The sequence below is a fragment of the Scyliorhinus torazame genome, chromosome 19, assembly GCF_047496885.1.
Source record: "Scyliorhinus torazame isolate Kashiwa2021f chromosome 19, sScyTor2.1, whole genome shotgun sequence".
NCBI classification, from domain to species: domain Eukaryota; kingdom Metazoa; phylum Chordata; class Chondrichthyes; order Carcharhiniformes; family Scyliorhinidae; genus Scyliorhinus; species Scyliorhinus torazame.
The window spans coordinates 110,456,315-110,600,493 of NC_092725.1; the positions used below are offsets into that span (position 1 = coordinate 110,456,315).

Here is a 144,179-nt window from a genome sequence, read left to right on the forward strand (position 1 = left end):
CGAGTCGCCTATTCATTCTTGGATCTAGGGGTGTGCCTACAAAGCAGGTTAACATATTGATCCTTCAATATTAAATATTTTTAATGCTGAAAACATTCAGCTCTGTCACTGTTGAACTTCATGTGCTGAGTTCAAAAGGGTGTCACATAACCGACCTGTTATCGTGGAGATCTTGTAAGAGTATATGAAAGCTACCTCTTTTACTCTTCTGCAATGTGAATCTCTAAATAATGACAAACGAATGCAATTCAAAGCAAACCATTCCTACAAAATTCTAGTGTTTAAGTGTTCATTGATCACAGAATACCGAAAGATTAAATCCTGTATGAATAGCGAAGAACCTAAGAATAACAGCATAATTTACCCATATTGTTTCAAAGTGTCCGTCCCGGCGAGTCAACCATCAGCGCTGGTGGAAAAACACACTGTATGTTCAGTCTCTTCTCCTCCCTCCCGCCACTGACCCCCTGATGCGCGATCAATTACACTCAAGACGAAGTGATTTCATAACTGAAGGCTTTAATCTACTAGAACTTGTTCCCCAGCAGCTTCGGTACAGAAAGTGAAGGCTGCTGGGACGGCACCGTTTCTTATACTCCGCCTGTCAGGGCGCAGCTACGTAACAACAGCCAATGGTAAACTCGTGGGTCTAACCAATGGTCATCAGCCTCTTAGGTACCGCAATACCTAGTACTACCACATTCACCCCCTGTTAAAAAAAGAGTCCGGCGGGGTGGTGGCCAGTGGTAACAGTCGCCTTGAACATGGTATGATCAGGTATGGAGGTACCGTGCTGTCGAGGATATTTACAAAGTGTTCGTTCACGGTTAAAGTCACAGCGAAGCAATCAGTCAATCGGGTGGCCTGGTCGGCCTTCTGGATCGTCTGGGCTTCGGTGGTGATTCTGGTGGGTGTCCCGGTGGTTGCGACTCCGGGAGCGTGGTTTCAGCCTCCCTGGCAGCTTCGTCACCACTAGGCGGCGCTGAAGGGGCAAACGATTGACACGGGGGGGGGGCCGCCTGTAGGGGGCGTCGGTGGGTGGGCGGGCCTAGGCAGGAGCGGCGGGAGTACTGACCCCTCCCACTGTTGTGGGTGGGGGTTGGGGGGGGGTAATGGTACAGGTGCGCGTGGGGTTCCGGCGTGCGCCAGGTCCCGAAGGGAGACTGTATCTTGCCGGCCGTCAGGGAACGCCACGTAGGCGTACTGGGGGTTAGCGTGCAGCAGGTGGACCCTCTTGACCAATGTGTCCGACTTGTGCGCCCGCACGTGCTTCCGAAGCAGGATGGATCCGGGTGTCGCTAGCCAGGTTGGGAGCGAGGTCCCGGAGGAGGACTTCCTGGGGAAAACAAGGAGACGTTTATGAGGTGTCTGATTTGTGGTTGTACAGAGCAGCGACTGGATGGCCTGGAGGGCCATCGGGAGGACTTCTTGCCAGCGGGAGACTGGGAGATTCCTGGACCGTAGGGCCAGTAGAACAGTCTTCCAGGCCGTCCGTTCTCACTCTCCACCTGTCCGTTTCCCCGGGAGTTGTAACTGGTCGTCCTGCTCGAGGCAATGTCCTTGCTGAGCAGGAATTGACGCAGATTGTCGCTCATAAAGGAGGACCCCCTATCACTGTGTATGTACGTGGAGAAACCGAACAGTGTAAAGATACCTTGGAGGGCCTTGATGACGGTGGTTGTGGTCATGTCTGGGCAGGGGATGGCGAATGGGAACCGGGGTACTCGTCAATCCCATTCAGGAAATACGTGTTGCGGTTGGTGGAGGGGAGGGGGCCTTTGAAATCCATGCTGAGGCATTCAAAGGGACGGGAAGCCTTTATCAGGTGTGCCCTCTCTGACCGGTAGAAGTGCGGTTTGCACTCTGCGCAGATTTGGCAGTCCCTGGTGGCTGTCCTGACCTCCTCGATGGAGTAGGGCAGGTTGCGGATCTTGATGAAGTGGCAGAAACGAGTGACCCCCGGGTGGCAGAGGTCCCCGTGGAGGGCTCGGAGGTGGTCCACTTGTGCAGTGGCACAAGTGCCGCGGGACAGGGCATCAGGAGGCTCGTTTAGCTTCCCCGGACGGTACAAGATCTCGTAGTTGAAGGTGGAGAGTTCTATCCTCCACCGCAAGATCTTGTCGTTTTTAATCTTGCCCCGCTGTGCATTATCGAACATGAAGGCAACCGACCGTTGGTCCGTGAGGAGAGTGAATCTCCTGCCGGCCAGGTAATGCCTCCAATGTCTCACAGCTTCTACTATGGCGTGTGCCTCTTTTTCAACCGAGGAATGGCAAATTTCAGAAGCATGAAGGGTACGGGAGAAGAAAGCCACAGGCCTGCCCGTTTGATTTAGGGTGGCCGCCAGAGCTACGTCGGATGCATCGCTCTCGACCTGGAATGGGAGGGACTCGTCGATGGCGCGCATCGTGGCCTTTGCAACGTCTGCTTTGATGCGGCTGAAGGCCTGGCGGGCCTCCGTCGACAGGGGGAAGGTTGTGGACTGGATTAGGGGTCGGGCTTTGTCTGCGTAGTTGGGGACCCACTGTGCGTAATAGCTGAAAAACCCGAGGCAGCGCTTCAGGGCCTTGCGGCAGTGGGGGAGGGGGAACTCCATAAGGGGGCACATGCGCTCAGGGTCGGGACCTATAACTCCATTTCGCACTACGTAGCCTAGAATGGCTAGACGGTCGGTGCTAAACACGCATTTATCCTTATTGTATGTCAGGTTAAGGATTTTCGCGGTCTGGAGAAATTTGCGGAGGTTGGTGTCGTGGTCCTGCTGGTCATGGTCGCAAATGGTGACGTTATCCAGATACGGGAACGTTGCGCGTAGGCCGTACCGGTCAACCATTCGGTTCATCTCTCGCTGGAAGACCGAGACCCCATTAGTGACAGCATAGGGAACTCTTAAAAATTGATAGAGCCGCCCATCTGCTTCGAAGGCAGTGTACTTGCGGTCACTATTACGGAGGGGTAGCTGGTGGTAGGTGGTCTTGAGATCCACTGTGGAGAAAATCTTGTATTGTGCGATCCTGTTTACCAGGTCGGCTATACGTCCAGCTGCGTAAACCTGTTGATGGTCTGGCTGTAGTCAATGACCATCCTATGCTTCTCCCCGGTCTTTACCACCACTACTTGAGCTCTCCAGGGACTGTTGCTCGCTTCGATGACCCCTTCCCCCAGCAGCCTTTGGACCTCTGACCTGATAAAGGTCCGGTCCTGGGCACTGTACTGCCTGCTCCTGGTGGTGACGGGTTTGCAATCCGGGGTGAGGTTCGCAAACAGAGAAGGCGGGTCGACCTTAAGGGTCGCGAGGCCGCAGACAGTAAGGGGTGATATAGGGCCGAATTTAAAGGTCAGGCTTTGCAAATGGCATTGGAAGTCCAGCCCCAGGAGGGTAGCCGCGCAGAGGTGTGGCAGGACATACAGGCGGAAATTGTCGAATTTACTGCCTTGGACAGTGAGGTTCGCTAGGCAGAACCCCTTTATCTCCACCGAGTGTGACCCGGAGGCCAGGGTGATCCTTTGGTTTACAGGGTGTGTTACAAGTGAACAGCGCCTTTCGGGGTGAACAAAGCTTTCCGTACTCCCAGAGTCAATCAGGCAAGACGTCCCGTGGCCGTTGATGAAGACCGTCGTTGCAGCTGTTGCGAGTGTCCGGCGTCTACTTTGGTCCAGTGTCACCGAGGCCAGATGAAGCAGTTGCAAGTTCTGATCGGGCAGCGTGTAGTCGGCTGTGCTGGGGGCCTGAGGCCCCATCCAAGATGGCGTCACCCATGGGTCGCACATGGTGCCCGGGGATGACCAAGATGGCGGCGGCGATGGACAAAATGGCGGTGTCCACCCATCCAGCGTGGTGTCCGGGGGGCAAGATGGTCACACCCGTGGGTCGCACGTGGCCCTAGGATAGGGGGTGGCGGTGAGCGCTGGCCGCTCGGGGTCTGAAGGGTGGAGTTGCCGCAGCGGTCCGGAGTTGCTGGAGACCGCGGCCACGGTGCGGGCCTGGCAGACCCCCACAAAGTGGCCCTTCTTGCCGCACTCTTTGCAGGCGGCGGTGCAGGCCGGGCAGCGCAGGCGGGGATGATTCGCTTGCCCGCAGAAGAAACAGTGGGACCCAGCGGCGTTAGCGGGCCGTCTCATAGCGCAGGCCTGCGGGGTCAGGGGGAAGGTCTTTGGGGCTGCCGCTGCGGGGTGCCACGCAACCCAGGGGGCCGCCACGCGGTCGGGCGCATAGGACTGCGCGTTTTTGTAGGCAACGTCCATGGACCCTGCCAGGGCCCGGGCCTCTCTATGTCCCAGGGTGTCCTTTTCTAGGAGTCTTTGGCGGATATCTGAGGAGCTCATACCTGCTAGGAAAGCATCCCGGATTAAAAGTTCCCTGTGCTCGCTTCCCGAAACCTGCGGGCAGCCACAGTTTCGGCCCAGCACCAGTAGCGCCCGGTAGAAATCTTCCAACGATTCCTCGGGGCTTTGCCGTCTAGTTGCAAGCAGGTGACGTGCGTAGACCTGATTTACAGGGTGGATATAATGTCCCTCTAACAGTTCGATTGCGGCATCATAGTTCTCCACCTCCTCGATAAGGGTGTAGATCCAAGGGCTGACCCTTGAGCGCAGGAGATGCATTTTCTGTCCTTCAGTGGGGGTGCCTCCGGCCGTCTCGAGGTAGCCTTTAAAGCACGCCAGCCAGTGTTTAAATATTGCAGCCGAGTTCTCCGCGTGGGGGCTGAGTTGAAGGCACTCCGGTTTGATTCGGAGATCCATCCTTCCAGCTTAAGTCTAGTAGATTAAATTGATGCGCCATCAATTACACTAATCCCCATGATCCCCCCAATAGATAACCTGCTCCTCACACCCCGCTCTCACTCACCTCCAATGCAAGCCAGACTTCATCACCATCTGAGCGGGCAGGATTCCCACCTACACTCTCCCCATCTGTCTCATTGCAGGACAAACCCGAGAACAACCAGAGTGAGCAGATACAGCTGGCCAGAGTCATGCCCGAGCTAAGAATCTTAACGCCCTTTGAGGAGAAAACCCTTAAGCTGGCCGATAAGGAGCAGGACCGCCTGTACAGAGGGCGAGGTGGGGGAACCGACAAAATTGAGAACCCTCAATGCAAACAGCCATAGTGCACGCTTCAAGTGAGTTAACGTTCTCCCATCAGTCTACCCCTGTGATGCACTGTCATCTCGCTTCCCTAGCAGGTCAATCTGTCAACCAGCCCGAGTCATCCTTGTGCCCTCTGGAGATCACAGACCCAAGCAGCATCTCAGAGAGAAGCATTGAAATGGCTTCATAGCTGTCAACCCATACCCTCCTTTAGTGCAGATATTTACACATCAGTAAGATTAACTAGTAGCTAGACTTCTGGGTCACTCACTCGTAGGCACCTCACAACTCAAGAACAAACAGTAGGTGGTGGAAGGAACGTCCCAGGGATCGGCACTCGGAGGGAAGCTGGAGCCCAGGATTCCACTGAGCCTCTGGCCAATGGCATACCCCTGGGAACGGTCATCCCAGAGCTGATGGAGCAGCAAAGGCAGAGTCGTGAGGATCAGGAAGGGATGACAGCATCCCTCCTCGGATTGCAAGGCTGACTGGAGGAGTCCCACTGTCTTCTTTCCACAATGCGAATCACAAACGAAGCTTAAAAACAGCAAATCAGAATGTGATTAAAGGGGTCAATAATACAGCCCAGCCCCTGCAGCACCCAACGGGAACGGAAGGTCTCAAAGGTGCCAGCGGACACTGCATGCCCCCTCTCCACAGACACACCGTCGCGAATGTAGCCGCGATAGAGCGGCGGACAGTACTTGCAAAGGGTTCACTATTGGCACCAATCAGTGGCACACTTATGTATTGCAATGTTGACTAAACTGGCACACATTGACTTATCAAGGAAGGGTCAGGGAGCTGATTGGGCAACTGGCTTCCCCTTGTTGTAGGTGAGGTACACCTGATGCATGTGATGACTGCAATTTGTAGTCAACCTCACCCTTAAGGGCCACTCTCATTCTCCCAGCTCTCATGGGCTGTGGATTAAGCAAGTCTTCCCACTTGTTCATCCAGTTACCCATACACCCATAATCCCTGACGGCCTGACCTCTGTAACCAGCGGCCTTAGACTTCCAGATATCTCATGTCCTCTGGATTCACAGTGTGGGGGTTAATTTTGACTGTACACATCGTTCTCATGTGAGGGCTTTCAGCCCTCATGAGGCTGGGTACTCTGCTTTGTCAGAGTCCCCCACTCTGCCCACGCAGCCTGGCATCCCACGGGACCCCATCCAGGGACCTCACAGATGTCCCCTGTGCTGACCCTGCCCTCACCCACTTTCCAACTGCCACTCTGGAAGGGCTAGTCCTCAGCGGTGATACTAGACAAAGCCCAGCCACGAGGATACGGGAATCGATGTCTGCATATTAGCTGCCAAACCCCCTAGAGGCTCACAGCCATGAAAGGTTGCTAAGGCATGTGACCGACCCCAACCCATCAAAATATCATAACTGAACCCTGGCCACGTTGAATTTATCTGTGCCCCCCTCGTCCTCTCTGGTGCCCTCTGTAATTGACACGTTGAAGGGTGATGGGGAACTGAGGCCGGGATTCTCTGAAAACGCGGCTAAGTGTTGATGCCGGCGTAAACACCGGAGAGTTTCACGCCGGCGTCAACGGGCCTCTTGGCCCAGCGATTCTGTTGCCCATGGGGGGCCAGCGTGGTGCTGGTGTGCTCTGCGCTGCCCTGCACTGCTCGCCGTGGGTCTGCGAATGCGCGCTGCGGCTGCTTGCGCACCGGCGCCGCGCAACATGGCGGAGACACACAGCGGACCGCCGTGGAAGAAGGTAGGCCCCCCCCCCCGGATCGCGCGCGCCTGCCGATCAGTGGCCCCCGATCGCGGGCCTGGCCGTCATGGAGGCCACCCCGGGAGTCTGATCCCCCCCGCCCCCCCTATCAGGACGGCCACCGCGGCCTCAGGTCCGAGCTCCCATTGGGTGGAACCATATTAGAACCATGCCGGCGGGAACTCGGCCGGTCGACCGCGGAGAATTGCCACGGGGGCCTCTTTCATCGGCCCCCGACCGGAGCAGCTGGCGGCGATTCTTTAGTCGCCGGAGAATTGTGGCCCAGCGTCCGAGGCCGTCTCGGCGTCGTCTCCGAATCCCGGCCTGAGTGCTCACTCTGACACAGCCTTCAGAGGTGAGGTGTCAAGGTTCTCATTATTATAGGGCTGTTGTAAATCATGCCGGCGTGACATTACGCCAGCAGCCGATGAATATTTAGTGTCGGGGTGCATGTAATAAGACACTAATGTATTTAAATGAGGTTCCCAACCTTCCGTGAGGGATTCTCGTTTCGCCAATGCTGGGGGGCCTGGAAAATCAGAAAATGCAATCTCACCAGTGAATCATGTTTCCTGATTCTCATCGTATTTTGTGCCGTCATCTCTGTTCTCACTGACGGCAAAGAGGTCTGAAAATTTCCCCCTAAGTTACTTGAAAGAAATGATTCCTTTGATATGTTGCAAATAGCTGTTTTCATACAATAAAGAAATCTCTGATATAGAAGACCCAGAGAAGTGATGCTCAATATATTGTTTGTTTCGAAGCACATGCATTGGAGAAATGGTCCATTGGTTTTGGTCAATAGTTTTCAATCCTCAGTCTTCAAAACGTTTCTATTATGCATCAGTAAAACCTCACCAGAGATTAATGGGAATTAAAACTGATTCCCCATATATGGGAGAACAAAGCCAAAAGTCACACTCACCAGCTAACAGGAAGTAAAACTCTCCTTGGGTGCTCTTGGGGCTCCCGCTGATTTAGGTACGCCATTGCTTTCACTTACTGAAACATAGAGGGCATTCTGGACTCCACTGAGCAGTCACGTACGCAGGAATGTTTCTTTAAACCATTTGTTAGACTTCACTCTGGGAATTCTTTCTCTCTTTAACCAAATGGTAGTGACTGGATGGTCAGGTCGAGCACGAAGGGTCACAATTAATCACAATATTATCAAGGATGATGTTTTGGGCCACAATATCATTGGCTCAGTGGTGACATGGTTATCAGTGCTTTTCTATTTACAGCATATGTTCAAGATCACACTTGTATTTGAAAAGCATGTTGAGATTGGGCAAATAAACCCACGATACACACTTTGGGGGGCAATTTTAACCTAACTAGTCCAATGGAAAACTGACAGGATCCAGGTGGAAAACTGGGTTTGACAGCTTGTTGACTTTTGAAATCAATGGGGAGAGATATTGCACAGGCTGTAAAACCAATGTTCCAACCAATCCCTTGGGTTTCCCCCCAGCAAGTTAGCTTTGAATTGCCTTGCGTAGTGCATCGTTACGTTGTTGTAAAAACTGAAATAGAATGCCTGTAATTAGATTAAATACCAAATGCTGAAGATACTTATTGAATTTTTCTGGTCACTAGTTATACTGTTGCTAAAAAGTAAAGAGGCAGTGCTAACTTTAGGAAGTACATTAAGGTCATCCCAGTCCTAATCTCATTGCAACCACGGATCAGTGCATAAGATTAATGTTTGCAGTGGGGTGTACACAATGGGGTGTGACCGTATCCACTTATCTCCAAACTGTTAGCCCCAGTTACCTTGCCGTAAGGAGAATGTTGTAGACATTTCCCCATTGGGAAGCAGTGAAAACGAGTTGCACCATGTTGGTTTCCTGCAATTCTTTACATCAATGTGATATGAGCTGAGTTTACTCGACACTGAGGCCTTACACTTGCTCCAATTACTTGCTTAGAATGCAGACTTTATTCTATGATAGATTTATATTAGAAAAGTAAAAACTATTGCATCATAAAATTCTGTCCTGTGCCTTGAAAATATCACAATAGAACCATTTAAATACAAACATAAGAACCTTAGTTAAAATCAAAACTAATGGCACTGACCTGGTTTAATAGAATAATCATACAAATGTCTTTAAGAAAACATTGAGCCTACCCAGAAGGTAAAGAGAGGCTTTGGTGTAAGGTAATGGAATATTTTAGCGTTGGAGCACCCAATGTCATCAATCAGCACCTCCAGATCAGAAACGGTCTAGGTAATTGGGAGTTTAAAGCTCACTTCACTCTGTCCTAATAAAATGCCCAGCACCAAACAGGGAAGAATGTGGCAAAGTTATTTGTCCATTTGATACCAGCCATCCTGTAGTTTCTGAGTGAGATTGCCTATTTATAACACCAACAACTTGTATTTTTATAAGAATTACGGATGAAATATACATTACTGACTCTTTTGCCTGCAGTCTCGATTCCGGCCCTATTGCAGTGCTGTTAACATTTTAATTTGGGTGGTTCTTAGCGCAGTATCTTAGGACTGACAAAATCTCAAGGTTTCACCAGAGCAATTATCAAACAAATTTTTGATAGTGTCAATTGGTGCCAAAACATGAAGCAGTGTGGTGCTATGGGCTGACTTGTCACTAAGAATTGGCCGAACCTCATTTCACTTCGAAGCTTTAAACTCGAGAGCATTTCAACATTGATTTCCTTTTCAGATGAATACCCAAGCTTAGATTTTCTGATTGGCATTATTTTAAAATTAAAGAGGTTACCGCCAGTGTTAAAACAACATTGATTAGAAAATCTAGGCTTAAGAGCCCCTTGTCCCTCAAGCTCTCTCTTATATCTAGTTTAAATCTTTTTGAGTGGCAGAGCTTAATTTAGTTCGTTTACCAGACTTTAATCTATTTAATCGCAAAACAAAAGAATGGTAAAGGCAAGGCCTTTTCACACTTCATTAGGTTTCTTGAAAGTCAAACTTAATGAAAGGTTGGTTTTAAGTCTATAGAGACTTTATTAGGAAGGGTTATCTCCTCATGAGGAAGAACAGAAGCTTATCTTCAATTATTCTTGGTCTAGTGCCCTCTTCTGAATGAAGTATATATTACTGACTATTTTGCCTGAAGTCTTGATTCTACCCCTAGTGCAGTGCCTTTGATGATGTTTTAATTTCGGTGGTTTAGTGCAGTATCTTTTGACTGTTTTAACATTTCGTTTTTATAAATTGTGCATAGTAACAACAAATGGAGGTCAATCAGGAAGAAACTACTGGCTTCATTGGTTTTGCTGACACACTATTAAAATTGCTTAGTGCTAACAATTACGATTTGGGGGGGATTTAAAATGTATGCACAATAGCAGGTTAATGGAGGTAGCATTTGGGACAGAAAATGTTGGAATATTTCCTCCATTTTAACCCTTATGAATGCCTCATTCCTCTGCACCCTGCTAAATAATGGCATATTTAATTAACAATGAAGGGCAACCGCAGAATCAACTTCCACTTCCTCCGCAAGAACCTCAAGCCAGGGTAGCAGGTGATACTGAAAGGGCTGCCCGTTAGGAAGAAAAGGGGTAATGTACGACGTGGTGTTCACCCAGCTGAAAATACTGATTTATCCTTATTAGAACCCTGGGTATTTGTCTGAGGTTTGACATATCTATCTCCTGAAGTGAAGTGAAATTTCTGACACTCAATTCCAAATGCACTCTGGGAGCAAAATCAGGTCAGCGCCAGATGTTTAAATATCAGTCTCCTTCTCAGAAGAAATCCCCAACAGCATCTGGGGATTAACTTCTATATCATCAGTGCCATTATCACAAATGTCGTTCAGTTCTGCATCATTCGGTGGCGCCTTTGCATTCTCCTCTTCCATTCTCTTCTCCTTCTCCAGGAGCCGGTAGTTGATGGCATTTCCAATGAATAAATAGATACTCGCCAGTATCACGATGCTTCCACACACTGCGTACATGTACCTATAGTCTTGAGTTATGTCCACCAACAGTCCTGAAAGACAGTAATGATGTTCTGTGTGTTTAATAAATGAATTGCCAACTGCTGCAAAGCATCAAAAACAAGTCTATGAACAAATCAAGTAGATTAAAGGGGCTTTGATGAGGAAATTAATTAGGAAGCCGGTTTACAAAGCCAGGCCTGGATTTTCTGGGGTTTTATTTAAGATCGGTGCTAACTCTGTTGACTTTAATGAGTATCACAGGGATCAAATTGCCCCATGGCTCCTTTGGCCTTTTTCAGTTTTATCAAAAAGGAAATTAATGCAGCACCATCCCACCCCTCACCGATTGAGAAGTTGGCCCTGACAATAACTGGAAGGTAGTAAAAGAAGAAGGGAACAGACTTAGCAGCTTGCAAACCTGGAAGCATGGATTTCCCTGGAAATCCTGCTGAATTTAAAGGTAGTACCTGATTTGAAATTTTTCACATTGTTTTCCCGGTGACAGTCAGCCAGACTGAGAAGCTATTGGGATGTAAGGTGGAGCAAGTAAAAACGAAGTCGCCATAGTCCCAGATGACCATAGGCTGCATTCCCCTTTGAGGGGGAGAGCTGACTGGTGGCAAAACAACCTGAGGATCAGCACACCTCAGGTGAAGGGCAAGGTTGAGAAGGTGCGACTTTCACGTAAGGTGGAGCAGAGCAGAGCAGAGGTGGGTCACCCACGCATATTGATAACAGGCTTGAACTGGATATCGGAGGTCATAAGGGGTAGAACTGTAGAGAATGCCGTCAGGCCATATGGCTCGCATTGAATGTATCACAATTGTACTGAAACACCTCAAGAGTGCAACCTGATATATGTATTCAATATAAATCACATTGCAGCCGCTGTAATGACCATTTTGAAATGTCTGTAATGTTTCTTTGACTGTATTTAAGCACCAGAGTGCAACATGATGTACGTAGAGAACTTGAATATTTTTGCACTTTGTGTGATGGCCATTGTGAAGGGCTGGATTGTATGGTCCCCCAGCCGCATGTTTCACGGTGGCGCGCCGTTCACTGGTCAGCTGGTAAAGAGAATCGTAACAGCCGGAAAAAAATGTTCTTTTGGATATTTTAACAAGTAAAGTATATTTTTGCAAAAAAAGTCACAAGGTAAAAGTGAGTAGCACAATGGGGCGGGGTCAGGTCAGGTGAAGGATTGGGCATTGGAAGTCAGGTGAGGAGTGAGTCATCGGAGGTGAGTTGCACGTCAGAGGTTGGTAGAGGAGTAGACATCGTAGGTGAGTTGCATGTGAGGGCAATGTGAGATCAGGAGTTGAGTCGGACATCGGATTTTATGGAGATGCTCATCAATGGTCTGATCATGGATCTAAGACGATTGAAAAGATTGAACCGAGAGGATCTTTAGTGGTAAATCTGGGGTTCTGAGACGGAGCAAGATGGGGGAAAGGATTCCTTCGCCACTTGGTCTACAAGCAAGGCTGGAAGGGCCTTTACTTGTTGCATTCAGCTGTTCTCATGTTAATGCTTTGTTGGAGAAAGTAAATTGAAAAGTCAATTGAAATATACAACTTAGAAATACCTTAACATCTCCTGAATGGAAATCAGTGTTTTCTTTATTAGCACGGTTGAAAATGGGTTGATTACAAAATCTAATAATCTTTAATCACGGTGTTTCGTCCAACGCCTATCAATAGCCTGCTTCGCTGGTGTACAGTAGTCAGTTTCTTATAGGCAGAACGTTTTTAAAAAGTTGCATTTTTGTACCCTCGCACTTAAAAAATGCTAAAATTCCATAGCTTCCTCATTTACCATTAAATTGGCGCAATTAGCAGAATCTCATCAGTGATTAATTCAACCGGGGGCAGGGATTAGCATGGACATTTTGTTGGCGGGGCAACTTCCTGTGAAATATTTTTGAAACCGGCACAAAAGATTGCAGAAGCTCAATTTGTCCTGGACACAAGGGGCGTTGATGAAGTGGTGCTATTATATTGCTAGTAATTCAGAGACCATGAAACCATTGGTGTAAAAAAAAACATTTGGTTCAATAATGGCCCTTTAGCGAAGGAAATTTGTCGTCCTTACTTGGCCTACACGTGGCTCCAGATCCACAGCAATGAAGTGCCGTTCCGTTCAAGGCAATTAGGGATAAGCAATAAATGTTGGGCCAGCCAGTGACTCTACGACCCATGAATAAAAAAAAAACCTTGAGCATGGAATTGCTTGATTTTTTTTAATTGCACTGTTTTGAGTGAACCTCTGCTCCTTGATGAATAACTTGCTCCCACTTTAGTGAGAAGAAAAAGTAACAAGAGTTCGATGACTGCGCAGCCTTGGCTCTGTATCACTGAGAGGATCGACAAGACATTGTTGCATTTTGATTTGAAATTTACTGGAGGACGATCATTTGCTCATTTATTGGAATTTGCCATTGAAACTGGGAAATGTACATATTAGTGAAAGGATATCGTAATTTAGCCTCATCACCCTGGAGTGATGTTACACAGACCCTGCGATGGTGGAACAAGGCGAAAGAGGGAGGCGGGGAGGGGCGGGTAATGTTTGGGGGAGGTGAGGGAGAGGCATGTCAGGTAGGGGAAGGGGGTGAGATGACAGACGAAGCCACGTCCTATGAGAAGCGGGCGAGGATGAGGACGCAACTGGTCCACAGCAGACGCCATCTCCCTGGCCTACATTCATCCCTCGAACATCTCGACAACAAGGACTCCTACATCAGACTCCTATTTATTGACTACAGCACCGCCTTCAACACCATAATCCCAGCCAAGCTCATATCAAAGCTCCAAAACCTAGGACTTGGCTCCTCGCTCTGCAACTGGATCCTCGACTTCCTGACCCCCTGACCCACAGACTACAATCTGTAAGAATAAACAACACCTCTTCCATAAAAGTTCTCATTACCGAGACCCCACAAGGCTGCTTACTTAGTCCCCTACTATACTCCATGCGCGCACACAACTGTGTGGCAAAATTTGGTTCCAACACCATCTACAAGTTTGCTGGTGACACAACCATAGTGGGCCGGATCTCGAATAACAACGAGTCAGAATACAGGAGAGAGATAGAGAACCTAGTGGAGTGGTGCAATCTCTCCCTTCATGCCAGCAAAACTAAAGAGCTGGTCATTGACTTCAGGAAGCAAAGTACTCTATACACCCCTGTCTGCATCAACGGGACTGAGGTGGAGATAGTTAACAGCTTAAAATTCTTAGGGGTGCACATCACCAAAGATCTGTCCTGGTCCACCCACATCGACGCTACCACCAAGAAAGCACAACAGCGCCTATACTTCCTCAGGAAACTAAGGAAATTCAGCATGCCAACCCTTGCTCTTACGAACTTTTACAGATGCACCATAGAAAGCATCCTATCTGGCTGCATCACAGCCTGGAACGGCAATTGCTCGGCCCAAGACCACAAGAAACTTCAGAGTCGTGAACACAGTCCAGTTCATCACACGAACCTGCCTCCCATCCATTGACTCCACCTACACCTCCCTCTGCTTGGGGAAAGCGGGCAGCATAATTAAAGACCCCTCCCACCCGGCTTACTCGGGCAGGTGATACAAAAGTCTGAGAACACACACAAACAGATTCAAAAAAAGCTTCTTCCCTGCTGTTACCAGACTCCTAAACGACCCCCTTATGGACTGACCTGATTAATACTACACTCCTGTATGCTTCATCTGATGCCAGTGACTATGTATTTACATTTTCATAGAGTAATTGATGCTTACAGCATGGAAACAGGCCCTTCGGCCCAACTAGTCCAAGCTGCCCAGTTTCTATCACTAAGCAAGTCCCACTTGCCCACATTTGGCCCATATCCCTCTATACCCACCTTGCCCATGTAACTGTTTAACTGTTCTTTAAAGGAAAAAATTGTACCCACCTCTACCACTGCCTCCGGCAACTCGTTCCAGATGCACACCACCCTCTGTGTGAAGAAATTTCCCCTCTGGTCTCTTTTGTATCTCTCCCCTCTCACCTTAAACCTATGCCCTCTAGTTCTAAACTCCCCCATCTTTTGAAAAAGATGTTGACTTTATCTATGCTCCTCATTATTTTATAGACTATATAGATAAGTTAATCCCTAAGGAAAAAGTCCCAGCCTATCCAGCCTCTTTTTATAACTCAGACCATCAAGTCCTGGGAGCATTCTTGTAAATCACTTCTGCACTTTTTCTAATTTAACAATATCCTTCCTATAATAGGGTGACCAGAACTGAATACAGTAATCCATGTGTGGTCTTACCAATGTCTTGTACAACCTCAACAAGACGTCCCAACTCCGGTATTCAATATTCTGACCAATAAAACCTAGCATGCTGAATGCCTTCTTCACCACCCTGTCCACCTGCAACTCCACCTTCAAGAAGCTATGAACCTGTACTCCTAGATCTCTTTGTTCTGTAACTCTCCCCAACTCCCTACCATTAACTGAGTAGGTCCTACCCTGATTTGATCTAACAAAATGCATCACCTCACATTTATCAAAATTAAACTCCATCTGCCATTCACGGGCCACTGGCCCTTGTGTTGCCCTATTACGTATTTTCTTTTTATTTTATTTTCTTTCATGTACTTAATGATCCGTTTGAGCTTCTCGCAGGAAAATATTTTTCACTGTACCTAGGTACACGTGACAATAAATAAACAAGTCCAATCCCCGCTGCTACACCAGGTTGTGGAAGGCACAGCGGAGCACCACAAGGCAGGTGACCCTCCAGAGGGGGGGGGGGGGGGGGGTACTACAGTATATTACCAGGGTGGTCGAAGCATTGGAACCGCATTTTCAAAAGTCCGATGCACCGCTCAATGACAGCCCGGGTGGCCACACAGGCCTCGTTGTAGCAGGTCTTCGTATCGGTCTCCAGCGTAATTAGCCAGGACCTCAATAGGTAGTCCTTATCCCCCAAGTGCCAATTGGTCATCCTGGGGTGTCCTTCGAAGACTCCGGGGATCTCCGGCCTCCCAGAATGTAGCTGTCGTGCACAATTCCTGGGAAGCATGCACGCACGTCCATCATCTCCAGGAGGTGGTTGCACACAAGTTGTTTGTTCAGGGTGTGGAACCCATTTTTGTTAGTGAAGGGCGTTTCCACACGCTCAGTGCGCGCAAGGCGAGATGAGTGTCATTTATTACTCCCTGGACCTGGGGCATCCTCGCAATGGTGGAGAATCCGGTTGCCCGGGCATCTTGATGGGCCTGGTCCAGGTCAAAGTTTATATAGTCAGCTGCCCAGGCAAACAGGGCATCTGTGACTTCATGGATGCACTTACAAAGAACAAAGAAAAGTGCAGCACAGGGTCAGGCCCTTCGGCCCTCCAAGCCCGTGCCGAGCATGCTGCCCGACTAAATTACAATCTTCTACACTCCCTGGGTCCGTATCCCTCTATTCCCATCCTATTCATGTATTTGTCAAGATGCCCCTGAAATGTCACTATCGTCCCTGCTTCCGCCACCTCCTCCGGCAGTGAGTTCCAGGCACCCACTACCCTCTGTGTAAAACACTTGCCTCGTACATCTACTCTAAACCTTGCCCCTCGCACCTTAAACCTATGCCCCCTAATAATTGACCCCTCTACCCTGGGGAAAAGCCTCTAACTATCCACTCTGTCTATGCCCCTCATAATTTTGTAGACCTCTATCAGATCACCCCTCAACCTCCGTCGTTCAAGTGAGAACAAACCAAGTTTATTCAACCGCTCCTCATAGCTAATGCCCTCCATACCAGGCAACATTCTGGTAAATCTCTTCTGCACCCTCTCTAAAGCCTCCACATCCTTCTGGTAGTGTGGCGACCAGAATTGAACACTATACCCCAAGTGTGGCCTAACTAAGGTTCTATACAGCTGCAACATGACTTGCCAATTCTTATAATCAATGCCCCGGCCAATGAAGGCAAGCATGCCGTATGCCTTCTTGACTACCTTCTCCACCTGTGTTGCCCCTTTCAGTGACCTGTGGACCTGTACTCCTAGATCTCTCTGACTTTCAATACTCTTGAGGGTTCTACCATTCACTGTATATTCCCTACCTGCATTAGACCTTCCAAAATGCATTACCTCACATTTGTCCGGATTAAACACCATCTGCCATCTCTCCGCCAAGTCTCCAAACAATCTAAATCCTGCTGTATCCTCTGACAGTTCTCATCGCTATCTGCAATTCCACAGACTAGTTACATTTTCCTCCAAATCATTTATATATACTACAAACAGCAAAGGACCCAGCATTGATCCCTGTGGAACACCACTGGTCACAGCCCTCCAATTAGAAAAGCATCCTTCCATTGCTACTCTCTGCCTTCTATGACCTAGCCAGTTCTGTATCCACCTTGCCAGCTCACCCCTGATCCCGTGTGACTTCACCTTTTGTACTAGTCTACCATGAGGGACCTTGTCAAAGGCCTTACTGAAGTCCATATAGACAACATCCACTGCCCTACCTGCATCAATCATCTTTGTGACCGCTTCGAAAAATTCTATCAAGTTAGTGAGACACGACCTCCCCTTCACAAAACCATGCTGCCTCTCACTAATACGTCCATTTGCTTCCAAATGGGAGTAGATCCTGTCTCGAACCATTCTCTCCAGTAATTTCCCCACCACTGACGTAAGGCTCACCGGCCTGTAGTTCCCTGGATTATCCTTGCTACCCTTTTTAAACAAAGGAACAACATTGGCTATTCTCCAGTCCTCCGGGACATCACCTGAAGACAGTGAGGATCCAAAGATTTCTGTCAAGGCCTCAGCAATTTGCTCTCTAGCCTCCTTCAGTATTCTGGGGTAGATCCCATCAGGCCCTGGGGACTTATCTACCTTAATATTTTTCAAGACGCCCAACACCTCATCTTTTTGGATCTCAATGTGACCCAGGCTATCTACACACCCTTCTCCAGACTCAACATCCACCAATTCCTTCTCTTTGGTGAATACTGATGCAAAGTATTCATTTAGTACCTCGCCCATTTCCTCTGGCTCCACACATAGATTCCCTTGCCTATCCTTCAGTGGGCCAACCCTTTCCCTGGCTACCCTCTTGCTTTTTATGTACGTGTAAAAGGCCTTGGGATTTTCCTTAACCCTATTTGCCAATTAATTTTCGTGACCCCCTTCTAGCCCTTGCTTAAGTTCCTTCCTACTTTCCTTATACTCCACACAGGCTCCCCAATTACCAGGTCCAGTACAGCCCCTTCCCTCGTTGGACTGTCTAGATATTGTTTTAAGAAGCCCTCCTGGATGCTCCTTACAAACTCTGCCCCGTCTAAGCCCCTGGTACTAAGTGAGTCCCAGTGAATATTGGGGAAGTTGAAGTCTCCCATCACAACAACCCTGTTGTTTTTACTCTTTTCCAAAATCTGTCTACCTATCTGCTCCTCGATCTCCCGCTGGCTGTTGGGAGGTCTGTAGTTAAACCCCTAAATTTGTGACAGCACCCTTCTTATTCCTGATAACTTGTGGGCTCCACTTGAGGAAGGAGCAGTGCTGTTGGTCGGGATGTGCCATACAAGGCTCTGCTCAAACCCTGGAATAGTTCTGAGGCATAGAGGTTCAGGGCTGCAGTGACCTTGACGGCCACCGGGAGCAGATATCCTCCTCCCTGTGGTGCCAAGTTTGCAAGGACACGGCACAGGTGCCGTACCTCCCCTTGTTGAGGTGGAGCCTACAAAAAATCAGCGACGTCTGTACACCTTGGGCCATCATCGGCCTCCCCCTCTGGGTCCCTGCTTAGCCTGATGGACTGCCAGGTCCTCAGGGTGTGGGGCTGGCCCCTGTACTTTGGCTGTGCTGCCTTCTCTGGCCACCTGGATTGCAAATGCCACTGCGAGGGACGCTGCTGCGGAATCCACATCCATCATGTGATATCTGTAAGGAATCGGAGAGGCTGGAGACCGACAATCAGTTTGGGCTTCTACCCCAGTACCCTAGAGTCTCCCAGGCCTCCCCACCCTTACATTCCCTGCCATCTGTCAGGGTACCATCCAATGAGGCAGTTGTGCTGGGGGACCCCGCCCTGCACAGGAACCCCCAGCACTCCCTCGATGCAAAACCCCAGACCCGTGCCGGAGAATGACCTGAACCGGGCAGGTTCTCTCCCCGATCCACACCCATCCTCTGGTCGTGGGGATGCCCTCAGTGTTGAGGCACAGCTCTTGGGCGTTTGATTGTTGGCTGCTGTTTCTGTGGTGTTGATGCCTCCAGTGTTCACGCAAAGGTTTCAATGTCTGATTGGGAAGCTAGGCAATAACTCTTGCCTGAAAAATGGCACATCTACTCACGGGAATCCAATTGGAAGCTGTGGAGTGCTCACATAGCTGACATTGCCAGTTCCTATTAGCAATGGCCTACAGCTGTGCAACCATAGGCCTCCGCAATCAGTGGGAGTTAAAGTGACCTTCACCATATTACCGCGGACAGGGCTCTGTCCTGGGGGTGTTTGCGGGGGGCGGGGGGACAATGACGACTGAAGGGCAGCAACTGAAGTTGCCTCTGGTATGGATACACAAGATCTGGAGGGGTGGCATGTTGGACCCATGGGAGCTGAGCCCATCACCTCCCAGCCCAGGGGTGACCCCCAACCGATGGTGACCGACCCCCCCTCCTCCTCCAGGCCCGTCCCTTCTGGAGGATCCTCCACCTGCCCTGGCAGCAGCCCCAGTGCCGCCAGGCTGATTGCTGGTTTTGAAGAGGGCTACTCCTCTCCTCCGATTCCCACAGCAGCCACTGCACTCCTATGATTCATGTTTTTAAATAGGAGTACTAAAGGGTGCCTGCGTGACCGCTCGCTGGAGAGCTGGTTAGATCCCGGGAGGCCACTCGATACGGGGTCCTTCCCGTTAATGGGATGGAGGTTCCCCTTAATTGGTAATAATTGGTTTCTCGCCACGCCACGCCGGGATCCAGATCTCATCAATGGGAGTAGGTCGGTTAGATTGGAAATCGATCGGCGCCCGGGTCAGTTCCCGATTTCAGACCCCCGCGAATTAACCGGCTTGTGCAGATTCGCACCGGGCACGACCCAGTTGTTAAGCTTCAATCAACATCGTCTATCTTACTCTTGTCGATGAAAATAACCTGCTGTGTTTACCTAAATTACAATAGGGACTACATTTCAAAGTACTTCATTGGTTGCAAAGCAACTTAGTTCATACCAAGGATGTGAAAATAACCTTATAAACTTTAATTTTTTTTTCTGCCTCACCACACCAGTAAGTACATTAGCTAATTCATATATCACTTCCAATATGAAAGAGTGAATGAAAAAGTGAACAGTGCTAAATACCGAATAAATACAAAGATTCCCGGCAGCCTAGTGAGTTTTAAAAGAAAACAAATTTCAAGCTTAAAAAAGAAAGCATTGTCTCAAGGAATGTGTTGTGAACATTCCAATTGGATGTTCCGGTTCAGGTGGAGTTTGATCCTAGTTTCCAGTCAGCTGCCTATGCAGGGTTAGCCGATAGATTCCCTTTCATTTTGTCCGATCCTAGAGCATCTCACTCTAAGCCAATATCTCTGGTCATCTCAAAGCTACCAATCAATCGCAAAAGCTGCCATCTAACATGCCGTTTGAAACAGTAATATCTGGTTCAAGGTTCCACATCAAAGCAGTGGAAAGCCGACACTGCAGCTTTATGACAATGCAGGAACTATCTTGGCGCAAAGGTTTCTGAAACACCATTATTCCCAAGCACACACCCCACCGCGCTGAATAAAGCCTCGCTTGTTTGGAGATTCCCTCTCTGTACCTCGTGCGGCGAAACTGCACAATGTCTTTCCTTAGCGGTAGAGAAACTGGGAACACTTGGGAAGGAGGGAAGGAAGAAAGCAGAAAAGAAACAAAGAAATCTTGCATTCCCTCAGGCCGTCCCAAAACACTTGTCATGAAGATGTAGTTCAAGCCGAATAATGATTTTTAATCCACCAGATGGAAACCTGAATTGAACTTTTTGAAAACACAAAGACGAAAGTGGCTTGAACTCACTGTCCAAGATGGCTAATCCAATTTTCTTTACAGTACGTTCCAACTCATTGGGGTGGACTCAGTCTGTTTGCAAAACCCATTAAGGGGAATAACTTCAGGGGAGTGTGAAGGGCTCACAGCTCCTGTCTGACGAACAAAGCATCCATGGCAATTATGTGAGGTATTCAACTATTGGAGATGTGCTATTAAAACTAATTGCTTGGACAATGGGACCCTGGATAAGTTAGCCTCCTGTCATGAGTTAATCAGATCACCTTTGGAATACATGGCCACAATGCCCTATTTTTAAAAATGCCATGGCAGTTGGAGAAGGAAGATGACATGACAAGCCAACCCTTTGTACGATTTAAGCACATATTTTTTCAGCAGGTTGGAGGACAAGGAGCTTAGGGAAGAGGCCTCCTGCTTCCTTTTTTCTCTAACCCACCTGTAAGTTCCATCAGGGCTGCATCGGGCCCTGTTCGCTGACTGTGATCATCCTGCTGCAGATAGAGGTTTCTTTAAAACAGTCCAAACCAGCACTGCCATCTCTTGAAGAACAGGTAAGGTAAAGTTACCATAGTCCCAGATGACCGTAGGCTCTTCCCCCTTTGAGGGGGAGAGCTGACTGGCGGTGATTTAATCAGAGGATCACCGCACCTCAGGCGAGGAGCAAGGTTGAGAAGGCGGGTGTAGAACCGCTAAGGCAGGAAAAAACAAAGCTTATCTTTATTTGCGATATTACACTCTTCACTCCCCAAAAGGTCTTATACCAGAGGTCTGAGTCCTGCAGTTAAAGGGGACCCCCACACCCTCATTACCAACAGAGCTCATATTCAAAGGATGTCACCTGGAATCTGATTGTTCTGATACCATGACCATTTTGAGGGTTATAAAATCCCTCCACTCCACCCGCCCCCAAAGTCCAGAGATACATCTATGTCCGTGTCTGCGGCCGATGTAATGGTGCCTTTGGCATCCTAGCCCGGAAACGGCCATCGAGGGCTGAACATGTGGCATCCGATGCAGTGTACAGAACTGGGGAGCAGCACTTCTGCGTGGAGCATCTCAGCGGGGTCAAAGACCATGCAGTGGCCAGAGCTGTTGACGTTGTTGGCTCTAGCGGTGGCAAGATGTCAATGGTGCCCTCAGAATTAGAGTGCAATGGGTCTTTGTCTGGCATTTTGACGTCCTCTAGGTCTAAAATTGGCTGCTCCACGATAGATGCGCCCGAGACCAACGGTGGCAACTGGGGCGGAGGTGTCAGTTTGAGATGGGGGCGGTTACAGTCTGAAACCTTTGGAATTGAATCCAGCCTCTCCTGGATGAGCCCTCGGAGGTGATCCACATGCTGGTTTGATTCACGTCCATGTGTCCTTACCCGAGATGATACCAGTCCTGTCTGGGCCAACACGACACCTGGTGTCCACGTGGCTCCTTCTCCAAAGTTTTGGACGTTAACTGAATACGCCAAACTCCGCACTTGTAAATCCACCTAACCTGCAAACCTTTGGACTGTGGGAGTAAACCGGAGCACCCGGAGGAAACCCACGTAGACACGGGGAGAACGTGCAGACTCCGCACAGACAGTGACCCAAGCCGGGAATCAAACCTCAGACCCTGGAGCTGTGAAGCAACTGTGCTAACCACTATCCTACTGTGCTGGCTTCAATGTAAAATCCCATTGACAAACGGCAGGAAGACAGGATTGTGCCACAAGCCAATGGCGTGCCACCAAAATAAACGCGGCCGAGGAACTGGAGAATCCAGCCCGCGATGTTTTGCACTTGACCTCGGGGTACCTTATCGCGAAACTCGATGCCTAAAATCCCATTGCCCAGCAGTAATATCGCTTACGTTGTTGAACATAAAATTCCTGGGCACAACACAAATGCTTAATATAGAGGATACAAGCGGTGCCAACGTGGCTACCTCAGGAGGTGAAGGTCAACAACCTAATAACCCTGTCAAGCAATGAGAACTGCTGACAATCTGTGAAATTATAACCTCTCCTCTTGTGACAATGCAAGTGCTTAGTCATCCCAAGGTCATTGCCTGACAATTGAGTGCTTCATCGGAGTACGAACAGATTCAGTATTGCATACTGAAATGACAGACACACTTAACGTTCTGACAGCAAGAGGTGCTCAAACATGTAATACTGTGTTGTGGCTGGGTGTGTAATAACATGCCGAAGTAAATGAAGCAACTGTACCTGAAAGGATTTTCTAGGACTATTTGAGTTACCGTGTGAATCCTATTATCTGCATCAGACACAGAGTAGCAGCTACAGTGTCAATAACTGGGACAGTTAAATGTTAGGGAGCCGAGCAAATTTAGGAATTAGGAGTGCAACCATTCAAACTTTCACCCTATTTGGAAAATGTTTTCCTTTTTGTGTCCATATTTTTATTCTGCTTCTTTTTTAGGCCATCCAATGTTGGTACTGATGAGTGTGCGAACCAGCGGTCAAATGCTTCTATCTGGAAAGTAATTGGGTGGGGGTGGGGGCACATTTGCAGGTGTATGGGGAAGGAACATGCGAGCAGAACTTAATTTGATGGCGCATTCAAAGAGGTGTGATAGACACGAAAGACCGCAGAACCTCCTTCTGTTCTTCAACATTTTTTGTTGTGATTCATACCATTTTGGTCAGATCAAAAACATTTCCCATCTGGGACTATGTGCCATGGCGGGGGTGAAAACGGGGAGCGTTTCCTACTGTGGGGACCGATAGGAAACCACGCCATATCTCTCGTCCTGAATCTGGAAGATCTGGAAGGCACTCATGCCCCTCCCCCCCACAATGCTGTGGTGTTCCAGGTCCAGGGTGGCTTGCAGCTTTGATCTCAAAATCTGAAGGCAGTCCCAGGCATTGTTCAGGTGGGCCCCAACTTCTGCACGGCATATTATTCCTGATGTGTTCTGGACCGGCGTGTTTTCCCATTGATGGCACGGAGGATCAGGTGTGAGCGGAAGGTTCTAGTCAGGCCCTCACCTGCAATCCATTAAGGGGATGCAAAGCAGTATCACATCGGCCTCCAGTGGGTTTCCGGATCCACCGTGGCGCGAACCAACGGAAGATCCGGAGGGAAATTCATGCCGGCGTGAAACCGATTTTTAGAGTCTCGCCATATTATCCCCCCTGTCGCCCACTATTGAACCTGCCGGAGGAGGCATGAGAGAATTCTGCCCAAGAACATAAATAGGAGCAGGGACAGACTATACAGAAGCATTTGAAGTGTAGGTTAGATGGCTTTTGTTTCGGTGCAACATCGTGGGCCGAAGGGCCTGTACTGCGCTGTATTGTTCTATGTTCTATACAGCCCAGTGAGCCTCCTCCACCATTCAGTAGAGTCCTGGTTAATCATCTGCCTCAACTCCACTTCCCTGAATATTCCCCATAACTCTTCATTCACTGAAAGACCAAAAGATATGTCTATCCCTGCCTTAATTATATTATATTTGTGGATGGACTGCCAATCAAGCGGGCTGCCTAGTCCGGATGGTGTCCAGCTTCTTGATTGTTGTTGGAGCTTCACTCATCAAGGCAAGGGTAAATATTCTATCACACTTGTCTGATAGAGAAACTTTGGAAAGTCAGGTGAGTTCACTGAATGTCAAGGGAGGATGGTTAGATTTTCTCTTATTGGAGGTGGTCCTTTCCTGCCACATGTGTGGTGTGAATGTTACTTATTACTTATTAGCCCAAGTCTGAATGTCGTCCAGGTCTTGGGCATGGTCCGTTTCATTCACTTCAGAGAATATCCCCAATTCTGACCTGATAATGGTTGGAAGATAGAACATACAGTGCAGAAGGAGGCCATTTGGCCCATCGAGTCTGCACCGACCCACTTAAGCCCTCACTTCCCCCCCTATCCCCGTAACCCAATACCCCTCCTAACATTTTTGGTCATTAAGGGCAATTTATCATGGCCAATCCAGCTAACCTGCACGTCTTTTGACTGTGGGAGGAAACCGGAGCACCCGAAGGAAACCCACGCAGACACGGGGAGAACATGCAGACTCCGCACAGACAGTGACCCAGTGGGGAATCGAACCTGGGACCCTGGTGCTGTGAAGCCACAGTGCTATCCACTTGTGCTACCGTGCTGCCCATATCATTGATGAAGCAGCCGAAGGTGGTTGGGCCTAGGACACTACCCTGAGGAACTCCTGCAGTGATGTCCTGCAACTGAGATGGTTGGCCTCCAACAACCACAATCATCTTCTTTTGTGCTAGGTATCACTCCAACCCATGGAGATTTCCCTGATTCCCAATGGCTCCAGTTTTGCTCGGGATCCTTGGTGCCACAGTCGATCACAGCCTTGATGTCAAGGGGCGTCACTCTCACATCATCTCTAGAGTTCAGCTCTTTTATCCATGTTTGGACTGAGGCTGTAATGAGGTCAGGAGCAGTGACCCTGGCAGAATCCAGATTGAGCATCAGTGGGCAGGTCCTGTCCATATAAAACAGGTTTTTTCCTGTTTTATCTGGACAGGACATACCTGGGCAGTTCACCACATTGCCGTCTAGATGCCAGTGTTGCAGCTGTACTGCAACACTAATGGCGCAGCTAGTTCTGGAACACAAGTCTTTAGTACTGTTTTTAGAATGTTATCCGGGCCCAGAGCTTTTGCAATACCCAGTGCCTTCAGCCGTTTCTAAATATCACATGGCGTGGAGTGAATCAGGTTGGCTGAAGAGTGTCATCTATGATACTGGGGACCTCGGGAGGCAGCTGAGGTGGATCAATACTTGGCACCTCAGGCCAGTGTTTCAACCTTGCCTCATGCACTGATGTGCTGGGTTCCCTTCCCAATGGGGCTGGTTTAGCACACTGGGCTAAATCGCTGACTTTTAAAGCAGACCAAGGCAGGCCAGCAGCACGGGTTCAATTCCCGTACCAGCCTCCCCGAACAGGCGCCGGAATGTGGCGACTAGGGGCTTTACACAGTAACTTCATTTGAAGCCTACCTGTGACAATAAGCGATTTTCATTTAATTTCATTTCATTGAGGATGGGGACATTTGTGGCATCTCCAGAGAGTTGTTTGACTGTCCACAACAAATGGACATGGCAGCACTGCAGAGTTTATATCTGATCCATTGGTTGTGGGATCACTTAGATCTTCGAGATTCCCCAAGCTGAGGAAATAATCTCACCATGTCTATTCTGTCAAGCCCCTTCTCTTGTATGTTTCATTAGGATCTCCTCTCACTCATCTAAATTCCAGAGAGTTAATGTCGTATTTACTCAGTCTCACATCATAGGATAATTTACTCATCTCAGGAACGAATCTGCTGAATCTTTGCCCTTCCGCCCTCCGAGCAATATAGTCTTCCTTTCGGCCACATCTGTACACAGTACTCCTGATGTAGTCTGATAATTGTACAATTGTAAGAGGACTTCTTTAATTCTCCTGCAATAAAGGCTAACATGCCATTTGCTTTCTGTATTTCTAGCTCTACCCTGCATGTTACCAATTTCTGTTCTCATTGTGTGGGAACACCTCTGAACATCAAAAGTTACAAGTTTCATATGCTCCATTTGTCACCTTGTTGCCCACTCACTTAACTTGTCCAAACCTCTGTGCCCTCCTCACAGCTTACATTCCCACCAAACATTACTCTCAGTCTCTTTGTCCAATATAGATTGTAAATAGCTGAGGCCCCAGGACTGATTCTTGTGACATTCCATTAGCTTTGGTTTATCAACTTGAAAATGCCCCAGTGATTCCTACTCTTAACCAAGTTAGGTAAGCAGAGAATGTCCCTATTGTTGGAGAGTTTTGTCTCTCTTTCAGAAAAAGAGAATTCCACAGATGTAAATCTCTCAGGAGCTTTGTTCAGAGACAAAAACAAGATGATGGCTTGGTATTTGCTGACACAAAAAAGGAAATCCACTTAAACGTTAATCTGATGCTGTAGAAACTACACTGGATTATAATTAGCATCAGATTCTATTAAGCATTGGAGAATCGTAGTTCAACAATATAATTGTTTTATTCTTGAGTAACATTATTGAAAATTACATGAGTTGAGTTGCATTACCCATTCTTCAAGGAGAGAGTCAGATCTTAGCATTTTCTTAAGGAGGCTGGAAGTGCGCCCTATGGGGAACTTTCATCCTTCGTCTCTGAATGGAAGCAGATTGAGAAAGGATAGGGTCTAGCTTAATCTGCTTCAATCATTTTTGCTACTGATCATCCATAAAAAGTGTTCCTCCTTTCCAGTTGTAGAGGGGGATTGAATACCAATAAGAAAGAAAGAAAAACATACATAGAAAATAGAAGTAGGAGGAGTCCATGCAGCTCTTTGAGCCTGCTCCAACATTCATTATGATCATCAGATTCAATACCCTGATCCCGCCTTCCCCTCGCATCCCTTGATCCCTTTAGCCATCTAAATCTATATCTAGAGCAATATCTAGGGGTGGGAAGGGAGGGGGGAGCGGGGAGAGGAAGAGGGTCATGCCAGGGCCGTGCTTCAGCATTGTGCCAGGATGGGGGCTTCCATATGGAATTTTTTACACTAGGATGGCCTTTATAAATGTCACCCCAATCTTTCAAAAACTAAATTTCTGGCAGGTCAGGCTTACCATTGGTACCACCGGCTTTAGCATCACTTTACCCGCCCACTATTGCACTCTGTCAAATACGGGGGAAATCCTGCCCAATGTGTGCAATGTCCTAACCTACATGTTAGAACATTGACTGAAGACAAAAGCACTGCTATTAGCTTTTGTCCTTCAAATCAATTTCAAGAGCAATGTGACACCTTGGACCAACAGCTGATGTGCAACCTAACAAGTTAGAGCTTTGAAATAGTAAGGAGATCAGCTCCATTTGATCCCCCGCAGTTTGGTTCAAAATTGTCCCAAGTCCAAGAAATATAAGATACTGGAAGTAGAGTGAGTGAAGGGGTTAGGGGGTGCCTTTGGACAGGGAAGGGCAGTATACATGCCTTTTCCATTATCCACTATATACGCCCTGCCAATGTGGTAACCATACGCGGGATTCTCTGGCCTCCCAGCCACGTGTTTCTCGGTGATGGGAGATGGTGTACTGTTTGTTGGTGGAATTCTCTTCTCCTGCCACTGTCAATGGGAATTTCCATTGAAGTCACCCCATGCCACTGGGAAACCCACGGGCGTGGGTGCATTACCAGGCAGACCAGAGAATCCCGCCTCCAGCGAACGGCCGGAGAATTCCGGCCCACATTTCTACCTGTCTCTCCTCGTCCTATGATGTGCACCATTGTGATTAGTGGGAGCTGCGACTTCTCAATAACTTGTCTGGAACAGTACCAGAGATACTCGTGGCAAGGTATTAGCAATAACAGGTCTCAACAAGAACACCAACAACATACATTTATACAATGCCTTTAACATAGTAAAACATCCCAAGGCACTTTGTGGAGGAATTATTATTCAAAATGTGATACCAAGCTACATGAGGAGTTATTAGGACAGAGTCACGTAGGTTTTAAGGAACATCTGCCGTACAACATTTACAACAACAATTACACTTCAAAAAATACTTGATTGGTAGTAATGCGCTAGAGATGTCTGTTGGTTATGAGCAGCGCTATGTAAATGTATCTAATTATGTTTTTTTTAAATCTTAAAATTAGGCGAGAGAAGTGGAAAGGCTTAGGAAAGGAATTCCAGAGCTTAGGGCCTCAGTAGCTGAAGACACGGCCCCCACTCAGAGAGCAATGAAAGTTGGCGATGGTCAAGAGACCAGAATTGGAGGAATACAGATACCTAGAGTGTTGTGAGGATGGAGAAGGTTACAGAGGTGGGGAGGGTGAAGTCATGGAGGAAATTGAAAACAACGGTGTGAATTTAAAAATTGACATGCAAATAATAAGATGCACCAAAAATAAAAATATTTTGTTCTTCTGGGAGACATAGTCAATTTTGTTTCTTCGCAGGTAGATAGGGATTTGTTGGTTATTTTATAGAATAATGAATATCTAGGTTAGAGTAGGATTTGTTACACTGGCAACACCTGCTGTTATAGCACTCTTACTGGATGATGCAGTGTTTTGGAGTATCAATAGCAGCTGAAGTGTAGCAAATTGTCCTGATGAGTGCAGGACAAAAAGCTTCAACGAGACGTGTCCTTTTTCAGCAATACTGTACTACTAAATGACTAATTATAAACATATTGTTCTAATTATTGTTATACATTTCATGTAGGTCCAATTGTTATTTATAATTACATAGTTCCTTCTCTCTGCAGGCTCAAACTCATTTATCAGTTACAATTGAGGAAATAAAACTTCAAGTTTTCAGGTTGGAAAAAAACATACAATCTTACCACAAGTGACATCCATAGAAACATAGAATTTACAGTGCAGAAGGAGGCCATCCGACCCATCGAGTCTGCAGCGGCCCTTTGTAAAGAGCGCCCTACTTAAGCCCATACCTCCACAGTAACCCAGTAACTCCACCTAACATTTTTGGACACTAAAGGGCAATTTATCATGGCCAATCCACCTAACATGCATGTCTTTAGACTGTGGGAGGAAACCGGAGCACCCGGAGGAAACCCATGCAGTCACGGGGAGAACGTGCAGACTCCGCACAGACAGTGACCCAAGCCGGGAATTGAACCTGGGACCCTGGCGCTGTGAAGCAACAGTGCTAACCACTGTGCTACCGTGCTGCCCATGGGGTTAGAGCTCATGTGTTATTTGCTTAAAAAAAAACCTTGGTCATTGTCTGTAATGATACTGAGAACAGGTTCACTAATTTTGTCACAAGTAATGTGTACAGGAGATCACTCCACGTCTGAGCCACTGAAGTTTACAAACACTGTTTTACAAATGTGACAGGATAGCATGGATTTGAAGGTTGCCTAATCTGGGGCTTATTTCTTTCAGATGTACAAGTCTGTGAGTGGAGGCCTAAAAGTAGAACAGATGCTAAGGTCTCGGCTGTCATTTGGATTAATAAAATGTACGAATGAATACCCTTATCGTGGATAAATTATTGGAATTATTCAGGGCACTAGGGTCGGTTTTCAGTAAATTCTTTTGAGTCCTAAATCAGACCATGTTTGCCCAGATTGTGCCGTACCCAGCTGGTGCAGAATTTGAATGTGTCAAAGTGACGCCGCTGTCCAGTTCTGTCCATATATATATATATAAAACTGGGTGACAATGTGGAAGCAGCTAAGGAGCATGTAAAATGCCACTCTGCCACGGCAGCCTTTCAGTAAGATTTCAACCATTTTTCTATCCTTTTGGCCTGGCGCCTGTTAAGAGAGTGTGGCAGCTGTGGTTCAGTTGGCAGTAGTCTTGCTGCTGAGTGACAAGGTTCTGGGGCCAAGTCTCACCCCAAGACCAGAGCTTACAAATTGATGCTGGAATTCCAATTCAGCTCTGAGGGAGTGCTGCACTGTCAGAGATGTGCTTTTCTAAGCACCCAAGAGTTTGCTGTCGGAAGTGGCGACAACCAAAACTACTGTCAGTGGTGACAATGACGTGAAGGCTAACAAATTGCATTTAGATAGTGACCATCGGGGATCAGTTACCTCAGTTGGCAGGATAGCCAGAGTCTGACGTAGGATAATGGCGGCAGTGCAGGATCAATCCCCATAGCTCTTGGGGCCCACCTCCTAAAAAAGAGTTAGATTTTTAAAAATAATTTTGCTCTTAGTTTCAACGTTTCTATGTTTCCTCACCTGCTTTTAATTGTGATGCCATGACATAAGCCTTGATGAGTAACCCTCCGACAATGAGGTCACTGCATGAAGAACGATAGTGCCTTTCATACTTAAAATTCCCCGATGAAGTACTGAGGGGATACTGCATTGTCAGAGGTGCCGTCATTTTAAAATTGAGCTCCTGGCCATTTCTTAGGTATACATGAAAGGCTCCTTGAGCAAGAAGAACAGGAGGGTTCACCCCGGTGGACCGGCCAATATTTCCCCCTCAACAAACATATCCCCCCAAAGGAAAATAATAACATTATCTGATTTTTGGCCGATAATTCGCTGATCTCTGGGACATCATACCCAGGTGGTACCCTAGAGAATGGGAACAGCTGCTGAACCGTGGGGGAAGAAGTTTGAAGGGGTGACAGGGAAGCTTGGTTATAGAGATGGGTTTTGAGAACAAATTTATTTTTCTTAAAGTTGGTGTGTGGTGGAAAATAGATTGGAATGGGAATTCCACAGCCCAGGATGAAGACAGCTGAAGTCTTGAATGATGGAGTGAAAGAAAATGATGAAAGGTCACATTTGGAGGAAATGTAGAGAATGTTGCAGACATAGGATGATGCAAGGCCACAAAGGTGTTTGAAGATGAGGCTAATTTAACGTGTTAGGTGACACGGAGTCAGGATTGGCCGGCTAGGATGGGGAATTGAGACAGATTTCTGCAACTGAGATTTGGGGAATCTGCATCTTTTGGTGGGTGGAATGTGGAAGGTCAGCAAACAGAACACTGGGGAGAACATGTTCAGGGGTGACAAACGGGGCAGCAGGGTAGCATTGTGGTTAGCACAATTGCTTCACAGCTCCAGGGTCCCAGGTTTGATTCCCGGCTTGGGTCACTGTCTGTGCGGAGTATGCACGTTCTCCCCGTGTGTGCGTGGGTTTCTTCCGGGTGCTCCGGTTTCCTCCCACAGTCCAAAGATGTGCAGGTTAGGTGGATTGGCCATGATAAATTGTCCTTTGTGTTCAAAATTGCCCTTAGTGTTGGGTGGGGTAACTGGGTTATGGGGATAGGTGTGGGCTTGGGTAGGGTGCTCTTTCCAAGAGCCGGTGCAGACTCGATGGGCCGAATGACCTCCTTCTGCACTGTAAATTCTGTGAAAAGCACGGTTAAGGTTTTCAGTGGTGCAGGGCTTGAGATTGGGGCAGAAGCAGGCAAAAGGGCTGCAATAAAAACAAACAGCTTTGACAAAAGGATAAAATGGGTATTTGAAGCTCAGGTTGGGGTTGCACAAGATACTAAGATTTCACATCGTTCAATTCAACCAGAACGAGTGACCAGAAAGATGCAGAGAATCAGCAGCATGAGAGGGATATATATGGTGGGACCAAAAATAATAGGTTTGATCGTTCTGAAGTTACAATTGTTGGATCTTTTGACCTAAAGAAGTGGTACAGGCAGCAGAACCAACAGTCTGACAGCCCAGAAGTGGTCACAGGAGGCAGATGATGGAGAGATGGATCTGGGTGTTGTCACCATGGTAACTTGATCCTTGCCCAAATGAGGTGTCATTGACAAGCAGCAGGTAGACAGGCAAAGGGGTGTGGGTCTCTCTTATGGGGATGTCTCTGGTGGAGGGTCTCCGTAATGGAACATAGGAACAGGAATAGGCCATTCAGCCCCTCAAGCCTGTCCCGCCATTCAATGAGACCATGGTTGATCTGTAATCTAATGCCACATACCTGCCTTTGGCCTTTATCCCTTAATATTTTTGCTTAACAAAAATCTATTTATCTCAGATTTAATATTAACAATTGATCTAGCTTCAATGCCGTTTTGTGGGAGAGAGTTCCAAACCTTTACCCCCTTTAAGTGAAGAAGTGCTTCCTAACATCTCTCCTGAATGGTCTAGCCCTAATTTTTAGACTAGTTCCCCCTAGTTTTAGAATCTCCAAACAGTGGAAATAGTTTATCTTTATCTACCCTGTCTTTCCCTGTTACTATCATGAATACTTCAATCAGATCACCCCTTCTAAATTCTAGCGGAAATAAGCCTAATTTGAGTAATCTTTGGTCAGGGTCCTGTGCCTAGGCACGGTGTGTTTCATTGTAAATCTGCCGCTGATTTCAGGGTAAGCAACCTGGAGCAGAGTGACAGTCCAACTGTGACCTCCACTTCAAGGAGGTTAGGGCCATTATCTCTTTGTTGCTCATGGGATCCTGTTGTTTCCTACATTACAGCAATGACTACAGTTCAAAAATTCTTCACCGTCTTAAATGCACTTTTGGATGTCCTGAGACCACAAAAGCAGCTGGATAAATGCCAGTCTTTTGTTTTATATTTTCTAGCAGTTCTAACACAAGGCGAAGATAAAATCCCTCCACCAATATCTCCTCATATTGCGCAGGCAGCAAGACCTCCCAGACCAGGGAATACTAGATGGGTTACACCAGGGCAGAACCAAGACTGATGTCGTAGGGAGAGTATTTGTTAGAGTGGCTGGGGATGGTTTAAACTAAAATGGCAGGGGGATGGGAATCTATGCAGAGAGTCAGAGGAGGGGGAAACGTGGACATGAACAAAAGATAGAAAGGGGACTAAGAAAGGCGATATGCAAAGAAATCAATGACCAGAATCAAACAGGGCTACAGTGAAAAATAATGGGAACGAGACAAGGCTTTGTGACTTAATGCGTGGTGCATTCACAATAAATTGTTAAATTAATCACTCAAATAGATGTAAACTGGTATGGGATTACGGAGCCTTGGCTGCAGGGTAACCAGGGGTGGGAACTGAACATCCAGGGGTATTCAGTATTTAGTAAGGGCAGACAAAAAGGAAAAGGTGGCAGTGTTGCATTGCTGGTTAAAGAATAAATTAACGTAATAGTGACATTAGCACCGACAATGTTGAATCTATAAAGGTAAAGATGAGAAACATCAAGGAGCAAAAAACATCAGTGGGGGTTGTATATAGACCCCGAACTATTGTGGTGATGTTGGGAATGGCATTAGGAAACTAGAGACACATCTGATAAAGGACCATTTGTAATTATGGATTATTTTAATCTGCATATTGATTGGGCAAACTAAATTAGTAATAATACTGTAGAGGAGGAATTCCTGGAGTGTATACAGGATGGTTTCCTGGACCAATATGTTGATGAACCAACGAGAGAACAGGCCATCCTAGACTGGGTACTGTGTAATGAGAAGAATAATTGGCAATCTAATTGTGCGAGGTGCCTTGGGGATGAGCGACCATTACATGATAGAATTCTTCATCAAGATGGAAAGTGACAGAGTTGATTCTGAGACGAGGGTCCTGAATCTAAATAAATGAAACTACCATGGTATGCGGTGCAAGGTGGTTATGATGGATTGGAAAACGTTACTTAAAGGGACGACGGTGGACAAGCAATGGAAAAGATTTAAAGAGGGCATGGTTATGCTCATTCCTGTCTTGCACAAACAAAAATGGGAAAGGTGGCCAAATGATGGCTTACAATGGAAATTAGAGACAGTATTAGATTCAAGAAAGAGGCATGCAAATTTGCCAGAAAATCCAACTGAGCTGAGAATTGGGAGCGGTTAAGAATTCAGCAAAGGAGGACAAAGGGATTGATCAAGAAGGGGAAAATAGAGTATGGCATTAAGCTTTGCGGTGAACATAAAAACAGATTGTAAAAGGTTCTATATGTGTGTGAAGAGAAAAAGATTGGTGAAGACAAATGTAGATCCCTTACAGTCAGAAACAGGGGAATTTATTGGGGAACAAAAAAATGGCTGACCAACTAAATACATACTTTAGTTCTGTCTTCACAAAGGAGGACAGAAATAACATATGTTGGGGATCGCAAAGTTTAGTGAGAGGGAGGGAACTGAAGAAAATCAGTATTTGTAAAGAACTGGTTTGGGGGAAATTGATGGGATTGAAGGTCGATAAATCTGCAGTGCCTGATAATCTATATCCCAGAGTATTTCAAGTGGCCCTAGAAATAGTGGATACATTAGTGGTAATCTCCTAAGATTCTTGACTTTGGAACAGTTCCTACAGATTTGAAGGTAGCTAATGTAACCCAACTATTTAAAAAGGGAGGTAGAGAGAAGTCAGAGAATTATAGACCAGTCAGCTTGACGTCAATAGAATGGAAATTACTAGAGTCCATTATAAAAGATAAAATAACAGAGCACTTGGAAAATAGTGGTAGGATCAGACAGGGTCTGCATGGATTTACACAAGGGAAATCATGCTTGGCAAGTCTACTGGAATTTTTCGAGGATGTAATTAGTACAGTTCACGAGGGGGAGCCGATGGATGTGGTTTATTTAGACTTTCAACAAAGTCCCACATAAGAGATTAACATGTAAAAGTAAAGTGCATGGGATTGGGGGTTGTGCATTAAGATAGATAGAAAAATGGTTGGCAGATAGGAAACAAAGACTAGGAATAAACATGTTTTTTTCCAAATGGCAGGAGATGACGAGTGGATTACTGCAGAGATCAGTGCTAGGACCCCAGTTATTCCCAATATATATGGATGATTTAGATCAGGGATCTAATGTAATCTCCCCAAATTTGGAGATGACACAAAGCAGGGTGGGAGGATGAGTTGTGAGGAGGATGCAGAGATGATTTAATGTGATTCAGACAAGCTGAGTGAGTGGACAAATGCAGGATGTGAACAAATGTGAGGTTATCCACTTTGGTTGCAAAAACAGGAAGACAGATGATCAGAACGGCTCTAGATTGAGAAGGGTGGTATGGTGACACAGTGGTTAGCACTGCAACCTCACAGCTCTAGGGTCCTAGATTCAATTCCGGCCTTGGGTGACTGTCAAGCCCACCCAAGACTTGGGTGACAGGGAGAAAGCTTGCACTTTCTCCCTGTGTCTGCATGGGTTTCCTGCGGGTGCCCCGGTTTGCTCGCACTGTCCAAAGATATGCAGGTTAGGTGGATTGGCCATGCTAAATTGCCTCTTAGTGTCAAAAAGGTTTGGTGGTGTTACTGGGATAGGGTGGAGCGTGGGCTTAAGTAGGGTGCTCTTTCCAAGGGCCAGTACAGAGTTGATGGGCCAAATGGTCTCATTCTGCACTGTAAATTCTATGATTCTACGAAAGGGGAATGTGTAACGAGACCCGAGTGTCCTTGTACACATATCAAGGCTGACAAAACAGGGATTGACTATATCTACACTTCACTGTGTGGGCTTCCGAATGGCAGAATTCAAATGCTCAGTACCACATAGGATTCACCCATCTACTAAATGAAAATGCTTTAAATATCAAAAAATACATTTCAGCACATCAAGCTCAGTGTCTCAGTAAAGTATTTCAAAAAAATAATCATGATTGTCACAAGTAGGCTTACATTAACACTGCAATGAAGTTACTATGGAAATCCCCCAGTAGCCACATTCCGGCGCCTGTTTGGGTACACGGAGAATTCAGAAGGTCCAAATTACCTAACAGCATGTCTTTCGGGACTTGTGGGAGGAAACCGGAGCACCCGAAGGAAATCCACGCAGACACGGGGAGAACGTGTGTGGTAAACCACTGTGTTCTTATAGTAAGGGTTGTACGGTAGAACCTGCACTACAGGTTCACCTGGGCCCCTGCATGCTAGCTCCGCCCAGGAGCCGGGTTATAAATATGCGTGGCCTCCAGCTCGCAGCCATTTTGCCAGCTGCTGTGGAGGGCCACACATCTGATACTAATAAAGCCTCAGTTTGGATTCAACTTCGTCTCCAGTCAAATTGATCGTGCCTCAATTTATCTGTATCAGATTCAGAAGATGGACCTCCGGATTAAACCAGATCGCCTGCAGTTGGATCCACACGCAAGCGATGCCAGAAAGGACTTCTAGCACTGGCTAGCTTGTTTTGAAGCGTATATCAACACGGCGCCGACCCCTGTTCCAGAGGCTCAGAAGATTCAAATATTATACTCCAGACTCAGCTCCAAAGTCTTCCCGTTGATCCAGGATGCGCCCAATTACGCTGATGCCATGACTCGACTCAAATTATGAGCAGAAGACGAACACGCTCTTCGCCAGACACGTGCTCGCAACGCGTACTCAGCTACCTGGTGAGTCAATCGAGGACTTCTGGAGGGCCCTGATCCCACTAGTTCAGGACTGTGACTGTCAGGACGTTACAGCTAAGGAGCACTCAGATCTCCTTATGCGGGACACTAGCGCTTTCCATGACGGTCGCCCTGCGCAATGTCCAGTCCTACGCCCCGAACCGCGTGGCCCACTCCTCCTACGCTTCATGGGCCCCACAGGCAGCTGCCCCAGCGGGGCGCTACCCACCCAATACGCCTGCGCTACGCGCCAGCCAGTGATCTCCGGGGGGCCCCGATGCTATTTTTGCGGCCAGCAAAGACACCCCCGCCAACGCTGCCCGGCCCGCGCTGCCCTTTGTAAGGCCTGCGGAAATGAAGGGCCACTACGCAGCGGTGTGCCAGGCCCGCTCAGTGGCCGCGGTCACCCCCAACTCCCCGGTCACGGACAATGGGCGCCGCTACCCTCCTCTCCTCCCCAGGCCATGTGCAAGCAATGGGAGCCACCATCTTCTCCCCCGCACAATACGTGCGTTTCATGGGCGCCGCCATCTTGCCCCACCCCCGCAATGTGCGTTCCATGGGCACCACCATTATGTAATCCCCAGGACCTCCGGGCGCTGCCATCTTGTCCACCCCGCAGCACATAGATACCAACGGCGTTTCTGGACCCCAACTCAACGGCCGCCTCACTACCCGGCGATCAACCAGGGCTCGCATCCATGGCAATCGCCCAGTCCCGACCACATACGCTGACCAACGCATCCACCAGCGTCAAAGTCAACGGCCATGTGACCTCCTGCCTACTGGATTCCGGGAGCAGTCAGAGCTTTGTACACCCGAATACGGTAAGGCGCTGCTCCCTTAAGGTACACCCTACCAATCAAAGTATCTCCCTGGCCTCCGGATCCCATCGCGTAGCGACCTGGGGGTACTGCACGGTCACGCTCACAGTCCAAGGCGTAGAGTTCCACGGTTTTCGCCTCTACGTCCTCCCTAACCTCTGCACTGCACTTATCTTCTGCCTGGATTTTCAGTGTAACCTCCAGAGCCTGACCCTTAAATTCGGCGGACCCTTACCACCCCTCACTGTGTGCGGCCTCACGACCCTAAAGGTCGATCCTCCTTCCCTCTTGGCCAATCTAACTCCAGATTGCAAACCCGTCGCCACCAGGAGCAAGCGGTACAGCACCCAGGATAAGGCCTTCATCAGGTCCGAGGTCCAGCGGTTGCTTCGGGAGGGAGTCATCGAGGCCAGCAACAGCCCCTGGAGAGCTCAAGTGGTAGTGGTTAAGTCTGGGGAGAAAAACCGAATGGTCGTGGACTACAGCCAGACCATCAACAGGTACACGCAGCTCGATGAGTACCCCCTCCCACGCCTATCTGACATGGTTAACCAGATTGCACAGTACCGGGTCTTCTCAACGGTGGACCTGAAATCCGCTTACCACCAGCTCCCCATCTGTAAATCGGACCGGCCATACACCGCCTTCGAGGCAGACGGCCGGCTATATCACTTTCTTAGGGTCCACTTCGGCGTCACCAATGGGGTTTTGGTCTTCCAAAGGGAGATGGACCGAATGATCGACCGGTACGGCTTGCGGGCCACGTTTCCGTACCTAGACAATGTGACCATCTGCGGCCATGATCAGCAGGACCACGACGCCAGCCTCGCTAAATTTCTCTGCGCCGCCACTCTCCTCAACCTCACGTATAACAAGGAGAAGTGTGTGTTCCATACAAACCGCTTAGCCATCCTGGGCTACGTAGTCCAGAACGGAGTTCTGGGGCCCGATCCCGACCGCATGCGCCCCCTCATGGAGCTCCCCCTCCTCCACTGCCCCAAGGCCCTCAAACGCTGCCTGGGGTTCTATTACGCACAGTGGGTCCCAAACTATGCGGACAAGGCCCGCCCACTCATCCAGTCCACTCATTTCCCCCTGACGGCCAAAGCCCAACAGGCTTTCTCCCGGATCAGAGCTGATATTGCCAAAGCTGGAATGCACGCTGTAGACGAAGCACTTCCTTTCCAAGTAGAAAGCGACGCATCGGACGTCGCCCTTGCCGCGCACCCTCAACCAGGCAGGCAGGCCCGTGGCATTCTTTTCCCGCATCCTCCATGCCTCCGAAATTCGGCACTCATCCGACAAAAAGGAGGTCCAGGCTATCATTGAGGCTGTGCGACATTGGAGGCATTACCTGGCCGGCAGGAGATTCACTCTCCTCACTGACCAACGGTCGGTAGCCTTCATGTTCAACAACACTCAGCGGGGCAAGATAAAAAGTGATAAAATCTTGCGGTGGAGAATCGAGCTCTCCACCTATAATTACGAGATTAAGTATCGCCCTGGCAAACTTAACGAGCCCCCAGACGCCCTATCCCGAGGTACATGTGCCAGTGCACAGGTAGACCGACTCCTGGCCCTGCACGACAGCCTTTGTCACCCAGGGGTCATTTGGTTGCACCACTTCATTAAGGCACAAAATTTGCCCTACTCCGTCGAGGAAGTAAGGCCGATCACCAGGGACTGCCAGGTCTGTGCGGAGGGCAAGCCGCACTTCTACCAGCCGGACCGCGCACACCTGGTGAAGGCCTCCCGCCCCTTTGAACGCCTCAGCGTGGATTTCAAAGGTCCCCTCACCTCCTCTGATCGCCACACATATTTCCTCAGTGTGATCGATGAATACTGATCCCTTAGCCATCACATGCCCCGACATGACGTCTTCACTCTATTCGGCTTCCCCGCCTACATCCACAGTGACAGGGGATCCTCATTCATGAGTGATGAGCTACGTCAGGTCCTGCTCAGCAGGGGTATCACCTCCAGCAGAACGACGAGTTACAACCCCGGAGAAACGGACAGGTAGAAAGGGAGAATGGGATGGTATGGAGGGCCGTCCAGCTGGCCCTATGGTCCAGAAGCCTCCCGGCCTCCTGCTGGCAAGAGGCCCTCCCTGATGCAATACATTCCACTCGCTCATTACTCTGCACGGCTACTAACAGTACACTGCATGAACGTCTTTTTGCCTTCCCCAGGAAGTCTACATCCGGGGTATCAATCCCAACTTGACTCACAGCTCCGGGAACCGTGCTTCTCCGTAAACATGTGCGGCTACACAAGGCGGATCCGTTAGTGGAAAGAGTGCACCTGCTCCACGCAAACCCACAGTACGCCTACGTGGCGTTCCCCGATGGCCGCCAGGATACCGTCTCCCTCAGGGACCTGGCACCAGCAGGTTCCAGCCCCACACCAGCCCCGTCGCCCCCTGCGCCATCCTCCCCTCCCCCGCCACCCCCATCACCCCCCCCAGGACCGTCCGTCCTCCCCCTGCCCACCCCCGTTGATGAAAGGATTTTGGCACGCTCCTGGAGTCAATTTCGACCATGACAGCACCAACATCGGCAGCTCCACTTCGTCGATCTCAAAGCACCATCAAGGCGCCGGACCGGCTGAACCTCTGACCGGCTCGCCGGATGACCGGAGACATTTTTTTTACTGCTCTGTAAATATTAAAGACTGCTAATTGTATATAGTTCTCTACCATCCCCGCCGGACTCAATTTTAACAGGGGGTGAATGTGGTAAACCACTGTGTTCTTATATTAAGGGTTGTACGGTAGAACCTGCACTACAGCTTCACCTGGGCCACTGCATGCTAGCTCCGCCCAGGAGCCGGGTTATGAATATGCGTGGCCTCTAGCTCGCAGCCATTTTGTCAGCTGCTGTGGGAGGCCACACATCTGATACTTATAAAGCCTCAGTTTGGATTCAACTTCGTCTCCAGTCAAATTGATCGTGCCTCAACGTGCAAACGTTGCAGAGACAGTGACCCAAGCTGGAAATCAAACCCGGCGCTGTGAAGCAACTGTGCTATATGCACTGTGCCCATTTGTGCTGGCAGTGCCTTAACTTTTTGTAACTGTTACCTTTTACCAGTATTGCCTCCCAAAATAGTTTTACATAGTTATGACACAGATCCTGGGCAGGATTCTCCATTAGCCGACAGCAATATTGGGAAAGGCAATTGGGCGGAGAATCGGTTCTGACGTCGAAATCGCAGTAGGTGCCGATTTGATGCCAAATCGCAATGCTCCAGCACCTCGACAGCGGGGTCAATGCATTCTGGAACTCATGTACAGTAGACACCATTTGCAGGTCATCAGCTGGCCCGACCCGGTATTCTCCGGGGCCTCTGCCTCCGATGAACTGAGTTCCCGTCGGCGCGGTCACTAGTGCTTTTAAAAACCATGAAACCGACGTGGCGGTGGCTGAGGGAGAGAGAGGACGTACGGAAGGTGTCCAACATTACCATAGTTTACTGACAGTTGTGCCGCTGGCCGGGGGCCTTTTGCCAGGACAAGTAGCGGGGGGTGGCCAGGAGGTGGGCTGTGGGGTCGAGGTGGACGGGCAGGGAACACCACTGCCACAGCTGGCAAGGCAGCCATGCAGCTGCGCACACCGCTAACAGCCCACTTCGAACTTAAGTGCCACGGGTCATAAAGGTGTCCCCCAGGGCAACACCCTGGGTGCGCTCTGTCCCCAGCCATCAGCTGTATAGGCGCGCTCCAGCGCAACCAGTGCCATCTTGTTGGCGGAGATGTGTGTGTGAGGATTGTAATGTGTATGTGCTGCTGCAGTTTGTCAGCCTCGTGAGTGTCAATCACGAGCCTGGCGAATCCCACATCATTTTTCATTGGACTCATTTGTGTTCCACGCGGCACCGGTGCTAGCCCCTCAACGGTAGTGAAATCGTTACATGTGCAGCGCAGTTTTTCTGTTGTAAAAGTCCACGGATTCTGTGTTGGTGTCAACACTTAGTCTCAGAAACGCAGAAACTCGCCCCCTTTTGAAACCTACACACTGAACAACACACTGAACATTGCTATGCTTTCAACCATATTACATTCTACTTTCAACCGAGGACAGCTAGCATGTGACTCCTTCATTAGTGTTCAAACATAGAAACATAGAAAATAGGAGCCAGAGGAGTCCATTCAGCCCTTCATACCTGCTCCGCCATTCAATATGATCATGGTTGACCATCCAACTCAATAAACTGTTCCTACATTCTCCCCCATATCCTGTGATCACTTTCACCCCAAAAGCTATATCTTACTCCTTCTTGTAAATTTACAATTGTTTTGACCTCCACTCCTTTCAGTAGTGAATTCAGTAGCGGTAGTGAATTCCACAGGCTCTCCACTCTCTGGGAGAAGAAATTTCTTATTTCATTCCTAAATGGTTTAGCCCGTATCCTTAGAACCCCTGGTTCTGGACTCCCCCGCCATTGGGAACATCTTTCCTGCATCTACCTGGTCTAGTCTGGTTCGAACTTTATAGGTTTCTGTGAGAACCCCCCTCATTCTTCTGAACTCCAGAAAATATAATCGACTCAATCTCTCCTCATCGGTTAGTCTTGTCACCCCAGGATACAGTCTGCCCTCCCTCTAAAGCAAGAACATCCGACCTCAGATAAGGAGACCAAAACTGCACAAAACATTCCAGGTGTGGCCTCACCTAGGCCCAGTATAACTGCAGCAAAACATCCCTGCTCCTGTACTCGAATCTTCTTGTTTTGAAGGCCAGCATACCATTTGCCTTCTTCACTGCCTGCTGCACCTTTAGGTGACTGGTGTACAAGGACACCCAGGTCTCATTGCATATTCCCCTCTCTCAATCTATATCCATTCTAAGATGGCAGTGCTTGAAATGGCAATCTTTTTCAAAGGTTTAGTTTCATGGATGCATCAAATCAACTGTTCCGTACGCATGCTCAACTTAATAACATTTAGCAGCTTGTGGTATCACTTGGAGTGCGCAAGTGCTAAGTTGTGACACCCGTCATTCAAAACTGACAGCCATAGTCTCGGTCCACTCAATTTTACTGGAGAGAAATGCTTGTACAATGGGCAGCTGGGATCAGAAACATCCCTGCAATAGAAACGGTAAGATGGTGACCTTCAGAACATTACTGTGCTCAGATACAAATGGATAGGCTTTGTTGCACAAACAGTCATTTTCACTGCACTTAAAATTTCCGATGATATCCCACTGAGCAGGTGAAAAACAGGCTGATTGCACACAACAGCTGCAATGGGTACCTTCGTTACAGGAATCTCAGCAACAGAGATGGGAGTGGAACACCAAAAATATGAAAGTGTTTCTCAGGACTTGCATTTCAGGAATTTCACGGCCATCAAACGATTTCCATTTATTGCAGGAGGAGAGTCACGCATTTATTTTAACCATAATATCCTCTGTCAATAATAATTTTAATTGTACTGATCCCACATCAAGTATTTGTTTAAAAAAAAAAATTATTTTATGCAACTAATGCCCCTGTAATTTACAAACCTCGGAGTCCAGAGTTTTAAAAGGTTGGGGCTGTTACTGCACCATACAAATGCAACTTTCAGAAAACCCGATGGATTTCACAAACACCGACCATTCTGGATCGGTGATGGACGCAACATGTCAGGCAACGGATAATTTCTGGAATAGGCTGTAACTTATAGGCAGTATTGTTTCCTCAGGAGCTGAATCTGAAACTTTAATCAACTTGAAATATGAAATAGAGTTGTTGAATTCATTCAAACTTTACCACACTCTCGTATTTGGGGGGGGGGGGGGGTACTTTTTTGCTATTTGAAGCTCTTAACTGACAAATCGGTGAAAATGACTCAAAGCACCATTAAATATTTCAGTGACAAACATAAGGACGAGCAAGGCAATTGCAAGCAAATAGAAGGGCTTGTTTCTGCATATCTTTTCCTTCCTTCTATACCTAATTGTTTGGCTGCAATCAAATCATCCCGGAAACCTTGGAGAAATACATGGGATCTTGGTCAAACTTCTCCGGTATTTGGGATTCTTATTTCGCGCCGGCAGCGCATCCCCGTCCCGCAAATTTCCCAGCAGCATGAGGTGGCTCCAATGGGAAATCCAATTGGCTCGTGGCGGGAGTAGAGGATCCCACCGCCAGTGAACGGCAGGCCACTGAGAAACTCACAGCTGGGGGACTGGAGAATCCCGCCCCTTGGCTTAATAGCATAGAAAAGGGTTATTATATCCAGCCCTTCCCACATTCCAGCTTCCTTCCTCTGTCCTCTTTTGTTCTCCAGACCTACTTTCTATTTATCCTAGCATTTCTGTCAGCCATTTCCATATATTTATTTCCTTTTATTTATTCCCCTTACCCTATCACCATTATCCAGTTCTGTATTTCCCCTTCAATTTTATACTTGGTAAAACACCTGCGCTAAGAATAAATATTTCACCACACTGAACATTTTGGACAAATCCAGCAGATGTGAGATGCAAGCATGGCACTACATGTGGCTTAATTCCAGAAGACATTAGAATATATGATTCTTACCTGCCAGTGGTGGCCCCACAAGTACAGGGCAACACTCTACGATGGTGACGAGTCCCACTGCATTGGAGAACCGCTTCGCGCCAACCAAGTCCATCAGTGTTTCGAAGAGAACAGCACTCACCATTCCAAAGGCAAAACCGAAGAAGATAGTGTAGACCACTAGACCTTTAAAGCCGGTTGCTAATGGGCACATGATGTGACAGAAGCCATTGTAGAAGACCGCAAAGCTAAAGAAATACTGGATTTTTGGCCTCACCCATCTAGAGTTCGCAAGAAGCCCCATGCTGGGTCTTGCAAACATATCTATAAAAGCTAGAATAGAAAGCAGGAATGCTGCAGAATATTCATCTATGCCCATGTGCTTGGCATAGGGAGCCAAAAACACAATAGGGGCAAAGAAGCCAAAAAACATAATGACGTTTCCTGACAAGTAGATCAGAAATCCCCGATGTTTGAAGAGGCTGAGATCTAGATAATTATTAAGGACTTCATAGACACTGGATTTCTTCTTTTTCTGCGACAGACCATCCCCCGCATCTTTGCTCTCATCTTTCTTTAACGTGGAAAACTGCGTATTGTTTATGGCAGTGGATTTTGTGGGTTGCAGTGGCCTCATCAAAGATCCTGCCACACAGCAGTTCAACAATATTGCTCCTAGGATAAAGAAACTGCCTCTCCAACCAAATACATTGACTAAGTACTGATTCAGAGGAGCCAGAGTGCTCAGGAACACTGGACTGCCAGCCATAGCCAATCCATTGGCAAGGGGGCGCTTCTTGTAAAAGTATTTTCCAATCATCGTTAAGGCTGGCTGCAGGTTAAAAGCCAATCCTAGGCCTGAAAAAGATAAGGAGAACATTATACTTATTAATATGTATATTGGAAAAAAGGATTGATAAAATATAAATGGACTAAGCAAAAAGGAATAGGTTGACATTGAAAGTGCACACAGGCATGACCAGGACATCAGAAATTGCTGTGCTTATTCCATAAATCATACATTCCACATACCAGTTTATTTGGTCTAATTCATTTTACGTGTGCACTACGAATTTACGAATATACTTTGGCTGATTTTTGTAACAAAATTGTTCAACAATTAACGATATAGATTGTAGATTCATGGACATTTACAGCACAGGAGGCAGCCAATCAACCCACTGTGACCACGCCAGTCAACATAGATCTAACAACAGGAATCCCATTTTCGAGCATTTGGCACATAATCCTGGAGCTTATGGCAGCACAACGGAATATCTAAGTACTTCTAAAATGTTCTGAGCGTTTCTGACTCAACCACCCTTCAGGCAGTGAATTCCAGACTCCCACCACCCTCTGGGTGAAAAGGTTTCACCTCAACTCCCCTTTTAGCCTTCTATCTTTTACCTTAAATCTATGCCCCCTGGTTATTGACCCCTCTACGAATGGAAAAAGTGCCTTCCTATCCACTCTATCTATGCCCCTCATAGTCTTGTATATCTGTGTCAGGTCCCCTCTCAACCTTCACTGCTTCAAGGAAAACAACCACAGCCTACCCAATTCCTCTTCATAGCTCAGATCCTCCAGCCCAGGAACCATCCTGGTGAAGTTCCTCTGCACCCTCTGTCATAACTGGCCAAAGTGAATGATGAACTACAGAACATCTAGGTTTAAATAATTTATTATGAAACAACTGCATAAGATAACTAGGATAAATAAAATAATAAACTACTAACACTAATTAACTATTGTAGAGCTACTGCAAAATATATGTCTATCCTCCAGCATGACCTACCCCCAACTCCCCAGCCACAGGGTCACATGGTAGGTTTGCAGTGCCACCTAGTGGTCAGAGGTCATGCATAACACTATGTACAAAATTGCTTTATGCATATCATCACACCCTCTTCAGTGGAATCAATGTGGTGATCTACTGTATAGTTACAAATTATTCCAATGCTGAATCTCTTCAGCCAACATTACAATGCTCCCATTGTAAACCTTCAGAATTCATTACATCAGGAAGAATTGTGCTATCACTGCACATAGCGACTTTAGAAGAATTATCAAATGGAGAATTGCAATGCTGCTGTCACATCACGCCCTGTAGCATTTTACCTTTACATCTAGAATTTTTAGGGTTGAAATTCTTCATTTATTAAGGAGAAGGATGTGAGCAAATTAAATATTTTGTTTGTTTTCTGCACTTGGTTGTCAGCATCACAGTTGGGGCTGAGTTGAGGAGGGTCTTCGCCACCGAAAGGGTTGTGAATCTGTGGAATTCCCTGCCCATTGAAGCAGTTGAGGATACCTCATGAAATGTTTTTATGGCAAAGGTAGATAGAGTTTTGAACAGTAAAGGAATAAAAGGTTACGGTGACCGGGCGGGGTACATGCAGCTGAGCCCACAAAAAGATCAGCCATGATCTTATTGAATGGCGGAGCAGGCTCGAGGGGCCAGATGGTCTACTCTTGCTCCTAGTTCTTCATGTTCTTCGGTCGATTCGCTCAGTTGGCCGGACGGCTGGTTTGTGATGCAGAGCAACGCCAACAGCGCGGGTTCATTTCCGAACCGGCTGAGGTTACCATGAAGGCCGTGCCTTCATAACCTTGTCCTTCGCCCGATGTGTGGTGACCTTCGGGTTCAATCACCACCAGTCAGCTCTCTCTCAAAGGGAAGAGTAGCCTATGGTCCTTCTGGAATATGACAACTTTTATTTCTTTTCACAGGTTAAGTATAACGTGTACCCTGCCCAAACACTGTACCTTAGTCCCCGACCATAGCACAGTAATACCTCATGGCGCCAATATGAATCTTCTTCCTGCACTGACACTGTGATGATTTTATTGACAGCAAGGTACTTCTACGAACGACAAAAAGACATTGCAACATTCTGAATGGGTAATATTGCGCACTATAGGAATCAAGGTATATGGGGATAGAGCAGGAAATTAGACTTGATGGTGAAGTTTGGCTATGGATTTACTGAATCGTGGAGTATGGCTTACTCTCACTCTTAGTCCTTATGTTCTAAGTTACGAAGTACAATAGTGAAATGGATTCCTTACTTGTTATCTATTTGTACCTGATCTAATTGTTTTATTGAATTATTCATTCTTTTCATCATTTCTTCAACTTCCATTCACTAATTTAACTCTCTTCAACTGCACTACTCATTGATTGGAAAAACAGCCTGATTAATCATGCCTACTCCATGTGTGTCATCAATGATGGCTAACCAACTTCTAAGTGTTATGCTTTGGTGTAGGCAGAGAGAGGTATCTCATCATTGCTCTCCATTCCACACATGACCCGAAGGATGCCAAGACTGCAATTCATACTGAAATTAGTATCAATTAGTGAACAAATCAGTCCAGATTGGCAAGTCCCAGATCTATTATCAAAGCAAAGCAGGTTGTGGAGACAGTAATGCATGAAGCACATCTTCTATTTAAAGCTGTTGGCATAATACTCACCTCCAATACAGCCGACGCATAAAAAAAGCCCAATGATGCTGTTGCAAAATGAAGCTGCTATCATTCCAATTGAACATAGGAAGCCTCCACACATCATCACCTGGACGGCATCCATACTTGTTTACCAAGATGCTGCTTAGAGGCCCTAAAAGGAACAAAATGAAAGGGAAAGGTTGTCATATTTCATCATAATGTGGGTTTGGGTTATATTGCTCTTCAGAGTCCGCACAAAGTAGTCAAAGTCTTGAAACCTCACATGTACTAACGGACATAAAACAAATGCCTACAATCAATTTTCATCCAGATCTTCAGTAACATGAGCATGATTAAGCAAATTCCAAAGAAATTTCCCACTTTGTGTCAACTAGGATGTTTTTAAGGCTATTTTCGGAAGGAAGCAATCGCAGATCAACTAGTGACCTATACCACTAGAATCAACTCAACATTTTAACGCAGACTGCAATTTATCGCATGTTTTGGTGTAGTTTTGCATTCATATCTATTGTTGATTATTAATTGAGCATCTCCCCATTGGGCTGGCATAGATAGAGTGAGCCCACCAGCCACACGCCCCCCCCCCCTCCTGGTCTGCACCCCACCCCGCCCCATACACACAAAAAATTCTGAGGTGTGAATTTTGCTGTCATATTGGTGGGAGGGTCCTGATAGAGTCAGAATGACAGAAGAGTGAGAAATGGGATTTAACCCTGAAAAGTGTGAAGTGATAAATTTTGGGAGGACTAATGATACGCAATGAACAGTAGAACGCTTGAAAGTACAGAGGATCAGATGGACCTTGAGGTGCATTTCATAGATCCCTGATGGCTGCAGAGCAGGTGGACAAGTTGGCCAATAAGACACATCTGACATTTGCCTTGATTAGCCGAGGTGTTAAAAGACGTGCTGTTAGGTGAATTGGACATTCTGAATTCTCCCTCAGTGTACCCGAACAGGTGCCATAGTGAGGCGACTAGAGGATTTTCACAGTAACTTGATTGCAGTGTTAATGTAAGCCTACTTGTGACACTAATAAAGATTATCATTGTATAGAATATAACAGCAGGAAGGTTATGATGGAGCTGTATAGAATGCTTGTTAGGCTGCAGCTAGAATATTGTGTGGTGTTCTGGTCGCCACACTATAGGAAGGATGTGATTGCATTAAAAAGGGTGCAGGGGAGATTCACCCTAATCCCTAAGCAAGTGCCGGCTGGGATGCCCAGGCCACCCATTTGGGGAGCCAGTGTACATAGAAATAGGTCATTCAACCTATTGAACCGTTATGGGTGATCTGTATATCAGTTCCATTTACTGGCCCATGCTTCACATTGCTGGATTCCCTGACTCAAAGAAATGTAGAGGAAAGTTGGATGACCATAAACCTTAGGTGGGATTCTCCCGAATCAGCGCGCTGGCCCGACGTCGGCGTAATAAACGCACGAATCACTCTGGCGTCGGGCCGACCAGAAGTTGCGGAATTCTCTGCACTTCCGGGGGATAGGCCGGCGCCGGAGGGGATGACGCTGCACCAGTCGGCGGCGAAGGCACTGCACGAGTTAGTGCATGCACAGACCGGCCGGTGTATTCTGGCGCATGCGCAGGGGGTGTCTTCTCCGCGCCGGCCATGGTGGAGCCCGACAGGGGCCGGCGCGGGAGGAAGGAGTGCCCCCACGGCACAGGCCCGCCCGCAGATCGGTGGACCCCAATCGCGGGACAGGCTACCATGAGGGCCCCCCCCCCAGGGTCGGATCCCCCCGCCCCCCCCCCCCCCCCCCCCCCCCCCCCGAGGACCACACCAGCTAACTTACCTGCCAGGTCCCGCCGTGTGGGACCATGTCCAATCTACGCCGGCGGGACTGGCCAGAAACCGACTGCCGCTCGGCCCATCGGGGCCCGGAGAATTGCCAGGTGGGCCACTGTCAACGGCCCCCGACCGGCGTAGCGTGATGCCCGCCCGAAAACCGGCGCCGGAGAATACGGCAGCCGGCGTCGGAGTGGGATTCACGCCGCCCCCCGGGATTCTAATCCCGCCTCATGAGTTTAAGAGCTTTAATGCCACTGATGAGAAACATCCAGCTTGAGTGTTCATTTTTCTTTGTGGGCAATCGGACTGGAAGCCATCTGGGTGCATCATCACAGTGCCAAGGTCTTCCCTGTTTCAGGACTGCAAACATACACAACTCTACATACTCTGTGTCTGTTCAGGAAGGAGTGAGATCGCACTCCCCTCTCTAATATTATGAATGAAAGACAAGTTGCATGACTTAAAATTGAAATCTGGCTGGGTGATGACCTGCGTACCATCACTGTCTCAGGAGTGCTTCGTACTGTCACTACATTCAAAACTAATAACTTATGCTCAGGCAGTTTGAATACTAATGAATATTAAAGTGCTATATTCGCTGATATGTGGAAACACAAAAGAAAACATATTTTTGATGACTAGACTAAGACAATTCAGCATATGTATAACTGCTAGAATCTAGTCTTAAATATAGCTTTCCCGTCGGATTTTTTGGATGGTTCTCCCTTTAATTGAATTTGACGAAAGCCATTCCACTTAAAACCTTCCCATGTTTCCAGTCTGTTTCTTAGATGCCGTAGAATAGTTGGAGTATGGAATAGTGCATGACAATCCTCGGATTGTTCTGTCCTGTTGGGGGGGGGGAGAGGGGAGGGGGAGAGGGGGGAAGGGAAGGGGGGTAGAGGGGGGAGGAGGGGAGAGAGGGAGGGGGAGGGGGATGGGGGAGGGGGAGGGGGGAGGGGGAGGGAGAGGGGGGAGAGGGGGAGGGAGGGGGAGAGGGAGGGGGGGAGGGGGGAAGAGGGAGGGGGAGGGGGAGGGGGGAGAGGGGGGGAGGGGGAGAGGGGGAGGGGGAGGAAGGGGGAGGAAGGGGGGAGCGGAGGGGGGACGGGGGGGGAGGGGGTGGAGAGGGGGAGGGGGAAGAGGGGGGAGTGGGGGGAGGGGGAAGCGGGGGGGAGAAGGGGGGAGCGGGGGAGGAGGGGAGGGGGTGGAGAGGGGGAGGGGGAGGGAGAGGGGGGAGGGGGAGAGAGGGGAGGGGGAGGGGAGGGGGAGGGGAGGAGAGGGGAGAGGGGGAGGGGGGGAGAGGGGGAAGGGGAGGAGGGGTGGGGGAGGGGGAGGAGGGGGAGGAGGGGGAGGGGGAGGGGGAGGGGGAGGGGGGATGGGGGATGGGGAGGGGGGAGGGGGGAGAGGGGGGAGAGGGAGGGGGAGAGGGGGAGGGGGGAGAGGGGGGAAGGGAGAGGGGGGAGGGGGGAAGGGAGAGGGGGAAGGGGAGAGGGGGAGGGGGGAAGGGGAGGGGGGAAGGGGAAGGGGGGGATGAGGGGAGGGGGGAGGGGGAGGAAGGGGAGGTGGAGGGAAGGGGGGGGAGGGAGGGGGAGGAGGGAGTGTTTCCAATAGCTACTCTGAACTTAGAAGTGCTTTCCTCCCTTCTTACCCTTTCAAGATAACAATGAGGATAAAACTGGTGGAAACGTCCAAAATTAGCCATTTAAATTGCATTGTCAGGATGGTTCTCAGCGTGGCGCAGGGGATGTTAGCCCGTCTGGACAATTGCCATGTAAACCGTTCCATGGGAACTTCCAAGATGGATTCCCCAGTGCATCATTTGCGTGCCCCCCAAATGTGTGCTGGGGAGCCAGGGGGGTATTCCCCTATTGTGTAAATAACTGCAATGTATATAACTCGTGCCATCTGTAACTTCATGCCAACTGCTGATTACTTAGCAAACTAGATTACCCATTCAGCTGAGATGTAATGGCAGGAGGTTCTAGTTATAAGGGATTTCAAAGGAGAGGGTGTGGACCATTTGTTGCCTGACTTAAAGTAATTCAGGAAAGAGACAAGAAAATATCAAACTTAAACTCGGAAAGAGTTATTTTAATTGATTTAGGAAGAGACCTAGCTCAGGTAGGTTGGAAAAGGCAATTACCAGATGAAGATTCAGAGAAGAGAAAGTTTGTGCACAAACTATGTATATTCCTTTGAATGGAAAAGGTAGAGCATTCAAAGTTAATGTATGCTGCATGCTTTAGAAATTAAAAGTTAAAATAAAACCAACAGAGACTAACGGTGAATGTCAGGAAGAGGATTCAGTTAATAACCAGAAAGATTCTGGAAAGCACAAGAGGGTATTAAAAAATATAGGAGGAAAAAAGACATAAGAAACTACAGAGTATTGAACACAGCCCAGGCCATCACGCGAAACCGTCTCACATCCATTGACTCTGACTAAATCTCCCGCTGCCTTGGGAAAGCGGGCAGCATAGTCAAAGACCTCTGCCACCGGGTTATTCTCTCTTCCAACCTTTTCCATCAGGCAGGAGTTACAAAAGTCTGAGAACACGCACTAACAGGTTCAAAAACAGCTTCTTCTCCGCTGTTACTAGACTCCTGAATGACCCTCTTATGGACTGAACTGATTTCTCCATACATCTTGCTTCACCCAATGTCTGTGTCTTTGTATTTACATAGTGTATTTATCATTTATCCTATGTTTTTTTCATGTATGGGATGATCTGGCTGGACTGTACGCAGAACAATACTTTTCACTGTACCTCGGTACACGTGACAATAAATCAAAACTTCCACTGTTTATGCCTGCGGGATCTTCCGGTCCCGCCCACATCGCACCCCCGCTACGGGTTTCCTGGCAACATGGGATGGATTCAACAGGAAGTCCCATTGACAGCGATGGGACCAGAAGGTCCCACCACCAGCCAACGGTGGACCGTTGAGAATCACACCGGGGAGGACAGAGACTCTCACCCATAAAGTGTAAGCAGTTCACTGGGGAAAAAAATTGGGCCTATTAACGACCTGAAAGGAAACCTTCATGTAAAAGCTGAGGACTCAAATAAAATATTAAATGAGCATCTTGCATCTGGAAGTGAATGGTTTGAAGATTACATTAAATAGGAAAGGGAAATTATGGGCAGGATAATAATAGATAGAGAAGATGTAGTAAGGCGATTAGTATTACTGAAAGTTGGTAAGTCACACCCGTGCATATAGAATGTATCCGAGGTTGTCGAAAGAAGCAATGGTAGAAGTAGCAAAGCCATTGGTCACAATTTTTCATTGGATGGATACTGGGGTAGTGCCAGGGGACTGGAGCGTTGCTAATGTCATATTACTACACAAGAAACAGGGGAAGGTAAATCAGAGAACAACAGGCCAGTCAGTCTAATGGCAGTGTTGAAATATTAGAAACTATTATCTGAGACAAAACATTTTCATTTGGAAAGCTACAGACCAATGAAGGAGTGCCAAAATAGATGTGTTAAAGACAGCATCATGTCTGAATAACTTGCCTAATCCTTTGATAACAAAACAGGGAAAGTTGATTGAAGTACTACAGTAGCTGGACATTCAAAACACACCCAACAAAGTGCTACATTGGAGGATGGCTAAAAAGATAGAAGCCCACAAAATTCAATAAAAAGTGGTAGTTTGGACACAAAATTAGCTCAGTGACAGGAAGCAAAGGTGGCTGGATGTTTTTCAAATTGGGAGGATGTTTGTAGTGCTGTTCCTCAAGGGTCAAGCTTGGGCATATTATTTATTTCAACATTGATAAATGACCTAGTCTCAGGTATAGACAGCAGTATTATAAAGTCTCAGTAGAGTAGTAAATGGAGGTGTGAATAGTTACAGTTAGGATTGCACGGATAGGATGGTGAAATGGGTGGAAGCATGGGAGATGGAGTTTGATACAAAGCGGAAAAGTGTGAAGGGACCCGATTCTGAAAAGCATAGGTCATCGGCGAGACCTTTTGGTTAACCTATACACAAAGGTGGCGGAGGCAAGTTGATAAGTTAGTAAAAAATGGATATGGACTAAATTAAGGTTTATAAATAGAGTAATGGAATTCAGGAACAAAGAAGTCATACCAGAACTTAGGAATTTGCATACAAAATGATCAGGGGGTTGGATAGGGTGGACAGTGAGAGCCTTCTCCCGCGGATGGAAATGGCTGGCACGAGGGGACATAACTTTAAACTGAGGGGTAATAGATATAGGACAGAGGTCAGGGGTAGGTTCTTTACGCAAAGAGTAGTGAGGCCGTGGAATGCCCTACCTGCTACAGTAGTGAACTCGCCAACATTGAGGGCATTTATAAGTTTATTGGATAAACATATGGATGATAATGGCATAGTGTAGGTTAGATGGCTTTTGTTTCGGTGCAACATCGTGGACCGAAGGGCCTGTACTGCGCTGTATTGTTCTATGTTCTATGTTCTATGTTCTAATTGCACATTAGACCTCGGCTGAAATATTGTAGATAGCTCTGCACACCACGCTGCCTGAAAGTGTGAAGCTCTTTTAAAAGGATAGCGAGGTCTATCAAGATTTTACCAAGGGCTCAGTAATTTGAAGCGATTGGAAAAGTTTGGCCTTTTCTCCCTGTAGGAGAAGTTAAAAAGTGACAATAGATTTTTTCAAGATGATGAGAAGTTTTGTTAAGAGCCGATGGGGAAGAGCTCTTTCCTCGGTGAGTGAATCAATAACTAGGAGTCCTAGATTTATAATCATTGGTGGAATATCTAGATAGGAGATTTATCAGGTTCTGGATTTACCTGAAAAGGTGATTGAAACTCTTTCCAATAAATAATTTCAAAAGTAAGGTGAATAGTTATGAAGAACTTACACGGTTATGGACAAAAAACGGGGATGTGGGTCGAAGCACACTTGTACTTTCAAAGCTGCAGCACTGGGCTGCAGGTTTCTATGATTCTGTCAGGATAGTTACTTGCATATTATTTAGTGGACAATGGTTTAAAGGAGTTTAAACAATGACCAAGATTTTCGTCCATAGGTTGGTGTGTGTAGAGTCGGAAGAGTTCCAGCCCAGCAAACCCCTGCATGGGTGTCCGGGGACAGGCTAGATTAGAGGTTGGGGCGGGTGGCTTGGGAAGTAATGAGTAGGATGCCGGGTTGGAGATGAGCTGGACGGAAGTTGTGCCTTAGGGAACCGGCACTGAGTCCTAATTATTATTTTTTTTAAAAGAATAAAATATAAAACATCCCTCCAGTCCTCACCCTCCACACATTCCCCATTCATGCCAGTCCATGCTACCTCATGCCCTGTATCCATCTCCCATAACAGCCCAAACCCTCCATGTCACCTCAAGCTCTATACCCACCCCATAGCCCCTCATACGCTCATTGTGATTCTATGTCCCTGCACCCACCCCATGGATCTTTATAGCACCTTAACCAACTTGGTGCCAACTCATGTCAACCCATGTCCATCACCCACCACTCATTGCTCTTATATCCATCATATCAACTCATCCAGTTTCTATCCCGGACAGATCTCAGGGACCATGCAAAGATGAGATAAAATATAGTTCTCTAAAATAAAGTTCCAAGTGTCTGCTGCAGACCTCACTATATTTATATTCATAAAACCTATTTACATTTATATTCCTTCAATTACATAACGCCTTTTAACAACAAACATTTCATTCAAATGTACAACCCATTACAACAACAAGCAATGGATATAGCAGTCCACCTTCAAAGAGTCTATAACCACTTGTAACTATCAATCATACTGTGAAAAGGAGGCACCTTTCTGTGATAATGGATGGTTGTGAAATAGTCCAGTAATGAAAACCCTCAGGCGTATGTCAAAGGACAAGGTGAAATAGCAAACAATGACATTTTTGTAACACCCAGACATTTGTTTTCAAAGAATTAAAGGGCAGGACATTTTAAATGCTGTACAAGCTTGACACTTCCATTTGACAGTTGCTTTTGACAGTTCCTCTTGACAGGTCCTCTTGACATTTGATAGGTTCTCTTGACATGTTTCATGAGAGTTGCTTCTAACACTTAAAAAAAAAGATTTAGTGTACCCAATTCATTTTTTTTCCGATTAAGGGGCAATTTAGCATGGCCAATCCACCTAACCTGGGTTGTGGGGGCGAAACCCACGCAAACCGGAGAGAATGTGCAAACTCCACACGGACAGTGACCCAAAGCCGGGATCGAACCTGGGACCTCGGCGCCGTGAGGCAGCAGGGCTAACCCACTGCGCCACCGTGCTGCCCACGTTTCTAACACTTTTGAGAGTTGATCTTGGATAGGAAGTTGAAAGTTCCAATGAGCTTGACAGTTAATGATTCTATGCAATTTTTATGCACATTCATGCCTAGTTTTAACAATGCCAAAAAACACCGTATCTCTCTCAAAGGGCACCTGAAATCATCCAACGGTATCTCGGGACCATAACCAAAGGGGACTTTACCTCTGTAAAGGGGTTCCTTGGCTATCCAAAGAAACTATCCAGACTGCAGACACCAGGAGTGAAGCAGAGCAGGACATGGTGAACCGAGAGGGATTGCCAACACAAATGCTGGCCATCCACCGATGGGACAACGGATAGAGCTCCTAACACAAGAGCTCCAAAAACAACGACTCCATTAAGGAGGTCTTCATGGTGACTTTGAAGGCGACCATAGCAATCGCTTTGGCCCCTTTCAAGGAGGCGCTGGAGAGGACAGATTGGCATTTGGAGACCCAGGAGGCGACAGTGCAGGAAGTAGAAAAAGCGGCCACCAATCAGAGTGATTGGATTATCGCGCTTGAGGCAGAAGTGGCAAGGTTGGTAGCAGCCCAAGGGGAAGGTGGAAGACCAGGAAAATAGGTCTCACTGCCAGAACCTCGGGATTGTTTGGCTTCCCGACGGCACAGAGGGCAAAAAAATGGAATATGTAGGACAGATGCTAGGAAAGCTGGTCAGGGGAGAAAGCTTCCCCAAGCCCCCAGATGTGGACAGGGTCCACAGGAGAGCCACCACGAGTGATCATTGCAAAGCTCCACAGGTACCAGGACAAGGAGCAAATTCGGAGCTGGGTGAGGAGCACGCGGTCTTGCAAATGGGAAGGGCATATGATCTGTATACACCAAATTATGGCTAAACTGACCAAGCGCCAAGCCGAGTTCAATGGGGCGACGGCGGCTTTAGTTAAGAACAAAGTATGGTCTGGGATGCTATACCCGGCAAAACACTAGGTGACATATGGCAACAAGGCGTATTATTTCAACACGTTGCGAGAAGCTGGCAAATTCATTCAGAAAAATGGGTTGGGAATACAGCAACAGTAATGAACACACAAGGACCAGTACAATGTTCTTTTCTTTTTGTTTTGTTGTTTGTCTTTGGCGCTCTCTGTAATGATCACCTGCACCTCCTGGTAGGGTGGGGTAAGGCAGAGAGGCACCGAAGCAAGGAGGAGTCGGGGGGGGGGGGGGACAAAACGGGCGAAGGATGGGAGGAAATGTTCCTGGGGGGAGGTGCGGGGGGCGGGCGGCAGGGTGAGCCACCAGACTGGCAAACGTGCAAGTACATGGAAAGCGGAGCAGCTTTCGAAAGGGAGGGAGTGACCGCCAGAAGGGTGGAGGTGCAGAACAGCAGGTTGAGGGGAGGGGTGGAGAAGGGCAAGGGGGAGAGGAGCCCACACAGGGGCACGGGGAGGAGGGGATAGCAGGGCCGGGGAGGGTCCGGGGGTGCATCGGGTGGGAGGAGGGGGGTGCAATGCTGGTTACAACAGGTCGCACATGGGGACGGCTGGAACAAAGAAGGCAATGGTGACTATCTTGGATGGCCCCCAGGCAAAGGAAACTCCGGAGTGCAGGGGCACATCCAAGTGAAAAGTATGGCTGGCCATGCAGGAAGGGGGGGTGGAAACAGAACCCCCCCATTAAGATGGCCCAGTGAAAAGATCCAGAGTCTTCGCCCATCTGAAAAACCTGAGAGCTGACATAGTCTTCCTCCAAGAGACACACCTGAGGGAGAAGTACTGACTGAGGAGAAGGAAGAGCTGGATAGGCCAGACCTACCAAGGGGTGCTACAGGACGAGGGTGAGGGAGGTGCCACACTGTTTAATAATAGGACGACCTTCACAACGGCGAACCCAGTGGAGGGGACGGTCTGTCATGGTCAGTGGTGTCCTGGAAAGAGCACCAGTGGTGCTTGTGAATGCGTAAACCCCGAACTGGGATGATGAGACTTTCTCAAAAAGACCATGGCAGAAAACTCCAACCTCGACCCCCACCGACTCATAATGGGAGGGAACCTCAACTGCCCACAGGACCCAAGGACGGATACATCCAGCCCCAAATCGGGGTAGCAATCAGCGATGGCAAGGGAAATGAAAGCCTTTACGTAATAGTAATCTCCGACCACGCTCCACGCTACATGGATGTGAGGTTGGAAACTGGCCGGGTCCTGTCCCCCCTACCCCTCCCCCCAAGGAGGCTGGACACAGCCCTCCTCATCGACAAGGCGTTTTGCGAAAAATGTCACAAGCCATCGATGGATATATATCCTGCAACCAGAATGGGGAGGTCTCACCCTCCCCATTCTGGGAGGCTCTGAAGGTGGTGATAAAAGGGGAAGTAGTTGTGTACAGGGACTCAGGGACAGGAGGGGGCAGCTAGGCAACAGCTGAACAACACCATATTGGAGGTAGATTGTCGACACTTCACGGCCGTGGAACTACTGGCAGAGAGGAAAAAGCTGCAAATGGTATTGAGCTGCTCTCCACCAGGAAAGCAGTGCACCAACTCTGCCAGTCACATGAGACCTTATATGAACATGGAGATAAAGCCATTTGCCTGCTGGCTCACCAGCTGAGAAAGCAGGCAGCCACGCGAGAAATAGCACAGGTGAAAAGACAGGAACAGCAAGCTGATCACAGTATCAGACAACATCAACGAGGCTTCGCGACTTTCTACTGAGAGCTGTATACCTCCGAGCCCCCAGAGGGGGACTTGAAGATGAAAAGGTTCCTCAACCAGCTGGACACAGCAGTTGTGGGGGAGGAAAAAAAGCAGGGTCTGGAAGCACCACCAGAACTGGGGGAAGTCATGGAGTATATCAACTTCATACAATCAGGGAAGGCACCGGGTCCTGACGGATTGCAGGTGGACTTCTATTTAAAAATATGTGACAGCACTGGCCCCGCATCTTTGTGAGAAGTTCAACGACTCACGATTGAAAGGGATCCTGCCACCCACACTGGCACAGGCCTTGATATCACTGATCCCAAAAAAAGACAAAGACCCGATGGAGTGCGAGTTATATAGACCCAGCTCACTTCTAAACACTGATGCTAGAGTTCTGGTGAAGGCCCTGATGAGGTGACTGGAGTGGTGTTTGCCGGAGATAGTCGCAGAGGATCAGACAGGATTTATCAAGGGCAGACAACTAAGGGTGAACATCAGGCGTTTGTTGAACGTGAACATGACCCCGCCCGGGGAGGAGACACCAGAAGTGAGCACCTCCCTAGATGCAGAGAAGGCCTTCGACAGAGTCGAATGGAGGTACCTCATGGTACTAGAACAGTTTGGGTTTGGGCCAGGGTTCACCTCATGAGCGAAACTACTGTACAGCGCCCCCATGGCGAGTGTATGGACGAACGCCACCAACTCTGAATACTTCTGGCTGGACAGAGGCATGAGGCAGGGATGCCAATTGTCCCCACTACTATTTGCCCTGGCAATTCCACCGCTGACTATCGCTCTCGGACCAGCGGAAAGGTGGAGAGGCATCCAGAGGGGAGACAGGGAGCAAAGAGTCTCAATCTATGCAGATGACTTGCTCCCTTACACCTCGAACTATAATGGAACTATTAAATATTGGAACTCCTAATGGAGTTAATTAACTCCTAATTCGAAGCCTTCTCAGGTTACAAACTTAACCTGATGAAGGGTGAGGTCTTCCCATGAACCTGCGAGGGGTGTAGATTCAGAGCTGAAGAGTTTGCGTTCAAGCTGCCCAAACCAAATTCCGATATCTGTGGATGGATGTATGATTGGACACCGATCCACTATTTGAACCTATCGAGTATGGTAGAGGAGATAAAGAGGGACCGGCTCTCGCTCTCCCTGGAGGGGAGAGTGCAGACGATCAAAATGAACGTGTTGCCTAGGTTCTTCTTCCGATTCAGATCCCTCCTGATCTTCATCCCCAAAGTAGACAAATTAACCATGGCATGGAGAATGTGCCAAAGAACCCATAGATCTGAAAGAGCGTACTCCAGAGGAGGATGAATTTGGGGGCCTGATATTCCCGAATCTTCTATTCTATCACTTGGCAGCTACTGCTGAAAGAGTACGGAGATGGGTGAAGGAGCCGGGAGCAGAGTGGGTAAAAATGGAAGAGAGCTCCTATATGGGGGCATCCTTCTAAGCATTGGCCATGACCCCACTTCCATTCCCCCCAGCCAGCTACTTAAGAAGTCCAATGACAGTGGCCATGCTGAGAACGTGGAACCAACCGAGACACCACTTCAATCTGTTCGCAATATCGACCATGGCCTCCATCTGCGAGAACCATGAATTCATCCCCATGACAATGGACGCCACCTTTAAAAGGGTTTCTGATGGTAAGGGACCGATACATGGACGACAGAGTAGCAACCCTAGAAGAACTGACGGACAAGCTACAGCTGCCAAAAGAGAATGAATTCCAGTACATACAGTCAAGGAACTTCCTCTGTAAGGAGACAGCGATCTTCCCCCAGCCATCAGGACACTCCCTACTGGACAGACTTCTGACCATGGGCGAATTAGGTGATGGAAACTGCACGGACATGTACGGACGACCATTAGAGGAGGTACAGTCACCGCTGGATAAGACACGGGAGAACTGGGAGGAACAATTGGGCATAGAGATAGGGGGAAAACTCTAGATTGAAGCACTGCAATGGGTGAACTCCATCTCCTCATGCACAGGACTGAGCCTAATACAGCTAAAGATACTGCACAGGGAGCAATTGAGCAGAACATGATTGAACGGGTTCTTCCTGGAGGTGAAGGACACCTGGGATGACCAAAACAGCATGCCCGGCTGATGTCAAACCCACCCCCTGGTATGTTCCCATACCAGGAGGCAGCATGTACATAATTAAAACGGTTCGGTTGCGGCAACCGTACACTGGGGGCTCAAAAATAGGGGCTTCACCCCTCTACATATGTTACTTTAGATGTATCCCTGTTTGCTTATCTTTAATTTTACCCTTTTTGTATACCCAACTTCGTAGATTCCTCTTTATTGTCGTATGATAGGAAAATATTATGAATAAATGTAAAACCAATATTTTTTTAAAAAGAAATAGCAATTGATTTGTTTCCTGTTCTACAATATAAAAGAGCAATGTCAGGCATTATTCAAAGATGCTGAGAACTCAGGTGACTTTTACAGTCTAAGGAACTTCAGTATTTAGGATAGAAAACACAACACTGCCTGCACTAACTCACAACAAATCCTGGGCAGGATTCTCCATTAGCCGATGCCAAAATCGAGGCGTGCGATTGGGCGGAGAATAGCTTTCAACGGCAAAATCACGGCAGGTGCCGGTTTGATGCCGAATCGCGATGCTCCGTCACCTCGAAAGCTGCGTCGATGCGATGCACGCAGCACATACTTCAAACACCATTTGCACATCATTAGTGGGCCCACCCGCGATGCTCCGCCTCTGATGGGCCGAGTTCCCGATGGGTGGATGGGCAGGAAACACCATTACCTCAGCCGGCAAGGCAGCCATGCAGCTGCGCATGCCGTTGACAGACCACTTTAAACCTGGTGCCCTGGGTCATATAGGTGACCCCCCCCCTCCCTCCCCGCCCCCCAGGGCAACCCCGGTGCCCTCTGGCCCCAGACAGTCCATCAGCTGTATGGGCGCTCCAGCACAACCTGTCCCATCTTTTCGGCTTCGATAAGTGTGTGAGTGGGAGTGTATGTTTATGTGCGGCTGCAGCTTGTCAGGTCTGCGAGTGTCCATCACGGACACTGCGATTTCCGCAGTGTTTCTCATGGGATTCGATGGTGTTCCACGCGGCACCGGGGCTAGCCCCTCACCGGAGTGGAATTGCTGCAGGTGCGGCATTGATTGTCCTGTCATAAAGATCCACGGATTCTCCGTTGGCGTCAACACTTAGTCGCAGAAACGGAGAGTCCAGCCCCCTATGTTTACTGGCCAACATTGACTCCCAATCTTGCAATGCCTTGATTACAACATTTCCAAATTGTGTTCATTCCCCTCCAAAGTCTCACGCCTTCTTATCTGTAATCTCCTCCAGCCCTACCGCACTCGGGATTTCTATGTTCTGACAATTCTTGCCTCTTACTCACCCCGATTTTAATCGCTCCACTGTTGATACCCGTGTCTGCAGCTATCTAAACTCTCGGATTTCTCCCTTAGCCTCTTTGCCTTTCTACCTCTCTCTCTCTCTCTCCCTCTTTGGGACTTGATTTGAAACCGACCATTTTGAGCAAACCTTTCATCACCATGTCCTAATGTCTATTTATGTGCTTCGGTATCAAGATATGTCCAATAACATTTTGAGGAAGCACCTTGGGACATTTATGTTAAAGGCACTGTATTAGTGTGCATTGTATCATGGTAATGTGGTATTGTGATTCTAGTATTCCTGCGTATTGATTCTGTTTTTCAACTGCATGTATTTTAAAATCATCTGATAACAGCAGACAATTATTTCTATTAATATTAATACTGATATTTATCAAACATATGCTGTGGATCATAAAGAAGAATCAATTCTGAGTTTTATTTTGGCCCCAATTTCTCATGAGATTTCCCCATGAGCTTTCTCCACCATTTAATAAGATCATGGCTGAACTTTTAAATGACCACAGCAGGATTTGAACCTGCAATCTCCAGATAATCTCACCATCAGCACTACAGTCAGATACTTTATCCGTTGATCCACACAGCCAGAGTGGAAGCACTTAGCAACGTGACGACAGGTTAATGGTGAAATGCTTCCACGCTATATACCTTCTCCTGACTTACAGCCGGGAACAGCACAAGTTTTAAATCCAATTTAAAAGTGGGGCGATTCCAAGAAAACAAATTGTTTCCAGCCAGCCTGTGATCTAGTGCTTTCAGCAGCAAGTGTCTGCAGGCTGTGAGCTCATAGGATTTCAGCAATATGCGTATGTGTCTATGGAAAGAATCTGAACTCATTAACACTTGAGTGCCAACAAACAAAGCCTCCTGGCAACCCTCACATGATTCCAAAACTATGCTGCCCCTGCCCTAACCTGCACCAAGACCCATTCACTCAATGCCCTTGTGCTCACTGACTCCCGGTTAAACAACACCTTTGATTTTAAAATACTCACCCTCACTTTCAAATCCCTCATGGCCACACCCCTCCCGACCTCTGTAATCTTGTTCAGCCCACATCCTTCCAAAATATCAGTAATCCTCGAATTCAGGCCTTCTGAACATCCCCAATTTTAAATGTTCCACCATTGGGGCCATCTTCAGCTGCCAAGGCCCTGAGCTCTGGAGTTTCCTTCTACGTCTCTCTCTCTCTCTCTCTTCCCCTTTAAGACGATCCTTAGAAACCTGTCACTTTTGGTCAAGCATTTGGTCATCTGTCCGAATACCTCTTTATATGGCACAGTATCAAATTTTGTTTGATAACACTCCTGTGAAATGCAGGAGGATGATTTAGTCTATGCAAGGTGCTTCATCAATACAAGTGTTGCTGGTGTTCAAGCAACTTAGCACCAATGAAAGTAGTGGCCATGCAGAGTGGGCAGGGGTTGAGGAATGCCTGGCAAGATGATATTTCAACTTACACCATCATATCATTAAAAAAATATATTCATACTTTGGATTTAGGCAATGCCAGCATTTATTGCCCATCATTAGTTGCCTTTGGGAAGGTGCTGTAAATGTTAGTTTGGAGAGGCCCACAGCAAGCCATTGAGATAGGGGCAAGTCATCTATTGGTCTTGTTTTGTCCATGATGACGCCTCTTTTTTTCCCTCGGCAGACCTTTATTGGGGCATGGAGCATCTCTTCCGTTGGCCTCCCAGCTTGCTGTCAGGAGGCCGGCTCTTCAGAGCTGGCAGGCTCTGTATACAGCTGGCCACCTCTCCAGGGGTGGGAAGATCCTGTCTACATCAGAAAATGACCTTAAGTGGTGCAATTGGCTGCCTACCTCACTGGAACGGTTTTATTTCTTTGATTTGGATTGGATTTTGTTTATTGTCATGTGTACCGAGGTACAGTGAAAAGTATTTTTCTGCGAGCAGCTCAACAGATCATTAAGTACATGAAAAGGAAATAAGAAAATACATAATAGGGCAACACAAGGTACACAATGTAACTACACAACACTGGCATCAGGTGAAGCATACAGGGGTATAGTGTTAATGAGGTCAGTCCACAAGAGGGTCGTTTAGGAATCTGGTAACAGCAGGGAAGAAGCTGTTTTTGAGTCGGTTCGTGCGTGTTCTCAGACCTCTGTATCTCCTGCCCGATGGGAGAAGTTGGAAGAGTGAGTAGGCCGGGTGGGAGGGGTCTTTGATTATGCTGCCCGCTTTCCCCAGGCAGCGGGAGGTGTAGATGGAGTCAATGGATGGGAGGCAGGTTCGTGTGATGGACTGGGCTGTGTTCACGACTCTCTGAAGTTTCTTGCGGTCTTGGGCCGAGCAGTTGCCATACCAGGCTGTGATGCAGCCAGATAGGATGCTTTCTATGGTGCATCTGTAAAAGTTGGTAAGAGTTAACGTGGACATGCCGAATTTCTTTAGTTTCCAGAGGAAGTATCGGTGCTGTTGTGCTTTCTTGGTGGTAGCGTCGACGTGGGTGGACCAGGACAGATTTTTGGAGATGTGCACCCCTAGGAATTTGAAACTGTTAACCATCTCTACCACGGCTCCATTGATGCTGACAGGGGTGTGTACAGTACGTTGCTTTCTGATCGCCGCTTCCACGGAAACAATAATGTTTTAAGGAGCCATCCCATCACAGTTGCCCCCTATTTGTGAGGCATTCACCATATGGACTGTGGCAATTCAAGACGGAAGGACCAGTGCCACCGCCCTTTGACAGATTTGCTTAAAACGTTGGGTGACTCCTCACAAGTCTCCATCTTGACGCCAGATCTTGGGGAGGAGACTGAACCAACACTACTCCCAGACACAGGGGTCCGAATTTTTATCTCCAAATGGGGAAAAAAATAACTGCTCTTAGTATTTTTTCAGAGGAAACACTATTATCCTCCGCCCTCCTGACCACATGCCATGTTTGTGTGACCTTTGAAGGTGCTGTCAAGGCCCAGTGTGCAAGACACACAAGCACCTCTTCCCAGGTGGGGGTGCCCTTAGTGTGGGCCACCTGAAAATTGCATTTCCACCCACACAACACTTTAATGTGGTGGCGCAGAGTTTTGGAAGCCTAAAAAATGAAACAGTTCTCCTTGGAGAGGTTGTGATCCCTGGGGGAAATCTGCTGAGGATTTGGGAATGTTCTGGCAGGTAAGTGTAATGTTTTGATACATTCATATGTCATTATCAGATTTTCTATTGTCATGCAGATGTATTTTTAATGTGGGATATCCTACAAAGTAAAGTCAATCAATATATTGATCAGTATTGTGTAATTGTTGGCGTGCATTATAGTACTTTTATAATTGTCAGAAGTGCTGTAACACCTTAAAACATGAGGAACAAATGTTCTGTCAGCCTCTGCTGTCACATTTTGTGCTGTGATTTAAATTGAATGGCAGCTACAATTATGTTTTTAAAATCTGTTTTGAAAACTGAAAAATATCTCAGCACCTGCTCCCCTCCAGTGATTAAATTTCAGGCAATGCAGCTGGAAGTTATCATTAAGACAGCTGTAGCCATTATGAATGCTTAGTTGGGTTTCAAAAATAAAAACAGCTTCAGCTCAGCAGATACCCTTTTGATCCACTAACGATTGACAGCTTTAAGACGCTTTGTTAAGAGAATATGCCTTTGGCATTCTTTTTGGTTTGTTTATAAACCTAAATGACACGTAAAGGATTGCAATTATTCTTTACATCAGCGTGTTTTTTTTCTCAATATAAATGATACTGGGTGAGATGTACTCGAATGGGGCCGGAGTCCCATAACGTACAAGATTAGCCGGGTGTTTCCCGGTGCTCGGAGCGCCAAGAAACACCCCGCTATCTAACGCCAATCTCGGTAGATTGGGCCCTCAGCGGGGAACTCCCCGACGAGGCCGCACTTAGCCTGAGAAGCTCTGCTCGCTGGAACTCCTCAGCGCAGTGAGAGATTGGGATGCCATTTTTAAATGGCACTCCGGTTTTTGAGCCCCCACGCAACCGGGTGGCACAGTAGCACAGTGGTTAGCACTGTTGCTTCACAGCATCAGGGTCCATGTTTCGATTGCTGGCTTGGCTCACTGTCTGCGGAGTCTGCACATTCTCCCTGTGTGTGCGTGGGTTTCCTCTGGGTGCTCCGGTTTCCTTCCACAAGTCCTGAAAGACGTGCTGTTGGGTAATTTAAAGCAGACCAGCAGTGCGGGTTCAATTCCCGTACCAGCCTCCCTGAACAGGCGCCGGAATGTGGTGACTAGGGGCTTTTCACAGTAACTTCATTGCTATGTTAACGTAGCCTACATGTGACAATAAGATTATTATAATGATTATAATAAAACCCAGACCCCCGCCCCCCCCCCCCCCCCAACAAGCCTCCAACTCACAATAAGGGGGACGCCGGGCCCTCGCACCTCCCTCACCCATGCAGGTACCCTGGCCCAATCACCGTCGCAGGAAAAATGCCAGCTTGGCACTGCCAGCACCCTGACAGCTGGCAGTGCCATCTGGGCATTTTTGCAGTGCCAGGCTGGCACCGAGCTGGTACTGCCAGGGTGCCAGGCCGCATGCACCTGAGACCTCCAATCCCCTGGAAGGTGGGTGTCATTATGTCTGGTCCTAGTTGTGGAGATCGGTACTGAATGACGCTCGCCGAGGTCTTCAAGGCAAAGGGGTTGCATCCCACTCCTTGGGTAGATCTCGGGAATGCATATTAGGGTGAGAAAACCTGTCTCACGCTAATATGCAGATTTGCCAGAAAGTTATCCCATCCAGAATGGGCAAGATTCACATTGCGGCGTCTCGCAAGATCACGTTAGATCCTGGAAGTGGGATCTCCCGGCATCTATTGGTCGCTTTGCGCTGTGTCACAATGCTTTTCGGGTGCAGCATGACTTGTCGATCCCTCCCAATGTGTTTGAATATTTCTCAATGTTTTTAAAGGAATTCCTGAGGACTCTACGTAATGGATATTGTGTAAATGGCTATGTAGGATACCTGGTGGCATGGAGGGTCGTGGGGTGGCATGGGGATTCTGAGTGGGCATTAAGATCTGAGAGAGAAGGGAAGATGTAACAGGGACTGACATTGGGGAAAGTGTGAGGTTTAGAGCGCCTTTAAACAGTGTTACAGCACCTGATTCTCTTTTCCATTGTGAATTCTACAATAACTTGTGAGATATATATTTTCATGTTCGACGTGGAAAAAAACTTCACAAGGACAGAGTTGAAGGAAAAGAGATTACAAATGGTGGTTAAAACTTTGGTCAAAGAAATGGATTTTAAAGTGGTTATTAAAAGAGGAGAGGAAGAGGAGTCAGGAAGGGAATTCCAGAGGGCGGGACCTAGCTGACGAAAGGCACATCTGCCCATGCTTGGGGTGGAGATCCAGGTGTCAAAGGAATAGAAAGTTCAAGGGAAGGGGGGATTATGAGGCTAGAAGGTCTTGGAGAGATAAAAAGAGAGAAAGATTTGGATTAATACAGCATCTTCCATGCCTTCAGCTCGCTATTCACACACAAACCAAGCTGCCTGATTGCCAAGAAGCTCCAGGTGTTTGCACATCCAGGCAAATCTCTATTGTATCTTTGTTACTTGTACAGTAAATCAGGTTGGATCATGATGGATGATGGAAAATCTGCACTGAGTTTAAAGCACTGGGCTGGCAGCGAGGAAAGGGAAATGGAGATACAAGATTACACAAAAATTGCAACGTGCAAGCAATGTTGGGACAGACGAGCGAACAAATATATCAGTGCCACTCGCCACAACAGCCTTGGACACAACCATACGCACTATTACAACCTCGGAGGTAAGAGCTGCCTTCTTAAAAGTAAACCCGCGGAAAGCAACGGGCCCCAACTGAGTCACTGGGCAAGCACACAGAGCCTGCGCTGACCAGCTGGCGAGTGTATTCGCAGATATCTTCAACACTTCACTTCTCTGCTCCGAGGTCCCTATCTGCTTCAAGACCACCGTAATACTAGTACCAAAGAAGAACAAGGTAGCGTGCCTCAACAACTATCGACTGGTGGCCCCGACGTCTGTTTTCATGAAATGCTTCGAGCAGCTAATCATGAGACGGATCAATGCCAGCCTCCCAGATCTCGATCCGTTGCATTTCACCTACCGCGGCAACCGATCCACAGCAAATGCTATCTCTCTGGCCCTACAATCGACTCTCGAACATCTCGACAACAAGGATACCTACATCAGACTGCTGTTCATAGGCTACAGCACCGTCTTCAACATCATTATCCCAACAAGACTAATAACCAAACTCTGCAACCTTGGTCTTGACACCTCCCTGTGCAGCTGGATCCTTGACTTCCTCACCAACAGACCGCAATCTGTCAGGATAGGCAACAGCACCTCCTCCACAATAGTCCTCAACACCGGGCCCTGCAAGGATATGTGGTCAGTCCTCTACTGTACTCCCTATACACACACGACTGTGTGGCGAGATTCAACTCCAATTCAATCTATAAGTTTGCAGATGATATGACGGTGGTGGGTCGTATCTCAAACAACGACGAATCAGACTACAGAAGGGAGATAGGTCATTTGATTGCATGGTGCACTGAAACAACCTCTTTCTAAATACTGGATAGACCAAGGAACTGATCATCGACTTCAGGAAGCGTAACACGACACACACCCTTGTCTTCATCAATGGCTCCGAAGTAGAGATGGTCGATAGCTTTAAGTTCCTGGGGGTCACCATCACCAACAATCTGACTTGGTCCACCCAAGTTGATGCAACAGTCAAGAAAGCCCAACAACATCTCCACTTCCTACGGAAGCTAAAGAAATTCGGCATGTCTGCATCGACTCTCACAAACTTCTACAGATGTGCCATAGAGAGCTTCCTATCTGACTGCATTACAGCTTGATATGGCAACTGCTCGGCCCAAGATCGCAAGAAACTGCAGAGTGTGGTGAACTCTGCCCAACGCATCACACAAGCTTGCCACCCTCCCATTGATTCTGTCTACACCTCGCACTGCCTCAGAAAGGCAGACAGCATTGTCAGAGACCCGTCACACCCAGGCTTTGCCCTCTTCCAGACCCTTCCATCAAGCAGAAGGTACAGAAGTCTGAAGACCTGCACATCCAGACACAGGAACAGCTTCTTCCCACAGCTACTAGACTCCTCAACGACACTCCCTTGGACTGACCTGTTCCCTGTAAGAACACTATTCACGACGCCCTATGCTGCTCTTTTTTGGCCTTATTCTGCACTATAACCAATCACCATTTGTTGATGCACCACTGTCAATGTACTCTGTCGATTTTCTTTTGTCCCTTGGCCGCAGAAAAATACTTTTCACTGAACTTCGGTACATGTGACAATAAATATTAATCAATCAATCAATTAAATCAATCAATCAAAGATTAGGGATTTCAGACCTAGTAAAGTTTGATCAGCACGGCTATTGACATTACACCATGCTAATTAATGAGTTAGAAGCATATTGTACATCAAAGGGGTGAATGCCTTAACTAATCCAGGTTATCTTTGGTGATAATCTGTTAACTGAAGAATTCTGTTTCTGACAGTGAGATCTGATGTGTTGGGTATGCCGGGTCTGCGAGGCATTGGTTGCTGCAGCAGTGAGAGAGACAGGCTTCCAACACTTGAAGAAGTGCAACTCTATTTTATTGAACTCTTAACTATCATACATACTTTAACTGTGGGTTGACACTATGCGGACTTGACTGGAGACCTGAGGCTAACCTGACCAGACTATCTTACTACCACATGGTGTATGTTCTAGTTGTTGCTCACGGGCTCTGACTGTCTCAGAGGTTGGATCCCAAGAGAGCGGGAAAACTAGTGCCCACTGGCTTTATAGTGGTCGTGTCCTGTCTGGTGATTGGCTGCTGTGTTCTGTGTGTTCACTGGTCATCCTGTGTGCCAATCACTGCCTGTCTGTGCACCATCATATACCTGTGTGTATATTATGACAAGGTCCAGTGTATTTCACAAAAACAAATTTCTTCAAGTTTAAGCTGTCTCTATGTTGTCATTGGAGATTCAGGATATCTCAACCTCTGAATGTTTGTTAACGACAGCACACAAAAGGATTGTGGGCTTCCACAGGTAGGCCCCACTCTATTGGCGGAAATGAGCTCAGTCAGGCAGGTCACTGTTTCAGCTACTTGTGAATAAGTTCCTTTTAAAACCAGGCACAAACATTTCAATAAAATTTAGCTGAACGTATCTGACAGTGGGAGACAGAATTTCTAAGAGAGCCTGTGCCTGCTCGGCCAGCTCATTAAATTGTGTTTCTTTATCCCCCCGCCCCCCCACCTTATATTTATTTCCAACATTCTCTCTTTCTTTCCTGAAAACAGCGATTAGGCATTGTCCCACGTGTGCCAGGTAACCTCTGAAACCTTATTCAGTGGCCCATCATTGGTATACAAGCAAGATAGTGAATGTTGGCAGGCTCGAATGACTGCCATCACAATCAGATCCTAAACATTGTACACACGAATATTTTTGTTCAAGTGCACAGCCCCTTACAATTTCTTTGCACGACCTTGAAGGAACTTGGGGCCAAGTTGGGAGCTGCTACATGCTGTTTGCAAACATTGTTATCTCTCGATTAATTGTGATGTGGAGATGCCGGCATTGGCCTGAAGTAAGCAAATTAAGAAGTCTTACAACACCAGGTTGATGTCCAACAGGTTTGTTTGGAGTTGCTAGCTTTCGGCGCGCAGCTCCTTCATCAGGTGAAGGTAGATCATCAGGTAGATTAATTGGCAGTCTTCATATCACCAAGTCTCAATATTTGACATACAGGGAGAATAACAATTTTAAATTAAAGTACCCAAAAGAATAGAAAGGTTTAGGAATAAATAGTGTGTAAATAAAAACAACCTCCATGGTGTTTCTACAGTATCAATCGCAGTGAGAAACACCAAGGTCACAAATTAATGAAGGCGATGAGTGTCTCGTCCGCTGGCTGGAAGCTGACCAGAGAACCATCTTGCCTCTTTTCGGAAAGGCCTGCCAAAATAAGTGCCAAGTGCTGGACATTCCCCAGGATTGAGGAATCGGGGGAGGGGGAGGGGGGAGAGGGAGGGGGAATCCTGCCCGGCACGAGCCACCGCCCAGAGGCGGCTGGTTTCGCACAGGGCTAAATAGTTGGCTTTTAAATCAGCCCAAGGCAGGCCAACAGCACGGTTCAATTCCCGTACCAGCCCCCCCCCCCCCCGAACAGGCGCCGGAATGTGGCGACTAGGGGCTTTTCACAGTAACTTCATTTGAAGCCTACTTGTGATAATAAGCGATTTTCATTTCATTTTTCATTTCAGGCCGACAGCTCTTCCTTGCTCAGCAGCAGCACTGGGGAGGCGGAAAGGGCAGGCGGGTGCCATTGAATGAGGGACCTGCCCCGGATAGTCCACAAGCAACCCCAACAGATTTTGCTTTACGGGTTTCCCACATGGAGGGTTCCCCGCACATTATTGAGTGAGTATAAATAGCTGTGAGATAAGACCCTTATAGAATTTCATAGAAATCACAGTGCAGAAGGAGGCCATTCGGCCCATCGAGTCAGCACCGGCTCTTGGAAAGAGCCCCCTCCCCCAGCCCACGCCTCCACCCTATCCCCATTACCCAGTAACCCCACCCAACACTAAGGGCAATTTTGGACACCCAAGGACAATTTAGCATGGCCAATCCACCTAACCTGCACATCTTTGGACTGTGGGAGGAAACCGGAGCACCCGGAGGAAACCCACGCACACACGGGGAGAACGTGCAAACTCCGCACAGACAGTGACCCAAGCCGGGAATCGAACCTGGGACCCTGGAGCTATGAAGTAATTGTGCTAACCACAATGCTACCGTGTTGCCCTCAAGTGAGCATTAACTTTTAAAAAATAAATTTAGAGTATGCAATTCATTTTTTCCAAATAAGGAGCAATTTAGCTTGGCCAATCCACTTACTCTGCACATCTTTTGGGTTGTGGGGGCGAAACCCACGCAAACACAAGGAGAATGTGTAAACTCCACACGGAGAGTGACGCAGAGCCGGGATCAAACCTGGGACCTCGGCGCTGTGAGGCTGCAGTGCTACCCAAGTGGGCATCAACTGGCGGAAAGGCCATCAACCGGACTTCCTCCCACCAACCTAGTTGGCTCAGTGGTGAGAAGGTGTTGGGGTCTCTCCCGGAGACTTCCTGCTCCTGATTAAATGCTCGCCCACCACCAAACAAGCCATCAGGGAGAGCATTAAATCCTACATAAGCAACTGGCACTGATACGAGAAGGAACATCATTGATATAAACAACTTCAAATTAAAGTTTTTATATGATTTATGCAGTTATATTAGTGTTGTCCAAAAGGATTTTGAAGCTCGCCAAACTCAGGCAATCAGGTTACCAGTTTTGGCACAGACAGAAATATAAATCAAATGCAAATCGTTTGAAAATTAGTTTTTGAGGTTTTAAACCATCAGCTTTCAAGATGGATATACGACTTGCCAAGGCCAGGAGAACAGCTTCAAAGGGGTTTTACCATCCAACTCTTCTGCAAAGGAAACATTACTGTGTGCACTCTCAAAGTTTGGTGACAATCTGTTAACTGAAGAATTATGTTTCTGACAGTGAGGTCCAGTGTATTTCATAAAAACACATTTTTTCAAGGGTAAGCTGTCTCTGTGTTATCATTGGAGATTCAGGGAGGAAAAAAAGTAAGTCTCTATGTAATGGCTGCTGCATTCTCACTTTTGCTTTGTGTCTGCTCTTGTCACCTGCCATTTCGGAACACAGCATCCAGATATTTAATTGACCTTTGGCTCATGGCCAACCTCCTTCAGTCTGACCTTTTACACCAATCGCATTCTATTCTTCTCAATCTCTTGGTGAGCGTATCTATTAAGATGAATGTTGAACACATTTAGATGTTGCTGCACCAGCCCAGATTGCCAAAATTGGACATTTCACCTCCATGTCAGCCATGGAGTGCTATCTGCTGCTCCCACACTCAACTGTTTTGCCAAAAACCACTATTTTGCCGAAAACCACCAACTACCAGCTAAACAAAACCAAATTCTTCAATTAGCATCACTAAGTTCCTCAAGAAAACTACTGAGAGCAATCGGACTGTTGGCCTTCTGAAGGTCGGCCCTGCTCTCACTCCAACTTTAACACAACTCAGTATTGTGTGGCTTAGAAAATGAACAGCATCAATTCCTCACATGCCTGTAACCAATTTGCCACTTTCGGTGAGTGGCAAGTTCATTGGACAACCTTGCATCATACAAAATACAGCAAGTTATCAAAATAATATGAAACCAAAAGCAAACAATTAAATTCACTGGCTCCCACATCCCACACCACTGAGCCTAGAATCACGATGAGTCTCAATCCTAATGGAAAAGTGCCTGACTTGTGGAACAAACCATCTCAACAGTGCACAACACAGGCTGATCAAAGGTCACAGACCTGAAACCTTACTCGCTCAATAGACATTGTCGTACCTGCTGAGCACTTTGAGGATTTTCTGGTTTTAGCTGATCCATTATTAAACTCACATTAAACTATATTTTCCATAACTACTGCAAATTTCATACTTAAATTACTTTGGATTAAACAGAGGTTACTCGGAAAATAGTGTTGGTTCAGGAAACAGCATGATAAACTCTCCTAGGCCATGCTCATTCCTGATGTTCGGAGTCAAAACAATTCAAAGTACAAAAGCGAAATCTATAAAGAGAAATGCAGCTCACTGTTAGTCCCAGTGACAGCTACAGAACACACACCTGGGCACTTAAGGAGCTATGAAACTGCATGCATAGATCTAACTTGCTCAATCAAATCAGTTAACCACAGTTGTTCCGTGGGAACGAGTCACAAGAGAACATTTCATAATTACTATTTTTAGTTCAATCACTTTTTTCTGAAAATGCTAGTGTGCTCAGCATGGTTGTGATACTTCTCAAATCGACAATTGGAGTTATTGAAATTCAATTACAATTCTTTTCAAATTCTTCGACTTTTGTTCTTCCCGTTTCCGTGGGCCTTGCGGGATGTATTGAAAATACAAGAAACTGGCAAAGCTTATCTTCATGTGGCCGCTTCCAGGTACAAGAGAATGGATCACTGTAGTCCCCACCAATAGGAAACAACGCAAGTGATCCATAAAAATGATGACTCATCTTGAGGGTTTTTAAGACGGCCATGAAGAAATCCACACCGAGTAGTTTAAAAAAAACGTAGTTTATTTACAATAGCTATTATATACATCACACAATAGATCCCTACTGGGTCTGCCTTGATGACGCCTAACTGGTGGTGCCTAACTGGCCGGCTTTATGTACCATACAACTATACATTGGTTCGAGGTCCCCCGCCCCCTTAACAGGGGACCTTGTATTCCGCAAAGTTCACGGGGAAATTGTCCCCACCCTGTAAGACCTTGTGGGTTATAACAAGCGTGAATTCCATTTTCACCAGATCCATAGAGAGAGGAAGAAAGCAAAATGCAGAGCAAATATCATTCAAGGTACATGACATCCAACAGGACACCCACATTGGAACAAAAGGTGAAGAAGAGGTACTGTGGAGATTTTCAAAACCATGGGGCGGGATCTCCAATAATGGGGCTATGTCCCCACGCCGGCGTGAAAAGCGGCGCCAACCACTCCGGCGTCAACGGTCCCCGATAATTGGGAATGCTCCTCTTCTTGGGGGCTAGGTTGGCGCCGGAGTGGTCCCCGCAGCTCCAGCCGGCGCGGAACGGCTGGCGCGAGTTTGCACATTCGTGCTACAGCCGGCGAAATTCCGTGTATGCGCGCTAGTGCCAGCGTATTTCCGCGCATACACGGAACGGCCGGTGTGGTTCCGCGCATGCGGGGGGGGGGGTCCCTTCTCCGCGCTGGCCCCTGGGCAATATGGCGGAGCCCTACATGGGCCTGGTGCGGAGGAACATAGGCCCCTATGGAACCAGCCCGCCCGCCGATCGGTAGGCCCCGATCGTGGGCCAGGTCACCTGGGGTGCCCCCCACCCGGGGTCAGATCCCCCCCCGCATCCCTTCCAGGAAGGCTCCCGCAGAGTCACCTTCCAGGTCCCGCCATGTGGGACCTGAGTAACCCATGCCGACCGGACTCGGCCAAACTCGTCGGCCACTCGGCCCATCGGGCGCCCGAGAATCGGCGGGGGAAAATCGTGAAGCCGGCAGCGATTCTTGCATCCCCGGGGATTCTCTGATCCGGCGCGGAGTCAGAGAATCCCGGCCATGAAGTTTGATAAATTGATCAGAATTTCTATTGGTCAGTGAATTGGCAAGCGGAGAGCTTAAATCTATGATCATCAGCAAAAGAATTTAGAGAATTCACAAAGTTTTGTTCGGATGGGGTCAAAGCGGATTCTCTCATGGCTTTTTTAAGGAATATGATAACTGTTCCAAAAACAAAAAATCAAACAATATGAAAGAAAGGCAGAGGAATGGCCCCAAATGGTTAGCTCTTCCTGAGGCTGTCATAGGCACAACATGCTAAAGGGCCTCCTTTTGTGTGATAAAGTTCCAAGAGTTTAGCTATCTTCATAGTCTACACCAACTTTACAACAAACATCTTAAAATAGGGGGAAAAATCCCGATGGATCTCAGCAGAGACAAATATATCCCAATTTAAAGGTTCTCCAGTGTAAAGGGCTTTACAAGTGCAAATTATGTTGGCCCATACTCCTAACATATGGAGAGGTGTACAAGTGTTATGTGCATATGTTAGAAGCCTTCTGTAGCATGCATCCACTAATGTGGTCGCCCTCAAATCAGTCAAATGGGACATGTGCATGTTTTAACTTTAACATGTAACACCACATCCCACCTCTGACATGGATGCTGAAGTTCTGTTTGGATGAAAAATCATCGGTCTAAAATATTTTCTCTCCTCACACATTCTGCCTTACCTACTGAGCGTTTCCAACATTTCCTGCTTCTTTTTCCGAATTGTTGTCTTTCTCTGCAATGTGAAAGAATTATGTCCCCAAAGACTGGTGTCAATTTGCCGTTTTTAATGTCAGCCTTCAGTCCAACTTTTTCCTTTCATTCACAGTCTCTCTCTACTGCACTGAGATGTCAGCTGCCTTCTTCAAGCTGCACCAATGTGTCTTAGACAACAGGAACTTTTGGAAGTCAACCAGAGTCCTGGTTTAGAAGATCGTTGTGCCGACCACCCTCCTCTACTCTCGCAAAACCTGAACTGTCTATCGATGCCACATTAAGATCCTTGAGAGCTAAGTTACCAAAAATAGCTCCACGATACACATCTGCTCATTGTCCAAACCTGCTCATGTGAGCTGTTGCCTCTATTGTATAGTTACTGTTGTCAGTTTATTCCTACGCATGAATTTTCACTTGCTCCGTCATCTTCTTGGTCCTTCACCAATCTTACTCCCTCTTGTAACTGTTTCTGCTATTTTCCTGAATTTTATTTTCACCTTCCTTTGGGAATTAAGAATGTGCACATAAACTTAGCAAGGTACTGGGAAAAACAGATAGTTTGCTCTTTATATAGGGGTAGAGTGTGGTAATGACCCGGATGGCAAGCAACATGATCTGAACTGAGAGGCCTGAGGCTCACTCTAAACTGAGCCTCATTTCAATGACTACAGTGACTGATGGAGCCCAGTATGCCTGAAGAAGCAGCATGTCAAGGAGATCAGTGTCAGTCCTGTTGCCACATTGGCTTCCTCTTTACTCACCTGATGAAGGAGCTACTCTCCAAAAGCTCGTGATTTCAAATAAACCTGTTGGACTTCTTAACCTGTTGGAGCCAGAGGCGGAGTTCCCCAGGGTTCCAAGCCCGGTCTTAAAGGGGACATCACCTTACATGATGACAAGGTTACAGTGTTACAGTAACCGTTCATCACAGACCTATAATTTTTAACATTGACATATGCAAATAATTCCATTCTCCTTGATTCAAATTTTGTGTGCCGAGAGTTTATGTAGAATCTTTGCTTTGAAAGAGTTAAAGATAACAAAATATCGTCATTAGTCACTGGCCAAATATAGTAAGTAAAGTAAAATATCCATAGCCCCAGATGACCATAGGCTGCTTTCCCCTTTGAGAGGGAGAGAGCTGACTGGTGGTGATTTAACCTGAGGACCACCTCACCTCAAGCGAAGGGCAAGGTTGAGAAGGTGGTGCCTTAATGAATAACCTCAGCCGGTATGGGAATTGAACCCGCTGGCCTTGTCCTGCATCACAAACCAGCTGTACAACATATATACATATATATATATATATATATACACACACACAAATACTTTTAGATATCTACATCACTTTAAAATTCACGTATATAATAATAATAATAATCCCTTATTGTCACAAGTAGGCTTCAATGAAGTTACTGTGAAAGGCCCCTAGTCGCCACATTCCAGCACCTGTTCGGGGAGGCCGGTACAGGAATTGAACCCGCGCTGCTGGCCTTGTTCTGCATTACAAGCCAGCTGTTTAGCCCACTGTGCTAAACCAGCCCCTATAAGAAATACAAAACCTTTATTAAAACAGCTACATTAATTTTCAAATCACAAACTAAAGAGATGGAAATATCCTAAAGAGTTCAGAACAGTACAGTATCACTGGCCTATTGTTAGTTTGTTTTTAGGAATGGTTACGCCAACTTGAACTTTGTTTCAAGGGCATTCTAATTTAGGTTAACGAGAGTCAGCATTTGCTGCAACATAAAGTCGGAAAAACTAGTCTTGTGATAGTCAGTTGACGATATGTGGCAGTCTGCCCTAGTGCTGCATAGTTGGTGAGCCTGCTCCAACTCATCTTGGTGCCAGTGTTAGAACCGTCTGTGTGAACATGAGTTTGTTTCCATAAATAAGAGTTGAACGAGGGCACATATTATCATCACTCTAATGTTTAAAGCTTCAGCCGGTTGTTGCCAGAGCTCTGCTCTATCTGACACATCCTTGCATTGTGTCTCAGCACTGGACTCGGGAACCACATTCTACAAAGAATCATTTCAGTGATATTTTTACAGTTGCCTGCAATAATACTTTGCACTTATTAAAATGTGGACTAACACATGCAACGTTCCAGAGACAGGATCAGATTGATAAGCAATCAATAAATGAAGGCTACCCTCATGCCATATCATGCATGGGCAGTGTGGACTGTAATTACCCTTTTACGCTGAGTCAACACTGTTTATATCAAAGAAATTGTCTCTCCAAAAAGTCCATAAAATAAGGACAGCCTCACACAAACTTTGCTATATTTCCAATGTTATTGTAGCCATGGGAAAGATAGATCCTACTTCATCCTTGAGTGAACCTAACAAAATTCTGTGCCTCTTAAAATAATGATATTGCTTCATATATTTTGCGAGCAGACCGAAAACACTTCTATAGTGCTACAGACCTAGACCCCAGGTAACCATAATTAAAGTTGGCCCCACTTTCTCAGTGTCATGAATTGAAGTTGCCTCATCCGTTCTTCATCGCAATGTCAATGATTAAAGCTGAGTGTTGGGCCCCAGTCAAAAAATACAAAACAAAAACACGACGAATGCTGAAAATCTAAAATAAAAACAGAAAGTGAATGAAATACGCAATATACTCAATGCAGCATCGATGGAGAGGGAAACAGAAAGAACATTTTGTGTGTTTGACCTTTCCTCAGAAGTTCCCCCTTAGCCACCTCCCTCCGCCAACCCTAACAGTTGACAGTAACTAGTTCTCCAAAATGCAGAACAAACAAACACCACCTCTTGTGGAACCCCTCATTTGACCCTCTTAAGGCCAATTTCACCTTCTCTAAGTAACTCCATTAGATTCCCAAGCCATGCCGAGGCACAGGGTGGAGAAGCTGACCTCCACCCCAACAAAACCTGCCTGCGAAATATCAGCGAGGCAAAGGCTAAAACATCTGCCCCCACTCCCACCTGCAACTCCCGCAGGTCTGACACCCCAGGAGGCATTTTCTGTTTTTAATCAGGAAAATGTACGCCAGTCCATTTAAAACTCTAAAGTGCCAGCAATTTTCACAAACTGATCATATCATAACACTGCAGCCCGCTTGTGGCTTCTGCCAAAAGAGGCGCCCTTTTGGGGTACAATATGCAAGCATCTGTGCTCCCTCAGGTGCCAAAATCACAGATACACTTCAGAATTTAGGTGTTTTTTTTGCAGGGCCTAAGCTCTGTAAAATACAGATAACGTTTTTAATAAAAGCGGTATATATTTCTCATATACTTGATACAGACAACTGATAAAATTCAATTGTCCATGCCTGACATTGATTTATAGGAGTTGCATTGGGTGCCTCAACAGAATACCCCAGTAATGATAAAATTAATCAGGTATTGGCAGTTTTACTTAGGGTTGACACCTGCTGGTTTTTCCACCGCCCCAGCCAAGTTTTTGAAATAGCTGCCAGTCCAGAGAATGCATTATCTGACAAAGCTTTGATGTAGCTGGGTTCTGCGAAGCAATCGGTTTTATGAGCTGAACAGAGAGCTGCTACTTTCAGTGTCCACTATTTATTAATAAAGAACAATTTGAAGAGAAAAGCTAGCTGATTAGACACAGATGCTTTTCAAAGTAAAATAGTTCGGATCCTGCCTCTGTGTGTGTGTGTGTGTCTCCCATACAATGCACTTCAATACGATTGGGAACGGAACCGTACCTTTGCTTTCCGTTACCAAATAAAAGTGACTGGAAATAAAAAGAATTGGAGAACTGCATTATTACTCATTTGGTCAAGTGAAATTTGGTTGTAAATGGAATGAATCGAGTTAAGTGCTGCACAATTAAAAATAAATTGCAACGACAACATCAGAAGCAATCATTGTTCAGCGCACTTTAAACATCAGAATTTAAAGCCAGTAAATTCTGATGAATTTTTATCTATTTAACTGCAAGATATTAAACAATCATAGTTTCAAAAGTGAATTGTAAAAAAAAAAAGCTATCCCTAATTTGTACAAGCAATTTTAAACAATATTATTCGAGGTCAATTACGGTTCATTTTGGTATGTGCAGGGTCGGGCATTATATTTATGGAAATCAAGAGTTAGAATTTTGGCACATGAGATACTTTTTAAATATATCTGGAGGCACAAATACACCAGTTGCTGAGGCAACGGTCTGCAAGGGGTCTTTAACAAAATGTAGCTAATGTGATTAAAAAAGGAATTGCATTTTTATGAGCGCCTTTTGTAACCTCAGGACCTACCAAAGTACTTTACAGCCAATGAAGTAATTTTGCAGTGCAGTCGCTATTGTAACATGGTAGTTAACTGTGCACAGCAAGCTCTCATAAACAGCAATTAAATAACGACCAGATCATTTATTTAAGGGTTAGTGCCATGCAATCTTTTTGGTCCAATTTAAGTGAGCAGATGAGGCCTCGGTTTAATGTCACATTCAAAGACAACAGCAACAATGTCACTCACCCCTCAGTGCTGTGATAGAGCGCTTGCCTCAATTCTGTGCTCAAATAGTTGCAATGCAACCTGAAACCATAACCCTCTAATGCAGAAGTGAGGGGTGCTACTCATTGACCCAGTGTTGACAGTTGTGGATTTACTTGTAAGCAAGTGCTTCAAAGACTCAAACTTGTTCGTTCCTCAATAATTCAAAATGAATTGCAACAATATGAATTGATACACAATCCTAAAGTTTAAAAGAAGCCTCCCTCATACTGGTGTTCTATGATTTAAACCTTTTATTATTCGTTCCTGGGATGCGAGTGTCACTGGCTAGGCCAGCATTTAATAATAATACTAATCTTTATTAGTGTCACAAGTAGGCTTACATGAACACTGCAATGAAGCTACTGTGAAAATTCCCTCGTCTCCACACTCCGGCGCTTATTGCCCATCTCTAATTGCCTGTGAGAATCCGCTGATGAAAGGAAGCCAGGCAGAAGACAGTCAGCATAAAATTTGTTTTAACATCATGAGCTAAATTTTGGGAAATAGAGGTGGATGGGGTTCAAAAATTACAATTCCAACTGGTGCGCTGGGCTTCCCGACCCCATTCCCATTGCCTGGTTAACCGGGGATAAAGAAGGCTGACCCAAATTTTTCAGATTATCTCCAGTTTCCTGTTGTGACGGGGGACTGATTAACTGCCTACGCCCCTCTAGCCAAAGAAGATTTGAAAACTTGACAGAACTGCTGCAATCTTCTCCCGTGCCTCCCTCAGCAACCTGGAAGGCCATCTGGTCCCGGGGATTTATCTACTTTTAGGCCTGTTAAAACTGTTAACACCTTCTCCTTCTATCAATGTTAGGTCATTCAAGTCAATCACAATGCTCTTCGCTGATTTCTATACCCTCATCATTCTTCTCCATAGTGAACATAGATGCAAAGTACTCATTTAAAACCTCACCTATATCTTCTGGTTCCACACACAAATTGCCATGTTTGTCCCTAATGGGCCCTATTCTTATACTGGTCAATCTCCTGCCCTTAATATACTTATAAAACACCTTTGGATTTTCCTTTATGTTATCCGGCAGTGCTTTTTCATGCTCTCTCTTTGCTCTCCTAATTTCTTTCTTTAGTAACGCCCTGCATTTTCTACACTCCACTAGGGCTCCCACTGTTTTGAGCCATAAGTCTTCCTTTTTTCCTAATCCAATCCTGGATATCCATTGACATTATTGGTCCTACCCTTCTCTATCATGGGAACACATTTGCCCTGTACTCTGTCTGTTTCCTTTTTGAATGAATCTCACTGCTCTGTTGTAGATTTTCCCACAAGTAGCTGCTCCCAATTAATTTTGGTCAGAGCCTGTCTTATTTTGTTAAAATTGGCCACCCTCAATTCAGAACCTTAATTTCTGATCTACCTTTGTCCCTTTCCATAACTACCTTAAATGCTGCTGCACTGTTACCAAAATGGTCACTGTTACCAAAATTCTCCCCCATTGAAACTGTAGCCACCTGGGTTGGCCACTTCCCGACTTAAAATGGAGATCCACTAAGAATGCAGGGAAATTCAGTCAAACGCAGGAAAAACAAGCAGGTGGAAAGTTCCTGTATATCAGAACTTGCAGGAACCCAGACAGCACTGAAACTAACAACCATCTGCCTATTGATGAGCGATCCCCGGGAACAATTGGAAACAGTTAAGGTAAACAAGGCCAATCCAGACTCCTCGGCGCCAGCAGGAGCCAAGACAAAGGAAGGCCAACAGACACTTAGGAACCGCCCAGCGATCAGGGAACAGCTCCAGTATTGGAGAAATCGATCCAAGTGATCGGAACTTAGTCCAATCACTTGGAACCAGGTACGGGGTCCGCCCCGAATGGCGCGAAGCCCCTGGGGACTATAAAATAGAGTCCCCAAGTTCAATTCATCCTTCTTGGCAGGGTCTCTCAGCAGCTCGAAACAACCCTTGACCGTGACCCACCTAGTAGCTGCACCAACCAAGTAAGTCTCCAGTCAACGCACGCTACGAGATAGGCGCTCCTGGCTACTAGTCTATACCAGTTTTGAAGCCTGCAGACTCAGAATCGAACGAAAGGCCATTTGTTCCCCTGACCTGGTGGGCCAGTTCGAAAGCTGAGTATAGGCCTTTTAGTATTAAAAGTAGTCTTGTAAGTAGAGTTTTATACATGAGTAGTAATTGACTGTGTATAATAAATGTGTTTTGATTTGAAACGTACTAACTGGTGTATTGAGTTATTGATCAGCACTTGAACATGAACCTCGTGGTGGTATCATAAAGATACCTGGCGACTCTAGAGCAAAGGTTATAGAAACAGAGCAAATTAAGTAAAGACACAACGAGCAACATTTAAGAGCCAACCAAAAGTTGGCAACAAAACTTCAACCAGTTTCAATGGGGGAGAAGTTTCAACCTCAAGCCCGGTTTCAGTCCCTAAGACTCTAAGACTTCCAGCACTCTTGTAGGACTTTCTACATATTGGCATAAAAAGCTCTCCTGGATGCATTTTAAGAATTCTGCTCCCTCTATGCCTTTCACACTTTGACTTTCCCAGTTAATATTGGGGAAGTTGAAATCCCTACTGTTATTACCCAATTTTTCTCACAATTCTCAGAGATTTTTCTGCCAATTCTCAGAGAAAGGCTGGCACCGGAGCACAGTGGATAGCACTGCTGTCTCAGCACCAGGGACCATGGTTCAATTCTGACCTTGGGGTGACTGTGTGGAGTTTGCACATTCTCTCCGTGTCTGAATGGGTTTGCAACGGCTGCTCGGTTTCCTCCCACAAAGTTGTGCCGGTTAGGTGAATGGGCCTTGATAAAATTGCCCCTCGGTGTCCAAAGGTTGGGTGGGATAATAGGGCAGGAGATTGAGCCTAGGTAGGGTGCTCGTTTGAAGGGTCAGTGCAGACTCGATGGGCCAGTGGCCTCCTTCTGCACTGGAGGGATTCTATGATTCACCTACATATCTGCCTTATATCTCTCCCTGACTATTTGGGGGCCTATAGTACATTCCCAGAAATGTGACCGTCCCCTTTTTGTTACTAAGTTCCACCCATATGGCTTCATTTGAGGAACCTACTAAGATATCATTCCCGAGTACTGCCGTGATATTCTCACTAATCAAAATGCAATTCCTCCTCCTCCTCTACCTCCCCCCTGTATCATGCCTGAAACCTCTATACCCTGGGATGTTCAGCTGCCAGTCCTCTTCTTTGTTCAACCAAGTTTCTGTGATTGAAATAATGTCATAATTCCATGTGCCGATCAACACAATTCAGAGAAAGATTGCTTAAAGAAATGGTTTACAAATCTCTACTCCATTCTAGGTTTACCCCACCCTGCACCATTCAATTTAACATCTAGCAGAAAGTGGCATCAACTGTGGGACTAAATTTTCTCTGAGGGCAGGATTCCCAATCGTCTATTATAAGTTTTGGCAAAGCAAGCCCAGTGAAAACAGCATAAAGGGCCTTTATAGAAACTCAATCGCCTGGCTTAAGTACTTCTGGGAATAATTTCTCTCTGGATATGCTGATTGGTTTGCAAGTGGACTCGTCGTCAGCACTCTCTTCTCACACAGTAAGAGGTTGTTGTTTCCAAGGACATTGGTATTCTTGCGAATTCTCCAGATGAATGCAAGAGGAAAAACTTTGGCAAAAAAAGTATTTTTTCAGCAAATGATGCACTATTAAGTGACAAACTCAAGATTGTCAGCCAGCAAGGACCCTTCCCAGGAATCAAGGATAGTCTGCGGCTAAAGCTGGCAAATCTAAAAATGCAGTTATATGTTAACTTCACAGGCATAAGATACAAGTGTGTAATGTCATTAGGCTATAATTGGGTGGATTTCAGCAACAAGGAAAACATTACGGCCGGGATTCTCCGCTCCAAATTTGCCCCGCTACCGCTGCCAGCGAGAACGAAGAATTTGGTGCTCAGCCGAAACTTCATTCACCACAGCGGGAACAGAGAATCCCACTGGAGTGAACAAACGGAAAATCCTGCCCAAGTGTTGCGACCGAAGGCAAGGGGCTGAATTGTTTCTCCATCATTGGAATTCTCCCTTTTGCCAGCATCCCGGGGGTTTCCTGACGACGGCGTGGGGCTACCCCGCAATGGGAAACCCCAATGACTAGCCGGCGAAACTGAGCATCATGCCGGCGTTCGGAAGAACCCACCCAAGGACTCCACACATAGCCAGACAGACAGGATGTAACAAGGTTTATCCTACTACTCCACAATACAATACTCTCTCACTCTTCCTCCCCCTCAGGGTCCTCTTCCCCGACCTGCTCCCTGGCCGGGGTTTATATCCTGTTGGGGTTTCTCCAATTGGGAGGAAGCTCCGTGCCCCTAATCAACTGGTGAGTTTGTATTTCAAGGTGTAGGAGGGGAATCTAATACAATGTAGGTTCAAATCCCTTGGGGGGCGGGGGGAGGGGGGCGGTCGTAACACCGACATCACCCAAAATCAATGGGTCTTTTTCATATTGTTCCATCGATGAGAATATTCATCTGCCTTTCTTTGAATAGTGCCATGGGATCTTTTAAGTCTACCCTTCTGGACGCCTCAGTGCAAAATCTCACTTAATTGGCACTACCTCAGTACTGCAATGGAGTATCAGCCTGGGTTGTGCGTTCAGGTCTCTTGAGTGGGAAATTAACCCACAATTTTAGCACTTTAGATGGAAGAGTGCCACCAACTGAGCCAAGGCTGTGTGATGTGATGATTTAAACGCTGCCCCATTTATCTGGCTCTCCTCGCTCACCGAATAATAAAAAGAACATTTGTCTTTTTGCATGACGATCTTTCCCCATTAACAATTCAGTTTACAATGCAGGCTCTGCCATATGAAAAAATACAAAGTGTAAATTTGCTGAGAAGCACAATCCATCCTGCAGGCATGCAGGAGATAAAAATCAGGTTTCTCGTGCAGACATGGAGCACTTTTATGCGAGGAGTACAATAATTTAAGCCAGGATCTCAACACAGAGAGACAGATCAAGAGAGCTTGTAAAGTATAAATTATTGCAACTGAGCACATCCATAGAGATTGCATGACCTAGAAAATCCAACTCAGTCTGGCAGTCACCTAAATGCTTTTAAGACGAAGGGAAGGAAAATACAAACTGTGATTTTAATGCAGGCCCTGACACATGATAACAAAAGGGCCTTTAGAGTATTGATTAGCGAAACCCCACAAGTGAATCTGGACAGAGTAACCTCAATAAATTTCAGCGATTTCTGGCACAAAACTTCACTGCTTCGATGAACAAGGTTGCAGGAGATCATGAAATAGAAATGTATCAGTGCTGTGGCCATTTGCTGCATTCCCTCCGTCCCACTGCCTCACTGCATGAATAACTCATTGTTACTACAGCGATAACATAGAAGAGGCAAAGCCAAGGCAAAAAGTGAAGCAGAAGAAATACAGGGGAATTTAGAAGGTTTGGGCAAATTGTTTATGCCCTGCTGAATGGGGTCTACTCCTTCTGTCAATGGCGCATTTTCACCATTATCTCTGACTGCAGTATTATTCCTTCCACCTGCTCCAAATGTCAAATGGTTAAGGCCTTAACAACATAGCAATGTAGCAATATCGAAAGTGGAGGTGGCTGGTGACCTTTTTGACAGGTGAGGCAGAGCTATACAAAACTGGTGTGTTACCCATGGCAACAAGCCTTTTGTACATACCCAGTACATACTTGTCCACTTGTCAAAGAAAAGAGGACAAGGTGAAACGTTGAACAGATGAATGGGGAAGGAGCTGATAACCACTCTGATAAAGCCAAATTATACACATTGTTATCTATGTTATCTATACTGTAAATCTCTCTCCTGCTTAAAAACTCGCTTCCCTGTGTTGCAATCCCAGTTCATGTTATAACCGGACAGGAAGATCCCACAATGGATCCCTGGCTCTAAAGACCGTGGGCTGGATTCTCCGTTCCTCTGGCTAAGTGCTGACACCAACAGAGGATCCGTGGAGTTCGGCGCCTCACCCGCACCAATTCCGCCACTGGTGCCACGTGAACCACCCACAGAACACGCGGAAAATGGTGGGAGAATCGGCGGGTCCGTGCTGGACACACGCAGGGCTGACAGACTGCAGCCACGCGTACACTATACACCCCCCCCCACCCTCCAACACACGCACCGATCGCGCCCGAAAAGATGGCGCCGGTTGTGCTGGATTGTGTACCCGTCCACCCCGACTCCAGGCCACCCCCCACTACTCCCCCCAGCCCTGGCCAACGGTACGACTTTCAGCGCAGTATTGCGGTGCTGGACACTGTCCATGTGCCCTCTCTCTCCCTCTCCGCAGCCACTATGTTAGGTTCATGATCGCTGAGACCACACGTGACCTGTGCCGTCGGGAATGCAGCCCATCAGAGGCAGAGCACCATGGGTGGTCCAGCTAATAAGATGCGAACGTGGTTGCAAGTACACGTTGCGCGTGTTGCAATGACGCCGATTTGGAGGGGGCGGAGCATCTCGATTCGGCGCCAAACTGGGGTCTGCCGCGATTTTGGCATCGGGAGCTATTCACCGCCCGATCGCTGTTCCCGATTTTGGCGTCAGGCAACAGAGAATCCCGCCCCCCCCCCCCTCCCCCGCCCCCGCAACATTTAACTTTTTTTAAAAAATCAAACGTGGAGGAACAGAGTCACAACAAGAAAAACATTAATTAAACACGAAAAAACAGATTATAATACAATACTCCTTTATTCCCCCCTTGCTGACACTTGGAAACCAAGTCCATGTCACAATTGTCCCCGACCCCGACATAGCGTGTTTCCCAATGTTCAACGACAGGAACATCATTTCCATACATCCGATAATAATTATCAGGTCTCTAATCCTCATTCATCCCAACCCCAAACCCCAAATTCATGTCAGCGTGAGGGCAGATTGGTGTGACACCCGATTGCTCTCTCGAGCTGTGCACCTGGTGAGCAGACCTCACAGAAGTGCTCAGGTGAGTGCATCGCTCAGGGAGGAGAGGGCCATGCTCGGGGACTGCCTGGTCACTGCGCAGGCACTGCAGTGGGCTGGAGGGAGCGCTTGCTGATGAACTATTGAGCACGGGGGCAGCCTTTAAAAATGACACTCCAATCTTTGAAAAACAAAGCCTGCCGCCAGCGTGATGTCATGGGACCCGCCCCTTGCAGTTTTTGTCCAAGTCCCAAAGGACTTGCTCTCAGCCTTTGCTGAATTTAGGGAAAATTTTGCCCTCTGTTTCTGTGACGTACATTAGACGTAATTCTACTAAATGAAATGACACAATGGGTGCGATTCTCCCCTAGCGAACTCGTTTAGCTGCCTGTTTCCCGGTGCTCGCAGTCCCGAGAAACACATGGCCATTCAACGCGACTCAAGGTGAATAAGGGGCCGGAACGGGGAACACGCAGCCGAGGCAGCATTTAGCCCCATTTTGTACAGTGGGGAGCTCGGGGAGCTCCGCTCGCAGGAACTCCCCAATGTGGCGAGAGATTGGGACGCCATCGATCTCCGAGACCCCCAAAACAAACCCCGACCACCCCCACAGCACAAACACAATATGAGGGGGAAAAATGTGTTGTATTATTTATTTTATAAGAGGGGGTGGATGAAGCTGGAGGAGAGTAGAAGATCAGTGATTGGTGGGAGCTGGGAGAAATTACAACAAAGATGTGTAGGTCAAGAAATAGAGGAGCATTAATGGCAGGAGAAGCTGCTAGTCATGGCATAAAGGTGAGGTGTTACTGGGAGTAAAAAAGGTCAGTGCTCAACGAAAGCAAAACTTCAGAATAAGTGACAGATGGCTCGGTGGGGTTTGGGGAGAGAGAGGTGGATTTTGCATTGTTACAATGTTGGTACCATATTTTGTAACATTTGATAACTTGTGGTTGATTCAGAACATGTGGGCAGGGTTCCCAATGAGTACTTTGTCTCTTTCTTCACTGAGGAGAGGGATGATTCAGATATTCTAGTTAAAGCCGAGTGTGAAATATTAGATACAATATGAGTAGTGAAAGAGGAAGTACTGGAGGGACTTGCATCCTTGAAGGTGGATAAATCACCAGGTTCAGATGGATTTTATACCAGGTTATGGAAGGAAGCCAGGGAGGAAATGGAAGATGCTCTGAGGATTCCAATCCTCATTAGATACAGGTGAGGCAGCAGAGGATGGGAGGTCTGCATAAGTTATAACATTATTTAAAAAGGGTACGGGGACAGGTCAGAAAGCTATAGGCCGGTAAATCTGGCTTCTGTGGTGGGCAAATTATTGATAACAAAGAGTAATGTTTTTGTTTTTTTCCAATTAAGGGACAATTTAGCATGGTCAATCCACCTACGCTGTGTATCTCTGGGTTCTGGGGGTGAGACTCACGCAGACACAAGGAGAATGTGCAAACTCCACATGGACAATGACCCGAGGCCGAGATCGAACCTAGGTCCTCGGCGCCGTGAGGCAACAGCGCTAACCACTGTGCCGCCGTGCCACCCCTACAAAGACTAATGTTCAATGGATGTTTTTGTGCTCAGTGGTGGGGCCCTTGCTGTTTGTTGTATATATTAATAATTTAGACTTAAGTGATGACACCAAAACTGGCCATGTAATTGAAAGTGAAGAGGATAGTTGTCAACTCGAGAATGATATCAATGGTTTGGTTGAGTAGGCAGAGAAGTGGCAAATGGCATTCAATCCAGAAAAGTGTGAGGTAATGCATTTGGTGAGGGCAAACAAAACAAGGGGAATAATCAATAAACAGGAAGGTATTGAGAAGTGTTGTGGAAGGGAGAGACCTTGAAGTGCATGTCCACAGGTCTTTGAAGGTGGCAGGACAGTTGGACAAGGTGGTCAAGAAGCATAAGGAGCACTTTCCTTTATTCTGGAAGGTATTGAATACAAAAGCAGGGATGTAATGATGGAACTCTATAAAACGCTGGTTAGGCTACAGCTGGGGTTTTGTGTACAATGCTGGTCACCACACACAGGGAGGACATAGTTGCTCTGGAGAGAGTGCAGAGGAGATTTACAAGAATGTTGCCGGAGATTAAAAATAAATTGCAGCAATGTGGAGAGGTTGGATGGACTAGGGTAGTTTTCCTTAGAACAGAGGAGGCGAAGGGGTGACCTAACTGAGGTGTACAAAATTATGAGGGGCCTAGGCAGGGTGGACAGGAAAGACTTGCTTCCCCAAGCTGAGGGGTCAATTACTAGGTGACACAGGTTTAAATGATTGGTAGCAGGATTAGAGGGGACATGAGGAAAAACCTTTTCATGCAGTTCACTGCCTAAGTTGGTGGTTGAGGCTGAAATGCCCAACTCCTTTAAAAAGGCTCCTGGACCTGCATCCAGTTGTACCTGTTGTAACCGACAAGTCTACAGACCAGGTGCTGGAAGAGGGGATTAAAATGAGCGGTTAGTCTCCTTTTTCTCTTTGCTGGCCGGTGCAGACAGGTTGGGCTGAATAGCCTCTTTCTGCACTGTAACATTTATATGGTTCTGAAATGGAGGCCAATTGGCCAACTTTGAAATTGCCAATTGCCACCTCTTTGAAAGAACAACCCAATTCCTACAGCCTGATCATAGCTCTTTAAAGATTATTTGAAAATTTTGCTGGTTTAGTAAGAAAGAAGGACTTGCACTTACATTGTGCTTTTCACGACCTCTGCACATCTCAAGGTTAATTCCAATAAATATATATGGTGAAAGAATATACTTTTCTCCTAAATAGACCAGCTTAAAAACTAGTCTTTTACCTCAAACAGGTTTATTCCTGAGTCAGCTCCACAGCATGACAGACCTTCTCAGTACGTCCCACATCCCACTGTTACAGCGTGTCCACTTGTACTATTTTAGGTTGCACCAATAAAACTAAATTCTACAAACTAAGGGACAAATCAAGGGAGACTGCATCAAACAAAAAACGAATCGCAAAGGAAACTCAAAATATTAAACCAAAGTGTGATTAACGGGGTCGATAACACACACCAGTCTCTGCGGTACCCACCAGTCACGAAGACTGTGTCCATTTATAGACGAGCCCATGCTTATTATCTGTCTTTAACAATGCAATTGGTGTAACAATGTAAGTGCTGTACAATGTAATTGCTGATATATTTGCTGTAAACTGCCTTAGTGTCAATCAAGCTCGTTTGAAATAGAATGAGGTGGGCTGACTGCTCCAAGGTCAGGAACAGAGGCAGATTGGGCCTGTAAAAACATTAGGCCAGCTGGCATGCTAATTCCTGATGCATTCCCAATATTGGCCATTTTATTTTATAATAATCTTTATTGTCACAAAAAGGCATACATTAACTGCAATGAAGTTACTGTGCCTTGGTATGGGCCACGGTTTAGAAAACTCCAAAGCCCATGGAGTTCACCTGACCTACAACTGTTAATAGATTTTAGTTATAGAACATAGAAAATAGGAGCAGAAGGAGGCCTTTCGGCCCATCAAGCCTGCTCCACCATTCTTATCATGGCTGATCATCCAACTCAATAGCCTAATCCTGTTTTTCGCCCACATCCTTTGATCCCCTTCGCCCTAAGTGCTATATCTGACTGCTTCTTGGAAACATACAATATTTTGGCCTCAACTACTTCCTGTGGCAACGAATGCCGCCGACCAAAGAACAATACCGCACAGGAACAGGCCCTTCGGCCCTGCAAGCCTCCGCCGATCACGTGTCCTATCTAGATCAAATGCCTGTACCATTCCCCACCCCGTCTGTTCATGTCAGTGACCACTCTTTGGGTGAAAGAACTACTCCTCATCTGTTCTAAATGGTCTACCCCATATCCTCAGATTGTGACCCCTGGTTCTGGAACATCCTTACTGCATCTACCCTGTCTAGTCCTGTTCGAAGAATTTTGTACATTTCTATGAGATCCCCCGTGCCCCCGCCCCCTCCCCGCCCCCCGCCCTACCCCCCCCCCCGCCCTACCCCCCCCCGCCCTACCCCCCCCCCCCCCCCCCCCCCCCCCCCCCTACCCCCCCCCCCCCCCCCCACCCTGCCATTTGTTGCTCTGCTGCAGCAAAATCTGAGCCATGGTCTCAATAACTTAACCTGGTAGAGATCAAACAAGCAACTGGAGATTTAATGGGCATGTTGCGCTCGAGCGAGAGCGCAGGAGAGGCCAGAATCGAGAACTGTGCCGGCCACCGATCAGTTTGCGATCTAACCAGCCCACTCCCATTAACGGAATCAGGGTCCCTCTATAGCATGGCGAGAAATGAATAATCACCACTTAAAGCCAATCTCCATACAATTAATGAGAGCAACCCTCTGTCTAACGCCCTCACATCAAGTGGTCACGCAGGCACCAATTAGTACACATTTTCAAAAGCGTGAAGCTGGCGGAATGGATGCAGCGGGGAACCGAGGAGGTGAGTAGCCATGTTTGCTGCCCCGCTCGGCGGGTGGATTGTTGGGGGGGGGGGGGCAGGTTTGGGTGGCACTGCTGGACCTGGGTAGGCCAGGGCACATTACGGTGCTGGGCTGGGGCAGTGCCAGGTGTATGTTCGTTGGGAGTGGAGGGGGGGGCGGAAGGATGGGCGGTACCAGGGGGCTGATGTCAACCCACCTATGCGGCCCGATGGAGGGCGTTGATCTTCTTGCATCACTGGGTGCCGGAGCTCTTGGTGAGCCTTCCCGAGCTGACAGCTGCTGCCACTTCCTCCCAGGGGGCACTGGCTGCCCTCTGGCTAACCCTCTGAGCCCCACCAGGGAACAGAGCATCCTGCCTGATCTCGATCACGTCCAACAATCTGACCAGATCGGCAAATCCGAATCATGGGGCTGGTCTCCTCGGTGGCATGGCTCTGAGCTGTGTGGGGTTTGCTCTACGAGGTTGGTTTAACTGCTGCTCTCGTTAATGGGGAGCTGGCGGCATGGTCTCAATGAATCAGCCGCCAGGACCATCGTTTGTGGTGTGAGGCCACTTAATTGTGGTACAATTAATATTTAATACTGGTGACAGCCTCACCGGGGCGAGCGTCGGGAAGCTCGCGGCCGTTGTCCTAGCTACCACACTTAGAAACCGTTCCATTAAGTCACACCCCCAATAAAAATCTGTCAATATCACCTTGAAAATATCAATTGACAGAGCAGCAACACTTTTCAATGAGATAACTCTAGATTTCCAGTCTCCTTTGTGTGATGTGTGAAATTAAGTGCTCCCTGATTTCACAACAATGACCTAACTCTAACTGCACTGACTTCAATACAGACGAAAATCTGGTGAGGTGGATGATAGGTGCTGATACTCTTTCAGCCGTTTTACGGCCCTGAAACTTGTGGCCTGCTCATTATTTTTCAACAACAGTAAACAGCAATACAAACTTCAGACTGAAAACGCTTGAGCTTGGGGTTCTGCTGTGATGAGAGTGAAGCATCCTGCAGGAAAAGACAAGGAACAACTTGAGGAATTGTTGTTTGTTCACTTCCCACACCAAGTGGTGCACAAGGAAGACTTTAATCTGTTTGCATTCTTTCCCCGCCACCAGAGACTTGTGGCTTGAGGGGCACCACTCCACATCAAGCATGTGGAGAAATCTCTCCCACTTTTACCACCTGCCATTGGCATGTGTTGGAAAGATTTTGCGGGTTGAAACTCACCCTGTTTGACTGCATTATGAATGCAACTTCCTTGGATGTCAAGTCTTGGGGTGGACTCAAACCCAGAGTTTCTGACTCAGAGGCAGGGATGCTAATCCACTGCTCCACAGAACCTCCACATTTTGAGGAATGGCAGAGGTGAAATAAAGCATGCAGAAAATGCACTGAGTTGATCAAGAAATGACCCTCAGAAGATGAATCTAGCAGTCAGATAGAGGGGCTTTACACAAAATCCCAACCCCTGAGCAATTCTTTTGCAAATAATTGATTGCCTCAATGATAAAACAAAGGTGCAAATACAAACAGCAAGCAATACTTGTCCATCAATTCTTCTGTGAGCTGAGAAATAATAAAACAACAGCACGGTTTTGTGAAGGGGAGGTCGTGTCTCACTAACTTGATAGAGTTTTTCGAGGAGGTCACTAAGATGATTGATGCAGGTAGGGCAGTGGATGTTGTCTATATGGACTTCAGTAAGGCCTTTGACAAGGTCCCTCATGGTAGACTAGTACAAAAGGTGAAGTCGCACGGGATCAGGGGTGAGCTGGCAAGGTGGATACAGAACTGGCTAGGCCATAGAAGGCAGAGAGTAGCAATGGAGGGATGCTTTTCTAATTGGAGGGCTGTGACCAGTGGTGTTCCACAGGGATCAGTGCTGGGACCTTTGCTCTTTGTAGTATATATAAATGATTTGGAGGAAAATGTAACTGGTCTGATTAGTAAGTTTGCAGACGACACAAAGGTTGGTGGAATTGCGGATAGCGATGAGGACTGTCGGAGGATACAGCAGGATTTAGATTGTCTGGAGACTTGGGCGGAGAAATGGCAGATGGAGTTTAATCCGGACAAATGTGAGGTAATGCATTTTGGAAGGTCTAATGCAGGTAGGGAATATACAGTGAATGGTAGAATCCTCAAGAGTATTGAAAGTCAAAGAGATCTAGGAGTACAGGTCCACAGGTCATTGAAAGGGGCAACACAGGTGGAGAAGGTAGTCAAGAAGGCATACGGCATGCTTGCCTTCATTGGCCGGGGCATTGAGTATAAGAATTGGCCAATCATGTTGCAGCTGTATAGAACCTTAGTTAGGCCACACTTGGAGTATAGTGTTCAATTCTGGTCGCCACACTACCAGAAGGATGTGGAGGCTTTAGAGAGGGTGCAGAAGAGATTTACCAGAATGTTGCCTGGTATGGAGGGCATTAGCTATGAGGAGCGGTTGAATAAACTCGGTTTGTTCTCACTGGAACGAAGGAGGTTGAGGGGAGACCTGATAGAGGTATACAAAATTATGAGGGGCATAGACAGAGTGAATAGTCAGAGGCTTTTCCCCAGGGTAGAGGGGTCAATTACTAGGGGGCATTGGTTTATGGTGAGAGGGGCAAGGTTTAGAGTAGATGTACGAGGCAAGTTTTTTACGCAGAGGGTAGTGGGTGCCTGGAACTCGCTACCGGAGGAGGTGGTGGAAGCAGGGACGATAGGGACATTTAAGGGGCATCTTGACAAATACATGAATAGGATGGGAATAGAAGGATACGGACCCAGGAAGTGTAGAAGATTGTAGTTTAGTCGGGCAGCATGGTATGCACGGGCTTGGAGGGTCGAAGGGCCTGTTCCTGTGCTGTACATTTCTTTGTTCTTTGTTCTTTGAATGAGAACACTGCAGTATAATTGTTTTTAAATGAGGGACATCACACACTATTGCATTGAATAATTTTCTGAATGCTTTTATGCCAACACGCTCAACAGCTGGGATTGTCTATTCCAGTGCACATATAACCAGTCTATCATGTCATCTGCCCAAGGTTAGTAAAGGGAATCAGACCCATACTTGCTCAAACTATTTTTTGGTTCGACTCATCCTCGTTTACCTATCTATCCACTCCTGCTGAGAACAGAGATTAAAAATAAATGAGACACGTTGTTTAGTTCAAGAACTCTATGTCCTAAATTTCTCTTAGACTCCCTTACAGACAACCTGGTAATCTCAAACAGACTTTCAAGTTTTGTTATTAGTTTGTAATGTTTACAATACTCCAAATCCAGGCGCTGAATCTTTAGCCCCAATTGGGAGTTGGCATGGAGGCAGGAAGACGTGGACTCTCACAATGCTAGCCAATCTGCTTGTTCTTTGGGTCCATTTCCAGGTGACCCCCCCCCCCCCCCCCCCCCGCCCCCCATGTGATGGTAGCCAATTGACCCTGCTAACAGCCCAGTAAGGCTTATAGTCAGAGGCAGACTTGAATTTTCATGCCGGTCTTCAGGTTAGTGAAGGCATCGAAGTCCGCCTTGTCCTCCCACCCCCTCACTTAACTGGCATGACATATTGTTGCTGCTTCCTTATTGCACAGCCTCCTACTGGCCCGCTGGCTTTGACAGCCCATTATTCATCCTTAATTGGAGTTCAAGCCCACCCTCTGTCCATTAATTGGCCAATTTGGTGAAAATCACATTACCTGACTGCTCGCCATTTGAGCCTGATGACAGGGCCGTGGAGCCTGGTCACAGCATCCTGGAGCCTGGCAACAGAACCGTGAAGTCTGATGGCGGGGCCCCCTGAACCTGGCGACAGCGCCTGGAGCCTGGCGACAGAACCCTGAAGGCAGGTTCCTGAAGCCAGTGAGCAAACTCCTGCTGCAAGTGTCAGCTCTAGTTCAGTGTTAACATTTTCCCTTCTTTGAACAGAAAGTTCTGGATCCAGCCACACTTCAGAGTCTTGAGCACAAATTCCTGCCTGACACTTCAGTGAAGTACTGAGGGCGTGCTGCACTGAGGGAGTGCTGCACTATCAGCGGTGCTGCCTTTTAGGTGTGATGTTTAAACATTAACAGTCTGCCCTGTTGAGATGTTCTTGCGTGTCCTGGTCAACAATTATCCCTCAACCAACAGCACTAAAATGTGGTTATTATCACAGTACTGATTTTGGGGACACAGCTTTCGTTGCTCTATTTCCTTATTAGAGTCATAGAATTTACAATGCAGAAGGAGGCCATTCGGCCCAACGAATCTGCACTGGCTCTTGGAAAGGGCACCCTACCAAAGCCCACACCTACACCATATCCCCGTATCCCAGTAACCCCACCTAACCTTTTTTGGACACTAAGGGCAATTTAACATGGCCAATCCACCTAACCTGCACATCTTTGGACTGTGGGGGGAAACCGGAGGAAACCCACGCAAACACGGGGAGAACGTGCAGACTCTATACAGGCAGTGACCCAAGCCGGAATCAAATCTGGGACCCTGGAGCTGTGAAGCAATAGTGATAGCCACTGTGCTACCGTGCCGTCCTACAACAGTAAGTACACAGCAAAAGTAGTTAATTGGCTGTAAAGCACTTTGGGGCATCCTGAGCTCATGAAACGTGCTGTAGAAATATAAGTTAACATTTTCTTTTTCAGTACTGATCTGTTAATATGCACAACACATTAGAGAACTGTAGGACTTCCAACTCCTAGTCAACTGCCTATATTTTTTGATGGCAAATGTCTGCAGATTAATCTGTGCTCGACAGATTGAATGCTGCAGCTTACTACTGTCTCCGCATTTGCTTCATGCAGAACTTCAAGTCATTATTGCTTTTGCAGTTGCTCTCTGGAAAATTAACTAAAAAAAAGCAATCTGCAAAGCTCAGTTGAAACAGTCCCGAGCATTTATATTCTGAGCACTTATTGGAAATGCTCTTCTCTTTTTATAGTTCTGTGAGGAGGCAATTGCGGCAGAAAATTATGCACTGAAAATTCTTCATGGATTCCTTACAATGTCATTAGTGTACAATTTGAAAAAGAACAAAGTCAAATCCTAAAAGAAACACAGATATGGTCTGTTGTTATAGTACTTATATATAGAAGAAAAATAAAAGGCAGCCTTCAAAGTCATACATAGCTCAGATACAGATTACTTCAGAACATAGCAAGGGAAATATAGGATGCGATTCAACCACCGCGTTGTGCCTGGCGCGGAACTGGACACGCCGGGTAAATAACAGGAGAGACCATGAGGGGCTGTGTGAGTGTGAGGCCTTCAAGCCATCTTTAAATATTATGGAGACCCAAAACGGGGCAAGCTGTAGACTCTCTGTCCTTCCAAACACTTCCAAGACAGAGCCTTCAATGCTAAAAGTCAATTTCACTCCCTTTGACTGTGAGTAGCCTCTAGCTGCACAGCTGCAGGATATTGCAAATGACGAATTAGCCTTGTTAGTTGTGAGAGCTGCAGGTTGTATTTGCTGCTTGATCCTGCTGGTGGTTGCAAATGCATCGGGGGCATTTGATCTTGGACCACTGTGTCCGGGGCGTGGTGTAGGAGGAACAGAGGGCAACAGGGGATGGGGGTACAGCCAGACCCGCTTTGAAGATCAATGTGACAGAGGCTTCAAATGTATCAGGTGTTACATTTGGAAGGCCCCAGCCGACTCGGTGTCACTGGCTTTGCCATGCCGTCCTTTTCAGGCAACATGGAAGCACTGTGGTTAGCACGGTTGCTCCACAGTGCCAGGGACCTGGGTTCGATTCCCAGCTTGGATCACTGTCTGTGTGGAGTCTGTACGTTCTCCCAGTGCCTGCATGGGATTCCTCTGGGCGCTCCAGTTTCCTCCCACAAGTTCCAAAAGAGTGCCGTTAGGTGAATTGGACATTCTGAATTGTCCCTCAGTGTACCCAAACAGGCGCCGGAATGTGGTGCCTAGGGGATTTTCACAGAAACCTCATTGCAGTATTAATGTAAGCCTGCTTGTGACACTTATAAAGATTATTATTATTCTGCCCACTGCCCTTGAGATGCGCTGGTGTCGGGAGGGGGGATTCAAGCGAACTTGAGACTGCCGTCGTCTCCTTGAAGGAAGGCCCTGGATTGGCCTCCAACAATTTCTCCTTCCTGACGGTGCCTGTGGGACCCTGGGGGTCTCCATGGAATGGAGGGGCAGCTGGAGTGAGCTCCAGAAGTCTGAGTAATCTGGCTCAGCGATGTGCCTCTGTGACTAAGCCATGCTCTTGAGTGTCTCAGCAATGTTCACCTGTGACTGGGATACATCCCTACCTCTGGATCTGTAAAGACTTAATTACCTGCAAATGCTTGCATTCAAAGCATTGTCTTGCATCTTTGACTTTGTCTATATATAATGTTTCTGGAACATACCTCTTCATTCACCTGAGGAAGGAGCAGTGCTCCGAAAGCTACAAACCTGTTGGACTTCCTACTGGGACACATCCCTCAGTGAGTGGAACACGATGTTGAGGCCCTCAATCATGGTCATCACAGACTGTGCCATAAGCCTCTGACGTCTTTCTCCAGATTTTCCACTGCGGTCGCCTGCCTAGCAGTGTAGTCCTCGGTGCCACACATGGTCAGAAACATCTCCTGCACCAATTGGCTATGAGGTCACTGGAATGTGCCTGACCTCCACTCCTGAATGTCACGGCTGTGTTCTATCATCTGCATCAGCTCTGGGATGATGTTGTCCAGAATCTCAGCATCTGAGTGAGACTCAGCTGAGTGCTATGGCCCAGCAGACCTCCGACTGCTGTCTCCTAGGACGTCCCGACTCCCACCTGATGTGCATCAGCAACTGTGTGGTGCTCACCAGAACGTGCCCCAGAAGCTTGTCCACTAATGTCACCCACCGAGGTGTGTGTCTCTGCATCGGTGGAAAGTGGGGATGATAGCTGTAATGCCTCGCCAGTAATCTCCTCGGAGCTCTCTTGGGTGGCAGGGGAGGTGGGGAAATGACACCAGATGGCCCGGCCTCATCAGATGGAGATCCTGCGAGACAATGGACATGTGGTCAATGAGAGGGGAGCATCATTTTGTCTGATGTGAATGAGACAGATCATTGGGCTCAAGGGGCAGTGGATGCTCACCTCTGTGGCACAAGCCAACCTGGCTGTTGGTGACTGCTCTCTCCTCGGGCATCCGCACGGACTCCAGGGCCCATTCCTCATAGGCAGTGAGGACTCGAATCTCTGAGACTCCGCCCCCCACTCAAATCTCTGGGACTCCGCGCCCCCCCCCCCCCCCCCCCCCCCCCCCCCGCCCTGTCCTCAACATTTCCCATTTATTTTAGGCTATCTTCTCCTGTGGGGCCAAAGGAGGGCATTGTGAGCCACGTGCTCGATGAGTCAGGGGGTCAATAGCAGGTGGCATGTGTGGGCACCGCATCTGGACATGAAGGGATTATCTTGTTGGTGACGAGGGATACGGAGGAACAAGTATGAAGATTGATGTGGGATGGGTGCGAGGTGTCAGCCAGTGACCTGTGGGGGGGGGGGGGAATTTCAGCAGTGGCAGACAGAACTGATGCCAGGAGAGAGGTGCTTACTTATCCTTGCAGCTCTGTAGAGGCTATTGCTCTTCTTCCGTCATTGGATTGTACGGCGGTCCTCCTCGTTACACTGCCCCGACTGACAGCCGCTGTCACTGCCTCCCAGGTGGCATTGTTGGCGCTGCTGCTGGGCCTCCGACCTCCTCGAAGGAACAGGATGTCCCATCTCACATCGGCAGCACCAAGAAGCCTGGGCAGGTCGGCATCACCAAAGCGAGAAGAAGGTCGACGCACCGCCTTGCTGGTGCGTTGACTGGGAGTGAGTGGCGAGGGAGCGATTGAAAGCAACTCCCCCTGGTCAGCGGCGGGTCGCTGAGGCATGGATCTGGTGAATCAGATGGTGAGACAGCCAGTAGTGGCACCCAAGGTAACACTTAGAAATGTTTTTATTGAATCGTGGCCATACTCTGGAGTAGATTTTCGCCTGGTTCCCCCCAGCTGTCCACCCCCTGCCCCCAGCTGTAAGACTGTCCTGGCAGATTTGCCACCCTTGGAAGAACAACTCATTTTTCATTTCCGTCCCCGAGTGATGAACTGAATATCTCCTGCAGAAAAATCTTAAACGTGTATATCAAGTTCTGTAGGAACCATGTAGAATACAGGCGAGAACTGAAAAGCTATAAAGAGCGCTAATATATATTTCACAGGAAATATCTTTCAATAACTGTTTTCCTTTCCCACCGTTTATTTTTTTAAATACAACGTCATTGGCTAAGCCAGCATTTATTGCCCATCCTTAATTGCCCTTGAAAAAGTGGTATGTAAATGGACAACTTGGAACAGGGAAGACGGCTCTGGTAGGGTGGGGTGGGGGGGGGGGGGGGGGGGGGGGGGGGGGAGATAGTGATGAGGGAAAAGCGGATCAATGGACTAAATGAAAATAAAAATGGGGTGAAGATGGAGGACAGAGTTCACAGTCTGAAGTTGTTGAACTCAATGTCAAGTCCGGAAGGCTGTACGTGCCTAAACGGAAGATGAGATGCTGTTCCTCTGTTGGGCTTCACTGGAACATTGCAGCAGGCCAAGGACGGACATGTGGACTGGGAGCAGGACGATGAGTTAAAATGGCAAGCGACAGGAAGGTCTGGGTTCTGCTTCTGGGCCCAGGTTTTTATTACAGGAATTTCACCAATCTTCCATTCAAATTAGTGCAGGAGATTGAACCAGCCCAGCAAAAAGTGAATCATCTCGTTTAAATTCCAATCCTCTAGGTCATTCTCATTTTACAGAAATCTTGTGATAAAGAACAAATAGCAATGGATTTCAACCAAGGGAAAATGCATCACCTAACAAAAGAAGGCCCTTTTCCTGCCCGGTGTAGCCACCTGAGTTGGCCACTTCCCGACTTAAAATGGAGAACCGCAAAGGCTGAAGGGAAATTCAGCCAACACAGGCAAAAACTAGCAGGCGCAAGTTACTGTGTATTAGACTCTGCAAAAAGCCAGACAGTATCTATACAAGCAGCCACCTGCATAGTAATGTAGCAGCCATCTACATAGTAATGAGCGATCCCCGGGAACAATCAAAACATTTAAGGTAAACAAAGCCAAGCCAGACTCCTCGGCGCCAGCAGGAGCCAGCACAAAAGAGGTTAACGGACACTTAAAGACCGTCCAACGATCAGGGAACAGCTCCAGTATTGGAGAAATCGAACCAAGCGATTGGAACGAAGCCCCTGGGGACTATAAAGTAAAGCCCCCAAGTTAAAATCGTCCTTCTTGACAGGGTCACTCAGCAACGCGAAGCAACCCTTGACAGTGACCTGTCCAGCTGCCTCCAAAGAAGTAAGTCTCAAGTCAACGCTCGCTACGAGATAGGCGCTCCTAGCTACCAGTCCATACCAGCTTTTGAATTCCGCAGTTTCAGAACCCGAACGAAAGGCCATTTGTTCCCCTGACCTGGTGGACCAGTCCAAAGCTAAGTATAGGCCTGTTAGTTATAGAAATAGCCTAGAAAGTAGAGTTTATGCATGAGTAGCGATTTACTGTATATAATAAATGTGCTTTGATTTGAATCTTACTAATTGGTGTGTTGAGTTATTGATCATTACTTGAACTTGAACCTTGTGGCGGTATCATAAAGATACCTGGCGACTCAAGAGCAAAGGTTATAAAACAGAGCCAGTTGAACCAACCAAAAGTTAGCAACAACACCGGGTTATATACAGAAAAAATCTTTGTGCTCCATATCAAATCTGTTCTCTCAAACTGTCCATTTATAATATTTTGCTCCAAATTAAATAAAGTTTAATTGTACACTTGTCACTATTTGACCGTAATGGAATATAGAAGGGCCTTCTGCCCAAAGTTGAAGCAGTAGAGGGTGGCATGCAAACAAATTTGAAGCTGGCCAAGTAAACCTGGGCACAGTAGGTAATTTAAGAATGAAGTCCAGGACTCTCCATTGTAGTCATCTGGGATGGCCACTTACAACAAGAAACATGGACGATCGCAAAGCAAACGGGAAATATGGACAATGTAAGATTCAGGCAGGCACAGAGCCTGAATGTATATTTGTGAGCAAAGAATCCAGACAGCATCGAAACCCCCAACCGATTTGCATTTTAATGACCCATCTCCGTAAGACAAAGGACTGATACTTGAGTAACCGATACAATCCCAGATATTTTGGTGCCACTCCCGGTACTCAGGAAGAGGAAACAACAGTTCAGAATGGGTTCAGAGATACCTTTGCCCCACAGTTAGATCAGCAAGATGGCCCCGATTGGCAGGAACTTAATGAAACGGCCCAACGATATGTGAACGAAACAGAAAGTCAGAATAGAGCCCCCCCAGGCCCAGCACCACCAACAGCACAGGCAGCACCCAATCCTATGAATCCCATTACCACGCAGCGTAGAGTAACAACAGAAGACCAACCCGATTTTGTGTACACCACCCCACTAACCATCACCCGGTTAAGAGATGCCCGCGACAAAATAGTAACTTTTCACCCCACGTCAGACCCACATCACTTTTTCAAACGAGTTAGGTAACAGACCGTCATGTACGGTCTGGACGAGCAGGAAGAAGTAAAACTCATAGTAATGAGCCTTGACCCGTCGGTTAGTCCAGCCCTTCCCGACCCACAAAATGTAGGAGGAGGTAGCTTCCAAGATATGAAAACAGCCATTTTAGATGCCATTGGCTACAATAGAGGAGATTCAGTAGAAGGAATCAACCGGTGCAAACAGAAAAAGGGAGAGCATCCAAAAGCATTTGCTGGACGCCTCTGGATCCACTTCACCGCAGTATTCGGTGATTTAACACGCGGCCATTTATCTGCAGACAATACGGCCAAATGGACCCGTATTTTAGTTTCCCACGCCACGGAGGCAGGACAAAGGCATGTGCGAATTACGACCCCTCAGACCCGGCACACAACAAAGTGTGGGTACTGAAGCGATTATCTAGAGCTTTGGAATAATCCCTACAGAAAAAGACAGAGCAGGAGAGAGTAGACGCCAACATGAATCCAATAAAGGAACACCAAGACCCCACATTGATAAATGAAAGTAGAGGTAACACGCAGCACCCTAAAGCGCAGAGATGCTACAATTGTGGACACGAGGGACATTATGCCCGAGAATGCAATGCCCCCCCGAAACAGCAACGGACTCCAGCCCACACATGCCCCACCTAGGAACAATGCCAGACCTATCCACAGCATTAGTGCCCGTGCAGACAATTTGGCCATAAATGGCACCGATTGACGGTGTTCAGACTCCCCAACTTGGGTCTGCGACACACTTTGGGACAAGTCCGGAAGACCGATAACTGTAGGCACAGTCTGGGGACACCTAGTAGAGTTCCTTTGGGACACAGGAGGGTCCCGAACCACGTTAAACTCCTCCATGATGTACCAGCGAGATATATGGCCCACTACAGACACCATCACGCTTAGTGGCTTTGCAGGTCACCTCCAGCAGGGACACATCACCGCCCCTGTGGATATCCAGATCAGTAACATTAAAACTAAGCGCTTAGTAGTTTTGGTAGATTTACCCCAGACAGCAGAACATATCTTAGGGATAGATTTTATGAGCTCACACAACCTTTCTTTCGACCCCGTAAATAAATGTGTGTGGGAAATGGCTAGAGCAGCGCGAGCCCCCGCCACACTCACAGTAGGAGATTACGCACACAGGATTAGCATTGTAGGGGGATCCTGGCACCAGACCTCAGAATCGGGCTGCCTGCTCAAAATGGCGGCCTGATCCCAATGGAATCTAACAGGCTCTTCACCATGCTGTTTGCATGGTCAAAGAGAGAGACTCACAGCCGTGCCCCATTCCCTGCGGCAGCAGAGATCTGGCCCAATTCCCTTGATTCTCAATGGAAAGTCCCACCCGAAATTACTGAACAATTCCTCCAAGTTAAAATACAATCCGTACACAAAGAAAACTGCCAATATGATTCATATAAAACTGGGTAATCATTAACCAATTGAATCCTTTCTAATGCTATGATTTCTGCAGAGGCAGACAATTTTTAAATAGAAATGCAAACTTCCAATTATTGGGTGAAATATATGTGACAATATTCCACATTTTATAAAGCTTTTACTGTGTCAAATGACTAAATGCATTATTTCTTTTCATAGGCAACTTATGCTTTTAAGTACCAAACAGACTTTTCCCTTTCTACTATTAATGACAACTCAAAACCCCAACTTTGTTACGTTACTTGGATCTCTTAAGTAGACATTGAATTCTCCTGGAATCAATCCAAAGTAATTTGCAGCTCCCATGGGTTTTACTTCTGTTCTTTTCATTTCCCAATACTATCTTTCCCAGTGGGAATTTTCCTGGAGATTCTCCTTCTAGCTCCAGCTAGGTGAACCCTCTAACCTTGTTCTAACTCCTGACAAACCTGAATTTCAAACTGAGCAAGAGCTCCCATCTTCAGAGAGGGCTGGTTTAGCTCACTGGGCTAGACAGGTGGTTTGTGATACAGAACAAGACCAGCAGCACGGGTTCAATTCCCGTACCGGCTGAGAATTCTGAATTCTCCCTCTGTGTACCCAAACAAGCGCCGGAATGTGGTGACTAGGGGCTTTCCACAGTAACTTTATTGCAGTGTTAATGTAATCTTACTTGTGACAATAAAAAGATTATTATTATTCTGCGTGGTGAACAATAAGGTCACCATTTCTCTTTTTAAGGTGCAGGCCTGGATGACTATTTATTTCACTTTCCGCCTCCTAGTTGGCTGCAGGCCCAAAAGATAAAACTCCAAAACTGCTATCTGTGTATGATATTTTTGTGACATTACAAGGGAGCCTGTAACCCGATCTCAAAATGGCATCCACTATCCTCTTCTCTATGGCAACAGGAAACTCATTAGCTTTGCATAGAAGCAAAAATGGTAATATGTTATCTTTGTTCCCAATCCCCTTTGATCTTATAGGTAAAGGAACAGTTTCTAATACAATCTTTCTGGGCTGTTTGGAGACTCAGGATCTCCTCGTCATGGACGTAGAAGCATAAATGTCTTCCACCTCCCGATCAATAAAACAACCTTAGACTCTTTTGATCTCTCACAAATAAACCACTCAGGCTTCCTGTCAATCAGACGCTAGCACAGGTCACATGACTCATTTCACTTACAGCTTTAGGTACAGTCCTCAATTTCCGCATGCTTATAAATCAAAGGACTCGTTTGGGTCGGTCTTCACAGTGGAAGACACAAATAACATGCCAGTGACTGATGGAAATGAGGCTATGACAGGTGAGAACCTTGAGAGGATTGATATCACCAAGGAGGTAGTGATGGGCAAGCTAATGGGGCTAAAGGTAGACAAGTGTCCTGGCCCTGATGGAATGCATCCCAGAGTGCTAAAAGAGATGGCTAGGGAAATTGCAAATGCACTAGAGGTAATTTACCAAAATTTACTAGACTCTGGGGTGGTCCCGGCAGATTGGAAATTAGCAAACGTGACACCACTGTTTAAAAAAGGAGGTAGGCAGAAAGTGGGTAATTATAGGCCAGTGAGCTTAACTTCGGTAGTAGGGAAGATGCTGGAATCTATCATCAAGGAAGAAATAGCGAGGCATCTGGATGGAAATTGTCCCATTGGACAGACGCAGCATGGGTTCATAAAGGGCAGGTCGTGCCTAACTAATTTAGTGGAATTTTTTGAGGACATTAACAGTGCGGTAGATAACGGGGAGCCAATGGATGTGGTATATCTGGATTTCCAGAAAGCCTTTGACAAGGTGCCACACAAAAGGTTGTTGCATAAGATAAAGATGCATGGCATTAAGGGGAAAGTAGGAGCATGGATAGAGGATTGGTTAATTAATAGAAAGCAAAGAGTGGGGATTAATGGGTGTTTCTCTGGTTGGCAATCAGTAGCTAGTGGTATCCCTCAGGGATCAGTGTTGGGCCCACAACTGGTCGCAATTTACATAGATGATTTGGAGTTGGGGACCAAGGGCAATGTGTCCAAGTTTGCAGACGACACTAAGATAAGTGGTAAAGCAAAAAGTGCAGAGGATACTGGAAGTCTGCAGAGGGATTTGGACAGGCTAAGTGAATGGGCTAGGGTCTGGCAGATGGAATACAATGTTGACAAATGTGAGGTTATCTATTTTGGTAAGAATAACGGCAAAAGGGATTATTATTTAAATGATAAAAAATTAAAACATGCTGCTGTGCAGAGAGATCTGGGTGTGCTAGTGCATGAGTCGCAGAAAGTTGGTTTTCAGGTGCAACAGGTGATTAAGAAGCCAAATGGAATTTTGTCCTTCATTGCTAGAGGGATGGAGTTTAAGGCTAGGGAGGTTATGCTGCAATTGTATAAGGTGTTAGTGAGGCCACACCTGGAGTATTGTGTTCAGTTTTGGTCTCCTTACTTGAGAAAGGACGTACTGGCACTGGAGGGTGTGCAGAGGAGATTCACTAGGTTAATCCCAGACCTGAAGATGTTGGATTACGAGGAGAGGTTGAGTAGACTGGGACTGTACTCGTTGGAATTTAGAAGGATGAGGGGGGATCTTATATAAACATATAAGATTATGAAGGGAATAGATAGGATAGATGCGGGCAGGTTGTTTCCACTGGTGGGTGAAAGCAGAACTAGGGGGCATAGCCTCAAAATAAGGGGAAGTAGATTTAGGACTGAGTTTAGGAGGAACTTCTTCACCCAAAGGGTTGTGAATCTATGGAATTCCTTGCCCAGTGAAGCAGTAGAGGCTCCTTCATTAAATGTTTTTAAGATAAAGATAGATAGTTTTTTGAAGAATAAAGGGATTAAGGGTTATGGTGTTCGGGCCGGAAAGTGGAGCTGAGTCCACAAAAGATCAGCCATGATCTCATTGAATGGCGGAGCAGGCTCGAGGGGCCAGATGGCCTACTCCTGCTCCTAGTTCTTATGTTCTTATGTAACACTGGTTATATGTAACTGATAGACCACAGAAATTCCTCGTCGTGTGATAGAAAGCAACTAATTACCTGGATGTAATTAACAATTAATTAATTAGTAATTAATTACATTTGATTACATAGAATGCTCAATACAGAAACAGGCCTGTCGGCCTATCTGGTCTGTGCAGGTGTTCAGTCTCCACAAGAGTCTCTTCCTGCCCCTCTTTATCTACCCCCATCAGCATATTCTTCGATTCCTTTCCCCCTCATTTCTCGCTTCCCCTTAAGTGCATCCATGACTGGAAAAGTAGGAACATATTTGCACGAGCAGCTAAACGTAATGGTGGAACAATAAATAGGCCTGAGAGAAAAGACTTGTGTAACATACTCTAGCTTTTACAATCAGGATAGTTCTTCAGTTGTAGATTAATTGGACTCAATGTCCAAGGTATGGTTAGATATATAATGTATAATTGAATCATGTGTCCTACTAATGGCTAGATTCTGAAAATGGCAGCGTGCATGGCCAAGTGGTAACTCACAATTTTGCTAACTTCTGCAAACTTATCTTGTTGTTCAACCCAAAATGTAAAAATTCTAAAACATACCTGGAAAGTTGGGATGAGGAATCATCCTGGTTGAGGCTGGGAAAATGGTGCCCGGTGTGACAAGCCATTGGTGATGGCTAGTGGGACAGCTGCTGGGAATAGCCAGTGGTTCGGACTAGCTGTAGGGGGACGACAGCTCCAGCTTGGCTGCTGTCAAGAGCCAGGATAATTGCCAACTCCAGAGTCAATTCTCCACGCTGCTTTATTCATCACATGGGCCGGTTTAGTTCAGTGGTCTAGACAGCTGGTTTGTCATGCAGAAAGAGGTCAGCAGCGCGGGTTCAATTCCCGTACTGGCTTACCCGAACAGGCGCCGGAATGTGGCGACTAGGGGCTTTTCACAGTAACATCGTACTCGTGGCAATAAACAATTATTATTATTATGTTGCTCCCACCACAGTCCAGGCTGATAAAGGTGACAATGCGGTAAAAGCAAAGGCAGAATGAATGCCAGGTGAATCAGATGAAATGCAACTGGAGCAATGTTATCATCGTCATTCGTTACTGGAGCAAGGAACCACAAAAAGGGTGTGCACTGCACAATTTGACTGCACAACCTGCAATTCAGAAACCACGAGAAGCCATATGTCCCATCATCCTCACCTTCCAAGCTGCAACGTACAACAGGTTTTCATGATAGCTGAAGAACAACCTAGACAGACCTCACATAAGTAATATTCCGTAATCATAATATCAAATGTTCTCAAAATGCAAAATTACTTTGACAATATACTTTGGCTACAGAGACGATGGACGGAATATTCACAGTCTGGAGTATAAGTTGGAGGGGGGGATGGGAACACATCATTATCAACCATGACCATCTACCCAGGACCTTCAATGTTCCAAGCCAGCAGATTTTTGCCCCCACCCCTCCCCTGCACCACAGGGCCGGGAAAATAACACTTACCTCCCTCCCTCCTTCCATCACATCCTCCACATGGGCGACATGGTAGCACAGTGGTTAGCACAATTGCTTCACAGCGCCAGGAACCAGGGTTTGATTCCTGGCTTGGGTCACTGTCTGTGCGGAGTGTGCATGTTCTCCCCGTGTCTGCGTGGGCTTCCTCCGGGTTCCTTCCACAAGTTCCTGTGAATTGGATATTCTGAATTCTCCCTCAGTGTACCCAAACAGGCGTGTGAGTGTGGCGACTAGGGATTTTCACAGTAACTTCGTTGCAGGATTAATGTAAGCCTACTTGTGACACGAAGAAGATTAGATTATCATATGTCGGTCATCTCCGATCTTGCTCACTTAGAATTGCCCTTCAGCAGATTTCACTGTTACTGCCGACTTTGCTGAGATCTCAATGTTATGTGAGCCATGAGTCAGGGAACAAACCTGCTGTCATGTGAGCTTCAACATAGAGAAGAAAACACATCTGAACATTGGACACAGAGCATTGAACACACCTGAACATTGGACACACTACACACTGAGTACTTAACACACGGAGCACTGAACACACTGAGCACTGAACACACTGAGCACTGAACACACTGAGCACTGAACACACTGAGCACTGAACACACCTGAACATTGGACACACTACGCACGGAGTACTTAACACACTGAACACTGAACACACCAGATTATTGAATATACTGAACATTGAACACACCTGAGCACTGAACACACCTGAGCACTGAATGCACCGGAGCACTGAACACACCTGAGCACTGAACGCGCCTGAGCACTGAACATACCTGAGCATTGAACACACTGAACATTGAACACACTGAACATTGAACACACTAAGAATCATCGATTCATAGAAATTACAGTGGCGAAGGGGGCCATTCGGCCCATCTAGTCTGCACCGGCCCTTGGAAAGAGCACCCTACTTAAGCCCACACCTCCTTGCTATCCCCGTAACCCAGAAATCCCACTTAACCTTTTTGGATACGAAGGGCAATTTAGCATGGCCAATCCACCTGACCTGCAGATATTTAGACTGGGAGGAAACCGGAGCACCCGGAGGAAACCCACGCAGACACAGGGAGAATGTGCATACTCCACACAGGCAGTGACCCAAGCCGTGAATCGAACCTGGAACCCTGGAGCTGTGAAGCAACAGTGCTAACCACTGTGCTACCGTGCCGCCCACGAAGCATTGAACATACCTGAATAATGAACACGCCTGAACATTGAACACACCGAACATTGAACAGACCAGATTATTGAATACCCTGAGCATTGAATACATCAGAGCATTGAATACACTGGATATCGAACACACTTGAGCATTGAACACAGTGAACATTGAAAGCACCCGAGCATTGAACGCAACCGAGCATTGTACGCAGCCGAGCATTGGACGCAGCCGAGCATTGGACGCAGCCGAGCATTGGACGCAGCCGAGCATTGGACGCAGCCGAGCATTGGACGCAGCCGAGCATTGGACGCACCCGAGCATTGGAGGCACCCGAGCATTGGACGCACCCGAGCATTGGACGCACCCGAGCACTGGACGCACCCGAGCACTGGGCGCACCCGAGATCTGGGCGCACCCGAGCATTGGGCGCACCCGAGCATTGGGCGCACCTGAGCATTGGGCGCACCCGAGCATTGGACGCACCCGAGCATTGGACGCACCCGAGCATTGGACGCACCCGAGCATTGGACGCACCCGAGCACTGAACACACCCGAGCATTGAACGCACCCGAGCATTGAACGCACCAGTGCATTTAAAGCACTAGAGCATTGAACACACCCGAGCATTGAACGCACTCGACCTGAGCACTGAACACACCTGGACATTGAACACACCTGAGCACTGCACACACCTGAACATTGAACACACCTGAGCACTGAACACACCTGGACACTGAACGCACCCGAGCATTGAACGCACCCGAGCATTGAACGCACCCGAGCATTGAACGCACCCGAGCATTGAACGCGCCCGAGCATTGAACGCGCCCGAGCATTGAACGCGCCCGAGCATTGAACGCGCCCGAGCATTGAACGCGCCCGAGCATTGAACGCGCCCGAGCATTGAACACACCCGAGCACTGAACGCATCCGAGCACTGAACGCACCCGAGCACTGAACGCACCCGAGCACTGAACGCACCCGAGCATTGAACACACCCGAGCATTGAACACACCCGAGCATTGAACACACCCGAGCATTGAACACACCCGAGCATTGAACACACCCGAGCATTGAACACACCCGAGCATTGAACACACCCAAGCATTCAACACACCAGAGCATTCAACACACCAGAGCACTGAACACACCCGAGCATTGAACACACCAGAGCATTTAACGCACCCGAGCATTTAACGCACCCGAGCATTGAACGCACCTAAGCATTGAACACACCTAAGCATTGAACACACCCGAGCATTGAACACACCCGAGCATTGAACACACCCGAGCATTGAATGCACCAGAGCATTTAAAGCACTAGAGCATTGAACACACCCGAGCATTGAACGCACTCGACCTGAGCACTGAACACACCTGGACATTGAACACACCTGAGCACTGCACACACCTGAACATTGAACACACCTGAGCACTGAACACACCTGGACACTGAACGCACCCGAGCATTGAACGCACCCGAGCATTGAACGCGCCCGAGCATTGAACGCGCCCGAGCATTGAACGCGCCCGAGCATTGAACGCGCCCGAGCATTGAACGCGCCCGAGCATTGAACGCGCCCGAGCATTGAACGCGCCCGAGCATTGAACACACCCGAGCACTGAACGCACCCGAGCACTGAACGCACCCGAGCACTGAACGCACCCGAGCATTGAACGCACCCGAGCATTGAACACACCCGAGCATTGAACACACCCGAGCATTGAACACACCCGAGCATTGAACACACCCGAGCATTGAACACACCCGAGCATTGAACACACCCGAGCATTGAACACACCAGAGCATTCAACACACCAGAGCACTGAACACACCCGAGCATTGAACACACCAGAGCATTTAACGCACCCGAGCATTTAACGCACCCGAGCATTTAACGCACCCGAGCATTGAATGCACCTAAGCATTGAACACACCTAAGCATTGAACACACCCGAGCATTGAACACACCCGAGCATTGAACACACCCGAGCATTGAACGCACTAGAGCATTTAACGCACTAGAGCATTGAACACACCCGAGCATTGAACGCACTCGACCTGAGCACTGAACACGCCTGGACATTGAACGCACCTGAGCACTGAACACACCTGGACATTGAACACACCTGAGCACTGCACACACCTGAGCACTGCACACACCTGAGCACTGAACACACCTGAGCACTGAACACACCTGGAAACTGAACATACCTGAGTATTGAGCACACCTGAGCACTGAACACACCTGGACACTGAACGCACCCGAGCATTGAACGCACCCGAGCATTGAACGCACCCGAGCATTGAACGCACCCGAGCATTGAACGCACCCGAGCATTGAACGCACCCGAGAATTGAACGCACCCGAGCACTGAACGCACCCGAGCCTTGAACGCACCCGAGCCTTGAACGCACCCGAGCCTTGAACACACCCGAGCCTTGAACACACCCGAGCATTGAACACACCCGAGCATTGAACACACCCGGGCATTGAACACACCCGAGCTTTGAACACACCTGTGCTTTGAACACACCCGAGCATTGAACACACCCGAGCATTGAACACACCCGAGCATTGAACACACCCGAGCATTGAACACACCCAAGCATTCAACACACCCGAGCATTGAACACACCCGAGCATTGAACACACCAGAGCATTTAACGCACCCGAGCATTGAAAGCACCTAAGCATTGAACGCACCTAAGCATTGAACACACCTGAGCATTGAACACACCCGAGCATTGAACACACCCGAGCATTGAACACACCCGAGCATTGAACACACCCGAGCATTGAACACACCCGAGCATTGAACGCACTAGAGCATTTAACGCACTAGAGCATTGAACACACCCGAGCATTGAACGCACTCGACCTGAGCACTGAACACGCCTGGACATTGAACGCACCTGAGCACTGAACACACCTGGACATTGAACACACCTGAGCACTGCACACACCTGAGCACTGAACACACCTGAGCACTGAACACACCTGAGCACTGAACACACCTGGACACTGAACGCACCCGAGCATTGAACGCACCCGAGCATTGAACGCACCCGAGCATTGAACGCACCCGAGCATTGAACGCACCCGAGCATTGAACGCACCCGAGCACTGAACGCACCCGAGCACTGAACGCACCCGAGCCTTGAACGCACCCGAGCCTTGAACACACCCGAGCCTTGAACACACCCGAGCCTTGAACACACCCGAGCCTTGAACACACCCGAGCATTGAACACACCCGAGCATTGAACACACCCGGGCATTGAACACACCCGAGCTTTGAACACACCTGTGCTTTGAACACACCTGTGCTTTGAACACATCTGAGCTTTGAACACACCTGAGCATTGTCCTCATGCAGCTGAGTCGTGGTTATTAGGGGTTCCCTTTAGTTGGCGAAATGTGCTCACCTTCAACTCCACGCACCAGAAAAGAACCTCCTTCTACTTTGAGGATTCATACATGCAGAGCAACCACGTTGTGAAGAGGAGACTTGCAAAAATGGTGCTCATAACTTCCCAGACCCACTTCCTTACCATGTAACCTCCCTGTTAGTCACCAACCTCCCTCCATCTCCCTTGATCCACCCGATATAACCATTCCTCTCTCCTCTGTTACCCTTGACGCTCCTCATGTTACTCTTAAGCCTATAGCCATCACCCTCCATGTGCCATCACTCCCCTTTGAGTCTACATCTATTACCATCCAATAGCGACTATGACGCTTCCTATTATCTCCCTGTTTCTGTGACACCCATGTGAGACTATCTGCCACCCCACCATGACCATGGACCTGCCAGCCCACTGCATCCCCCCATCCCTCTCACTGTTCGGTTCCCAGTACCCTCACTACAACCCCCAGGATCCCACCGTAGACAGCACCAACCGCACCATTTAGGACCATTTCTCTCCAACCGGAAACTACCCCCCCCCCACCAACATATTCATAGGACCCCCACTCAAATCACACAAGGCCCTTTCGTCTCTCCCACATCCCTGCACCATCACCTTCCCTCCCTGCCTCAGACATTCTCCCTACCTCAGCCAGGCTCCCTGTGTTGCGTCCATTAAACTGCCATCACCCAATCATTGCCTCATTGAACAATGCTCCACAAAGCGGAAAACAAAACAGTGGTGACTCACTCCAACTCCGGTAAGTTGACTACCTCGCCTGCTGCACGCCACTTATATACAGTCAGAAATCTGAAGGTACATGATGCTCACTCGCTGATAACTTAATTGGAAAGGAAACCTAATTCTGCTGGTTGGCCTTTTAATGAACATGCACAACATCCATGCAGTTGCATACAAATGTGCTTCATAATGCATACCATTGGGAAACTCAACCCACCTTCAAACCTCCCTGAATTTAATTGCAAAAGTTTATCCTGCCATCGGGAAGCTGATTTGTGGCCTCCTGTCAATTAAGTTCCCCTGCCCGCCTTGCTTCTCAATCACAGGAGCAGCACAACATTTCTGTATTCTGTTCACAGCAAAGATGGGCATTAGAATTGATATATTTTTGCTCAAATGTACACCGTCTTTTCTCTCCGAATATCAACGTTGCTATATAAATCCAAGTTGTTGTTGTTGAATGTGCGGCCTTCCTGTAAGTTCAGAACATGCATGTATGTGTTTCAGCAAACATATATCTTTCACGGTGGAAACACTTGTTTAAGCTGGTTGCAACATTCAACGTAGAAGTTTATCAACCTACCTCCAGCATACATAACAGCCAGTGTTGTTGAAGAGATCCATGCAATTTGGCTGTAAGAGGTGTCAAAGATTTCCTGAATTTCCTTAAAGAACACAGTGATGGCTTTTGGAAATGCGTAAGAAAATCCAATCGAAATAAAAGCGCCAACGACCACGGCCCATCCCCAGTCACCATCTGGGGGGGTATATTCCTGAGCTGACGCTGGTGGTGGCATCTTAGACCTCTTCTTGTTCGTAGTTAACTGGAAGGAGCAAAGAAAAGTCATCTTATCAAGTTGTAACTGAAGAAAATGTTAAACTAAATCTTATCTATCTTGTCTATAAGTCAAACCTGCGAGGACTTGTATTGTTTCAGAGGATTCCTTGAGCTAGCTTGTTCAGGGGTTGTTTTCTTCTGAGGTGCTTTTGACAGTATACCCAATTTGAGGCTGTTTAAATGCAGGGAGCATAATAATAAACACCATGAAAAGCAGACTGGTATTTTCTGCTTGGCATTGTTCAATATAAACACAGAGTAGGAGGAGACATACAATGTCGTCAAAGGGATTATCTCACTGCACATGCCATGTCTTAAATCACTGAAGTAATTGCATTCACAACAACTTGGCCCATTCAGGAAATCACTGCTGCAAATTAAAATGTGACCACAACTTTTTTTTAAGGAGAGGGAACAGGGAAAATGCAGTGGGAAGTAAACCTGCAGTGCCAGCCAATTTAAACCAGCCCGGCATGAATCAGTGCTTTGGGCAAACAATTTAATCTCTCCTTTTAATTCCAGGTAAATTAGAACAGCAAAGCTCGCGATGAAATCTTTTGACGCGTGTGATTTTCCCTTCAAAGTTAAACAAAGAAATGTAGCCAAGTGAGAAGCGCTGGAGTTTGAATATAAACCATGACCTAATATCCAACAGAACAGAACTGTAACTTAGTCAGCAAGGTCAGTCCAGAGAGGTAGCCCGACAGAGCATGCAATAGCACATTCATTTCCAAAGGCTCCAATCAATACAAGCTCTGGTTCATCTCATTACCCCACACACACACACACAAAAAAAAACTTATGAATATTCTACAGTCACCAGCTGTCTGCCCATGCTCATTAACAAAATTACATCTTGCCAAATGGTCTCAAGCCTTACTAGAGGTCACCTTCCCCAGTAATGTTTCAAGGTCTCGCTGCAGTTTGTTCACCGACAATCCTACGGGAGCTCAGCTTCACCTTGGGAATTGCACAGACCTGACAAACTTACAGTGCTTGGCTCCAACTATTGCTGCGTCAAAACTTTAAATGGTCATGGATTTTGGCGATACAAATAAACTGTGTTTCTTTCACCCTGTTCCATTTGATTTCTTTTCTCCTCCTTTTCCTGAAGGTAATGACTTCCCTCCCCCCCCCCCCCCTCAATCAAATCTTCCTGAACCCAAATGAAAGGGAGATGTCGACAGCCGCATACACATAGTATACTTTTTCCACATGGGCTCATTGGATGGTGATCAGGAACAGGAGCCCGAACTATTTGATTGACACCACAGGAACATAATAAACCAGTAAGCCAGTTAGTCCCTGCATTCCCTGCATATGGCTGATCTGCAACATAACCCCATACACTAGATTTTGCTCAATAGTAGCCTTGGTTAACAAAAATCTATCACACTTCAAGGGCAGCATGGTGGCGCAGTGGTTAACACTGCTGCCTCACGGCGCTGAGGACATGGGTTCGATCCTGGCTCTGAGTCACTGTCCGTGTGGAGTTTGCGCATTCTCCCGTGCCTGCCTGGATCTCACCCCCACAACTCAAAAAGATGTGCAGGGTAGGTGGATTGGCCACGCTAAACTGCCCATTATTGAAAAAAATAATAAGTGGGTACTTTAAATTAATTTTTTAAAAATCTATCACACTTCAAATTAGCAATTGACCTAGCATTAACTGCCATTAGCAAAAGTTCAACCATTCTTTGTGTGGAAGCACTCCCTAACTGGGAAGTACTCCCTAACTGGGAAGTACTCCCTAACTCCCTCAGGTGCTGGTTTGGCACAGTGGGCTAAATAGCTGGCTTGTAATGCAGAACAAGGCAGCAGCGAGGGTTCAATTCCCATACCGGCCTCCCCAAACAGACACCGGAATGTGGTGACTAGGGGCTTTTCACAGTAACTTCATTGAAGCCTAATTGTGACAATAAGCAATTATTATTATAACTTCATTCCTGAAAGGTCTGGCTCTAATCTTTAGGCTATATGCCTCTCAGTCCTAAACTTGTCAACTGTGCATTCAAATGGTACCCGACTACCACTTCCACATTTGGCCTTGAAAGCTTTCAGTATTTCATTACCAACACCCCTACCCATCTACAATTTCAGGAAGAAGGATTCAATGTCATCCTGTCTTGCTTCTGTTAGTGCCTCTCGATTTACTCTCTGCTCCCCTTCTAAATTCCAGGGAGGATAACATTAGTTTATGTAATATCACCTTGTAATTTGACCCATGGAACCCAGGTATCATTTTGGAAAATCCATGCTGCACTCCTTTGAAGATCAATATATGCTTTGCTGGGTGTGCATTCCAGAACTATTCACAGTACACCAGGTGTGGCCAACTTGGGCTTTGTCTAACTGTAGCAAAACCTCTAGCCCCTTGTATTATTTCACTCAGGGGTGTAGTCCTGCCCAAGCACACCAGGACGTCACTCCGGCACTTCCAATTAATGACTGGTCCTGCAATCCACATTATTCATAGGGCCCATAACAAATGGTTACCAACGCTGCCTACAGCATTTAGACCCGCCCAACCCCGTCCTTACTCAAATGGCTCTTCCGTCAACTCAACCTGTCCAAATCCAGTCTCCCCTTCTGAAAACAATACAAAACGTTGCTAAGGAAGTGAAATCACTCATGAAAGACGTATTGATATAAACCTCCGGACGTCAGCTGTGAATTTTAAAACTAACATGACAACAGCCTCAAAGATTAGTAGCTAGGAAAGGTCATTGGCTTTTCTGTAACTCTAACTCCAGCTTACCCAACTTCCAATAGCTCCTATTTTACCTCTAAAGCCCTTCGATTTAAACGCTAGGTGGTCAACTCTCCTCTGCTGATTGGCCATCCATTGTACACCCCACTTGATTTTTCTTTCCTCTGATCTCAGTGAAATCCACTCCATTAATTGTCTGACTGGATTTTCAATCTGTAAGATTGGTATTGATTTTAATCCTCACTGCCTCCAATATTCAAGCTACCATACGGTTCTCTGATGACAAAGTCCCATTTCACATTGCCAAAACCCTCCATCATGTTGTGTGGCACTACCACCGTGCTAAATGCCGTGGTATAAGCAGTGAGTGATGGACAGAGCTAACCGATTCCACAGCAATGGATGAGATCTAAGCTCTGTACTCCTGACACATCCAGCCACGAATGCCGGTGGACAATTAAACGAACCAGTGGAGAAGGAAGCTCCACAAATAACCTCATCCTCAATGATGGAAGAGCCCAGCACATCGCTACAAAATATGAGACGGAGGCATTTCCTACAATCTTTTTCAGCCTCGTCCGGAAGTCTCTGGCATCACAGATGCCAGTCTTCAGCCAATTCGATTCAGCCAAAGCTGATTCAGCAACGGGCCCTGATAATATTCCGGCAATAATGCTGAAGACTTGTGCTCCAGAACTTGCAATGCCCCTAGCCAAGCTGGTCCAGTACAGCTACAACACTGGCACCCACCCAGCAATGTGGAAAAATGCCCAGCTATGTCCTATACACAAAAAGCAGGACAAATTCAACCTGGTCAATTACTGCCCCATCTGTCTGCTATCAATCCTCTGTGAAGTGGTGGAAGGGTCATCAACAGTACAATCTAGCAGCAATAACATGCTCAGTGACACTCAGTTTGAGTTCTGCCAGGGCCAATCAGCTCCTGACCTCATTACAGCCTTGGTTTAAACACGGAACAAAGAGCTGAATTCCAGAGGTGAGGCAAGAATAACTGCTCTTGACATCAAGGCAGCATTTGACCGAGTGTGGCACTATGGAGCCTTAGCAAAACTGGAGTGAATGGAAATCAACAGGAAAACTCTCCGCTGGTCGGAGTCATGCCTAGCACAATGAAGATGTTTGTGGTTGTCAGAGGTCAGCCATCTCAGTTCCTGGATATGAGAGTTCCTCAGGGGAGTGTCCTATGCCCAACCACCTTCAGTTGCTTGACCTTTCCTCCATCAGAAGGTCAGAAGTGGGGATGTCCGCTGTTGACTGCATAACGCTCAGCACTAATTGTGACTTCTCAGATACTGAAGCAGTCTATGTCCAAATGCAGCAAGACCAAGAAAATATCCACGCTCAGGCTGACAAGTTACAAGTAACACCACACAAGCGCCAGGCAATGACTATCAACAAGAGAGAATCTAACTATCGACACTTGACTTTTAATGGCATCACCATCACTGAATCCCCACTATCAACATCCTGGGGGCTATCATTGACCAAAAGCTGAACTGGCTGTGCGGTCACTCCTATCGATACTATCATGGGAAATGCATCCCTCCCAGCTGCATGCCCCTGTGCTACCACTTCTGCTGCATCTGTCTTGCCAGTGGGACAGGACATACCCAGGAATGGTGATGGTGGTTTCTGGGATATCTTTTCGATGGTATGATCCTGTGAGTATGACTTTGTCAGGCTGTTGCTTGACTAGTCTGTGAGACAGCTCTCCCAATTTTGACACAAACCACCAGATGTCAGTAAGGAGGTCTTTACAGGGTCAACAGACTAGGTTTGCCATTGTTATTTCCCATGCCTCGGTTGATGCCAGGTGATCCGCTCAGTTTCATTTAATTTTGTAGACTTCATAGCAGTTTGATACAAACGAGTGGTTTGCATGGCCATTTGAAAGTGCAGTTAAAAGTCAACCACATTGCCCTGGGTCTGGAGTCACAAGTAGGCCAGGCCAGGCATGGACAGCAGATTTCCTTCCCAAAGGATATCAGTGAACCAGATGGATTTTTATGACAATGAACAATAGTTTCATGGTCATCATTAGACTTTTAATTGCAGATTTTTTTATTGAATTTAAATTTCACCATGGCGGGATTCAAACCCAGGTTCCCAGAACATTACCGTGGGTTAAGAGTCTAGGGAGAGCACCAAAATGCCATTGCCTCTCCCAATATTTAGCTGATTTCCTTTGAGAAACACGGTTGAATCTGTCTCCACTTGCCGCAAAGGCAGTGCGTTCCAGATCCAAACCACTTGATGCATAAAGAAAGTGTTTCCTCATGTCGTTTCTGGTTCTTTTGTTAATCACCTTAGGGTCGGCGTGACTTTCCACTGATGGGAACAGATTCTCCACATTTACGCTATCCAGACCCCTCATGATTTTGAACATATCTCCGCTCAATCTTCTCTTCTCCAAGGAGAGTAGCCACAGCTTCGCCAATCTATCCACATAGCTTAAGTCTCCCATCCTCGGAACCATTCTCGTAAATCCTTTCTGAAATCATCCAATCCTTCCTGTCAAGGTTGACCCAGTATTTTACGATGGTTCATAACTTACTCTGCACTCTGTGCCCCTATTTATAATACCCAGGATTCAGTATAATTTACTAACTGCTTTCTCAAATCCGCTCTGCCACCTTCAATGATCTTTGCAGTCACACAGGTCGCTCTGCTCCTGATTTTCTTTAGAATTGTACCCTTTATGTCACCTCTCCTTGCTCTTCTTTGTTTTTATAAATTTAGAGTGCCCAATTCATTTTTTACAATTAAGGGACAGTTTGGCGTGGCCAATCCCCACTTACCCTGCACATCTTTGGGTTGTGGCGGCGAAACCTACGCAAACACGGGGAAAACGTGCAATTCATTTCTTCCAATTAAGGGACAGTTTGGCGTGGCCAATCCACCTGCACTGCGCATCTTTGGGTTGTGGAGGTGAAACCTACGCAAACATAGGGAAAACGTGCAATCTCCATACGGACAGTGACCCGGTATGGGAATCGAACCTGGGTCCGCGGCATGAGGCAACAGTGCTAACCACTGTGCCACCGTGCTGCCCCACTCTCCTTGCTCTTCTGACCAAAATATATCACTTCACACTTCTCTGGATTTCATCTGCCGCGTTCTGCCCATTTCACCAGCCTGTGTATATCCTCTTGAATTCTATCACTAGCCCCCTCGCGGTTCACAATATTTCCAAGGCTTGCACAGTCAGCAAATTTTGAAACTGTACCCTGTACACCCAGGGCCAGGTTATCAAAATAATTCAAGAAAAGCAGTTGCCCCTCTATATACCATCCCCTAGTCAGACATAAGTAGTTTTCTGTAATTTACGTTCTTCATCGGCTTGAATCAAGTAATGTAACTATTGCATGATGAAATTTCAGCTATGTTAAAGACTAATGACTCCAAATACCGTATGGTTCAACATAAAATGCCATCCTGCACTAATATTTTTCACTTTTAAAACATCGATTTACTGGTGCTTGGGGACTCAAAATCTCAATGCATATGAAAAGAACTTAATAGGAGATTTGGAAATGATACTGTCAATGCATTTTCTGAGAGCTTCAGCACCTCATCCTTGATTGTACACTCGGCATATACACTCCCAGCCCAGAAAAGACTACAGCTCTCCCACCACCATCTCTGCTGTGATCCACTAATTAAGCGGGATCCAGTCTGGAGCTTTCCTGTTTTTTGTGGCTTGGTATATATACCATTATATAGTGCAGCAAATAAATAAGATACTTCAGCAAGCGAACTTACATTTTAAAACAGAAATACACAATGTAACATTTATTAATGGTCATTATTTACCCCATTTACTAAGCTGGGTTTTTGCTTCAGTTACAAAACAGATAGGATAAAGCTGAGTTTGGCATGTTCAAACAATAATGACAAGAGGACCTAGTCCAATGCATTACCAAACAACTAAGTGTAACATTCAACGTATCAGGTTGTATTCCCTGTGCTTTTTCCCCTGGACACAAACAGCATATTGTGAAAAATAATTTACAACTAAAAGTACAATCCAATTCATCATGTAATACAGCATAGAGAAACTTTCATAACCTAAAATGTCTGACTTTTTCTTTGAAAACCTGCTGTTTCAGAGCACCCTGAATCCTGGTTTGTTCACTACAATTTCTAGCAACCATACTGTGCAGTTAATGTCTCAATGCAATTCACAAAGATATACAGACACCAAACAGTAGCGGGAGAAGCAATAGCAGGAGGGGGGGGGTCAAAGGTGAAGGTGCAGAAGTGGCTTCTGACGAAGATTTTGGGGCTGAGGTAGGAAGGAAATACGGTAGAGAAACAATTCTTTTATAAATCAGTGTTTTGTGTAAGCGTGGTATAATGTGATCACAGATTAGATTGCAGTTTATTACACAGGGATGGTCTTATCTTTACAGGCACAGCAACGATAAGCGGAGTCAGAAAGTTGTAGTCGCTTAAAATCCTGAGAAGGCAGTTACTCCCCATAAATCTGTTCAGAAATGTCGCTCGGTACCCGAGGGGTATTCAATTTAATTATCAGAAAACATGCCAGTCAATTTTGTAAAAGTACAATAATTCTATCTTGAAAGCAACAATTGGATAAGTAATTTCAGCTTAAGGCTAAAGTGGCAAAACTTCAGGCAGCCTTTCTGAATTTGCCAATCTAAACTACCTGGCAGGTAGGCATTTTTTTATTGGCTGATAAAAAGAGCGTTGCATGATGCTGTAATAACTAAACTCTAAGTTAATTACAAAAAACAGATCAAGGGATAGCAAACAGATTTGATTGTAAGCAGACCGATAACATTTAACAGTAAATCTGACCTTCAATGTAATGCAGAGATAAGTCACTTCAAGGTCAAAAAGAAATTGCTGCACCTTTTTATTTTCCCATGCACTAGCAGTTATATATTATCATTCACAGATTGTATTATATTCTGTAGTAATGTACTGACATGCACTTTATATGTATGCATGTGTCTGTGTGTTTATGTACGTATATTTGCACATATACACTAGGGCCGGGATTCTCACACAATTGGCGGGACGGGTCGACGCCGGCGCCAAGAGCGGCGTGAACCACTCCAGGGTCGGGCCGCCGGGAAGTTGCGGAATCCTCCGCACTCCCAGGGGCTAGGCTGGCGCCGGCGGGGTTGGCGGCGTGCCAACTGGCGCTGAAGGGCTGCCGTGGGCCGGCGCAAGTTGCCGCATGCGCAGAACCGCCGGGGTGTTTCCTGCGCATGCGCAGGGGGTTTCTTCTCCGCACCGGGCATGGCGGAGCCTTACAGAGGCCGGCGCGAAGGAAAAAAGTGCCCCCACGGCACAGGCCCGCCCGCAGAGCGGTGAGCCCCGATCGCGGGGCAGGCGTGGCCCCACCCCACCCCCGGGGCCGGATCCCCCCCCCCCCCCGAGGACTCCGCTAGCCGCCCTCCAAGTCAAGTCCCGCCAGGATGGACCATGTCTATTTCACGCCGGCGGGACAGGCCGAAAACGGGTTGCCGCTCGGCCCATCGGGGCCCGGAGAATTGCCGGGGGGGGCCGCTGCCAACGTCCCCTACCAGTGTGGCGCGATCCCCGCCCCCGCCCGAAAACCGTCGCCGGAGAATTCGGCAGCCAGCATCGGAGCGGGCTTCACGCCGCCCCCCGGCGATTCACCGACCCGGCGGGGGGGTCGGAGAATCCCACCCCAAATTTGCAAGCCACTCTCAATGTCTTCAAATCCACGTACAAGAGTCTCGGCCGATTCTTGAATGTTGCCATAACAAAACTCATATCAACCCACACCCGGTCAGTCAAATATTCCACCTCCTGTATATATTGAAGGAGAGACTCTGGAATACATTGAGTACTTCCGATACCATAACAGCCACCTCTCTCAACAGGTCACCATTGATGAGCATCCAACAGCAGATCAGCTCAGCCATCTACAAACTAAAGCAGCGATTGTTTGACAACAGAGATCTCCGCATGTCAACAGAAGACTCGGTGTACAGAGCAGTTGTCGTCACCACACCCAGACAGTGCAGTAATATCTGGACTGTGTCAGAGCAACACATTAGGCGGGATTCTCCTGTGCGGGAACCAAGTCCCCATGCCGTCGGGAAAACCGGCGGGAACCACTCCGAAGTCAACAGCCCCTGAAAGTGTGGAATTCTACGCACTTTCGTGGCTAGGTGGACGCCGGAGGGATTGGCGCCGCACCAGCCGGCGCTGAAGGGACAGCGCGAGGTGGCGCATGTGCCGAAGGGCCGGCGTGATCCCGCACATGCACAGAACCACCGGCGTGGTTCCGCGCATGCGCAGACGGGCCGGCGTATTCTGGCGCATGCGCAGGAGGTTGTCTTCTCCGCGCCGGCCATACAGGAGCCCTACAGGGGCCGGCGCAGAAGGAGGGAGTGCCCCCATGGCACAGGCTCGCCCGCAGATTGGTGGGCCCCGATCGTGGGCCAGACCGCCGTGGTGGGGCCCCCCCCCCCCCCGGGATCGGATCCCCCCGGTGTGAAATAGAGGACTGCACCAGCAGACTTACCTGCCAGGTCCCGCCGTGTAGGACCATGTCTAATCCACACCAGCAGGACTGGCCAAAAACAGACGGCCGCTCGGCACATCGGGGCCCGGAGAATTGCCTGGGCGGCCGCTGCCAACGGTCCCCCGACTGGCGTGGCATGATCCCCGCCCGAAAAACGGCAGCCGGCATTGGGGCGGCGGGGCGGGATTCGTGCCGCCCCCCCGGGGATTCTCTGACCCGGCAGGGGGGGTCGGAGAATCCCCCCCATAGTATTGCCAATGAAATACCATCAGCAAAGTCACCGCCAGATCCTTTGGATTCAAGAAGAGGACCATCAAACAAGTAGCAGTGATCTTCTTGAAGCCAGCTCCATAAGCATCCAGATGAAACACCTGCAAAATCGAATTAGCTGCACTGGACACTGTGTCCAGCTGCCCAGAAAACATCTTACCAGCCCATTTTCTCAACTCTCAAATGACCAACACTTTAGTGAAAGACAACGAAAGCACTTCAAAGACACTCTGACTCACTCCTTGAAATGCAGCAACATTGACATTAATGGCTGGGAGGCGCTTGCTTCCAATCACTCAAAATGGCAGCAACTTGTCCCTCAAGCTTCATCACGCTTTGAGTCAGAACGTCTTCAGGAGGAGGCAGAGTGGCAGCAGAGAATTAAAGAAAAGGAAGTAAATCCTGCGCTCCGGACCCCACTCATGAGACATTCTTGGATCCGTGGTTCGAGAATCAACCTGTTCTGTCACAGCAAGATGAAAAATTCTTATCCTGAGTAGACATCATCCCCGAGTCAAAGGGCAGCCAATGACAATATGCATATAAAGCACATTAATGTGCAGTGGATTATTACAGGTGTTCTTTTGACATCAGATGCTTGCTTAGAACAATGCACAAACAAGATATCTTCAGAAATAACCCATAATGTCACAAGTCGGTTTACATTAACACTGCAATGAAGATACTGAGAAAAGCCCCTAGTCGCCACATTCCGGCACCTGTTCGGGTACACAGAGGGAGAATTCAGAATTCTCAGCTGGTATGGGAACTGAACCCATGCTGCTGGCCTTGTTCTGCATCACAAACCAGCTGTCTAGCCCACTGAGCTAAACCAGCCCCTCTGCCAGATACATGGCTGGCGCTATGTTACTAGGGATAACAGGCCTTCTCCATGTCTGAACGGCAGATAAAATTTCAATGGCTAGGAATTTACGGCCTCACTTATGGCGTGTGCCCCCCCCCCCCCCCCCCTCCCCCCTGGTGGATGTAGCTGGCCATTTAAAGTGCTGTTTCCTTCGGCTGGACTGTAATATCCCGCCAGCCGGAAGATGCCAGAAAATCCTGGCCAATATTTCCAAAGACTGCCGGGATCTTGAAAAAAATGTTTGCTGGATAGCAATTCCAACTTCATGTCAAGCAAAATATTGTGAGGCCTGATTTGATCAACTTTCTCTGGAATTTTATTGCGTATTTTGCTTTTGATGTGTAGCAAAGCTCCCTGTTATTGCTGAACCGCAGTTCTGTTTGAAACTTTGAGAGTGTGAAATGTTTAATTTGCTGCACCCCCTCTTTTGCTTCTGCCAGTGTAAATACTCATCATTGTTATGTAGTGAAGATTACAAAGCAAAGGTAAAGTCAGCACAGCTGTGTCCTGAAGACCATCTGGCATTGCCCAAGTTCTGTAATAGTCAAGCACATAAATGCTTTCAGAAATTCAACAGTCAGTCTAACTTCCTGAGAAAGCTCGGAATTCTCTGTTTGGGAGAATATGGGCTGGATTCTCCGATTTTGAGGCTATGTCCGGAAGAAGCGTTTAGTTTTACAATGAAAAGGTCGGCGGCACCCCCCCCCCGACAGATGCTCTGCCCGGTGGGGGCTAGCAGTTACACCACGTAAAACCCCCCGATGTCCCCGGCCGGAGAATTAGCGGGTCTGTGGCCGCGCATGCACAAGGCAACGACCGGAGTGGTCACGCCGTACATGGCGCAGGCCGCGGACAGACCCGGCCTTCCGGATGGTGCCCCCCCCGTAACCATCCTCGCCATCTCCGGACCACCCCCCACCAGTCCCCCCTGCCCCCGCCGAACCCCCCCCCCCCCGGCCAGCGGAACGCCCCCGCCCCCCCCGACTGTGGTGCGCTGGACACAGTCCGCAGCCGCCATACGAGGGTGAAGTAAACTCAGAGAACACGTGTCCCACGCCGTTGTGAAGTCGGGCCATCAGGTGACGTCCTGAGGCCATCCCAACGGCTTGTGGCGTATTCACCGACGATGCCATTTTGGAGGGTGAGGAGCATCCGGAAACAGGCACCGCCCCTGATTTCGGCATCAAAAGGGATTCTGCGCCCGATCGCCGAATACGATTTTGGCATCGGCAAGCAGAGAATCCCGCCCTATGTTTTCCCGCTGGGGATGGATCACTCTGATTTTTGCTCGGGTTGGCAGTGGTCGACCACAGACAATTCATTATCCCTTGTCATGCAAATTTATGCATTGCAGGGATTGCAAGGGGTTCCATCACAAATCCCGCTATTGGGCTGCCAAATTGAGCAGGTGGCCCGGTAGTAAGGTCCGGCAGCTGGCCCCCTCCTCCCTCGCAATGCAATTCTGTCCCATTTCCCCCCTCCCCCCAACCCCCCTCCCCGCACCTCCCCAACCCCACCACAGAATTTTCTGGGTCGCCCCGCCCCTCCCAACCTGCACAGTACGAGTGACCCAACTGCCCCCACTGGCCCATTACCAGAAAACCCCATAACAGAGTGCTCCACCAGAGACCCCCCCAATAACAGAGCCCCCCTCTTTAGAAACCACCATAACAGAGGCCCCCCCCCCTCTCCACAGCCCCCCATAACAGAGACCCTCCATAAGAGAGCTTTCAAGCACTTGACTGTTTTTGATGTGGTCAAGTGCTGTCAATCATAGCTAGATGTTTATAAACATTGTGGTTAGTTACACAGCAGGGTACTTGAGATCCACTCAAGCACGAAGAGAAATTAAATTCAACAATCCAGACAGGTTTCTGTATGCAAGCTGTCAATCAGAGCCCAGTACAATTTCCTATTGTTATGAATGAATGGCATGCAGATCAAAGATCTGAGGGGGTTTAAACCCAGCTGACTGGTTTTCTCTTTCCAGGAATGGACAGGTGCTGCTTTCTCTGCCTGAGCCAGCAGGGGTATTACCCAGATGAGTTTCAAAGGAGTGATTTGTTTTCATTGTCTCTGTCTGAACTGCTCATGGTCAGGTCTCTGATGGTGGGAAGGGGGGAGGGGGGCTCCCTTATGGCGGGGCTCTCTTACGTGGCCCTCTGTTATGGGAGGTCTCTCCTGGCGGTCTCTGGTTGGGGGCTCTGTTATGGAGGGGTCACTGGTGGGATGTATCTGGTAGGGGTGGAATGGACAGGAATTGCATTGTGGGGGGGGGGGGGGGATGAAACTTCCAATAGATGGTGGGGGCACTTACCTTGAAGACTTACCCTCCTTGGCCCTCCACAAGGTCCACCGTGCCAGGGCTACACTGGAAATACCTGCACCAATGCATGCCCTCGTGAATCTCGTCCCACACAGCCAGAGTACCATAGAGGAGTGGAAAATCCGGCGCCCAACCCATTAAGAAGTGCAAATGGGTCAATGTGACCTATTTTCATCCTCCTAGTGGCGCATGGCATGAACCTCAATGCTGCTGTCAGTCTGGGATCAAAGCATTGTAAAGGGATCAGCAACCGGCGCCGATCCTGTTTTTCCCCGATCGGGGGAAACCACATCGGGAACTCCACTACCGCCGACGGGCGACCGAGACTCTGCCCAGATTTACCCACTGATGGCACCAATTAATGTAATTGTTCCTTTCATCTTTCGCCATTGGCACTTTTCAAATGCCAGATCCAATAAAGTTGCTCAATAGTATTCAAGTTACTGCTTGATATTAAATTATATTAGATTCACAATATTCCCGTTCCAGCCTCCTCGAACAGGCGCCGGAATGTGGCGACTAGGGGCTTTCCACAGTAACTTAATTTGAAGCCTACTTGTGACAATAAGCGATTTTCATTTCATTTTTTCATTTCTCTCAGCCACTGTTGCTGAGGACCAAATAAGGCTGGTTTCCTTTGCACTGCATTCCCCAAAGTCCTTAGTGTTTCCAACGCTACCAAAAACCCATCGCTGTATTGGCTAAGAATGTGTGCAGCAGAGTTAAAGGAAGTTTCGGATGAAATAAAAAGGTCAAACTTTTTGTTTCGAGAAGCTTAATTCCAGATAACGCCGCCCAGTTTCTGACCACATTTCATCGATCTTCACCAATCCTGGAAGAGAAGAAGACAAAGAGGAGATTTGATAGAGATGTTCAAAATCATGAGGGGGCTGGACAGAGTAGACAGGGAGAAACTGTTCCCGCTCAAAGGATCAAGAACGAGCGGGCACAGATTTAAAGCGATTTGCAATAGAAGCAAATGTGACGGGAGAGAAAACATTTCCACACAGCGAGTGGTTCAGGTCTGGAATGCACTGCCTGGAAATGTGTTGGAGGCAGGTTTAATTGAGGCATTCAAGAGGGCATTAGATGATTATTTGAATAGAATCACTGTGCAGGAGTACAGGAGAATGAGATTGAGTCACGATGGTCATTTGCAGGTGTGGTGCAGACATGATAGGCTAAATGGCCTCATTTTGTGCCATTAAAATTTCTGATTCCGTGCTTCTGCGATAATTAAGCATAGGGCTAATTATTGTAGATCTTGGCCCCAATTTATAGCGAGACCAAAACTTCAAATTCCTCACTCAGATTGGGGATGCATTTGCATTACAACTACTAGCACTAGTATAGTCATTGCTGTAGCTAGTTTACTTGTGACTTCAATCCAGAGTCAGTGTCTGGCCCGAAAAGGGGGCAATAGATCCCAGGAGAAGTCAGCTTCATTTAGTTCCTCACACCCAAGTTATATTATACAGGTTGAGCACTGCTGTGAAGCTGAACCTGCATCACACCAACACAAAACACATCCAAGACGAGTAAAATTTCTTCAGCGGTTCTGCTGATTTCCCGCTATTTTCAATTGACGTTACATGCCAGTGGTTCAGCCAGAATCCTTGAAGACACCAGTGTGAAGTCAGAAAATAACCTGACATGTTTTGTAATTTGGATAAAAGTACCGCCAAGAGCAATCACGTGACTCCTATTTAAGTCTGTATTGCCAAAAAGAAAACCCATGATGTAATATCCAATGGCTGATCGCTCAGTTTCCTTCACAACACAGAAGCCCCCCAATGCTCGGGTGCTGAAATAAAAGTGTTCAGGCTGAAGTCATTCAAGCTCAGCTTGTAGGCCCAAACTGCTCTCATTGTAGTTGTGGATACTGGCGTTCAAGGAGTCGTGCAGGGTACCACAGCAGTCTGGCAATCTGCCCTCCAACATATTACAAGGATTGCTGAGGTGCCCTCTCTGAGGAGTGGCAGTGGCTTGGTGGAGTACAGCTCTCCTGTCCTCTCCCTCTGGATGATAACCCTTGGTCCTGCTAATCTTCCATTCTTTGCTGTTGGTCTGTCAGTTGGTCCAGACTGCTGCCACCCAAGATGCGGTACCTCAGCCACACCACAGTTGGCGCTTCCAGGCCCAGAGCTGCTAAAGGTCATATTCCAAGGCCATTTGTAGTCTTCTGCACTGAGTCAGCAGCCTCCCATCAGTCACGCTGCAGCCACTGGGGTAGTACTGCATATGAACAGGAGGATAGGAAAAGGCACGTTGAAGACAAGTTTGGAATGTTCATTTTGTGTTGACTTTCATTTTTACATTGTGAACAAATGGACACTGACGGTCAGTAACAGAGTGAGGTTGTTGAATGGGGAAGTAGGGTTGTGATCACGGCTATCAAAGTCAGATACAGGCCAATTGGAAAGGGACAGTATTGGTTTGCTGTTCTCTTCCTCAGCTGGTCATAGACTAAGTGGTGGCACAGGCTGTCCCCTCATGACAGCGAGGTTGAGCAACAGGGAGGAGGCCACCACAAGTCTCTGGCAAGTGCTGCAGGACTCCAGATATTATCTTGCACCGTCACCTTTATTGTCAGCGCTTTGCAGCCTATCACTGTCCTCCTCTTTCTGCCTTTCTTTTGTTCCTGGCCTGTTGAACAGGTTACATTTCCAACTGTTTGTTTTTCCATCACGGAGCAATTGAGGGTATTTTTTTTTTTTTTAAACAGTTTGCCCTGACCAGGAATCAAACCCAAACTGCTGCGTTAAGAGCAGCAAACCCTAATCACTGGACCACCGGGCAAGCTAAGTAGTAATTGTCTAGGCTAGATGCAAAGGAGCTGTTTCTCTTCCCGTATCTGGTGGTAAACAAGGCAGACTTGCATCTGTTCCCATAGCTTGTTCTTCCTGGAACAGGTCACCAGAGACTTATAGCTTGAGGGGCACCACTCCGCATCGAGGAAGGCTGACCAAGAATCTCTTCCACTCTTGCCCCCTGCCATTGGCATGTTGGAAGGATTTTGCAGGCTGATACTCAACCTGTTGGCCACGTTATAAATGCACCTTCCTTGCCCATCAAGTCCTGGGATGGGATTCGAATCCAGAGCTTCTGGGTCAGTGGCAGGGACTCTACCTGCTGTGCCAGAAGACACCCAAGAAATCCTCCAGCGTGTTCCAGGCAGCAGAGGCCTTGTTTCACCAATGAACTACTATCACATTTTGAGTAGCAGCATGATTTTCATTATACGCATATGGTACCCGTTTCCATTTCCCCTCCCCCCACATCTACAATTCATCCTCTGATGTTAGGTTCTCTGCTGTTTGGCCTTTCACATCTTTTGTTCTCTCTGGGGACTGCCATTAGCACTCTTTCCCCTTGGTTTCTGTAGCCATTAGCACCCGGTTTCCCTGGGTTTCTGTGGCTATGACTCACCTTTCACTCTCACTCCACAGTATAAATATTTCCCACTTTCTCTGTCTGTTAGCTTTGACAAAGAGTCATCGGACTCGAAACGTTAGCTCTTTTCTCTCCCTACAGATGCTGCCAGACCTGCTGAGATTTTCCAGCATTTTCTCTTTCGTTTCAGATTCCAGCATCCGCAGTAATTTGCTTTTATGGTACACGTGCATGTGAAGTGCACCGGAATCATCAACGACCAGCGGTTAGCCATTGTTCCCCAGTAGTCACCCTCTGTTTTGCCATGATGTCTCAAATGTAAAAGGGAACTGCCACAGATTAAAGGCATTATGACTGTTGCCAAGGTACTGGGCATTGGTCTGCATAACATGCTGTGTATGGTTGCACACTAACTGGATGTTTTAGGGGGTGGAGATCCTCTCGGTTGTGTAGGGAGTGGAGATACTCTCGGTTGTGATAAACCTCAGAGCTGACAGGTGGCGGCTGAAACACAATCAATGGCACCCTGGGGAAGCCGCCAAAGTCACGTTCTCATTTCTCCTGCTTCTCTCCGGCAAGAGAGAATTAAATGTATTCAGCTGTCTCAGAATATTGTGCCTCAGTGAAATCCCGCATTTCACGAATGGCTGCAAACTGGAAGATGTTGCAAATATTGTCTGCTGCAGCCTGGAAGGAACAAGAAGCATAAAGATTCATGGCCACAGTTAACTTCATAGTCACTGGCAATGCCATCTTTGCCCTTCCCGGAGGCTGTACTTTTGACTGCAACTGGTGGTAAGTTTAATTGGGGACATCCTTGCTGACATGGAGAGGTCCGGCACACTGTTCTTAATTGAGGTGCAGGAAAGCAAGTGAGTACCCGAGATAAATATGGCGGCAAGCCCTTCTACCCTGCTTCCTTTTCAAGCACCTTGTACTCCTCAGAGTCGCCTCTGTTCATTCTCCATCATGCTGTCAGCCAAATGGAAAGCAATCTATTGCCCATGTCTGGGAGTAAGTGGTATAGCCAGAATCCGTGCTGCAAGGGCATCCCATACCACTCTCTTTAGACTTTGGCAGTCACCGAGTGGGAAGGTGTTGGTTACAGAACGGTATCACTTGAAGAGGTCTCATAATCTTTGTAGTCTTCAGTGGGTTAATTGGAAGTCTTTATTAACAAGTAAAACTGTTTACATATGTTCAGTGCAGGATACAGGCTGGGAACTATCTCTATGGCCTGAATTTTCAGGATAGCGAGTGGTAGGCACCAGCCACCCTAAGAGTCAGCGGGATCTGACAGGCCTGCTGCCATTTTATGCCCCCTTCCCACTTTGGAACCCACCTGGGAGGAGGGAGGGGGAAGAGCATAATGTTTTGGCCCAGGTTTAGGTCTTTACATGTCTCTGCTCAACACCACACTGAATATGGAGTCTGTGTCACGTACCTTCTTATATCACTAGTACTCAATGCCACATGAAGCCTGTGTGTGCCAGACCCTTATATTCCAACTTCCCCAGTCTTTATCCAATATACCTGGAGTTACACCCGTTTACTTAATGTCTTACATGGTTATCAGTCTCATGCGTTTACATTCATTTTACAGTTATTATAATATTCTCATTACCCCCACCTCCCCCCTTCAAGTCCTTGCATTTACACGATCAGGCAGTCAGGAAACCTTAAAACCCTTTCATATCTTACTTGCTGTCCTGTCGAAGCTGTGGTAGGCTCTGTTAGTTCTGACTCTCCCTGTTGGTTTGGAGATTGAACGGGTATTTGGGTACGCTTTCATTCTTTTTTTCCGTTCCATTGTGTTGAAGCGCACATGCTCATTTCAGCAGTTGTGTTGATCAGTGTTTGCTGCTACTCTGACCTATTTATTGCAGGGGCGATGAACATTGTGCTCATCCCTATCATAGATTATCATAGAATCATAGAATTTACAGTGCAGGAAGAGGCCACTCGGCCCATCAAGTCTGCACCGGCTCTTGGAAAGAGCACCCCACCCAAGGTCAACACCTCCACTCCATCCCACAACCCAGTAACCCCATCCAATACTAAGGGCAATTTATCATGGCCAATCCACCTAACCTGCACATCTTTGGACTGTGGGAGGAAACCGGAGCACCCGGAGGAAACCCACGCACGCACGTGGAGGATGTGCAGACTCCGCACAGACAGTGACCCAAGCCGGAATCAAACCTGGGACCCTGGAGCTGTGAAGCAATTGTGCTATCCACAATGCTACCGTGCTATGTCGCTTCTTTCTTTTCTTTTATGTGTACGCTGTCCCGATGGCCTCCGTGGCTGAGGAAGAGCATTGCTGTGGCGAGAGATAGCTTTAGTGAAATGTTCACCACTGCTTTTTGTTGTGGATGGTAGAGGCACAACTGCTAGTTTACAACATCCCATATGGTCATAGCGTGCTGGCTGGAAGCTGCATTGTGCACAGTGGCTGCTGTGTTGGTCAGCTGTACCATTCTCAGAGTTGGCTTCTCAGTTGCTGATCATTCTCTTGTACCACTTCCACTGGAGGGATTGTGGTTATCTTGTGGACGGTTGGCTGGTCTAATAACGGGGGTGTTTCTGGGACCTGCAATGAGAATGGACAAACCATCTGTGTGGGCGGCATACTGGCACAGCGGTTAGCACTGCTGTCGCACAGCTCCAGGGGCCCAGGTTCAATTCGGTCCTTGGGTGACTTGTCTGTGTGGAGTTTGCATTTTCTCCCTGCGTCTGCGTGAGTTTCCTCCGGGTGCTCCGGTTTCCTCCCATCGTCCAAAGATGTGCAGTTTAGGTGGATCGGCCATGCTAAATTGCCCCTCAGTGTGCAAAGATTAGGTGGCGCTCAGGGGTTACAGAGATTGGGCAGAGGAGTGGGGCTAGTTAGGGTGCTCTTTTCGAGGGTCGGTACAGGCCCAATGGGCTGAATGTCTCCTTCTGCACTGTGGAAATTCTATGATTCTATTTTTTTTAATGTATTTTATTCCAAGCTTATATAAAAGGTTACAGAACATAAACAATTCGGGAAGTGAACTCGCCAACACACAACTATACAGTTTGTACAAATTTTTCCCCCTTTTCACGTCCCCCCCTTTCCCACCCCCTGCCTCCCTCACGATGAACAAGTCCTCAAACACGGCCACAAACATTCCCCACCTTGCCTCGAAGCCCTCTGCTGAATCCCTTCATTTGCATTTGATCTTTTCCAGCCGAAGAAAATGATACAAGTCCCCCAGCCAGGCCGCTAACCTGGTGGCGTTGCTGACCGCCATTCCAATAAAATCCTTTGGCCAGGCAATCAGAGAGGTGAAGGCCACAAAGTCGGCCTTCCTCCATTCCATCAGCTCTGGCTTCACTGATATCCCAAATATCGCCACCAAAGGGTCCGGCTCAATCTCCTCCCACACTATCCTCGTTAGTACCGCGAACACTCCTGCCCAGAATCTCTCCAACTTTTTGCAGCCCCAGAACATATGTGCTTGATTTGTTGGTCCCCGCCCGCACTTCTCACACTCGTCTGACAACTCCTGGAAGAACCCACTCATTTTTGCCTGGGTCATGTGTACCCTGTGTACCACCTTGAATTGTATCAGGCTCATCCTTGTGCATGAGGAGGTCGCATTTATCCTTCATAGCGCCTCACTCCCCAGTTTATCTTCACTCTCACCTCTCCCTCCCACTGCTCCTTAATCTTCACTAGCCACTGACCTCTCTGTTCTCTCAGCCACCCCTATATGCCCCAGATCCTGCCCTCCATCCCACCTCCAGAAGCAGCAATTGCTCCAACAGTGTGTACCTCAGTAACCTGGGGAACTCTTTCCAAACCTTCCGTGCGAAGACCCTTACCTAGAGGTACCTAAACGCATTTCCTCTCGGGAGCTCTACCCTCTCCTTCAGTTTCTTTATACTGCAAACCCCTCTTCCAGGTGCAGATCTCTCACCTCAACCAGCCCCACTTCTCTCCACTTCCTATACATACCGTCTATCCGCCCCTGCTCGAAACCATGGTTTTCGCACAGTGGCGCCAACACTGACATTCCTTCTACCCTGAAATGTCTCCTCAGCTGCTTCCAGACCTTTACTGTGGACTGCACTGCCGGGCTCTTTCCTTGGCGTGCATTTCTTTGGCGCCATTGGCAACGCCGCCGTCACCCTCAGGCTGGAACCCCCACAAGATTCTTCCTCCACCTTCTCCATATTCGCTGCCCAGTAATAATGCAGCAGGTTCGGCAACGCCAACCCTCCCTTCTGCCTCTGTCTCTATAACAGGGTCCGCTTAACCCTCGGCACCTTCTCTGCCCATACAAAGTCGGAGATAATCATATCCAGTTTTCGAAAGAAGGCCTTCGGTACAAAGATCAGAAGTATCTGGAATATGAACAGGAACTTTGGGAAAAAGATCATCTTCACCACTTTGGCACAACAACCCAAAAGAAGATGTGCAAGCTAGGTGAATTGGCCACGCTAAATTGCCCCTTATTTGGAAAAAAATGAATTGGGTACTCTAAATTTTTTTTTTTTTTAAATGATCACATTTAACAACCTCCTTATATTACTGGAAAACTGCCTGCCCTTTACAAAGCCTGTTTTGTTCTCCGCAATCTCCCCGGACACAAATTTCCATCCTTCCCGCCACCAACTTAGCCAGCACTTTCACATCCGTATTTAACAACGATATGGGCCTATATGATCCACATTCCAACGGGTCCTTCCCCTTCTTTGGTATCAATGTTATCGTTGCGTCATCGTCTCCGGCAGCTCCCCCTTCTCCAGTGCCTCAGTAAACGGCCCCAAGAGATGTGGTGCTAGGTCTGTCGGAAACTCCTTATAAAATTCCACCAGGTAACCATCAGGCCCCGGGCCTTCCCCGACTTCATACCCCTAATACTGTTCAATATCTCCCTCAGCCCCAATAGCTCCACAAGTGCCTGCCTCTTCTCTTCCTCCAACTGGAAACTCCAGTCCGTCCAAAATACGGCCCCTCCCCCCCCTCATGTCCGCCCTGTGCAGCTCTGTTTAATAATCCCTAAATGTCTCATTTATCTTCCCTGGCTCTGACACCACCTCTCCTGCTTCAGTCCATATCCTCAATATTTTCCCGGACGCGGCCTGCCTCCGAAGTTAATGCGCTAACATTTGATTTGCCTTCTCCCTGTATTCGTACTGCATTCCTCTTTCCCTACGCAACTGTCCTACATCCCTCCCCATTATCAATCTATCGAATTGTCCTTGCAACTTTTTCCTCCTTACCAATCCCTCCGTGGTGGGCACCCTCAAGTAGTCTCTATCTAGCTCAACTGTCTCGTTCATTAACCGCTCATACTCCTCCCTCCTTTCCCTATCCACATGTGCCTTGAACGGGATAATCTCCCCTTGGACTCCCGCTTTTAGTGCTTCCCATGATGTGGCCGCCGACACCTCCCCATTTTGGTTCAAATCTACATAATCTTTAATCACAGCCCACACATTATCACAAAACCCTCTAATTGCAACAACCCTGGCCTCTGCACCCATCCTGATCTAAGACGAATCTCCAACCAATGGGGTGCATGGTCCGAAATTACTATCCCCGCTTACTCCTCCTCCAGCCTGACCAATACCTCCCAGCTCACCACAAAAAAGTTGATTCTTGAATCCACCCTATAAACATGAGAAAAAGGAATACTCCCTTCCCCCAAAGTTCTTGAAACGCCACGGATGAACCATACCCATCTTTTCCATAAAACCTTCCAGACTCTTTTGCATTTGTATCCCACCCATTGACCTGGGGCTCGATCTATCTACCCTCGGCTGCAGGACACAATTGAAATCTCCCCCCATGATCAACAGGTGCGTGGCCAAGTCCGGGATCGCTGCCAGAAACTCCCTCATAACATCTACATCGTCCCAATTTGATGCATACACATTCATCAGTAGCACCGGTGTCCCTTCCAGTACCCCAATCACCATCGCATATTTCCCTCACTTCCTTCGCGCTCACAAACCCTGTTTCCTTGCTCATCAAAATCCCCCCCCCCCCCCCCACCCGCTCCCCCAACCACCCACGCGACTTTGAATCAAACCCCGTGTGGAAAACCTGACCCACCCACCCCTTTCCCAGCTTAACCTGGTCCTTCACACGGTGCATCTTCTATGATTCTATGAATAAGGGGCTGGAGTCGGACTGAATCTAATCCCAATGTTAGCAAACTGAAAATGATACAAAATACAGAGTCAAAATGTTCTGTTGGGACAACTTTACACAGTATTGTGGAATAATGTGTGTTGCATGAAAAATCATAGATATTTACACAGGATTACAAGAAACTAATAAAAGTATCAATAACAATTGTCCGGAATCTAAATGTGACATGGTCGTTTTCAAAACGTGACAGGTCATATATGAGTTTGAACTCTATTCGGTGCACTAATCAACATAAGGTCATTTTCGTTTTATTAATGGACGTAACTAATGCCATGACATTTACATTAAAGGATTTAGAATTGGGACATAAACACTCAAGCGATGATCAATACTTGATTACTAAGAAAGGACAAACTATTTTATCTTGTTACCCGATAATTGTGCTGGCTAGGCAGATCTGGCAAATATTGACACATTCCCCAGTTCCCCCTTCCTAACTTCTCAAAGACGACATCGGTTTCCCAGAGGAAAATGGTAATTTCATTATATATTAGTTCACAGCAAGCAGAAGGGAAGTCAACTAATGCTGAAAAATACTTGGTCCCACACGGACAGAAATCTGATGGTCTCACATTCCCTCAGGGAAACCAGTTCAAATCCTGTGGATTGCTAGGAAAGGATATGGCCTTCAAATGCACTCGTGCATACACACACACTTAAACAAACATTATACTTTGACAACTAATATTCCCATTTCTCATCTACCTTCCACCTGCAATTTCATTTTCATTTTCTGCACTATACAACTAGCCATTTACAGCATGACCGGTTCCATTTGTCATTCTGATAACATGTGGGGGGATTCATTTACTAGCAACAGCAAATCGAGCCTTGGTTGTAAGATTTCCTGTGTGACACGTGTTCATTGTCACATGTTTCAAAACGCACACAGACCAGAAGTATTAAAAAACACATCAGTTTGAATGTTCACGGCCAACATTAATTAATGATGATGCGCTAAATTATATTTGAATAGGTACTTGAAAGAATTGAATATTGACTTCAGCAAATTTAAAATAATATGGAGCTCGCCAGATCCTAGGCAACAAATGATTGTTGAAGATTACTTCCCGTTTATGCTAGACTGGACGAGCAGATCCCCGATGATGCAGTTCGGGGTTTTATCAAAATGTTTGTTTTATGTAATAACTTTCACAACCAGAGGATATCCCAAACTCTTTACAATCAATGAAGTACCATTGGGGCTGGTTTAGCACAGGGCTAAAGAGCTGGCTTTTAAAGCAGACCAAGGCAGGCCAGCAGCACGGTTCAATTCCCATACCAGCCTCCCCAAACAGGCGCCGGAATGTGGTGACTAGGGGCTTTTCACAGTAACTTCATTTGAAGCCTACTTGTGACAATAAGCAATTTTCATTTCATTTCATTAAAGTAGTCACTGTTGTAACCTAGCAAAACTGCAGCAACCAATTTGTGTACTGCATGCTCCCATAGACAGCAATGTGATAATGACCAGATAATCTCATCACTGATGTTGCTTGTGGAATAAATGTATTGGCAAGACACCAGGGATAACCCCTCCATTATTCTTCAAACTAGTGCTGTGGGACGTTTTGCTCCTACACGAGGGGGTGCCAATGTGGTCTTGGTTTAATATCTCATCAGAAGAACGACACCTTGGGCCTCGCAGCGGTCTCTCATTATTGCACGAGGGTACTAGCTTTGATCTTTTTAAAAAATAAATTTAGAGTACCCGATTCATTTTTTCCAATTAAGGGGCACTTTAGAGTGGCCAATCCACCTAGCCTGCACATCTTTGGATTGTGGGGGCGAAACCCACGCAAACACGGGGAGAATGTGCAAACTCCACACGGACAGTGACCCAGAGCCAGGATCGAACCTGGGACCTCGACGCCGTGAGGCAGCAGGGCTAACCCACTGCGCCACCGTGCTGCCCATTAGCTTTGATCTTTAAACTCAAGTCTTGTAGTGGGACCCGAAGCAAAAAACTTCTGACTCGGAGGCAAATAATGCAGCAGCGCACAGGGTTTCTAAGATCAGGTGCATTAGACTATCTATTTGCTGCACCATGCTAAAATGCAACTGTGTGTAAATAGATGCATTAATGACCGGAGGGAATATGGTTTTCTTCGGTCGACTGGAGGCTAATTGATCTTAATAGATCTTCAGATTAATTAACAGTAAGATTAGTTTGTTTTTAACATTTTTGTTTTCAAAAAATTGTCACAAACAAACTTGCGTGTTATGCAAAATCAATTTTGGAGTATGACGCCTTCATCAATAAGTTTAATATATATCTGTTTTTTATAAAAAACGTTTAAAAAATTATATATTTAATACATTTTCTTGGCAGCAATCTTAAAATGCTGGGAGCTTCTGAATTACAGCCTAAAACAGCCAGGTTTATGTCAAACTGCAAAGTTCCCAAAACCTAACAACCAACACATTCCAATTGAATGAAGCCCCTGTTTACTGAACACAAATCAAACGGAAGTCTTAAAAGGAATACAATTTCAAGTTAGTAGCAGAATGAAAGCTATTTTAATTCAGTAGTATGATTCCATAAACTGTGTGCTTCATAAATCAAAAATATGCCATTAATTGTCATGGGCGTGTTGGCACATTACTCATGCGGGTGTGTGCTGCTCATTTGGGTTCAGATGAGCCTCTCATAACCTCTAATTATAAGGCCTTTCAAGAAAGCCTTTGCCTCTGCTTTGCCTCTCAGGAACGGTACAAAGTCCAGATTTTAGCCAGGAGTTGGGGGGCAATGCAAATATACATCCCACTCAAATCCATAGTTACATTGAGTTAAATGGAGCAGAAAATTAAGCGAGGTGCAAGTGGGGCAGCTCAACTGAACCCAGCCCATTCTTCTCCGGCCCATTATGGTGAAACTAAAACTTCAGAGCCTTCCCAGTGATAAGGAGCACTGTGTCGATGAAAAGTTATTTGGCATGCATTTTATTTGGGCGGGGAGGAGCATTTGGGGGCAGAATATTTTTCACCATAGCAGCATGAGCAACTTTATAGATTTCAACACTGTCTATATCATCATGTCATGCACATTTGTAACTGAAGATATTTTCATATGGACAGAGCCCTTCAGACCAGTAACATATAGTTTCACTTGTTAACAGAGAGGTAAAATGACTTGCGGGTGCGGCTATGCCGAGGTAGGTCGCACATTCGGCAGCTCCCGCCGGGAACGGACTTTTGGGCTCTCCAGAGGGGCCCCAACGGCAATTGTTCGACGGCTTCCTGTGGGGGAAGATGACAGCAAGGTCCCCCCGACATTATATGGATTGGACCAGGAGTGGAGCGGTTAAAAAAGCGATCTTGGGGCAGCGAAAAGTGCGAGGGTGGAAAAGCAAGTTGGAGGCTGGTGAAGACCAAGCAGTATGGGCGCAGTGGTCGCAGGAGCAGCAGGAGTTTCTTAAACGCTGCTTTGAGGAGCTGAAGTCAGAAATGCTGGCGCCAATGAAGGCGGCGATTGAGAAGCTTGTGGAGACCCAGAAGGCCCAAGGGGCGGTGATCCGGGAGGTGTGGCAAAAAGCCTCGGAGAACGAGGATGAGATCTTGGGCCTGGCGGTGAAGGTGGAGGCGCACGAGGAGCTGCACAAGAGGTGGGCGGAAAAATTCGAGGACCTGGAGAATAGGTCGAGGAGAATGAATCTTCGGATTCTGGGTCTCCCTGAAGGAGTGGAGGGGCCCAATGCCGGGGCATATATGAGCACGATGCTCAATTCGCTGATGGGCGTGGGAGCTTTCCCGAGGCCCCTGGAGCTAGATGGGGCTCATCGGGTCCTGGCAAGGAGACCCAAAACCAACGAGCCGCCAAGGGCTGTAGTGGTGAGGTTCCACCATTTTATGGACAGAGAGTGTGTCCTGAGATGGGCCAAAAAAGAGCGGAGCAGCAGGTGGGAGAACACGGAGATCCGAATTTACCAGGACTGGAGTGCGGAGGTGGCTAAGAAGAGGGCTGGTTTTAACCGGGCTAAGGCGGTGCTCCATCGGAAGGGGGTGAAGCTCGGGATGCTGCAGCCAGCGTGATTGTGGGTCACGTTCCAAGATCGGCACCACTATTTTGAAACGCCCGATGAGGCATGGAACTTTATACAAACTGAAAAGTTGGACTCAAATTGAGGGTTGGTCGTGGGGGGATGTTTACTGTGTTTATTGCATTTGGGGAATGTTCTCTGGGTTTCAGTGCTGGGTGGGGATGGGTGAATGGATTTGATGTGGGGGCTGTGGGAGAGTTTGGGCGTCGGTGTTGGAGGGGCAGGGCCCCACGGAGGAAGAGAGGGAGTGGAAGCGCGGGGATGGGGAGTTGGGGTAAGGCCGCAAAAAGGAGCTGCGCTAGAGGGGGCGGGGCCGGCTCAGGAAAGCACGGGCTTTTTCCCGCGTTAGGGAAGGATGGGGGTGGGGCCCGCGGGGGGGAGGGGGGGAGGGAGGGCGGTGCTGGAGAGGAGCGCACACTGACTGCCAAGGGAGTGGCCCCCCAATCCGGCTGTTAACTTGGAATGTGAGGGGTCTGAACGGGCCGATCAAGAGGGCCCGGATGTTCGCGCACTTAAAGGGACTGAAGGCAGACGTGGTTATGCTCCAGGAGACACATCTGAAGGTAGCAGATCAGGTTAGGCTGAGAAAGGGATGGGTAGGGCAGGTCTTTCATTCAGGGCCTGATGCGAAGAACAGAGGGGTTGCAATACTGGTGGGGAAGCGTGTGTCGTTTGGGGCAATGAATATTGTTGTGGATAATGGAGGTCGATATGTGATGGTGAGCGGTAGGTTCCAGGGGGTGCGGGTGGTACTGGTGAACGTATATGCCCCGAATTGGGATGATGCCGGATTTATGAAACGTATGCTGGGTCGGATTCCGGATCTGGAGGTAGGAAGTTTGATAATGGGGTGGTGGGGAGGGGGACTTCAACACGGTGCTGGACCCAGCACTGGACCGGCTAGGTCCAGGACGGTTAAGAGGCCGGCTGCGGCCAAGGTGCTCAGGGGGTTTATGGACCAGATGGGGGAGTGGATCCATGGAGGTTTGTCAGGCCGCTGGCCAGGGAATTTTCTTTCTTTTCCAACGTCCATAGAGCCTACTCCCGGATATATTTTTTCATTTTGAGTAGGGCGCTAATCCCGAAAGTGGAGAGAACGGAATATTCGGCCATTGCCATCTCGGACCACGGCCCGCATTGGGTGGAGCTGGAGTTGGGGGAGGAGAGGGACCAGCGGGACCTGGATGTGGGACTATTGGCGGATGAGGAGGTGTGCAGGCGGGTGCGGGGGTGCATTGAAAGATATTTGGAGGCCAACGACAACGGGGAGGTGCAGGTGGGGGTAGACTGGGAGGCGCTGAAGGCGGTGGTCAGGGGAGAGCTAATCTCTATTAGGGCCCACAGGGAGAAGAGAGAGGGCAGGGAGAGGGAGAGGTTGGTGGGAGGGATTTTAAGGGTGGACAGGAGGTATGCAGAGGACCCCGAGGAGGGCCTACTCAGGGAGCGACGGAACCTCCAGATGGAGTTTGACCTGTTGACCACAGGGAAAGCAGAGGCACAGTGGAGGAAAGCGCAGAGGGCGACGTAGGAGTATGGGGAGAATGCGAGTCGGATGCTGGCACACCAGTTTCGTAAGAGGGAGGCAGCGAGGGAGATTGGTGGAGTTAAGGTTAGAGGGGGGAATACGGTGTGGAGTGCGGTGAGAATAAACGAGGTATTTAGGGGCTTCTATGGGGATCTGTACAGGTCTGAGCCCCCAGTGGGGAGGAGGGGATGCGACGATTCTTAGATCAGCCGCGGTTCCCGAGGGTGGAGGAGGAGGAGGTGGCTGGTTTGGGGGCGCCGATTAGGCTGGAGGAGCTGGTTAAAGGATTGGGGAGCATGCAGGCGGGGAAGGCCCCAGGGCCGGATGGGTTCCCGGTTGAATTCTACAGGAAATGCGTGGACCTGCTGGGCCCGTTGCTAGTGAGGACTTTCAATAAGGCGAGGGAGGGGGGGGACCTTGCCCCCGACAATGTCTAGGGCGCTGATTTCTTTGTTTCAGAAGCAGGACAAGGATCCACTGCAATGTGGGTCGTATAGACCGATCTCGTTCCTCAATGTTGATGCTAAGTTGCTGGCAAAGGTGCTGGCTACGAGAATTGAGGACTGTGACCCGGGGGTGATACACGCGGACCAGACGGGATTTGTGAAGGGTAGGCAATTAAATACAAATGTGCGGAGGCTCCTCAATGTGATTATGATGCCCCCGGTGGAGGGGGAAGCGGAGGTAGTGGCAGCTATGGATGCGGAGAAGGCCTTTGACCGGGTGGAGTGGGAGTATCTTTGGGAAGTGTTGCGGAGGTTTGGGTTCGGGGATCAGCTGGGTCAGGCTGCTATATAGAGCCCCCGTGGCGAGTGTGGCTACGAATCGGCGGAGGTCGGAGTACTTTCGGCTGTACCGGGGAACGAGGCAGGGGTGCCCCCTGTCTCCCTTGTTGTTTGCACTGGCAATTGAGCCTCTGGCCATGGCACTAAGGGAGTCCAGGAAATGGAGAGGACTGGTCCGGTGGGGGGGGGGGAACCACCGGGTATGCTGTATGTGGCAGATCCAGTGGAGGGGATGGCGGAGGTCATGCAGATCCTAAGGGAGTTTGGGGACTTTTTGGGGTATAAACTCAATGTAGGGAAGAGTGAGCTCTTTGTGGTGCATTCAGGGGACCAGGGAAGGGGGATAGACGAGCTACCGCTGAAGAGGGCGGAAAGGAGCTTTCGGTACCTCGGGATCCAAGTAGCTATGAGTTGGGGGGCCCTGCACAAGCTCAATTTTATGCAGTTGGTGGAGCAGATGGAGGAGGATTTTAAAAGATGGGAGATGCTACCACTCTCACTAGCGGGAAGGGTGCAGTCGGTCAAAATGACGGTCCTCCCGAGGTTTCTCTTTGTGTTCCAGTGCCTTCTCATTATGATCCCCAAGGCCTTTTTCAAACAGGTAAGTAGGAGCATCATGGGTTTTGTGTGGGCGAATAAGACCCAGAGGGTGAAGAGAGTGTTTCTGGAGTGTAGCAGGGACAGGGGGGGGCTGGCACTGCCGAATTTGTGCAGCTATTATTGGGCAGCCAATGTGGCGATGATCCGTAAGTGGGTAATGGAGGGAGAGGGGCGGCGTGGAAGAGGCTAGAGATGGCGTCCTGTGTGGGCACGCGCCTGAGGGCACTGGCGACGGCACCGCTGCCGCTCTCGCCGACAAGGTACACCACGAGTCCGGTGGTGGCGGCGACGTTGAAGATCTGGGGGCAGTGGAGGCGTTGAAGATCTGGGGGCAGTGGGAGCCTCGGATTGGTCCCCGATTCGGGAGAATCATCAGTTCATCCCGGGAAGGATGGATGGGGTGTTTTGGAGCTGGCATCGGGCAGGGATTAGAAGAATGGGGGACCTGTTCATCGATGGGACGTTTGCGAGCCTAGGGGCGCTGGAGGAGAAGTTTGGGTTACCCCCAGGAAACGCTTTCAGGTACATGCAAGTGAGGGCGTTTGTGAGGCGGCAGGTGAGGGAATTCCCGTTGCTCCCGGCACAGGGGATTCAGAACAGGGTGATTTCGGGTGTATGGGTTGGAGAAGGCAAAGTTTCGGTGATTTACCAGGAGCTGAAGGAAGAGGAGGAGGCCTCGGTGGAGGAGTTAAAGGGCAAGTGGGAGGAGGAGTTGGGGGAGGAGATAGATGAGGGTCTGTTGGCTGATGCCCTGAGTAGGGTTAATTCTTCCTCCTCTTGCACCAGGCTCAGCCTAATACAGTTCAAAGTTACTCACAGAGCGCATATGACATGGGCAAGGTTGAGTAGGTTCTTTGGGGTGGAGGACAGATGTGGGAGGTCCTCGGGAAGCCCGGCAAATCACATCCATATGTTCTGGTCGTGCCCGGCACTGGATGGGTTTTGCGAGGACTATGTCCAAGGTGGTGAAATCCCGGGTCAAGCCGAGCTGGGGGTTGGCATTATTTGGGGTAACGGACGAGCC

General features: G+C 47.6%; 1 protein-coding gene across 1 annotated transcript; it reads right to left on the reverse strand.

The window, feature by feature from the left end:
- Positions 1-8,735: 8,735 nt before the first annotated feature.
- LOC140396422 (monocarboxylate transporter 2-like) lies at positions 8,736-114,465 on the reverse strand. The gene is given in 6 exon segments (XM_072485041.1): positions 8,736-10,808; positions 43,864-44,700; positions 47,320-47,422; positions 47,424-47,464; positions 113,653-113,893; positions 113,983-114,465. Coding segments are annotated over 6 exon segments (1,719 nt in total). The 5' UTR covers positions 114,214-114,465; the 3' UTR covers positions 8,736-10,542.
- Between the last annotated feature and the right edge of the window lie 29,714 nt (positions 114,466-144,179).